Source organism: Quercus lobata, chromosome 9 (assembly GCF_001633185.2).
Source record: "Quercus lobata isolate SW786 chromosome 9, ValleyOak3.0 Primary Assembly, whole genome shotgun sequence".
NCBI classification, from domain to species: Eukaryota; Viridiplantae; Streptophyta; class Magnoliopsida; order Fagales; family Fagaceae; genus Quercus; species Quercus lobata.
Window position 1 is genome coordinate 14513789 of NC_044912.1, and position 144179 is coordinate 14657967.

The window sequence follows — 144179 nt, forward strand, 5'->3', positions numbered from 1 at the left end:
CTTGCTCTAAGACCCACCCAATTTTAGTTTTTTTAGTTTTTTTTTAACACCTTTAGCAGGTTTGATGCTATATTCCCTAATATAGTGCTCTCAAACCCCAATAAAAAAAAATGGTCTTTAGAAATTATACACTATTTTTTATTTCCAATTATAAATAAAAAATGAATTCTTATTATAAATTTCCTTCTTATTTCCTTTTTAATTTCAAACCTGACCTAATCTCCTCATTTAAGACTCTATCATCTTTTATACTTTCCGTATTTTATTTTCAATTCAAATTTTAAATAAACTTTAAAAAGAAATCTCTTAATATTAATGACCCAACTTATTTGAGAAAATATTTAATCACTTATTAAAAACTTTCCCAATAGAAATGTCAACTTAAATTTGAATTTAAATAATTCTAATGGAAAGATTTTATCTATAGTCACCTCATTAAAGCCTTTGCAATTTCCAAATTGAATTTTAAGATCAAATTTAAAATTCAACATTGACTAACCTGATTATATTTGGAAATACAATATGAATTTGCCAGTTTCCTTGCCATGAATTTTCAATGCATTGAATTTAAATTAAACATTAAGCCCCCTTTTGGGAGGAGAAAATGGAAATGAATGAAAATAATAATTTTAGAATATTCTCCCCTTCTTTTGTTTGAAAGTTTTAATGGAGGAAAAGGAAAATTCATTCCTTTGTTTAAAAGTTTAAGTAGGAGGGAACATTCATTCATCTCTATTCCCTTAAAACCTCAATTTTTCATTCCCCCTGAAATTTGGAGGAATGTGAGGGAATGAAATTAGATTTAATCAATTTTTTACTAAAACTCTCAAAATTCCCCTATATATTCAACCATTTATTTTAAAATTGGGGTCTAATAATTATATTGTCATAAAATGATTTCACTCTATTCTCTCTATGTTACTCTCAAACAAGATTACTTACATTCTATTCATTTTCATTCATTTCTATTGCTTTATTTTAAAACATCCGATCAAGGTTACTTAATTCTATTCTTTTCCATTCCTTTCCCATACTTAAATACATTCCATTCCATTTCTTTCTATTCCCTTATGATCATTTTATTCTATTCCATTCCATTCCCTTATGAACTCTCAAATGAAGCCTAAGAATGAAAATCATGCATTGGAATGGAATAATGTGTTTAGAATTTTTTTGATATTATTGTCAGTACATTATATAAATAGAATTGTCACATTTGGAAATGGCATGACATGATAAATATTAGATTTAGCTATAGTTAGTTTAGACTTTTTAATATTATTGCAGGTTGTATATTGGTGATACATTATGTAAATAAAATTATAACATTTGGAAATAGCGCGACATGATAGATATTAAATTTAACTATAATTAATTAGTTTAGACTAATTATATTATGATCAATATTAAACATATATTGATTAATATCCGACCCAAATGATGATACTAATTTAGAAAAAAAAAAAAAAATAGAAAGAAAGAAAAGAGAATGAGACCTGATTTACCTACCCAATACCTGACCCAAATGTGCAAGTTTGGGTGAGAGCGGTTTCACGTCCTTTTTATCCGGTTGAGCTCAACCCGATCCGAGTTGTGCTTAGTCCTACTCTTTATCATCAAACCAAAACATCAATTAATTTTTGGTATAAGTAGAGTTAAAACCCAAGATCTCAATAAAGTTTAACTAACTAGAACTTATCATTTATTATTATAAATCATATACTTATCAAATAAGTCAAATAACTCAATATCCACTTTAACTATATATCTTTATTATAAAAAAAAAAAAAAAAAAAAAAAAGGTTAACTGTATGGTAATCTAAGTGTATATATGTGTAGAACTTCTTCTTAGGACTTGAACTGACCCTTATCCCCCATATCTCATAAGCACTTATATTTGTGGAGTAATCATCGTATCAAAGGTGTGCAGTAATAAGACGTAGAATACCTTAAAGCAAATAAAACGATGTAATTGTATCTTGTTCAAACTCTTTTTTTTTTTTTTTTTTAATAACAGTATATTTTTTTCAAACTCTACCTTTAGTTCTACGCTACAATCGTATTATCACTCCCCAAAAATACACAAGGATATGAACTTTAATGACATCAGATTTTTTGCCTGCCACATACCCTTCAGCATTTTTATTATTACCATTTTTGGTGGGTCAGATTCCCCTTTAAGCTTTTGTATTAGTTATTAGTGTGGTTTTTACTTTACAACCCAAGTAGTAGATTTGTTTTTTTTTTTTTTTTTTTTTTTTTTTGCTAATGTACGACATAGGATTGTTGTCATGTGTCTTAGTTCATTGACCTCCAATATTACCTGCTGTCAAAATCATCAACCAGATTTTAAAGCTAAACGGTTAAGATTTGTAAGCCAAGGCTGTTTTTAGTAGAAGGAATTTCAGGGTCTCGAATCGCTTATTTCTCTCATCCTCACTCTTCGGTTACATTCTTTTTGAAAAAAAAAAAAAGAAAAAAAAAAAAGAGACAAACTTTTCTTAATTCACTTCGAACCCAGAAGAGGTACCTCATCAATAAACAGCCAGCGACACGATTTCTGAATAAAGGTCTTTCTCTCTCACTCTCTCTTTCTCTCTGTTTGTACATATTTACATATATGTATATGTATATGTATATGCATGTTTGTGTACATGTATGTTTGGTTGTGTTTGTATATATAGAATGGGAATTGGATCAAGATAGGAAGATCTGACTGCAAATAATGAGACCCAGAAGTGTTTTTGTTTCTGGTAGTTGTGTTTTACCTTTTCTATTATGAAAATTTTGGTTTTCAGAGGTTGTGGAGTTGAGTTGTTCAAACTCTGATGTGGATTTTCGAGATCTTGTTTTGAGAATTACAATTGTGCCTGGTGTGCAATTTTTATACTTTGTATGACTAATTGGTTCATTGATTTTTCTTTTTGGATTTGTAGAAAGTTTAATTCTTGATGCGTATAACATATTTAGGTCCCAAGCTCTGAACAATTCTTGGTTTTTTTAGAAGAATTCATTTTGTGAAGCTCTGATATATATATATATATATATATATGTATTTTACTAGTATATGCCCATTGAGCATTTTCTGAGGGTTCTGATCTCCATTTAACTTCTTAGTGATACTCTTTACACTGGATAGTTTCTCACTTAGAAGCCTGGAGTTATTATGTATGCAATTGCTTTCTCTTTATTCCCCTTAGGGCTTGTTTGGGTTGAGGGGAGGGAGGGGGAGTAGAGTAGAGTTGGCCTAATTTCCGGCCAACTTTATTCCCCCTCCCTTGCCATCAATCCAAACAAGCCATTAGTGTAACATAAAACTATCAAGTTGATTAGTGCACAACTTGAGGGGGAGTGTTGGGAAGTATGATTTACGTTCCACCAATTGCAGAAAAAAAAAAAATCGAAGGTTTGATTGCTTAGAGTAAATCAAGGGATTGGAGCAATCAATTATATTGATATGAAATTCAAAATCAAAATATCATGTAATAAATTGATAGTTGACCCGTTCTCAAATAAGATTAAATTTGGATGTGGTGTAAAACCCAAGTTTTACCCCTCCAATTCCAACATGCCACATCATCATATTACATATTTTAAGAATAAGCAAAACCACACTCAAATCAAATTTTTTTTTTTGATAAATAATAAGTTTATTGATATCAAAAAAGGAACACCCTAGTACACAGGGAGTGTACAAGGGTCAAACAGTTCAAGGACAAAAATTACAAGAATCTAGAAAATCAAGAAAAGAAAAAAATGATTGGTTTCGTAAAGTAGCCAACCAATTCATTAAAGTTCTAAAGAAAAATAACTTCAGGTTTGGTATGGATCTCTCAATATCTTCAAAGCACCTATTATTTCTCTCTCTCCAAAGACACCACAATAATCAATGGGGAACAATCAACCAAATATACCCATTTCGATGACAATCAAATCTACCTTGCCAACATGCTAGAAGTCCCACTACAGATTGCGGCATAACCCAGCTTATTCCAAACAAACCAAACACCACAGACCACAAGTCCATAGCAATCGGACAATGAAGAAAAAGATGATCAACCGATTCACCATTACCCTTGCACATGTAGCACCAATCCAATATGCAAACCTTCATTTTTCATAAATTGTCAATTGTTAAGCATTTCCCTATAGCAACAGTCCAAATAAAGAAAAAGATGATCAACCGATTCACCATTACCCTTGCACATGTAGCACCAATCCAATATCCAAACCTTCCTTTTTCATAAATTGTCAATTGTTATGCATTTCCCTAAAGCAACAGTCCAAATAAAGAAAGCTACTTGAGAAGGAATCTTCTGTTTCCAAATACTTTTCCAAGGAAAACAATAGTCATTGGAGCCCACTAAAAGACTATAAAAATCCTTAACCATGAAACCCTTCTCTCTGTTAGGTTTCCAACACATCTTATCCTCACCAAACCCCTTCACTAAAGCACCATATATGGTATCCATGAAACCCGACAATGCCTCTAATTCCCGAGCATGCACACCCCTAAAGAAACTCACATCCCAAAAGAGGACTCCATTAGCAAAATTCATAAGCTCAGCCACACTAGCCTCCTTATCTCAGCAAAATCTAAACAATTCAGGATAGCTAACTGCAAGAGATGTCTCACCACACCAACGGTCTTGCCAAAACTTCACCCTAGGCCCATCCTCAATATTATATATACTGTGGCGAGAAAAAGAAGGCCATCCCTAACTGATATTTTTCCACAAACTAACACCATATGGACCATTAACAAATTTGGTACACTAGCCACCCCATATACAGCCGTATTTCACTTTTATAACTTGCCTCCAAAGGGCATCATTCTCAATCCCAAATCTCCATAGCCACTTCCCAAGTAAAGCTGCATTAAAAAGTATTACCTTCTTTATCCCCAAGCCACCCAAAGAAATGGGAGAACAAATAGTAGCCCATTTAACCAAATGAAATTTTGCTTCGTCACCAATGCCACCCATAAGAAATTCAGCTGGAGTTTCTCAATTCAGTTAGCCACTGCAACAGGTATAGGAAATAAGGATAGAAAATAAGTGGGTAAATTAGATAGAGTGATTTTAATCAAAGTGACTCTACCTCCCTTGGATAAGTACAAATGTTTCCATCCCACTAATCTCCATTCTATCTTCTCTAGAATTGGGTTCCATATTGTCTTATCCTTGAATTTAGCTCCCAAAGGAAAACCCATATATTTCATAGGAAGAGTACCTTGTTTACAGCTAAGGACATTCAACAATAAGTCAAAAGTATGCACCACACCAACAGGAACTAACTCTGACTTGCCCAAATTTACCTTTAGACTAGAGACTGCCTCAAACCAAATAAGGATCATACGGAGAAACAATATCTGATCTAGATCTGCATCACAAAAAATTAGAGTGTCGTTCGCAAAGAGAAGATGAGACATCGCCAAGGATCTTCCCTCTAAGTTACCCACACCAAAGCCTGACATGTGGCCATCATGGACCGCTTTATCCAATATTCTTCCAAGGGCTTCCATAACCAAGACAAACAGCAAAGGAGACAAGGGGTCACCTTGTCTCAACCCCCTGGAACTCTCAAAAAACCCACAAGGAGAGCCATTAATCAGAATAGAGAAGCAAACCGTAGATATACAAAAGAAAATCCATCGCCTCCACTTAGTAGAGAACCCACCCCGTTCAAGTAACTGCATAAGAAATCCCTAGTTTACATGATCAAAAGCCTTCTCAACATCTAGTTTGCATTCTGATACCCATTTGAAAATTCAACTTAACTGGGAGTTTATTGAGATGTTGTTATGTGTGGTAGGATGCATTGAGTTTTAGATAAAAAACTGATGTGACAATTTCTTATTGAATGGTGTAAAACAAGGGTTTTATACTCTATCTTTACCAAATTCAGACTCTTTTCAAATTCTATAAATCTCATTATAAATATGGGTTTTCTTGTATTGTGTATCAATCAAAGTGAATGCAAGATGTAGCCATTTGGCCTACATTGGTGTGGAAGAAGATCTTATTTACCCAACCACATTAATCTCTTTCGTTCTTTCTTTCTCATATTTTCTTTATGTTCCATACTATTTCAAACTTTGACAAGGCCAATTCATTTATAAAAAATTAAAAAAAATAAATCAAAAAGTTAAGAACTATATTGATGTTGCAATCATAACAGCACTAATGCACTAAATCCAATTAGAACTTCATAGTACTAGGATAGGTGACCTCCTAGGAAGTTATCGTGTTGCACCCATTTCCTTCCAAAATTGGGGGTAAATTTGACTACCAACTATCTATCACTATCAGAGATCCCATAGAAGCAAGAGCCTTGTGCACTAGTACAAACTTTAACTATATTGAGCTTGGGTTTGCATTATGCACTCATTGACCTTAATTTGGTTCTACAGTGTAAAAGATTTAGCCAGTACATTACACTCGTTAGTTGTTTCCACTTACAATTTAAAAGAATGCAGCTGCTGTGATTGGGTTCTACAAGCAACCTCACAGGCATTGGTTTTTGTGCACTGTTTGTTTAAGAAGAAGGGTATAGAACTATTTTGTTGGCTAGAAAATTGACATTTTACTAGCCTTCACAATGTAGAAGAGGAAATAGCATCATGAGGTTTGAGGTTTTCTGGGTATGTTGACTGTTCAAGGAAATAATTGAGATGGTCATTGTTCCAACATTGAAATTTAAATGCATAACTGAAGGACTTTACTTGTCAGGAGTGAGTTTTGAGCCAAGATGAGAACTTTTTGGAACATGGTATTTTAGGATATGAGATGGTGTAGATTCAAGTTTGTGGAGAATTATACACTGCACAAACCCATCCAATTCGTCCTTTATGAATCTTGCTCGCACTCAATTATGCAAATAAAGACCTCTTTTATTGGATGTAAAGAGATTTGATTCACAACAAGTGTTTATATAATAAAAAGAAAGAACCATTGGTTTCTGCTAATCCTGATTGTGTAATAGGTGCATGAGATCAAGCCTGATGGGATCATGTTATATTTTAATTAATATAATTTCTCAACTATCAGAGTAACATAGAGAATGACTTAGGATAGAATAGAATAACTGAAAAGAATACATTTGGCTGGTCATGACTAATCTGTAGAGGATCCATAGCTGAACCCAAAAATTTTGGGACTAAAGACTTGGTTGTTGTCTAGTTTCTCAATTCTGCCACTTACTTATGAACTTTCATATGATACGCTCATTGACAATGGTTGCACTTCTTTTTGCATTCATTCTTGTGAGCAACTATTTGGTTTATCAATCTTCTCTATGATCACTTCTTTGGAATATGTATGAGTTGACTTTTGCCTCTTAACCCACAAATCTGGTTATGTTGTTCAGAAAAAGTTACAGGTTTTGTTGTTGCTTTTTTGTTGTTGTTGTTGTCGTTGTTATCATTCTTTTTCTTTTTTCGTTTAATCATCATTCTTATCATTGTTTATTTAATAATTTACTATTACGGTACTGCTCCATACTGGCATTCAGCCAAATATATAATACAATTATGATTTATTTTTTTATATTGTGCACTGAAATTGCAGAATAAATAATCCTGGTATATATTTAGGAAATTTACTGCAGTTTTCTTTATGGCCATTTCTCCACCCATAGATAAAGTTTGCTGTGATGCAGACAGTAAAGAAGAGTTAAAGGAAAAACAAGATTAAATGTACAAAAATTCAAGAATTTTGGTCTAATTTTGATCCAAGGCCTTCTTGGAACCTTTCATAGGTTGTATTATGCTCCGTTTGTTTCGATGGAAAACTTTATGTAACACATAAGATAGTTTACCGTATTTTCCAATGTTTGGTAGCACAAAAAAAGATGAGTCAAAGGATCTTTGGTCAACATAAAAAGTATGGCTTATTTTTAGAGATTGTTTTCCACTAAATTTTTTGAGAAAACAACTCTGGGTCCGTTTGGATACAGCTTATTTTGTTGAAAACTGAAAACACTGTAGCAAAATAACTTTTAAACGTGTAAATAGTGCCGTAGGACTCATTTTTAATGAAAAAGTTGCTGAAAAGTGAAGTTTGTGAGTCTCATGAACAATGCACGGGACCCACTGGTGTGCACAACGCAGACATGGGAAGCGCAAAACGCGCTTCCCAAACGCACTCTGTATCTCACAGTAAGCTAAATAAGGAAAGTTAGGAGTTTTTTTAACTCATTTAAAGTTGCTACAAAACGTTGGAAAATGAGATAGTTTTATAGAAAATGCTTCTTAGAAAATGACTCATTTTCTAGAAAACATCATCACTAAAACAGGGGTAGTTTGGTATTAAGTTATTATTGAGCCTTATTATTAAGTTTTAAGGTTAGAAAGTTGCTGGGGTAATTTCTAGATTTTTTGGAATGGACTGTAATGAGTCTTATTTCATGTTTATAGTCCTTTTCCTATTTGGTTTAGAAGTTCTGAAGTCCTTTTTTTGTATGTTATTAGTAATCCTAGTCATTTTAGGAATAAGTTATTTAAAGTCCTAATCCTTGTAGGAAAGGATTTAACAATAGCCTATATTGTAGTCAATAATATTCATAGTGAGATTGATTCTAATGCAATTCCAACATCTTATTTTAAGCTTTGAGGGCATGATTGCCTTCTCCTCCCTAAGTGTGATTGCTTAGGAAAAGCTAGGTATGATTGCCTAGTGTTTTTATCTATCTTATTTCTTATTCTATTCCCTGTTAAGAAAAAACAGTCAATATATTCAAGTTTCAATCTGTTTTTACCAAAACCCTTAAACATCTTATTCAAGAACCCTTCAAGGTCTCATCAAGAAATCTAATTTAGTTCTGAATTCTTAAAGAACGATCCTACATCAAGCTGCATTAGCCTAGTCTGGATCTGCATATTTTAAGAGGCATCAGGTGACTTTTGAATGACATTTGGGGATTTGTATGCCAATTAAAATTATGAAACAAGTTGGCAAATCTTGTCGTATTTCCAGAGCTTGTGTTTTCTTTTGGTAATCATGAGTGAATTATCTCTTGGATAGAGTTATAAAAATTTGATGAACTAAACTTTTATACTAATTCCTTGTAATTCTTCATGTAGAAATTTGGATGCATCAAAAATCCATTAAGAATTTTGACAAGCTTGTGAAATGGAAGACGGTTACTATATTGGGAGGAGATGGGAGGACCTGGACACTGATATTTTGGTGAAGATTTTCCAGTCTTTTGACATCCTTGAGTTAACTTCGGGTATCGCTCATGTCTGTAGTGCATGGCGTATGGCTTGCTGTGATCCTCTGCTTTGGAAAACACTTGATTTATCAATGATGAAATCGAATTTCATAAAAATCCCATTAGAGCCATATGTTTATGTTGATGGACGGTCTGATAAGATATTAACCCGTCTATTGAAGATTTCTATGAGTCTCAGCAGGGGAAACATAACAACCTTGATTTTCCATTTCAACCTATTCGTGAGTGATGAACAGTTAACTTATACTGCAGAAAGGTAATTCCAGTTATTTTGTTGTTTATCGAGCTGAATATTTTAACCCTTAAGGTTTCTGATAGTATTGCTGATCTCCTTTTCTGAAATATATGTCTTTATAATGATTAATGATAAATGTTGAGATATCAAAGCAAGTTTTTTTTTTTTTTTAAATAGTTATTTTGGACAAAACTTAGTTACATTTCCTCAGGTGTTGTACCTTAGGTTTTCCAATTAAATTCAAACACATTATTGCATTGAATTAAAAAAATAATACTGTTTGTGATGCATGGGTCAATGTAGCATGGAATATATATAACCATACCCTATAGCCAATAGTTGTACTAAGCTATATATTTTAAGATGTGTTGTTATGTCTCTTATAGTACCACTCAATGTTGAATTGACAATAACCACTGTCTTTATTGCAGGTGCCCACAGCTCAGACGACTTGTTCTGCCGGCTTGGAACAGAATAAAAAAGACTGGAATATGCAAGGCCATTCGTGCATGGAAAGATCTTGAATCCCTAACAATGCCTGGAATTGCAAATCCTCCATACCTCATGGAGGAAATTTCCAAGAACTGCAAGAACTTTAGAGAACTGAAGATTATGGGCCCTTGTGATAAATTCTTTGCTAGTACACTTGCTACATTCCTTCCAACCTTGAAGGTCCTAAGCCTCCGATGCTCAATGCTATATAAGGAAGCTCTGATCATTGTCCTGGATAGTTTGCCACACCTAGAAGTGCTTAACATATCACATTGCCTTCTAATAGAAGTCCTTCCACCTCCTGGACCTAAAAAAGTTGTTAGCGAAATTGATCAATCTATTATTGAAAAGGCCTCTCGGTTACGCGAATTTTTAACATGCATGAATGACTCATGCACTATGTGCCAGCGAACCAAAATTGATGAAGGGCTCATGAGGTGGTACAGATACGAGGAAGGGCTGTGGAAAGCAGATGAGGTGAGCTCTCTTGCACTTTGATTAGAACATGTGGAGATTGTGTTTCCACAAATTAGAAGCTGTATCATATTTTCTCTTTAGTGATTATATTTCTTTTATGCTAGAAACAAAATAAAATGTTGCTGAATAAATATAAATGGCAGCCATCTTTATGGTCTTACTTGTGTTGCAAAAGACATCCTCCCACAGGTAGGTTTGGTTTTGACACATGATTGACTTGTTTTTTGGGAGAGAACTATTGATGTATGTGTCTGAAGTGTACATATTGTAAGTTCTTTTCTGTTACAATAGGATTCTCAATTTTGGTCCACCACATTTTTTAATTATGGTGTAATGGGAAAATTTTTGAGATGAATTACTTGTTGACATTATAGTGTTGCATACAGGAATTCAATTAGGAATGATGTTCGGCATTTGGTTGGAATTTTCTATTACGTCTCTTTTGTATGTAAGTGCTATTGACTCCATATATTCGCTAAGCCACAGTTGATTCATAAAGTTTGAATTGGTCTCTTCAAACTTTTTTGTGATTGTTAATTTGTTACAGATGTGATATGGTTGAATATAACATGCGTCCAGGTAGTATGAGAAAGTATGCACATAAACGTGTTAGGAAATGAGCTAAGACAAGGCTGAGAAGACCAAGCTTTGTCTCCTCTTTGAGATTGTTAACAAGTGATAGGGTATATTACAATAACCTTCCTCTAGGTTTGAGGAAATGTCAAAAACTCCGTCCGATTTTTATAAATGTCCTTCCACCCCTTAAGGTTTTGATCTATATAAATATTTATGTCCATTACAAATTATGTCAAACACATTTTTCAAATTAAAGTCTCATCCTGAATAACCTCAAAATAATGCTTACTAACTAGACGGGTTATATGATATAAGAAAATTTAAAAATAAAATCCACATGGAGTAACTGTCAAATGTGTCCTACCAGGTCATAATCTGTGGCCAAATCCAGTTCTTTGCCTGATAAATTTGTTTCTGATACTTGTTCCAGATTGGTATTTTAAGCATAACTATCTGCGATGCATTTGATTTTGCTATCTACATTCAGTGTTGGTATGGATAATTTTGAACGTGGAAGTATATAGAACCTTTTCTGATTTTGCTATCTACATTCAGTGTTATTTTTGAAGGTGTTATTCTCTCCGGTTGGCGGTTATTATGCTTGCTTCTCATCCTCTTTATATCCCAATAATTGTAAAGGAGACAACAGAGTGGTTGGAAGCAAATTTATGTTGCTTTTATCCTCCTAGATAATTGTAAAAAATGCAAATGCACAGGGTTGGATTGGACTGGGTTTGTTCAGGCCTGAGGCTAAGATAAATATGAATGTGTTCTTTGAAAAATACAACATTTTCCACAACTTGTCAAAATGATTGATTGTGAGTGATGCATAATAATTTTTACATGCATTTATCATTTTTTTTACCACTCATATATAGTCAACCATTTCGACAACTTGTGGCAAAAGTTGTCTCCCTAGACTTTCTCTTTTCAGTTTGAAGTTTTGAATTGCAGTGAAGCCTTTCTTGCTTTTAAGGTAGGTAGTGAAGGCTTGTTATTCATGATTATATGCATAAAAACTGTTATCACTGTCTTCAAAGAATGTTCTGGCTAAAATCAATTTATTTAAAGAGACTAAAAAGCTTCATCCTTCACGTCTTCAGTGCTTGCTGTTAAAAGCCTCTTCTTTTTAGTGGAGAAATCAACATTTCTAAGTCCATGGAGACATCTCCGATGTATGGCATACCTTCTTAGATTATTAACATCATAAATTATCGAACTTTTCAACTACATCATAAGTGATTGAATGCATTGTCCTATCTTTTCTACCTAAACTATCCTGGTTACCATCTTTACAATTATTAAAGCATTTAAAAAAAATAAAAAAAGGTTTGGCTTGTCCCCATATCCCATCCAATACAGAGGAATACTGGACAAAAACATTACCCGTAGAATTGATTATCAGTTCTGTATTTAATATATGAATGGCATCACTCTTCATTGTTTAGCAGCCCCCACCCCACACCCACCCCACCCCCCCCCCCCCCCGGAAAAAAAAAAAAAAAAAAAAAAAAAAAAAAAAAAACTATATGAAATGAAATGTGAAATGGTTGGTAGGTGACATATTCTAACAGTGAATTTTGAAGTTTTATAAACCACTTTTGGACCTTCATAAAGGGTCCCAGCTCGCACAAATAATGGAGGAATTTTTTTTTTTTTTTACCCCCTGAACAATAAGTAATAACTAATAACAATAATATTGTTGAAATTTATTTGAAAAAAAAAAAAAAACACCTACAGGGACCTCTTCATCTCCTGCCCCCTTTGAAAACACCCAGACAATACTTCCAAAAAAAAAAAAAAACCAGACAGTGAGTACAGAGATGGTAAAATGCCCAACCAAAGGCCAAAGCTGAACAAGAGAGTCCACAGAGCAACATTATGGGCAAAAACATTTGTACATTTAGGTCCTATGATTGAAAATCAATCGCTTTCATGAGGAATCATCGTCAAAATTACTTTTAATATACACCAATCACAATATGTTGCATTAATAAATTTTTTTTTTTTTAAAAAAAAATATATATATATATATATATAAAATGTGTCATTGAATTGCTTGTTCATATATTAGATTAAATCCCATAAAATCATTGAAAAATCCAATGCACGGAAATTAAAATAGTATAGATCTTGATCCAAGAAAGTAGTAAATAAAAAAATTAAAAACCATAACTTGAAAACTTTTGCAAGGACCTACTTAATTTTTACTGGGAGTGTAATTCTTCCTCTTCTCTAAAAGGTGTCCAGTACTGGTGCTGCTATGGAGAATGAATTTGTTGTATTTAATTCCCCTCCTGTTAATGTTAGAATGCTTTTGGATGAAGATGCCACATTTGATATTCTATAGTTGTACCTACCATCTCTACCAAGCTGGGCCATTCCCATTTGATCAAATTACTCCCAATGATTGCACTTTCATTTTGTCAATAACTCAATATTACGTTTTGAAAGGAAACATTGAGAGAGTTCACACCCCAAAACTTTTCACAAAATAAAAAAGTTCAGTTATTTATGGCCATATTAGCCCTTTAGCCACCCTAATCCATATGTGTAGGATGGCAATATGTCTACCTTCTCATAAATTTATAGAATGCTCTACGAGTATGATAAATGTGTACTCATTTCTCTCACATAAGATCTTAACAGTCATGAGCTTAGTACCTCAATTATCGGATTATAAAAAAGAAATACAAAAGGGAATCTTATCATGAATTTAATTATGTGAGATGATGAAGTATGCATCTATTATTCTCTAGGAGTATTCTATAATTACTCCTATATTATCTTCCTCTCCATCTTGACTTGGCTATTTTTATCTAAAGAAAAGACCTCAACTAGTTGTGATCTCCTAACGTTTCTAATAGAGAACCATAATTCAAATCCACCTACCCCCAATTATCGGATTATTTAAAAAAAAATTACAAAAGTGAGTTTTATCATGAATTTAATTATGTGAAATTCACTATTATGTGAGATGATGGTGTATGCATTTGCTGTTTTCTAGGAGTATTTTATAATTACCTCTATATTATCTTCCTTTCCATCTTGACTTGGTTATTCTTATCTAAAGACGGAAATTACTAGCCTAGACCTCTATGTGTAAATTAATAATATAATAAAATTTTCTTTTTTCACACACTTCTATATATATAATTAAAGCCAAAACTATAAGAAAATTCAATTATATTCTAAAAGGTTTTTTGAGAATAATTATATTCTAAATTGGATTCTAATTGTTGTCTAATTTTACGCCACATGTCCTATCTAAGTTTTTTTAATTTTTGTTCTAGTTGAATTAATGTTGTGCAAAAAGACAAAGAATTTAGTATAAATAAACTATCAAAAACTCAATAAATAAATAAAAGAAGTAAACTCATGTGTATATCCAAAAAATCTAAAATTGAAAATGAGAGAGAGAGAGAGAGAGTTAAACTCATCCATGACTATATATATATAATTAAAGTCAAAGTTGAAAGAAAATTAAATTGGATTCGAATTGTTGTCTAATTTTACAACACGTGTCCTATCTTCTTCTTCTTTTTATTCTTTTTTCTTTTTTCTAGGTGAGTTAATGTTGTGCAAAAGACTAAAAGTCTAATATAAATAAGTCATCAAAAACCCAATAAATAAAAAAAGACTAAGTAAACTCATATGTATATATAATTAAAAATTAAGAGAGAGAGAGAGAGAGAGAGAGAGAGAGAGAGAGAGAGAGAGAGAGAGAGGGGAGAGAGTAAAACTCATCTATAACTTAAAAAATGTATAACCCTTACACCAAATATAATTTGAACTCATATATATGTGTAATTGTAATTGTTTTTTAATTGTACTGTGCTTATGCACGAGTTATATACTAGTTTTTCTAATAGAGAACCATAATGTAAATCCCTTACCCCCAATTGCCGGATTATAAAAGCAAAAACAAAAAATACAAAAGTGGGTCTTATCATGAATTTAATTATGTGAAATTTTTATTATGTAAGATGATGGAGTATGTACTTGTTGTTTTCTAGTAGTATTCTATAATTACTCGATATTATCTTTCTTTCCATCTTGACTTAGTTATTCTTATCCAAAGAGGGAGATTACTAGCCTAGCTCATTATGTGTGAATTAATATTGCAATGAAATTCTCTTTTTTCACACATTACATTAAAATTTCCAAAACACGCATCTTTCTCTAAGGAAATTAAATTCTGTAAGGATGTGATACAAAATTCATATTTTATTCCTCAAATCTTAACATATCACATCTTCTTATCATATATTTAAGAATAGAGATTAAATTTTGTAAGGATGTGGTGTAAAACTCATATTTTACTCTTCCAATCTCAATATACCACATCATCTTATAACATATTTAGGAATAAGCACAATTACACTCAATCAATTCTAATACCTATATATAAATCCAACCAAATTGAGAGTTTATTGAGATGCTATTAAGTGTGGTAGGATGTATTGAATTTTAATTAAAATGCTAATATTGTAATCTCTTATTAGATAGTGTAAAACATGGGTTTTACATCCTATCCTTACCAAATTCGGACTTGAAAGAATAAGCACAATCACATTCAATTAATTTTAATACCCAGATATTAATCCAACTAAATTGGGAGTTTATTAAGATGTTATTAAATGTAGTAGGATGTATTCAATTTTAAGTAAAATACTGATTTAACAATCTTTTATTGAATGATGTAAAACATCTTTACCAAATTCGGATTCTTCTCTAAGTACTCTTACTATCACTTCTCCTCTCTCATTTCTTTCACTCTCATCAACATTGGTGTCATCTTGTGTCATCTTGTTAGGATTGGTAAAATATATATTCATCACATTTTGGCCCAATCTACCCCTTGCGAATCTTATTTGCGTTGAAGAAGGGATGACAGACCCACCCATACCAATCTGGCCATATTCTGTTGCCATGCCTATTTATATTGGTTTAAATACCCGAAGACAAGTCCCCTACCTACCTTCATTGTAATTCAAATAAATAAATAAATATAAGTAGATTAAAAAAAAAGTATGGTTAACAAGCGTCTAGGGAGTATTAAATTATGAATTGTAATGCATATTTAAAAAAAAAAAAATACAATTGTCAATAATCTATTAGTTTGTATGTATAAATTATTGTGGTTATTTTTATTTTTTGTGTTACTTTTTTTTATAATAAAGTTGAATAAAAATTTCATGTAATATGATATTGGATATTTAAATGATTTTTTGAAATTTGTATAAAATGTCATGTGATATAGCATTAAATGCACCTGAACTTGTGTTTTTAAGTTACTCGACTAACAAAACTTAAAAATATTAAAGTATGGATAAAGTTTAGTTACAAAATTGGTTGTAACCTATGGCTACAACCTTACTTAATAAAAATAAATATATATTTTAAAATTTTAATTGTTGAATTGTAAGTTCTTTATGCTCTTAATATATATGTCAAAGTTTGTATCATTCTTATATTATTTATTATATCATCTATGAATTTATATTTTATACATAATTTTAACTTACAAAAACTTGTTGTAGGGGTGGAATTTCCAAAATCAGCGAATGGGCCTGGGGACCCACACGAAGCCTAACCCTGACCCAACGGGGAATAGGAGCCCAAGTGATTCCTAGCCCAACCCTGTTGAGCCCGGTTTGATCTAAAAAAAACGTCCAAGGAGGAATGCCTCCTCGGACACACTAATACGGGCCCAATATGCGTCCCCTCCACAGTGAAGAACCCATCCAGGCGAACATGAGCAGGAGGGTGAGCCTCGCACAGCATAGAAGAGGAAAATGCGAGACATCGGGGAACAGCCACAACTGCCGCATTAAATGCAAGAAGCTACTTTTTCAGCCGCATTAATGTGGAGAAGACAGGCAAACAGTTTTACATTGGCCAGTGCAACTCACAGAAAGATAGGGAAGATGTCCGATGGGACAGACACTCAAGTGAAGGTCCAGATGATTAACAAGTGTAAGGTCCTTATTACTTCAAGGAGGCTATATAAGAGAAGGAGATCCCCACGAAGAGGGGATCGGAGAATCAGAAAAAAAGAGAGAGAGAAAGGTGAAAGAACTCTATAGTCTGTAAACAGAGTAAAAGGTGCACTTATACGTCTCCTTGGATTGATATCCTACTAAACATAAATGGAGTATTCTCACGTTCAACACGTTGCATGGCGCACATCTAACTGACGTTCACTTCGTCTAATCCTAGCTCTGTAGCCCACTCTCTACAAATTCATTGTCTGGGGACTTTTGGGCTAGAACCATTTACTTGCTGGGCCTGGGCCCCAAAATACCGCCCCTACAATTGGCGCCGTTTGTGGGGAGAACTTGTGTCTCGACAAGTGAAACAGTAAGAGATGGAAGGATCAGGTCCGCGCCAAACCGGACGTGCAGAATCTCAACGGCAGGACAACTTTTTAAATCTCGAGCGAGGGAAAGGCCAAGATAATCAACGAGAGGGCAGTGTGAACACCTCTCACACGAGTAGAAGCCACTCAAAAGGGAAAGATCATGCATCCCCTAAGCAGAACGAGAGAAAGGCCCTACAGCAAGAGATTGATGATTTGAAGAGGAAGCTGCGTCGAGCGCAGCGAAAACGCCCTTTGCCCGCCTCGGACACTAGCAGTGATGGGGACGGTGAATACAGGTGAAGGTCAAGAACCCCTCCAAGCGAGACTTTTTCCTATGAGGAAAAGCGGCCTCGCAAACTCAGCCACAAAAGCTCGTCTTACCAAGGCCTAGCCAATGATGCCATGAGCAAGGCCCTGGATCGCATCTCCCAGTCGCCGTTCACGCGTAGAATAGAGAGGGCAGTGCTTCCTCGGCGGTTCAATCATCCAACGTTTGCCATATACAATGGTTGAACTGACCCAGTGGAGCATGTAAGCCAATTCAACCAGAGGATGGCCGTCCACTCCAGGGACGAGGCGTTAATGTGTAAGGTGTTCCCATCCAGCTTGGGGCCCCTGGCGATGAGATGGTTTGATGCCCTCCCACCGAATTCCATAGATTCCTTTAAACAGCTGACGCAGGCTTTTGGCTCCCGCTTCATCACCAACACTAGAGCCCCTCGGTCCCTCGACTCCCTCTTATCCTTGTCCATGCAGGAAGGAGAAAAGCTGAAGGCCTACTCGGACAGATATTGGGAAATGTACAATGAGATAGAAGGAAACTACGATGACATCGCCATTAGTACGTTCAAAAGGGGCCTGCCGACAGATCATGGCTTAAGAAAGTCCCTCACTGGGAAGCCAGTCACCAGCGTGCGCCAGCTCATGGGCAGAATAAACAAGTACAAAAGAGTCGAGGAGGACCAGCAAATGGGGAAGGGTAAAGCGAAGGTTGTCCCTCAGGAGAGGAGGGACTTCAGGTCGGACCGCTTTAACAGCAGTAACAGGCCGAGAAGGGACTACGCGGAGCAGTCCGGGCCTACTGGGGCTCAGGCAGTCCACGCTGTGTTCCGAGAGCCATTGCACAAAATCCTGGAGAAGGTGAAGTGCGAACCCTTTTTTCAGTGGCCGAACAGGATGGCGGGTGACCCCTTAAAACGCAATCAGAATCTGTATTGCGCGTACCACCAGGAGCCAGGTCACACCACCGATGATTGCAGGAATCTGAAAAACTATTTGGATCGTCTTGTCCGAGAAGGGACGTTGAGGCATCTGTTGCACCGCCCTGAAGGATGGCAGGAACAGTCAAATGTTGAAACCAGACAAGGCACATTGAGGCCACCCATTGGCACAATAAATGTCATTCTTGCCGCACCTGGGAGAACCGGTTCCAGCCCTTTCAAAGTAATGTCAGTGGGCAGGTTCCCGACGAAGCCAGACAAAAGGGAATCCAAGAGAGCCAGAGTGAGTGCCACGCCATTAATTGGGTTCACGGAGGAGGAAAAGCAAGGAACTATTCAACCCCATGAAGACGCTCTAGTCGTGACGCTCAGGATAGAAGGTTATGATGTGAAAAAGGTGTTAGTTGACCAAGGCAGCGTCGTGGAAGTAATGTACCCGGATTTGTATAAGGGGTTGAACTTGAAGCAGGAAGACCTGTCGCCATACGATTCACCCCTGGTCAGCTTTGAAGGAAAAATCATCATCCCGAAGGGTATGATTAGGCTGCCTATGCAAACAGACTCAGACGTAGTAGAAGTGAACTTCATTGTCGTGGATTCCTACTCCCCCTACACAGCTATTGTGGCCCGGTCATGGCTTCATGCACTGGGGGCTGTGTCGTCAACCTTGCACCAAAAGGTAAAGTATCCGTCAGGAGGTCAAATCAAAGAAATAATAGGGAACCAAGGAATGGCCAGACAATGCATGGTGTCGGCAATATCACGACGACCAAATAGCGAACCTTCCACTTCTGCTGAGAACGGCTTATAGCAATCAATGACCCCGGTCCCAACTGCGCGTAGTGGAGGACCGGCCATGGGGGTGAGCTGTGAGGAGCTGGAGAAAGTACTCGTCGGATCAGACCCTGAGAGGTTTTTTCAGGTCGGCTCGGAATTACCAGCACAGGAGAAGTCAGCGCTAATTGATCTTCTTCGGCGGAACGAGGATGTATTCGCCTGGGATCCCTATGAAGCCCCCGGGGTTGACTCAGATCTCATATGCCATCACCTTAATGTTAATCTAGCCATAACACCAAAGAAGCAACCTCCTCGGCGCTCGTCAAAAGAACATGCAGACGCTGTGAGAGAAGAGGTTGCAAAATTGAAGAAAGCTGGGGCTATCAAGGAAGTATTCTACCCCGAATGGTTGGCAAACACAGTCATGGTAAAAAAGAAGAGCGGAAAATGGCGGGTCTGCGTAGATTTCACAGACCTAAACAAGGCCTACCCGAAGGATCCTTTCCCAATGCCGCAGATGGACCAATTAGTAGATGCGACTGTCGGACACCCCCGAATGAGTTTTCTGGACGCCTTCCAAGGCTACCATCAGATATCCCTGACTGCCGAAGACCAAGAGAATACCGCTTTTGTCACCCCAATTGGCAACTATCACTATAAGGTGATGTCCTTTGGACTGAAGAATGCCGGGTCGACCTATCAGAGGATAATGACTAGGATGTTTGAACAGCAGATGGGTAAGACCGTTGAAATGTATATAGATGACATGGTAGTGAAGAGAAAATTGGTGGCCGACCACATCAGAGACCTCGGTGAAATGTTTCAAATTCTAAGAAAGTACAAGCTAAAACTGAATGCATCCAAATGCTCATTTGGGGTAGGATCAGGAAAGTTCTTGGGTTATATGGTGACCCACCGAGGAATAGAGGTTAACCCTGACCAAATAAGAGTCATTCATAGCTTGCAGCCTCCTCGGAATCCCAAAGAGGTCCAGAAGCTTACCGGCATGATAGCTGCTTTAAACCGTTTCATCTCCCACTCAGCGGACAGATGCAGGCCTTTTTTCCTCCTTTTGCACAAGTGGAAGGGCTTTGAGTGGACTGAAGAGTGTGCTTTAGCTTTCCAACAGCTCAAGGAATACCTCGCCCGACCACCGATCATGTCCAGTCCCGATGCCGACGAAGTGTTATTCGCATACATTGCAGTAACCTCTCATGCGGTGAGCTTAGTACTAGTCCGAGAAGACAACGGCACGCAGCGGCCCGTTTATTACGTAAGCAAATCGCTGCAGGAGGCAGAGACCCGATATCTCTCCTTCGAAAAAGCTATATTGGTCGTCGTACAAGCCACGCGGAAACTCCCCCACTATTTTCAGGCACATACAGTAGTTGTGCTAACTCAACTTCCACTGAAATCGGTCCTCTGCAGCGCTGACTACATAGGTAGAAAAGCTAAGTGGGGAACAATCCTGGGCGCCTTCGACATTAGATACATGCCTCGCACCGCCATAAAAGGGCAAGTCCTCGTCGATCTAGTAGCTGAATTTGCGGAGCCCACCCTAGAAGGGATGGAAATGTCGGGGTCACGAAGTGCTGATGGGAAACTGGTCAGCACAGTTTTTCAGCATGAGCACAATAGGTGGAGAGTACACATTGATGGTGCAGCAAACCAAAGGGGCTTAGGGGTGGGGCTCGTTCTAGTCTGTCCCGAAGGGATAACCATAGAAAAGTTGTTGAGGCTCGGATTCTTGGCCACGAATAACGAAGCCGAGTATGAGGCACTGTTGGAGGGAATGTCGATGATCCGAAAATTGGGTGGAAAATGCGCAAGCATATTCTCGGATTCGAGACTCATTGTAGGACAAGTAAACGGGGAATTGGAGGTGAATGATGAAAGAATGCAAGGGTACCTTGCTCGAGCTAAACACTTGCAGACCCATTTCAGTGGCTTCCAATTAACGCATATACCCAGGAGTGGGAACACCCATGCGGATTCTCTCACAACATTGGCCACCTCCTCGACTCAACCCCTTCCGCGGGTTATTTTAGTTGAAGATCTCTGCCGCCCAACAACAAAGGAGCCCAACGGTGTTCGGGTACACAGCGTCGAGGTAGGGCCTAGCTGGATGGACCCTCTGGTGCTGTTCTTAAAGCACAACACTTTACCGGACAATAAGGTTGAAGCTGACAAAATCAAGAGGAAGGCTTCTCGATTCTGGCTATCCGAGGACTCTAAACTTTACAGACGTTCGTTCTCGGGGCCATACTTGCTGTGTGTGCACCCAGGGGCTACGGAACTCATCCTGGAGGAGTTACATGAAAGGATTTGTGGAAGCCATACGGGGGGCAGGTCTCTCTCCCACAGGGCCATGACGCTGGGTTACTGGTGGCCGAGCATGCACAAAGAGGCTCTAGAATATGTGAAGAAGTGCGACCAATGCCAAAGGTTCGCCCCGAACATACACCAGCCGGGCGGAGAACTTAACCCGTTGTCCAGCCCTTGGCCATTCGCACAGTGGGGCCTAGACATACTAGGGTCGTTCCCCAAAGCGGCTGGGAACAGGAAATTTCTTCTCGTCGGCACCGACTACTTCACAAAGTGGGTCGAAGCCGAGGCGCTGGCAAATATCAGGGACGTCGATGTCAAGAAGTTTGTCTGGAAAAATATTATCACTAGGTTCGGGACCCCGCACACCCTGATCTCGAACAACGGCCTCCAATTTGACAGCAAAGCCTTTAGAGAATACTGTAATGAGCTGGGGATTATCAACCGATACTCCACACCGACCTACCCACAGGGTAATGGACAGGCGGAAGCCCTCAATAAAACCATAGTGAATGGGCTGAAGAAGAGGTTGGACGACGCAAAAGGGAGGTGGGTTGAAGAGTTAGCCCACGTCTTGTGGACATACCGCACCACGCCTCGCAGGTCCACAGGAGAAACCCCCTTCTCATTGACCTACGGAGCCGAAACTGTCATCCCACTGGAGATAAACTTCCCAACCCAAAGGACTACCGCCTTCAACCCCATTGCTAACAACAGCCTTCTAGAAAAAAGCCTAGATCTCCTCGAAGAAAAAAGGGAAAGTGCGATGGTTCACTTAGCTTATTATCAGCAAAAGCTCAAGCAGGGCTACGACGCTAAGGTGAAGTCAAGGCCGTTGATGCCCGGGGATCTAGTGCTGAGGAAAGTCCTGGGCACCGCGAGGAACCCTGTATGGGGAAAGCTTGGACCAAACTGGGAGGGCCCATACCGTATCACTTCTGTAGCCGGCATTGGGGCATACTTTTTGGAAGACTTGGACGAACATGTAGTACCACGTCCATGGAATGTAAATAACCTGAAAAGGTACTGTTATTAATGAAAGACACCATACTTGACGCCGTGTTACTGTACAGCAATTTTCACTAAGTGTTAAACAGAACCCAAGTCCTGCATGGCTCCTCGGACCACAGACTTGAGGGAAATTAACCTAGCAACGATTCTCACTAAATGTTAAACAGAACCCAAGTCCTGCATGACTCCTCGGACCACAGACTTGGGGGAAATTAACCTCGCAACGATTCTCACTAAGTGTTAAACAGAACCCAAGTCCTGCATGGCTCCTCGGACCATAGACTTGGGGGAAATTAACCTCGCAACGATTCTCACTAAGTGTTAAACAGAACTCAAATCCTGCATGGCTCCTCGGACCACAAACTTGGGGGAAATTAACCTCGCAACGATTCTCACTAAGTGTTAAACAGAACCCAAGTCCTGCATGGCTCCTCGGACCACAGACTTGGGGAAAATTAACTTCGCAACAATTTTCCCTAAGTTTTAAACAGAACCCAAGTCTTGCCTGGATCCTCGGACCACAGACTTGGGGGGGAATTGGCCTCGCAGCAATTCTGTCTATATTATTGACTATCATTCTTTATACATTCATTCATTCACGCTTGATTTTCAGCAGTTAAAGGTAGAATAAACATCCATTTATAATAAAACAGAAGAGAAAGTAAAACAGCAAGAGGAAAAGGAAATAACATCTTTCATTAAACTCCCCAAAAGCGATCCTTTTACAACTGTTAAACAAAACAAAGTATGAAAGATCTAACAAAAAAAAAAAATCCTACACTACTTTCCTAAATCTGATCCCTGAGCAGGCCCAGCTTGGTCGTCTGCTTGCTGTGGCCCCGAAACAGTCTCCTTAGCCTGTGCAACAACCTCCCTGATGGAAAGACTGTCCTCGGGCAACTTGCCCTTCGCGGCCAGTTGCGCATCCTTAGTTTCAGGCACAGCAGAGTTCAAGGCTAAAGCCTTCGTGGGGAGAGGCACTTCAGTCGCAGCCTCGTCAGGAATCTCACGAACGTCCTCAGGAAAAAAGATGTTCTCAGTTTTCCTAAGATCGGAATCCGCTGGGACTGCCGCCCGGTCCAAGGCCACACCCCAAGACAGGGTAATGTATTCCCTGCACACAGTAGCCACCTCCTCGACCAGCCTGACCTCAGTATCCTTAACCCTGCGTTCATAAGAGGCTGCCACTGCCTTCTCGGCCGCCTCCCTGGCCAGGCGGGCCTCCCCTTTAACCTTTGTAAGCTCAGCCTTGAGGTCTGAAACCGCCTGCGTCTCTGCCCTAAGATTTTCCTCGGACTTGCGGAGCTGTAGGCGCAGATCCTCAGCTTGCTTAGTGGCATTTTTTAGGCCGGCTTCCACGCTGTCCTGCCCCTTCTTCACCTCCTTTACCTCATGGCTCAGGCTATCGTTTTCCTTCTTGAGGTCGCCAGTAGTCCTCTCGGCAATACGGCGGGACTGGACCTCATTGTGAAGGTCCTCACGAGCCTTTTTGGCCCACTCCTCAGCAACGAAGATTTGCTGAGTAACCTACACCAGAAAAATAAAAACTTAATAAAAAAGAATGGTGAATAAATGGACGCGTAACCAGAGAACAAGACAGTAAAATTTTTGCTTACCATGGCCATGTCCCTCTTCAGCAACATGAAGAGTTCTGGTTGCTGACTGTCACGGAGCCCCTTCATGTCGCGAGGCAGAAGAAGAGGCTGCTGCAGGACCTCAGCCAAGAATGACGCCTCCCGTCGTTGGGATTCCCACAAGGTTGCATCCTAAGAAATTAGAGCGCCGTCCAGTTCGAGCCGCGGCGACCATATCCGTTGTTCCCTCCGAATAGCCGCCTCGTCTTGGCTGTCAATGGACTTGGTCCTATTCTCTTTGGGCTCCTTGGTCTCTTTGCCCTTCTTCTGAGGTTTGGCTTTTTCTTGGCCAACCTCACCCTCCTCCAACTCCCCCACAGGCCTCTTGCGCCTTAAGTTGGGCATAGGCTGCAACGCCGCATCCGATGTGGGAGGAGGAAAAGGAGCCTTGGAGGTCAGCTGCTCCTTTGGGGCATCCTTGGAGGACTGCCCTTTGTTCCTATTGGCAAGGAGGCCCTTGAGGCCAGACCTTTGTCTCAGGTCCATTCCTTCTTCTTCCTCAGGCTCTTAGCTGGTACTAACTTGTGCGGTTACTAAACCCAAGTTAGGGGCTGCCGAGGCGCGGTCTAGATCTGAATCAGAATCTGAGAGCTCTATTATCCTGGCTGACACCTCTCCTTCCTCGACAAAGTGAAACTGGTCTATCTGATCCTCCAAAGACGAGTGCGAGGAACCGGCTTCCTCCTCTGGGATAACTACTGCGGGGAAGGCGCGCTGAGCAGGCAGCTGGACGGGCGGTAAATCTCTCGAAGCAAGAAAGCCTGGTACGGAGACGTCTATCCGTGCCAATAGCGGACTACTTGCCCTAATTGCTTGGCCGGGCTCCACTAGAGCACGAGTAAGGGGCACGTAGTCCAAAATCAGAGGCGCCGATCACAATTGCCCGTCAACACTCACGTAAATCTCCGACCTTAGAAGGAAGTTGAGTGCCTGGACGTTGACCAAACTAAGCCGAGGAGTCGTATGCTTCTTGTCTGCAAGATCCGAAGAGAGGGATATGTTAATCCGATGAGGCAAACAAGTAAAGTCAGAATCAAAATAAAAAAGGAAAAAGGGGGAAAAATCAAAACTAAGATCCTTTCCAAGGGATCTAACTCTATGGTGCCCCACCTGGTTCTCTTGCCGTGACTGGGCAGTGAAGACCGTCGTGTCACCGTCCGGAAACGATCAAGAGGTCGTCCTTCAAGCCTTTGTTGGACTTGGGAAGGCAAGATATCAACCTCACCTCATTGGACCTTGACTTCAAGTAATATGAGTCGCCGAGGCTGTGCAGTTCATATAAATGAACCACGTCATGCCATGTAAGGCTGAGGTTCATCTGATTGTTCAGGACCTCTATGCACCCCAGGATCCGGAACATATTCGCGACGCACTGGTGATGGGCCAACCTATGACCACGCAAATAATCCCTAGTTATCCTCCCCATAGGGATGGTCATTCCTCCTTCCACAAAGGCTATCACGGGAATGGCGACCTCCCCCGTTTTCCTCTTGATTATGACCTCCTCCAGAGGACAATACTCTAAACCTACCTCCGGCGGAATACGGTATTTAACCCTGAAGCCCTCCATACCGGCCGGGGAATTCACCAATCTGTCAAGTTTACCCATCCCCCTAATCCTAGGTGACGCGAAGACGATCTATTTAAGGAGTAATGCAGGAAAAAGGCAATGGAGAAGGAACATACACTTACGGGTGAGGAGTTTGCAGGAAATCTTCAAGGGGACAACTGCGAGGGCTTGAACGCTTTAAAAGGGTGAGTGCGAGAGTGCTCTGAGTGCGTGAGTGCTTGTCCAAAAATAAGAAAGGAGTGCTTTTTGAAAAACTTATGTATCTAGGAGAAGCCGGACAAACATACTCCCGCCTAGGGAAACAGAAATTATCCCAACCGTTGATCTAGCGTCCAACCGTCGGATCAAAATATATGGAACTGCCAAAAGCAATAATTAGCACCGCATGGATCATCAACCACCCCCGTCATAGATGAGACACATAAGAAGCACACTTCCACGCAAGTGAAGCAGGGACCCACAGCAAATAGTCCTATGAATGTCAAAATCCCGCCCTTCCTTCTCGGACAAGAAAGAAGGAGCCGGAATTTTGAGGGGCTATTGTAGGGGTGGAATTTCCAAAATCAGCGAATGGGCCTAGGGACCCACATGAAGCCTAACCCTGACCCAACGGGGAATAGGAGCCCAAGTGATTCCTGGCCTAACCCTGTTGAACCCAGTTTGATCTAAAAAAAACGTCCGAGGAGGAATGTCTCCTCGGACACACTAATACGGGCCCAATATGCGTCCCCTCCACAGTGAAAAACCCATCCAGGCGAACATGAGCAGGAGGGTGAGCCTCGCACAGCATAGAAGAGGAAAATGCGAGACATCGGGGAACAGCCACAACTGCCGCATTAAATGCAAGAAACTACTTTTTCAGCCGCATTAATGTGGAGAAGACAGGCAAACAGTGTTACATTGGCCAGTGCAACTCACAGAAAGATAGGGAAGATGTCCGATGGGACAGGCACTCAAGTGAAGGTCCAGATGATTAACAAGTGTAAGGTCCTTATCACTTCAAGGAGTCTATATAAGAGAAGGAGATCCCCACGAAGAGGGGATCGGAGAATCAAAAAAAAAAAAAGAGAAAGGTAAAAGAACTCTATAGTCTGTAAACAGAGTAAGAGGTGCACTTATACGTCTTCTCAGACTGATATCCTACTAAACATAAATGAAGTATTCTCACGTTCAACACGTTGCATGGCACACATCTAACTGACGTTCACTTCGTCTAGTCCTAGCTCTGTAGCCCACTCTCTACAAATTTATTGTTTGGGAACTTTTGGGCCAGAACCATTTACTTACTGGGCCTGGGCCTCAAAATACCGCCCCTACACTTGTAATTTAAACAATTTATTAATGACGTAACTATTAATCTTTAATTTTTTAGAAATTTTGCAAGCACAGAGGACAAAAGAAGAAAATGTAATCCAGTGGTGAATTTATCAAAATTCACCTCTAATAAAAATATATTAAGTAAGGTTGTAGTTTTAGGTTACAACCAATTTTGTAACTAAACTTTATCGTATTCCTTTTATGAAAATTATAATAAAATTATTAATTAATAATCCATCTAACGAATTATTTTGTTTTGCGTGTAAAGTATGTTTTTACCTCAGGCAAATGAAGTAAATGCCAACTCAAATAAAGCTATAGTCTATCACACGACAAGTAAAAATAACTTGTTTCTCGGTTTTTTTTTAGGACCACCTAATTTCCACCAATAAGTTTTTAGATATAATTCTCACAAAAATACAGGATACGGAGAAAAAGTAGTGAAACTTTTCCAAGTTTTCTGTCTAATATAAAGGTCGTAGACTTTCAAGTTTTCTGTCTATATAAAGGCCAGAAACTTCAAAAGGGTCATACATTTTGCACCAATTGTTTCTGTCCAAAAGGTCAAAAAAAAAAAAATTTTGCACCAATTGTCAAGCCTTAGCTTTTGCTTTCTATGCCCTGTTAAAAAAAAAAAAACACACACACACACACATATTTGTTATGACAACATTTTTTTTTAGATGAGTTGATGAAAATATATATATATATATATATATTGACAAACGAGGTATCTATTTGATTATTCTTTTGGTTATATACAATCCTTCTTAGGAACCACTTAGCCAACAGTAACTTTTTGGTGATAGAAATATTAATTTTTTTTTAATAGACTTGGTGAGTGTTAAGAAGAATAGGAAAAATATATACTTCATTTTTAAAATTAAGAAAAAGGATGCTATTGAAACATAATTAATCCCTTCCCAGCTATTTATAATTCCCCTTCCCCTTAATATTAGGTAACAAAAATGTCTAAAGAATAGCAGTGAATTACTTTCATTTATTACCCCACCCCCCCCCCCCCAAAAAAAAAAAAAAAAAAAAAACCACATTGAGGTTAAAAATGTAATTGCCAATTTGCAAAAGTTAGAAGAAGACAAATGAAAACGGCAGTCCCTGTCTCCATCTCTAGTGTGTTGTGGGATCTTATAGAACCTTCAAAAACATACATAAAAATGAAATTCAAATTAATAAATGTAAGTATTAAAATAGGTTATATACTTATATTACAAATCACGGCCTTTAATTTTTTTTGTAAGGACACGATTCGTGGCGGACCGTAATAGTATTGGATTCGCACGTAAAAATGCCCAAACAATATGATTTGTAGAGCGTGGATGTAAAGAGCTAGGTTAACTGTGGTCTCCCTTATAAAGATTCGTTCTCATGCATACTAAAAGTCTAAAGTTGGTACAGCAATCATTTTCTTTAGTGATCAAGGCAACTTTTTTTCTCTACTCTTGCTTTTCTCTTTCTTTTTCTCTCTCTTCTTCTTTTTGTTTCGATCCTCCTCTCTCATGCTCTTCTCTTAGTTTATATACCCCCCGTTGTGTTCCATCCTCACCGCACACGTGTAGGTTGGGTCCGGAAGATTTCTTTCTGTCCCATCTAGCACCCCCTAGAACTTCCTATGGGCAGCTGTAAGGCTGCTTCCTTACTGTTCAGGTATCACCTCCACATTAATGCGGCCAGAGAGTTGGTTAAGAGGTCATTAATGCGGAGGCAACTGTAGTGATAGATATTTGTTTGCCTTATCTCTTTCGTCCTTGATCGGTCATTCTATCTTTTACGGTGACCTAATTCTGAGGTCTGGTTGCGATAGGACCACGTCCTAATCGTCCTCGGTCGCACACTGCCGAGGAGTATGGTGTCCTCAAACGAGTACAGAACCCTACCCTTGTGATGTTGACTACCATCGCCTTCAGTAACTACATTATGACCTGACTTGGCCTCCTCGGACGGATATGCATCCTCGGATGGGGCGCGGGCCTAACATTCCTGAATCAATCCTGAACTTTATGGGCCTATTGATCGAACAGTCCCCACATTTTTTAATATACATTCTTTAACTTTAACCTTTTTTTAATTTAAAAAAAAACGTTAACTTGTTTTTAAATCTCTTTTTTTTTTCTTTTTATCTTTTTATTTCAATCATTTAATTTATATTCGTTTTTAATGTAATCATTTTATTCACTTTCATTCAATTTGTAGTGATAAATCTACCAAAATAGATTATTTTAGAAAGTGAAAGATGCTAAAACTGGTTTCAAGATTAGACGTACTGATTAAATTAAAAACATGTTCAACATAAAAGGCTGAAAAAAACTTGAATGATTGAATTAAAAAGAATTTTATTTTTCAGAAAAAATTAAAAAATAAGTTAAGAAATAAAGTATAATTTGTACAATATTAGCTTATTATAATTAGTAAATCTTAATAGGTAGCTCTAATGTTTCATATAATTCATGAGTTTTTAGGTTCACATATCTTACCTAACGTCTTATTCGAAAAGGAAAAAGAACTAAATCTTACCTAACATCTTGAAGTCAGCATTAATTTTTTTTCCTACTAATAAAAGCGGGGTGAGTGAGAGAGGTTGAAAGTTGGATGACTTGGATAACATGCTACACATTCTAATAATTTCTTTATATAAAAAAAATCATATAACTTATTTGATTAATAAGTAAAATTCTAAGTATAGTTTTGTAGGTACTACGGTACTGTACTGTAACTTAAATTCTCAAATTAAATTTTATAATATATAGTTGTATTAACCAATAAATTTAATTATCCTAGAAAGAAAATAAGCTGTTGATTTTAATTGTGAACAAAACAATTAAGAAATTGTATTTGTACCTAATTTTTGTTTTAAAAAAGTGACTTGTTATTATTACTAGTGTATAACTCGTTTATATACACGGTACAATTAAAAATAATCACAATTCTATACATATAATGAATTCAAATTATACATAATGTAAGAGTTACATTTTTTTAAGTCATAGATAAATACATACATTAGTTTTATTTATTTATAGGATATAGAATGCGTTTACTTTTTTTTTTTTTTGGTTTATTGGGTTTTTGATTGTTTATTTATATTAAATTTTTCTTCTTTTGCATAACATTAACCCACTAATAGGACATGTACAAAATTAGATAATAATTAAAATTCAATTTAAAATCTAATTTTATTTTTTAAAGACTTAGACTTTATATATATTTTCTATCATGTAAATTTTTTCACATGATTAAACCTTAAGAAAGAACCTTAAGTTTTGTCCTAAAAAATAATTATTATAACCAGAATTTTATTTTATTTTATTTTTAAGAAGATAGCCAGCTTAGCTCAGTGCTCACCAAACTATAGGAAAAAAGAAAAAAGAAAAAAGAAAAAGTAAGTTTGGAGATTTGGACCAAATTCTTCCGAAGACTATGAGTTGATAATACCTATAAAAGATCTCACCTTTCATTTCCACCACTTTTTGTTGCATTTTTCATTCACTGAAAATCATCGCCAAAGCCAAAACCAAAACAAACAAAAACAAATGGCTCTGCAGCAGCTATGGGAGGCACTGAAGGAAGCGATCCCAGTGTACACGGGCCTCTCTCCAGCGACCTTTTTCACTGTTCTTGCTCTGGCGTTGGCTGTGTACCACGTGGCTTCTGGTCTGTTAGGGTCCTCCGATCAGCGGCCGAGGGAGCGCGAGGAGGAGAGTCAGCCACTTCCTCCGCCGGTCCAGCTCGGAGAGATCACCGAGGAGGAGCTCAAACAGTACGATGGTGCTGATCCTAAAAAGCCTTTGCTCATGGCCATCAAGGGCCAGATCTACGATGTCTCTCTCAGCAGGTTTTGTTTCATTATCATAAAACTTAAGTTTTTTTTTTTTTTTTTGGCTTTCTGGGTTTTTAAAGATGTTTTGTGTAGCTGATTGTATATTAGCTGGTACTGGCAGGTGATGAATTTTTTTTGAAAAGATTGGATTTTTGGCTTTCTGGGTTTTCTTTGGGGTGTGGGAGTGGTTTTATTATCTGGGTTTTGTGTAACAAATGGTATATTAGCTGGTAGGTGATGAATTTTTGAGAGTGGCTTTGGTTTTTGGAATTCTGGGTCTGTGAAAATTATTGAGCTTTTGGGGGTTTTTTTTTTTACTTTTAGGATTTCTATGGGGAGGGTTTTGGGTATCTGAAAATTGTTGAGCTTTTTGGGATTTTTAGATTTTCTTTTTGGGGTCAACGGAATGCTTTGGCATCTGGGTATGTGAGATTTTATGTCTTTATGGTGTGTTTGCGTTAGGGTAAAGTTTTGGATTTCCTTTTTCATGTTCAGCTTTTTTTGATTTTCTCTCTCTCACAAACAAAAGAGATCTTTTGGGTTTGGTCTGGTGTTTTTATTGATATATTGCTTTCTGGGTTGTAAATAAAGGTCCTACGAGTCATCCACAAAGTTTCCACTTTTACGGTTTTAGAGAGCTGATTGGTAAGCAGCCTTGCACCGACCTTTTTTTTCCCCAAAAATATATGGGAGAGGTTTGTTTCCAAACTTGAACTTGCGACTTGTTCGTGGAAGGCACTTGGTATCGACCTCTAGGTTTTAAATGATTCCGTAATTTTATTCAAGGACTTCTCTACAGCCTTGTGATGCTTTCTATATGCACTCTTGCTGGTTGTTGTCTACAGAAGAAAAAGGCTTTTTCAAAATTGTGTAATTTAAGCTCAATTTCCATCTCTTTATATGATTAACAATATGTATAACATAGAAGGGAAGTACTTGTGACAAAGTTTGTTTATAGTTTGATTCAGCAAACTCGATGAGATAATACTAATAGTCTGTGTAGTCCAGGATGAATCTCATAGCTTAAAAATATGTATATTAGAACTTTCGTGGTGATGCCTAAGCAAGTGGTGGATCTGCTAGCTTGTTTGAATAGAGGCAGGTGTTGGACAGCAGTTATTTGGGAAGCAATTCCACAATGCATCATGTGGACTATTTGGCGAGAACGGAATCTCAGAACTTTCAAGGGGGAGGAACATTACATCATTGAACTGAATTGGTTTTTCTTGCTTACTCTGTTTGATTGGATGACTGCAATGACCGGGCTTTTTATCCCCTCTTTTTTTGAGTTTTTATATTTGTGTACTTTTGCTTAATGTTTTGTTTCCTTTAGTACACATCCTGTGTACCATAGGAAGGAACAGATTGTATGCTTCTTATCTTCTATTAATAAAGTTCTTTACCTATAAAAATTAATTTAAATATATATATATATTTGAAGGAAAGTACTTGCAACAAAGTGTGTTCATGGTTTGGTACAGCAAACTAGACGAGAGAGTAATCTGTAGTCTATTATGAACCTCATGGCTTAATTTGGACTAACCTAAAGGTTGGGAGTAATCTGTAGTCTCTTGTGTGTGTTTTCTTGACTATCCTTGTTCTAGGTATGAGGCTAACCATATCTAGTTGGCCTTGCGTTCACCTTATTTGTCTGCTTTTCCTACATGCTTTGTTTATATTCAGTTACAATTCACCTGTTATTTTCATGTGAAGTTAGATTCTTTGGAGTGAATATTCATTCTAGGTAATGCCATGACCTACTATAAGCCTTAGTATGGGGTAATTTTTAAGCAACTGGAATGAATTGCTTGTTTTCATTGGTTGTTTATAAGGTCATTGTGGGACATTTAATTTTCTTTATTGGCATAAAATATCGTTTTCATGACTATAATGTTGTATGTCATATGATTTTGGGAGTCCTCTTTTTTGTGTGATCTCTAATTTGATTGCATTTAAACCCATCTTCCTGGCAGAATGTTTTATGGACCAGGTGGACCTTATGCACTGTTTGCTGGAAAGGATGCTAGCAGAGCTCTTGCAAAGATGTCTTTTGAAGATAAAGATCTGACCGGTGATGTATCTGGTCTTGGTCCATTTGAACTTGAGGCTCTGCAGGACTGGGAATACAAGTTTATGAGTAAGTATGTTAAGGTCGGAACCATCAAGAAGTCTGTTCCAGAAACTGGTGATGGGGCACCCACCAGTGAACCTACAGAATCTACAGACCGTGTTGTTGCTAAACCTGCCGAAGATGGTCCATCAGAAACCGCAGCTGTTAAAACCGAGGAAACCCCTTTTGGTGCTGATGTTGCAAAAGAGTAAAGGTGGAGTATTTCAAGCGCCAATAATGCAAACTTTTGTAAACAATTTCTATTGGAGACACTGAAGGAGGGTAATATTGGGTGCGTGTATTTCATCAATCATGTTATACTCATAAGGATATGGTTAAGATTGTAGTGTAGGATACCCTACTTATGAACGAACATGTTTGTAGAGTTTGTTAAATAATGTGTTGGGGTTTCAGAGCTGCATCATTCAGTGTATTCAATTTGGTTAAGAGTTATAGCATACATTAATCAAATATATGGAGTTCCCTTTCGCTCCTCAATGTGCAATACTAGAGTACATGCAACTTAGTTGTATTCGGATCCTTCTCAATCCAAAAATATAAATAAATAAATAAATAAAAGTAAAAAATTCTCCATTTTTATAAGATAATGATGAAAATTTGTATATTTGATGCATGAGTAATTATTACTCTTTTATCTCATTACCCGAAAGAGGATAATGAGGTGACCCTTGAAAAGCATATTTCCAGAAGTATTTTATTCTGGACAGCGAATTGTCATTTTCCTCAGTCTGGGCCATAATATTTGACAATTTGTGCTCTGCCAGTCCTTGTTTTGATGCCTTGAATCGAAGTGTGTCCAATGTTGTGTGATTCGTATCTAAGGCATGAAAAATGAACATACTTGTCGCCTTGTTAGCACCTCATAGTTGTCACCTTGTTAGCACCTCATACTACCCAAAAATTACTGCATTACAAGTAAGGACTAATGTAGTGTAAAGTTTCCCGCTCACGCCATAATATATATTGACCATTATTTGCAAGAAAGCCTCCATAGTTGAAAAGCTAATAAGTGGTTACAACTTACAAACGTACATAAATATAAAACCAATTTGGTGTAGCAGCCCTTGGGGTCTTCATATGGAGAACCCATTTTTTATTCTCAGGCAAGCTCAGTACAGCTCAGAGATATTCCCATTCTCATTGAAGCGATTTAAATAAATTTATATGTAAAGTAATCATATTTGGTTTTTCATATCTAGCTTTAGTCAAAGACTCAAAGTAAGATTTAATTTTTTATAATTTATATTGAAAAACAAATAATAATGCATATATTGAGCAAATATAAAGCTTTTTTTTTTTTTTTATAGAAACAAATTAAATTATATATTTTACTTTGTTATCTTTTGTAGTAGACTTAAGACACGTTGTTACATTCTCTGCAACACTTAAAAACAGTGAAAATTATTCAATGCTCTATGAACAATATTTTTTTCATTCCACATAAAGATGAATTCTACTATAATTTTAATTTAATTACAAGAATCCAATATTATGTGAGTAGATGGAACATTGTTTCTAGAATATTGAATAATTGCATTATAAATGGTGTTATTCCCACGAGAGTACCCGGGTGGTAGATTTATTAGTATAGGATGTGAGGTAAATCCAGAGGTCTCAAATTCAATCTAGCACACAATCGATCTATTGGGGTTTTCAAGATGCCTTAGGTGTGGTGCTAATAACAAAATTGGACATTACTTAAATTAAGTAATAAGGGTGAACCTATTTTCACATAAAAAATAGTTGCTTTCAAATTATCTATTCTCCTAGGATATCTATCACCATAGACTAACTCTGAGAGAAATTACTTAAGAAACCAATTGAAAAATTGTTTTCCCCATGTTCAATGAACCCAAGGGTCATGGTTGCTATCAGTTTAATAATAGAGCATGGCATTTTTGTCTATAGTTGACTTTAATAATAAACCCATTTTGGCACTAATCTCGTTTAGCAAATGATAGGTTTTGATTGATATATGATCTTCTTTATTTTGTGAAAAATATTTTCTAATTTTTAATATAATACTAGTACCTTTTTTAATACAAATATAATACTAGTACTAATATCTGGAAGTTCAAGAGAAACTCTTATAAAAACTTTTATTTTTTTTCGAGAGAGTTTCAACCTATGGCGTTCACTCCTGATGATAGCTCTTTATCATCAGACCAAGACACCAATAAGTTTTTGGTGTAGGCAGGAATTGAACTCCAAATCTTTTATTCAACCATCAGAAACTTTACCAATTGAGCTAACTGAAACCCACACTCTTATAAAAGCTTTTAATGTCCTTCAAAAAAATATTTTTATCTACTCATTCTCTCTCTCATAGAAAATTTGGCACATAACCTCTTTTATAATTCCTTTATATGGTTGGATTTAACATTGATCTATACAGTCATGTGATTGAAATTAATTGAGGCACCTAAGAGACAATATCAATTGAATTTAAGTTTTATCATAACTTTTAAAATTCTTCAACTCTGCTGGCTTTTAAGTCTATCAAATTTAACTGGATGAAATCATATTATTGTGCATCATAAGGATTAGGAGCTAATATTTTAATGTAATACCAAAACTCGATTTGTGCCTACCTAGAGCATATTCTCAGAAATTCACATAGTCTCTCATCAAAAAAAAAAAAAAAAAAAAATTCACATAGTCAAATCTCTCTTTTATTATTACTAATATTTTTTGGTTACTGTGCATCCTAAGGATTAGTAGCTAGTGTTTCAATTTCATGCCAAAACCTGGTTGGTCATATTCGTATGCTCAGAAATTCACAGTCTAGACTTTGTTTTTATTTTTATTTTAATAGTAACAAGTGAGGATGAAGGATTTGAAATCAACTTCGGACAAAACATCTAAAGATTCTAAACTACGAAGCTCTTTGTGTGCGTTTGACATAAGCTTATTTGATTTTGTGATGAAAGTCATGTACTATAATTATTATATTGCACTAGTGAGAGAATCGAGGAGCACTAAATTAGAGACAAATGTTGGCATGGAGATTCCAAGCCACCATATTAAATGGATAACTTGTATTGTGGGTATGCTATGTCACCTCTAGGCTTCCAATCAGTTGAACCAAACCCTGCATTGCTAGCACGGCATGGTCTAACACAGCTTGATTATCATTGGACCACAAGGCCAGGTACAGGTTCTTAAGTTGCACATATCACTTTCTAAGGCTGGCAATTGAGTTGGCCCTTTGGGGACACTGAGGTATCGTTTCAGACTTTCAGTACATCATTTTGTACTGCTTAATTAATTGCCTTGGTCCCCTTAACAACTGCCTTGTGAGTTTTGTGATTAGAATCAAACCCTCTACTTTGAGATAATAGCATTCCAACACATGCCTGACCGACTAAAGCACACTTTGGAGCCAGACATTTCACATTTTTAGTGGTGATGAATCAGCAAGTGATGGAATAGACAAAAAAATGTTCAAAGATGTATAGGGCCCTGCTGGCACTTGTCAGCAAAAACTTGTCACAATATGACAATAAGCAAGACAAAAAATTTCATTATTCTTCTTTTTCACATCTATTAAGATTACATGGTGTAATTGGTGTTAATAAAAGAGGTGTAAATAGCGGGTTCACGTGAAAGTGATCTTGCTCCAATCACAACTTACTACGCCAATACTAGTGAAAAAAAAATTGTAAATTTTTTTGCATCCGTGGCTTTACAAACTTATAAATCTTGGTAACCCAACTCTGTCAGATTTGACTCACATGTAGTACATTAGACCATGGTACACCAGACCAGATAGCTCCAATATCAGTTTCATGTTTATGACAACAACCTAATTCACTTTTTCCCCCTATCATATGAAAATTAATCTCTTATCAGTTTTGAAGGCATAAATGATAATCAATTAAATTAGGTAGGCCTAATAATTATAAGAAAGTGGGTGCATATGTCCTTCAAATATCTATTGTTGATTTTTTGGCTCTATCTTCATCACAAAATGCCTGGATCCATTATATAAATTTTCTCCAAACCCCCAAAAGAACTTTGAAGATCCTGTTTTCTCTTCTTCAAAGTTCAAACTCCTTTTTTTTTTTTTCAAATTCCTGTTCCATTGTTTTGAGACATGGGAGTTCATAATTTTTCATCACTAGCTGTGTTCTTTATTACTCTCCTTGTATTAGTCCATCTTTGTGATTGCCGGCACATCAACTGGACTGCCAATGTAGAAACAGAACCAAGAACAAGAAACAAGTCTTCTTTTCAATTTCCTCTCAATACTATTTCACATTTCGTGGCATTTGGTGGCAACAAGGCCAACAATGTACGCACTGTTTCACATCCAGTTATTCCAGGGGGACCAAATCCACTTCATAACTGACAGATAAATTTGGCTCAGGGATAGAAATGAGGAAAGTAAACAATTGAAAGTAGCTACCTTTCAATTCGAAGCAGATGACGTTCTTTCCTGTTGTTCTTTGCTGGAATTTAAGGTTGTTTAGCTTGTGGAATGAAGCATATCTTTTCATGAAGCTTTACGCGAGAGATATAAAATATGAAGCTTTACGCGAGAGATATAAAATATCCTTTGTACTATATGGTATTGTAAAAATACATGTTTAGACTATGATAGCATAGGGTTCAGTAAATTTAGCTGAGTGAGTGTATTTACTTGGCCTGTGGGGTTTTGCTGAATTATCAAGTATTTACCATCTATTGTTTCTAGAAAATTGTGCTATGTATTATGGTTTTTACTTTTTAGTTTGTTTGATAAAGACACAACAACTCTAAACAATTCCCCTAAACTATTGGATGAGTAGTGATATATTACATGATACTTTTTTGTTTTTTACTCTGTTCAGTAACAGAGAACAAAGCAGAAAACTCAGAACCTTAAGTTAAATGTAAAAGTTTTTTATTCCCAAGCCTAATTTTGAGCTTTTGACTCCTAATTTATTTTCCTGCAGCTACCTGCAATTAAAACAAAGCATAAGTATATCTAAACTAACGTTCCTTGTTGTTACTCATAACTATTGCATTTATCATCGATGAAGCAGAACAGAAGAAGAAATTGAAGAGGGAAAAGATGGAGCTGTTGGATCATAAAAGACTTCTATAGGATGACTATAAAGATGTTTGTAATATGAAATGTTTGGTAGTCAGAAAATTTTTATTAAAGACTTTCAAATTGGACTGGTAGAGCAAGAGATGCATTTGTAAGAGTATAAATTAGAACTGCATATGAAGATAAGGACTTTAAAATATTATGGTTTTCTCATACTATGCAAACAAGTAAACACATTACTAAGATGTGGTTTGATCACCAAAGTGGACTATGGTAAGAGAGAGAAGATATGTCCTATAAATGAACAGATATATCATAATAAATATAGCATATTGGCAACAATGAATTCATTTAGCAGAACATGTGTGTATTGTAATAGCATCTTCTAAATTTACATTTGATTCTGTTTTCTTAGGCATTGCTACTTTGCTAGGTGTAGCATTTTGGAAGTACTCTTAACATTTTTAAAGGCTGACAAAAATGACTTTGACTTCTTAAAAAATAGTAATTTACTTCTCAAATGCAAACAAAAAACTATACGAAAATTCCAAAACAGCTTTCCAAAATATGTTTTTACTACCAACTTCTGTTGTCATTACCCTGCTCATTTGGCCAATTCCAAACAAAGCATTCCCCACAATGGCGTGTCCCTTAGGGGGTACATAAAATTGAAATAGCCGAATAGGTCAGATCCCATGTATGACAAAAGAGAGAAAACTATTGTGTTTTTAAACAAATTATGATTTCATTTTCTAGTTTAATGGAGAAGCCTGCATGCTGATTACATCAATTGCAGATATAAAATTGGAAAAACAAGCTTATTTTTTGTGTTCTTTTTTTTTTTAATTGTTGATCTTTCAGTTCTTCATGATGCTTTACATATTGTCTTCATGAGTCATGACATAATAAACGAAATACATGTTTAACTTTTACATAACAAAAACATGCTACCATAACCAAGAGGTTCCTGGTTTCAATGTCTAGATACATTCATACATCAATTATATTATATATGAATTGAGTAGCTTAGTCACTTAACCAAAGGATAGAGTTGCTTTGCCAACACCTCTTCCCAACTCTTATATAAAGTCAGCTTACATATTTAGGGAAAGGAGATGTATTAGATATTTAGACTACTGTAGACTGTGGTAGCTGGCAAGCTATGTCATGTACATAAAAAAAACCGCATGATTCTTCCAAAAAGAAAATTTCAAGAGAAATGCACAGCCTATCTCTCTCACAGAAAGTGACATCCATAAAAGTCAACTTTTGACATTTTCAATACTAGAGATGTGCTTGCAACGAAGAACCAATGTGTCTTAGAATTGAAAATTGATAATATAAAGTATATGTAAGGTTTTTGGCTTAGTGTATTCTTCACTAGGTGGCAATTCCCTTACATATAGACTTTCAACCTCCCAATCAGCTATAAACAATACAAAAAACAGTTAAACACTCTGTTTTCTCTGCTTTTCAAGTTTTCCTTCCCCAGCTCTGTTCCATCATTTGACTCATGAAATTTCACAGACCCATAATCCTCTTCCTAATGGTTATTATTATGCTTGAACTAGTTCAAGGTTTCAGTTGTCATAATATCAACCAAGCTTCTAGAGAAGAAAAAGAACCAAGTTCAAGGATCAAGTATTCTTCCATGTTTTTACGAAGCTACTCTGCCATCCTCAGCTCTGTGGAGTCCAGGAAGAAGAACAAGATCTCTTCATTTCACACAGTTTCACACCGGCTTGTTCCTGGTGGACCAAACCCACTTCACAATTGATTGTTCTTCGATGGCAAAGATATATAGTTATATACTAAACAAAGTTCTTTTTGTAGATTGAATAATGTCAAAAATTTCCCATGATACTATTAGCAACACGATATTGTCAAAAGTTTTTCCTTTTTTGTTGTTGTGAGTATTGTTAAAGTTCCATTTCTATCATTTATGAATACTGTTTGGATTTAGAGCAATTTTGAAAATTTTTCTTGCTCTCCCAGCTTTTATTACTTGTAAAGTATGTTTGAACATTTTAGAGATGAAATGAATAGATAAATTAAAAGGGAATAGAATGGAATGAAATGAAATAAAAAAAAAATGGTTTAATTAAAAAGAAAGGGTATATTCCTCTTCTTTGAGACTTGCAAGTTTGTAATTAAATAAATACTAGTCGCTAACCCGTGCAATGCACGGGAAAACTATTAGAAAATAATAAAGCATGCATATGTTAAAAGACAATTTAAGTTCATATGTGCTTGTAAGGGATACATACCTAAATAGTTCTTGCGGTAGAAATAAAAGTCTTATCTTTGAGATAAAGAACTGATGTAAACAAACTAACCTTACATAAAACAAATTAAAAATAAAAAATAAAAAAAACATAAAACTGATGTCACGGGAAATTTAGCCACATAGTAGTAATATATAAATCTCTTAAAACCTAAACCTAAACCTAAACATAAGGACTAAATATATAAACAAACTAACCTTACAAAAACTGAACTTTATAAGCTAAAATCTATACCGTGAGTTGTAGATCTTGAATGCTATACCGTGTGTTTAGGGCTTCCTACATCTGGAGAGAGAGAGAGTTTGCAGAAACCAAAGAAAATCTCTCTATAGTTTAAGAAACACAATATACTAAAATCAAAGAGATAAAATTTTCAGATGACAAAATATTATAGATAATTTAAAAGAATTTTGGTTTAATTCTTGAACATCGCAACTCTATAAAATTCATACTAATAATAATATTTTATGATAGCACAGTTAGAATTTTGGTTTAATTTTTGAACACTGAATTGAAAATTGATTATATGAGTATTCAATGGTGAACAAAGTATTATGTATTAATTAATATATAAACAAAACTAACCTTACAAAAGCTGAACTTTATAAGCTAAAATCTATACCGTGTATTGTAGATCTTGAATGCTTTAGGGCTTCATACGTCTGGAGAGAGAGAGTTTGCAGAAACCGTGACTTTATATTTCTTAACTTGAGAGAGGGTAAGGTTGCTAGGGTTTTGTAGATCTTGAATGCTTTAGGGCTTCCTACGTCTGGAGAAAGAGAGAGTTTGCAAAAACCGTGGCTTTATATTTCTTAACTTGAGAGAGGGGTAAGGTTGCTAGGGTTTTGAGGAGTTATAATTTTTATTTATTTTTTATTTTTTAAATATTGTGCTGACGTGGAAAATTGTGGTGCCAGCAAAGGCTTCGGTTTTATATATATATATATATAGATTAACAGAGACAATGTAACTTTATTTTTATATCATTTGTTCTTAATTTTATTTCTATTTAAGTAGGAGTAATAAATAAATTTACCTTCTTTTAATCTTAATTAATGGCTTGTCTTGTCTTGAAATTATTCGGCATACTTGATGTAATACACATTCTTTTCATATAAGGATGGACTATTTTGAAATTTGGATAATGTAATAGAATAAAATGAAATGTATTGCTTCGTGATTTTACTCTTTTTTCATTATTATTTTTCTCTCCAATCCTTGTGGTTGTTCATTGGTACCCTCAACTGGGTTTTTGCACATTTTTGTACTGAATAAATGAAGTCAAAGTCCCAACTTTTTAAATCACAAAATAAAATGGGTTCGACCGGCCGCATTGTCAAGCAGTTTTCCATGAGTTGTCAGTTAGATAAAATTGGGTTGATTTGTGATTTGGGCTAAGTTTATATGACTCTTTTGACGTTAATGGGTCAAGCATTACAAAAGATAACAATTGAAAAAAAAAAAAAAAAAGGATAAATTACAGGTTTGGGAGAATGACAATCCGCCTAAATTTTAAAAGAAATGACACTCCTCTTCCTTGAAAATTAAGAAGATCAACACATTAGTTATTCTATTAATAATAGTACCAAAATATTTTATTTACTGAGATGATTCCCTTAACTAAACCATAACCATGGTTAGTGATTTTTTGTTCGTTTGTTAAATGTTGTTCCTTGTCACTAAACCATGGTTCGGGTTTGGTTTAGAAAATCTTTTCAAAATTTGGAATATTTTGTTATTATTATAATTTATTAATAAAAGTATTAATGCCTTTATTTCCTTAAACTTTAAGAGAGAAAGAGTGTCATTTCTCTTAACATTTGGGATGGATTATCATTTCACATAACATACAACAAGAGCTAACAAAAACAAAAATCCCAAACAAAATCAAATAATTCATTGATGCAATTAATTTGAAAAAAAAAATCTGGCACAAATTATTCACTTAAAAAAAAAAAAGGAAAAAAAAAATGAGACAATAATCTCAAAAGAAACACAAAACACAAGGCCTTACCCTGGACTAAATAACAAAATCCCAGTTGAACTTCAAAAGATAGAAAAAAGGAGCAAGGATATTGAAAGTTCAAAAACAAGTAGTCCAAGTTAAAGATTTCATGCGAGATTCGCCGTGATCTTTGAAGATATGAGAGATTCTGTTAATTTCTTCTCCTCAATAAGTTCATACTGCCCCTCCCCCTTGTATATAAAAGTTGATGTTGCTAATCAACATATAGGTATATTTTAAGCTTTCTTGTAGAGGAACTCATCATTTTCCTTATTTTATAGGTAATAACTTCTTATTAAATAGTTTACCCAAAAAAAAAAAAAAAACTTCTTTTATATATTTCATAGAAAAGCACTAAGAACAGTCTTTATTTTGGGTGGGGTGGTGGGGCTTTGAGCTCACTTACTCCTAGGCTAAAATATATATTTTAAGAGTTAAATTGCATTTTTTTTTTTTAAATTTTACTAACATATACTCTTAACATATTCATTAATAAACTATTTTAAGAAATTTTTATGAAAAAAATGAAAAAAAAACAAAATTTTTAATTCTTCATAATTTTTTTAAAAATAACTTATTAATAAATACGCACCTATTAACTAGACCATTTTTTGTTTTTATTTTTTAGTACTAACGGAAGTGCAGCATTTACTGGGCAGTATAATTTGACTTATTTTGTATTTTGTCGGCTGGGCTTAGGTACCAGTATAATTTTGACTTTTGAACATCAATTACAGGTGAAGGCCCACAAGTCCACAACACTGACTTTATTATTTGGCTAGGAAAAGAACAAGTGTCTCTGTCATCACCACATTTTTCAACTAATGGAACATTGAATATGTTAGGTGCATTTTTTTACAAACTCAAGTAGTTATACTTTTTTTTTTTCTTGAAAATTAGAGCAGTCATACTATTTGAAATAATATATACCAACCACAATATGTTAGCCTTGGTTCAATATAGAGGTATTGAATCTTGAAAGGTCAATGTTTAATTGTTTTTATGAACTCGTTTATCTGTGCTAATTATAGTAATAAGGTGACATTTAACTAATATATGGATTTACTAGAGAGCAATGCTAGGATCGCATAATTTTACACAACTTTGATCACAACTCGTTATAAGGTAAGTTATGAATGGTAGAAATGTGGATCTACCACCACACTTTTACCGCTCGCGAGTTTTGACCATCGTTGTGGTAAAATTATGTGATCGTAACATTTTCCTTTATAGGATAGTGAATTGAAATGGGTGCAAATGAGCTGGAGTAATTACCATCAATTCAAAAATATTATCATATACCCAATGACTCATTAACTGAGCTTCAAATCTTTGATGTGGTAAAATGTCAAAGTCGTTGAAGGTTTTTTTTTTAATAATTATTTAGACTTCAACATAGAGTTAGGGTTCGATTATCACTAGATGCAGGCATGTTACCAATAAAGAATAAATAAATTATTTTCTAAAAGGCAATTCTTATTGTGATGGGCAAGGCCAATTTGGGATGGGAACTATAGTGGAATATACCTAACAAAAAATAATTGATGGTATACATAAACTAGATGAGTAAATGTCAAACAAGTTAAGGTATTTTGGAAGAACTATAAACTATACAGCGAACATTTTGCTTTCCCTTTATAACTAAAATAGGGAACAGCTAGGTGGGTAAGATAAATCCCATATCTAAAAATAAATAGTAGCCCCAATCACTGATAAAGCACTGGAGTGGAGAATCTAAACACGTAAATCAACAGGAAAGTTCCAGTATACCCCAATGTAGACTACTCCCCATGTTACCTCCTCTTAAAAATCGTCCCTACTTTAACTTATAGCTCACTTTTGCACTGAAAAACTAGCATCCAATAGAGATGAAAAACAATTACAGCATTATCAGACCTATGGTGGTTTTTGTTGTACCTTAAGATATATATAAATGGGAAAAAGAAGAAGATAAGATAAGAGGCCAATGGCATGACTAGCTTCTTCTTCTTTATGATCTCTACTCATTTTCTTTGTATGAAAAAACATTGCAATTATATTTTCAAAATCTTCATGAGACAAAATCACATCATTTAGATGTTGATTTATTTATACGTGATAGAGTGTAACCCATCTCACATTTATATAATAAAATATTAAACCATATTTCTTTTTACCTAGCATGGAATCAACGTTAAAAAACTCATTTAATTGGTTATACGTATTCTAACATTTGCAATTTTAAATCACACGGTTGCGACAACGGGTTAATTAGATGGAAATTTAAAAATAATTATTAATAAATGTCAATAATAATAGAGTTCAAAAAGCTTTCATCTCATAGTCATGACTCATACCATGCATTCTTTGCATTGTACTAACAAGATTGCATTATTAAGGAGGAGTAATTATATAGCTAGGTTAAAGATATACTTCTCGATATTCTAGCATTAAAAATTGTGCCTTGGGACACATGAGTCCTTGAAAAGAATGGAAAGGACAGTTTGAATCAGAAAGGTATAAACAAAACTATGGGAAAGTGAAAAACAGAGGATTATAACACTTTTTAAGGTGCACCAATCACAAGATTCACAACATAAGGCATTTGGCAACACGTGGTTTCATAGTTTCACTTTCACCTTTTGTCCCAATTCTCTCACTCACACATCACAATGGTCCATTCATTTTGTTTTTGTTGTTGTTGTTGTTGTTGAGGGCTTTACCACACACACAGCTCACATACCCACATAGAGAGAGAGAGAAAGAGAGTCGTTTTCCGACGATCTTGCTCTGGGAGCTTCATATTCCGGTGAGAAAAATGACGGACCAGAGTTCAGAGGACTGGCTTCCAACTGGTTGGACTGTGGAAGTGAAAGTGAGGAGGAGTGGTAAAAAAGACAAGGTAAAAAAAAGAATGAAATTTGAGCATAAATTTGATTCTTTTCTTGTTTTTTACTGCTTATTTCTCTGATATTAAACTTATTCTCAAATGGGTATGATAGATCTTCTATATAAGTTGCTGTTTTTGACTATTTATACTAGCTTTTGTTTTATCTGATTAATTCGGAAAGTGGTGATTTTTGTGCTTTAAGATATGGTAGTTTTTAGATGGTGCTATTTTTGTGAGTGTGTGAAAAATGAATTACTGTTAATCTTATAATTGAATTAGAGATGGGTTTTCTTCTCAAAAAAAAGAAAAAGAAAAAAAGAATTAGAGATGGGTTAGAGCTTAATACTTAGATGTTGGGGTAATTGTTGTATACTGTACTGTCTGATTAGTATAATTTCTGGGAAATCAGTGTTTCTATCAGTGATATTTTTAGGATATGCTTTACCCAGATGCTAGATAGTACCTTAGAGAGATTGTATAAGGATATATAGGGAAATGGGGTCCAAGTGATAGCCGAGTGGTAGTGGCATCCTTTTTGGTGCTTCTTGTCTATGGTTCGAACCTCACCTTCCCCTCTTCCACTATCTACGTACCGAAACAAAAACAAAAAAAAAAAAAAGGATATATAGAGAATCAAAATGGAGAAACAAATTTGTGCTTTGGTGGTTTTCGCAAAGGGTTGTTTTAGGAGAAACAGTTTGAAAGAGTTCCCGATTTGCTTCATTGTTTGATCTCTTGTATTTTTATGAGGAATTCTATGAGGTTCTAGGCAACGAAAAAATTTCCTTATGAGGTAAAATTAACATATTTTCAGTCGTTATGTGATCCTTAGAGGGGAGCTGTTTTTATTAATGGTCAAATGCAATTAACTGGGTTGCTTGCAGTGGGAAACATGATATTGAATGCCCTTGGTCCATTGCTGTTGGTTATAGTGGGAAATTCTTAGGTACTACCGGAGTATAGTGAAATGGTGCTCCCTATTCTCACATTCATGGTGGGGCCATGAATGTGAGAGTCTACCATGAATGTGAGAGGAGGGAGCACCATTTACCATGCTCCAGGAGTACCTAAGAATTACTCGGTTATAGTACTATTCTTCTCGACTTAATTATTAGTCGAAGTAATAATGAAGAATCCAACCAGGCAAAAGACCATACAGGATAAGAAGATATCTTCTAGAGAGATTATCTGAATGGTTTTTTTTTTCTTTGGGACCATTTGTGCTTAGTGCAGTATTACTTTGCTCCCTCAAGCAGACTTAGATTCAGTTCCAAAGCTGAGGTGTCTCGCTACCTCAAAACTCATGAAATCAGTGATCCTACACCAGAACAGATGAAAACTGAGGAAATCAGTGATCCTGAACCAGAACAGAAGAAAACTGAGGAAATCAGTAATCCTGAACCAGAACAGAAGCAAACTCAGGAAATCAGTGATCCTGAACTAGAACAAAAGAAAACTCAGGAAATCAGTGATCTTGAACCAGAACAGAAGCAAACTCAGGATATCAGTGAGTTTGAACCAGAACAGAAGCAAACTCAGGGTATCAGTGATCCTGAACAAGAACAGAAGATAAGAGGCAGTCCTAAGCAGTCTGGAAAAAGAAAAAATGTCTGTTGAGTGTTGACACAATCTGCTCTTGATGATCTTGTTTTTTTTTTTTTTAATTTATTACTTATCAGATTTTATTAATTTGGAGATGAAATCTTTGATTATTCAAGCAATCTAGGTTATAGTTGAGGAAGTTATTGCAGAAGGGTTACCTCCAGGATGGATCAAAGAAATCAAAGTAACAAAAAAGGGTCATAAGATCAGAAGAGACATGGTACTCAGCCTACTTCCTTTTTCTGGTATATCAATTTGTGTGTGTGTGTGTGTGTGTTTTTCACAAATTTGCTTTGGATATTTTTCAAATTGTTTGTGCTCTAGATATTATGAATTGCTCATCCATGGAAAAATGATACACCATTAATCAATACTAAATGTCCGCAGTTCTACACTGATCCTGTAAGTGGATATGTGTTCCGGTCTATGAAGGACGTACTTCGCTATCTTGAAACTGGGGATTTAGGAAGGCTTGCATATAAGCCAAAGGACAACAGATGCATTGATATGGAGTTGGAAGATGATAACATCTCTGTAAGTCCACTCATGATTGAATTCGCCAAGTTCATTTCTTGTCTTATCACTTGGCCAAATTCTTATCAAATGTAATATTTTGTTCTGTCAATTTAATTTAGGTTGCCTCATGGATGGTTAATATCTATGTTGAAATGATCAATTTGCCTTGTGGAAAGCTGTAATAATATATATAAAAATAAAAAATAAAAAAAAATTCTATTGGTGAAAGAATTTTATTAAACTAAAGAAAACATAAGAAGGTCAAACAGAAATTACTAACTCGCAAAACTGTAAATCTGATCAAAGAAAAAGGGGGTGGGGGCGGAGGTGGGGGGACTAGAATTGCTAAACATCAAAACTAAATTTCCAGCACAGATTAAAGTTTTTGGGGAATACCAGATACTACAGCTTGAACATTCTGGACAATGATTCCTGTGACTGATTTGCCAATCTTTATTTTCAGGATATGCTATCTTATCATCTTTTTGTTCTTGTTTTCTACACTTTGGATTTGTTCTGTTGGTTCAATACTTAAATTGTTGAGAGAGAAAGCATGTTAATTGATTATTAGCTCGATCTTTGGCAAAAAAACTGTTAAAGCCTGGAGTCTACCAATCTGCCATGTATTGCCCACTATGGTGATGTGTTGTTTACCAATTTGGGAGGTCATATGTCTACTTAGTCTATTATGATGAGGATGAAAACCACTTAAGCTTCGCATAATGTAAGACATTCAAGTCTGCCTCATGCAGGTCTGAGCATGTGAGATGTTAAGAACTAAATAGATTTGGAGGGTTTTTCATGGTTTAGATCCAACTAGTATGTTTTAACTGTTCTTACATTCTTAGCTGTAGATGGAAGGTCAAATCACTAACGACTTGATGTCTTCTTTTTGTCTCTCTTAGCCACCTGCTGTAGCAAAGAAGCAGAAATTAGCACTCGGCAGCATAGGGGAATCGATTATCTCAGATCAGAACTCGAAGTTGGATGGGATGATAAAGGATGAACAGATACTTGGCACTCAGCACCACTCTGCAGCAAAATGCATGCCACTCTCTGAACATACTGATCAGTGTAAAGTTCTAGATTTCCATCTCATTATGAGATTATTTTAGTGCTGACTTATTTTTCTCTTATTAATGTTCTTTCAACCCCTCTTCCTTTGGGTGGGAGATGTCTTTCAAAGTTCATGTTTTCCATGGAAAACTTCACAAATTGGCCAAAAAAAGAAATTCTAATGATATGTGTTGATAACAACTTACTCAAAGTTATTAGAATGATCTGTTTAAATCAATGTCATTAGAATGCAGTTCTTTCAAAGTTGAATGCAATTGTTTAAGAAGAAATGTTGTGTGTTAAGTAGGGGCTTGGTGGAACATTTAATTGAAAGAGTTTGCATCGTATTTTAATTATCAGCAAGAAATATAGAAATAGGAAGTTGGGTCATTGGTTTTTGTTGACATTCATTACTCCATGGGACAGTACTAAGATATTGCATCTGATATTTATTCACCACATGCAGTAGGTAAGCTGTACACTGATTTTAGAAGCTCAAAATTGCTGGAAACCAAGGATTCAGAGCAGATAAAAGGGAAGAATGATTCTACTGAAAGTGCATTTGCTTCTGCTCCTGTGGTTGGATTCCTTACATCCAATCAACCATTGGAAAGAAAGGGGACAATGCATGAAAATGAAAAGACCCAACTTGAGAGGTTCAAACCTAAAAACAAAAAAGAATATAACTTGCCTCGTCGGGCTTCAAAACGACTTGCTGGGCTTGATGTTGATCCAACACTGGAACTAAAAACTAGTCGAGCCCGTCGGGTTGTTGGTAAACTGTCAGGCGAGGCAGGCGCTAGTACACCTCCTTCTTCTCCTGGTGGTATGGCTCATTGGGAATCACAGCAGCAAGGTCCGCTTAAGGCTGGGATGGAAGCAGAGATTAATTTCAGTAGTTCCAAAAGCACAAAGGTGTTGGAGGAATCCATCAACAGCAAACATACTTTTGCAGAGCATACTGGGAAGATAGAAAGAGAGACCAAGGATGACCAAAAGCAAGAATCCTCTGCTGTTTTGCCCGTAAGGAACCTAGCAATTTTGGAACATGCTGGAATAGTTGAAAAAGTGAACCAAGACAATGAGAAGCCAGATATTCCTATTGACCTGCCTTCCATGGATCTATGGTCAGATCCATGCATTCAATTTGCTATAAAAACTCTCACTGGAGTAGGTGTTGACAGTCCCAAAGGCACAGAACTGTCGCAGGTATCAAACAATAGGCAGCAAGCTAAAAAGGTTGAAACAGCAATCAATGGTGACAAGAAGCAAGGATGCACTGCTTTTTTGCCTTCCCAGGACCTAGCTATTCCTGCAGAGCATGCAGAGAAGGTTGGAAATAACTGCAAGGACTATGAGAAGCCAGGATCACCTCTCGATATGGATTTTGGTGATTTATGGAGGGACCCGTGCATAGAATTTGCTGTAAAAACTCTAACTGGTGCAATTCCAGTTGATTGTGTTCTTGATATTCAGGATTCCTTTCAGACGCAGCAAAGCTCATCACAATTTGATGCTGTGGAGAATCCTGGTTATAGACATCAAGCTCTGATAGAGCCTGTGTTACCACAAACTGGAAATGTCAGCTTGCAGAATGCAGGTACTATCCGCCACCAACAGAGTGAAGGGAGAGGCACTCGATGCCAATAGTAGGGTATCCACTTGGACTGACTTTCTTTTGTACAGGTTTGAGTTTTTGTAGAAAGACACTTCCAGGCACCTTTTTCCTTGTGCTAATTCTCCACTCTGCAGGATTATGACTTTCTGCATCTGCTTCTGTGTACTTTTTTAAGAAGAAATTGTCCCTAACAACTTCTAATTAGCCATAGGCTGTAGTTATCTTTAAGCATCCATCTCTGTTGGGTTTGTTTTGACAATGAGATGGTTTCAAATGCATGTATTGGACACTGTTTTATCATTTTAGTCTGCTTCATGCTATTGGGCTTCTGTTGCCTCCAACTTTTGTACTTGTTTAAGCTGTAAGTTACCAATTAAACACAACTTGAGTTGCTCATCCAACTCCTGGTGGGTCAAGCCCCATTTAGTTGACAACTAATCCAATTGTTGAGAGGAGGTAGTTTGATGGATAAAACACTGGATCACTGTATCAGCTGAGTCATTTCTTGGACATTGTTTGTTTCATTCATGAATCAAGATTCCATTCTTTCAGTAGATGGGGTTTAATTGATGTGTGTGAATAAACACAATGGAATGATTGAATTATCAATGCAATAATGGAACAAATTATAGGGGTATACATTTCAGCTTCTTACTTTGGTCTTTGTAGGTAAAGCAAATATTTTAGCACACAGGGCAAAAGAAGATGAAGGAGGAGGACCTCAAATGATAAATTTTGTAAAATATAGAATCTGTTATTTTTTTGTGTATAGAAAAATAGTATAAAATATTGTCATAGGCTAAAAAGCCTAAGGTTTACAAAAACTGAACACAAATAAAATCCTTTTCAATATTAAACTGGTATATTATTTAGGATTGGTTCAGAGCCGAAAACTGACTCCATTTTTGTGCTTTGTCTTCAGTATTAGAGAGCTTTGTGACCTTTAACAACAACAATAATGTAAGAGCCTTGTGCTTTGTCTTCAGTCTTGGACTTTCTTCTAATTAAACTTTTTTGACTATAACTATCTTTTTTTTATTATTATTATATAAATTTATAAACTATAACATTACAAAAATAATTAATTTAATTTTTATTGCAACTTTTACTTGACATTGTAAAGTTTTCTGTTTGGGTAAAAATACACTCTACAGTCTACACCCTACAGCTTTGATCAACTACCATTTTAGTTTACTAAAGTTTTAAAATTGTCATTTTAGTTCATTATCTTTGAACAATTGCCGTTCTGGTCAGCTAAATTTAGAAATTGTCATTTTTTTTTGTTTAAATAAATAAATAATCTATAAGATGATTTTTAATGTTAAAAGTGTGAAACAACGTCATTAGGAGAATAGGAGTTAACAAGAAGTCCATTTTTTAATGAAAATTGATGAAATCATTAAAGCTATATATATATATATATACACACGCACATTAGCGTTTGAGAATACACTCACACGCATGTTCAAAGACTTCTATTTTTTTGGGTAAAGGTTAATAATTTACATTTATTTTAATTTAGAAATTTTTTTTTTAATTTTTCAAACAAATAAAAATAATAAACTTTAGAGATAAGTAGTAACTGTTATTTCTTTTTTGAATGTGATTTAAATGAGAAATCTAATATTCAATCTATGTCTATAACAAAAACCGATTGATGTTTTAATATGTTGATAAAATAGGCATTCGTGTCACGTGCGAGATCACGTGATAGAAGAAAAGGCGGGACTTCATTCTTGTTGCCCGCCAAATTGCGCAAATTCCCAACCTAATAGATCAGAGCGTCACAATAAAAAAATAAACTTCAATTTCATAAACATCGTTTACAGTTTGTTTCTCCTTTTTCAAAAATCTGAAAAAGAAGAAGAAGAAGAATGCAGATTCGAGTGAAGTGCAAATGCGGCGAAGGAAAATGTCGAGAATGGGCAGTGGTGGAATTGCAAGGCGTGGTAGAAGCCCAGCCCGCTTTTCAAGATCGACTCCAAAATCTAGAAATCGGGGTTCTCTGCCGACCTTCTTCTCAGCAAGTCTACACTTTCAAGGTCGGCTATCACGAATTGACTGGCTCCAAAGTTGCCTTGAAGAAGCCCATCTTGGTGCTCCACAAAACCAAACACACTCACACTGATGTTGGCACCCACACAAATTCATCCAACGTAGAATTGCAAGTCATTGGGATCATTCGTCATCGGATTCTGTTCAAAACCAGACCCAAGCCCCTGATTTCCAGTAAGCTAACCAACCTTCTTGCACACTTTTGTGTTTAGTTGAGGGCTATGCAATGAAGGGTCAAATTGCTAGAAATTTTACCCTTTTTAACTAATGGGTAAAGTTCAATTTGGTCTCTCAACTAATGATTGTGTCAATTTAATCAATTTACTTTCAAGCCTTTGATTTCCAGTAAGCTATAAGCAACCTTGGTCAAATTCACTATATTTGTTTTTTTTTTTTTTTGGTTAAATTACTAGTAATTTGATCCTTTTAACTAATGGGTAAAGTTCAATTTGGTCTCTCAACTAATGATTATGTCAATTTAGTCGATTAACTTTCAAAATCGAGTTGATTTCATCATTGGGTCTTTTTCTCTATTTAATTTTGAAATTCTCACTCATTTTCATAATAACCTGTATGTGTGTTCCATTTACCATGTTAGTTAATTTCGATAATAGTTAAATGTAGATTAAATTGACTTGATTTTGAAAATTGAGTGACTAAATTGACATGATCGATAATTGATGGAACAAATTGAACTTTATCAAATAGTTAAGAGGACTAAATTAGTAATTTTATTTTAAAGTTTGCAAATTTTTTAATACAGTACTTATCTTTCTTTTATGTATGATGACTGTATCTGTTTTTGGTGCTACCAATGCTTTAGGGAGATGCCCCTTCAGTCTGATGAAGCTAAAAGGAACATATTCTCATAGGCTGCATTAGGCACTTTAGGAAAGTAAATCTGACAGATGGTTTTACCAAGCTGTAAGCTTTATGGATCAATATTTGGTATTATTTTTTAGAGAGAGAAAGTGATGCACACCTTTTGATGATTGCAGAACACAATTTGCCCATTTTTTGAGAGCCTGCCTGAAGGCAATTGAGCAGGTCACATGCCGTTTGATTAGAATATATATTCCATTATGATACCACTCTCTATAATAATTTATAGCTTAGTATCACTCTTCTGCACAAACATAAGGGTGGTGGGATATGCCTAGAACCAATCTGCATTTTATAATATCCAATTCAATGTGTCATATGTTGAGAAAAAATAATTTTAATGTTGAATATACTAAATTTCCACATTCTTTACTTCAACTAAAATTTGATATTTTTCATGTCTTTTTCTCCCTTGATTTTCTTCTCTCATGTCTTGAACTGCAAGTTACATGCTTGTAGGCTATATTATAGTTATCCCTAGGATGGTGGTATATATCTAATTACATTAAAAATCTCTTCTTCCCCCTCCTCTTTTTTCAGAACCACAACTGGCGGTGAAGGAAAAGGCCAGTGCAACAGGTGCTGTTGCCTCAAACCAGACAGCATGAAATCGATGTGGTGTAATCTGGAAACTAGAGGCGCTTAAGCATGCCATATTTGGCTTATCTCAATGTATTTATTTGCAAATAAGTCAGCTTTTCAAATATGTCTTTGGTACTATTCATTTACAATTCTGACTTCTGCAGGTTTTGATGGCTACGTTTTAATGCGTGTAATTTTAGCATTTACAGATCGAACAAAACAAAGCTGGACCATGACTAAGAATCTTAGCTTGTGCCAAAAGAAAAAGAATTTACCCCCCACCCCCTTTTTTTAATGAGAAATTCCAAATTTTCATTTTTGATATGCAAGAAAACATAAATGATATTTGTGTTTCAAGATAAATTTTCCATATATATATATATATATTCACAATTGTTGAAACAACATTGTGATTGGTGCTAATAGAAGTAGTGTCAATAGTAGGTCATGTTAAAATGATGTTATTCCAATCACAATTTGCCTTGTCATCAGTTGTGAAAAAAAAAGGTATAGGCTGCAGCATCATTCCAGGCGTCCAGCAATAATTTCAGGCAAGGGAGGAAGCTTTATTCCAGTGTAATAAAAATCAATTGATAAAGTAAATGTAAGTCTTATCTGCAATTTGACCAGTCTATGCAATAAGCAATTGAAAAAAATATATTAATTTTTAATCATGTAGAATCCAATATTAACCCTCATTTATCTACAGAAATTAAAGAAAAGGGAAAAATCAAATGCAATGTCATATATAATTTCTTCTATGCAGAAGCAGTTTCTTCTATGCAGAAGCAGGGCCAGTTGCACCTGCACGAGCTCTTAACATATCAGTTCTCTTGCTTCTCTCCATCGAATCTACCAGCCATTCTACGCTTTCTTTAATCCCCATACTGCAATCAAAATTATAGAAATTGGTATTTGCACTTTTTGAACATTTACTGCCTCAAAGAGCTGAGAAGATGGTTGGAAAAGAAAATGGAAAATTGGAAACAGAGCAAATAGTTTGATTCATCTACTTACCCATCATATGCTGAAACAGCTTCAAACATGTAAACCCTTTCGTCCAACTTTTTAAGATCAAGATATCGAGCAATTTCTTCAGCTGATACAGCATCAGATAGATCCTGCCATCAAATTAAGTAACCATGACCACCATTCATTAGGCTGACCACTTTCATTTGAAACACAAAGGCGAACAGAAAACAATGACACTCCATAATAGTTCATGCAGTTCTTACAAAGAAAGAGAGCAATGTAGAGAAATTCTCAAGAAATTCCCTTATCAAGCATTTCCTCCCCCATATAAAGCACAATAGATGGACAGGCAATTTCATCAGGGCCAAAGTTCATCACAGAAAGGAAACTAGATTCTGACAGATCAAAAATTTAATATGTTGGCATACAAAAGAAGGGGACAACAAAATGACTCAAAGAAGAATAGAGGGTTCTCTATGTGACAAAAAAATCCCAACTCAGAGAGAGAGAGACAGAAGCATTGCCAATTTGTATAGGATATTCAACCAAGAAGAATTTTTGCACAAAAAATTTCTATTTCCAACATAGTCAACATTCTTATTGCTTCACTTCAACAATATACTAAAAAATTCCATCATTTTCTTGGGAATTAGATATCAAGATCTTAAAGTACTTGTTGGGCTGAAGAGAGGCAACAGCTGAACTCACCTGTTTGTTTGCTAATATCAAAAGAGGGGCTCCTTGCAAATCCTCATGTCGGAGAACCTTTTCTGGTAATAAATTGAAGATATTAACTCATAATTTAAGTGCTAACTCCAACTGGTATTCACTACCATTAAAATTATAGTCAATTCAGTCATCACTATGCATTGACCAGTTAAAATAATTTAAATATCACTTACCCAATGCAGATTTTGAATCTTCAAAACGTGATGGACTAGCAGCATCAATTACGTATATCAAGGCATGTGCTTCTTCATAATATTTCTCCCAAATTGAACGAAGACCAGGCTGACAAGATCAAAAACTTGCATGTGACTAAACTTCATAAACAAACAACACCCCCAAACCAAAAAACTAGAACACTATCAATTTGTATTACGTACCTTAATAAATAAATAATATATAAATATATATATTTATATATTTGACTTCGTTGTGCCCCTTTTGCATAAAGTAGTGTTATCAATATATATATATATATATTTTATAAGTAGTGTTATCAATATATACTTTTCTTTTTTATTTTTTTTGATAGGTAAGAAAGAAATATTATTAATAGAAAAGAATAAAAGATACAGAGTTCATGGTAGTGAACAAAGAACAACATAATACTCTTATTATTTGTCCAAAAAAAAAAAATAGCATTTGAAATCCTGTCTTCCTCCACACTAGCCTCATGTGATATATTTAATATTCTACACAGCATTGATACAATGAAGCCTAGCTGCATTACTTCCTGAAAGCTCTCCATCAGACAACACAGGAAGCTAACTTGCCACAGGGAAGCTGATAACCTCCCTTTATCCACACTTGGAATCTCAGGAGAATAGTTCCAAATTCCCAGTTGCACTTATAAGTTATAAGGGAATAAGGAAAAAAAAATTGACCTATTTTCCTTTTTAAGAAATTGACATCAGCTAGTGAGATCTAATATATAAAGTTAGAAAGGTTAAAGTATACCTTTGATCCTGAAAAATCACCACAATTTCAGTGTTGTTCTCATAAACTTTTGTGTCAACTTACAGCTTTTAAAACAAGTCATTTTCGTCTTTGGGCACTATGGCATCTCATGGAATGATGAAAATCACTAACATGTACCCTTCTCATGATGATGTGGCACACAATCTCTAAGCATTTTACAGGGGATTTGCGAATAGATACTCGTATGACCAGCCACATAACAATCATATGACTCATCAATTTCCTCTCACATGGTTAAAGGTTTGCTTATTAGGTTTCTTTAAGGTCCATTATGTGCCTCATCATCATATGAAAGGGACATGTCAACAATTTCTATCATTTTGTGTGACACCATAGTGCAAAAAACCATAAAAACTCGTTTTTAAAACACATGGACTGAATTGACACACGCATGCACACAAAAAAAAAAAAAAAAAAGATAACTGAAATTCAGGAAATTTTTAGAAATCAAATACATACTTTTAACCAATTTGAAATTTTGGTCTCGAAAAATGTCAAGGTGGCATTTCAAACAAGAATTGTATCAAATTCCCCTAATTCTACTTTTCTGGTAACGGGTTGGCCTGGATTAGAAAAATAGAAAAACACCAATGGGTTGCAAAACACTGTCAGGAAATGGGCCACTCTAATTGAAATTTGATGTTAAAACTTAAAATGACCATTATATATTGTTCTCCAGCTGTTAATAACATTTTAATATTGCTGCATCAAAACATCATTTCTTCTCTTGAAATATATGCGAATATGCATTTGCCCGTGTCTGTATCCATGTAGAAATACTTTAAGAAATTTTTTAATATATGAAACTGACATACCTGACCTCCGAGGTCCCAAAACACAAGTTTTGTATTAGACACTTCAATGCGACCAATATTCAGTCCTACCGTAGGAACAATTCGATCAGGGGGAAGGCCTTCCAAGTTTGAGTAGACTGACTTCAACTTCTCCAATAGAGTCTACAAACAAATAGATAATAAAAGGATTATGAGTGATACTTCCAGCTGAAATTTTCAATAAATATATGGTCTAAAAGATCATATACTGTTGATGAAGTTGAGGACAAAAGCATTTCCAAGACCACACAACAGAGTTCAGTAATTTAAACAGAAAATATGAAGGTGATGCATTACTGTTTTCCCAGCCTTGTCAATTCCAAGAATGAGTACATGAAACTCGGTCTTACTAAACATATACTTCCAAAGTCCATAAAACAATGAGAACATCTTGGACTTGTTTACTCTTCCTTATCACTTGTTCTTCTAACCTTCAAGGGTAGAAGGAAAAGGACTTCATAATGTCTAATCTGATCTGGCTTGCGTTCTCAGTTGGATGCTTCTGGGAAAGGAGTAGAGATTGTCAATGTTACATGGCAAAGAAGAAATACAGTTACAGCAATAATGAAAATCAAAATAAGAGATCAGAAATCAAGATTCAATTTCTTTCAATGGCACAACCTTTTTTTTTTTTGATAAGTGAATGGCACAACCTTTAATTACATTATTACCATTGATTTAGTTCTAGTTGTGATAAATACCAATTGTCCTAAAAGCTTAGGATGGTGAATTTAAACATTAAACCATTATTCAAACACTCCCTCATGTGTGAGCTCAAACTCCCCCTTAATAAGTGGGACCCAACACATAGGATTTTTAACTTTTTAGATAGGTGATAGAGTGTAGAAAAGTTTCGAATTTAGGGTCACCTACTCTAGTACCATGATAAACTACCAATTGTCCCAAAATCATAAGCTATTAGGAAATAAGCAACTTAATCATTTACATTATTCTAGTAAATTGATACATAACACTTAACACATCTTGGTGAAGTCCAACTCACACCAGGGCATCATCTCTAATGCAACCAACAAGTAAAAGTTGATACCTAGTGTTTAGCTCAAATCACAAACAAGAGAAATAAATTTGAGCTAATCAAAATGATCCCTTCCTTTCAGCAAACAATGCAACGTGAAATCAAAATTTTAAATTCATCCAACAAAGTCATCCCTGAGGAATCAAAACTTTAAATTCCCATCTTACTGGCAATTTTGACAAACTTTCTTCATCGCCTATGGTCCCACCTTGTGAAATGTCGGTAACTCCATAGTACTCTTACATATTTTCCACCTCAACTTATGAAGTTTCAGCCACAAGCACAAACAAAGACAGACACGCACAGACACAAAATAAATAGAAGAACCATCAAATGATTTTAACTTTGTCTCTTCAAAATACCTCTAACGAGGCCAAAATCGATTAATTGCATGACCATTCAACAATTCTTATTTCCTCCCCACATTTTTCAATCAACCAATCGAACATCCATATCCAATTAAAACTCCTCAAGCACCATATAAACCCAACAGAATGAAAAACATACAATTTGGTCAGATCAAAACAATAATCATAATCAAATAACAAAGAGGGAGACAAAAAAAAAATCACTTTCTCAACATCATGAAGGTAAGTTCAACCACAACCCCCATATTATGAAAAAAATTGAAAATTGACAAACACCCAGTTGTTTTTACACGCTGAAAATCAAGGCCATAATCAAAAAACACCCAGATCAAGAAAGAAGCATCAAAGTATAGGCATGGCTTTTTATCTATTTAGAAAAGAGAAAGGTAGATCCGCCATTAACGTTAAAGATTGTAAAGTAGGAAATTAAAATAATTGAATGAAATTGCAAGTCAGAATCTCGTACTCTTGGGAATGTTGAAGACGATTCTGCGAGTCACTTTTGGTTTTGCTGGCTCTGCAAAAATGAGAGCTCCTCAGCTACAGGACTCTCCTAGCGTGTGCTATATATTGCTACTAATGTTTTTTCGATTTTTCCAAATGTTCTTTCAGATTTGTCCCCCCACCTCCATTTCTCTCCTTTTTCTTTTTCTTTTTCTTTTTCTATGCCCATACTACCCTTGTGACGTAGTTTTCACTTCATATTGGTGGGCCTTTGATGGGCCATTAGAACTAAAGAGAAAGTCTGTCAATTGCATTTGTGTTATGGTGGGCTAGAGTGAGATTAATAATTGAGTTTTTTTAGGTATGGGTTACCCCATGGTGATTTCATTGGTATGAGATGCAAGTAGGCTCATTGGTTATAGGTTCAATCCATTTCAATATCCGTACGATATGGTTTCAAAGATCTTATCAGTTTGAGAAATTATAATTATTGAGTGTCTTTTGGGAAATTATAATCAATTTGCAGTGGCATCTCTATAAATTTTTTCCAGGGTAATTATTAAGGAGCTTAAATTATACAAAATTTAATAAACAGATAGCTTCATACATTAACAACAATAAAAAATAAAATAAAAACCCCAAATACATAAAGTCTTACCATTTTCTTTTACGAATTTTTTATTTTGAAAACGTTGCATGTTAATTTCATTATTAATGCTATAAGTTATATCTCTTTTAAAATTTTAGTTAAATAAAATTTTATTGGATTTTTTTTTGGTAAGTCCAATATATTGTTAAAATGGCCAAAGTTTGAGGACAAAATTTGACTACAAACTTAGTTGAAGTCTAAGACTATAACTTTTACTAAACAAATTAACATGACTACATATTTTGAAAATCTAGGCATTGAACTGTATGTTCTTAAAACACATATCGATTTTCATGTCAATCGGATGTTATTTATTATGTCATCCATAAACTTATTTTTTTTTAATACTTTTAGACTTCAAAAAATTAAAAATTAAATTGTGGATTTGTCAAAATTTATATCCAATAAAAAAAATATTGAGTGAAGTTGTATCCTTAGTTTACAATCAAGTTTGTTACTAAACTTTGTCCAAAGTTTAATTATATCGGGCCTAACAAAATTTAGGGTGGTCACACATTTTTTTATGGGTAAAAAAATCATAAAATTTATATCTGATATTGATTTTTTTTTCCAAGTCAATGTGGTCTTGTGACCACCATGGCTCTAACATGGAGCTATCAGTGTCAATTAGTGTCATTGTCGGGTAACTAAATTACTAATTAGCATTGGAATTACCCAAAAAAAAAAAAACCCTCATCGTCGGCATCGATGGTCTCTCTCATTGTCTACTCTCTACTCTCTAATGCTCTATTTGTGTCAACGATAATGTTTTCAAGAAAATGAGTAATTTTCTAGAAATTATTTTATATTAAACTATCACATTTCCTATGATTGGTAGCAACCTTAAAATGAGTTGAAAAACAATCTTCTTATTTTCCTTATTTAGCTAATGGTGAAATAGAGTTGTTTTCCAAAAAAAAAAAAAAATTAGTAGAAAATAATATCTAAAAATAAGTCATATTTTTTCTGTTGACCAAATATAGTTTTTCTTTAACTCATTATTTTATGTTACTAAACACTAGAAAACACAAAAACTATTTTTACACAAAGTTTTCTATCGAAACAAACAAAGCGTAATCGCTTCTCTTATCTTTTGTCTTATGTGATTTTGTTGATTAGTTTAAGCCATTAAGGTCACATGAGACTTTTTTTTTTTTTTTTTTGTAATAACATTTTTTAACGTTAAAAAAAAAAAAAAAAAAATTAGAGCTAGGTTGTTAAGTTGATCTGTTTATTACAAATTTTTTTTTTTTTTTAAATTTTATCAATACGGGGTCTTGGGTCTCCATTTAGAGATCTAAAATAAAAAATAAAATTTTTTGAATTTTCCTTCATAGTACACGATCTTTAGTATCAATACGGATCAAAATCCAATAAAATTCATATTGGAATCCATACAAATTCTATTTTAGTAAAGATTCTAGTAACATCCATAATATTTTAAGATATAGGATTTAAAGATCAGATCCTAAGATTTAGATCGTGTTACTGACAAGTGTTAATCATTCACCCAACCCTGCCCTAAATTTAGAGAAGCACTAACTTGATCTTACACCATTATTTTTTATTATTATTATTTTTTTAGAATGATGTTACAACATTCGAGAAGTACTACGTCTATAATATTTTTACAAAAAATTATAAGTGGTCAATTGTTATTGGTTCAAATTTGAATCTACCACTGAGATTACCTTTTTACCATACAATAACAACCAATAACAACCTGATATTTAAAATTTATCATAAAATTATCGTAGACATCGCATTTCTCAACACCACCCAATACCCATTCTATACGTCCAATAACAAACCAAACGAAGGTCAACCGTCAAATCTCTATAAAACGAGGGGTAATCCTGGAAAGCGAAAAATATACAAAAACGTAAAGCAAAAAAAGAGGCGAACTTTTTTAATTCTTCTTATATCCGACTTTCCGCTCTTGCGATAGTTCGCTACTGCGCTCGCAGTATCAAATTTTTTTTAGTCTCATCATTCTCTCTCAAACCCAAAGGTAACAAACTTCAATTTCCCAATTCTTTTTTTTTTTCTCTATTTATTTATTTTAATCTTACTTTACCATTTTTGCTCTAAGATTTTCTGTTTATTATTCTCCGTTTGATTCCCGGGAAACTGCGAGAAAATTAAAATAACCGAAACTGAAAATTTTTCATTTTTATTTCTTAAAAAACACACTAAAACGAATATTATTTGACCGATTTACGATTGTTAAGTTTTATTTGCTCATCATGTTGTTTATCTGTGCCTCTAATGATGGATTGCTGGATTTTAGGTCTTTTTGCTTTGGAATTTTTAGTTACTTGAAAGTTGAAAATGGAATTTGATTTTTGCTTGTAGGAGTAATTATCAGGGAGTATTATTATGATTCCAATTCTCTGTGAAAATTGATTTCTGTGGTTGATTTAATAATATTACTGAAATTGTACTCTCTCTGTTCTAGTTGACTAGTTCATGGATTTCCATTTTTGTAAAAAAATTCAATTATTAGGTTTCTACGTTTCGTCGTCTTGCTTCTGTTTGTATCATAAAAAAGTGCGGCCTTACAATTGGATTTCTCAATTTTGCACTATAACATATGAAAACTTTGTGTGTGCTTGGTTGTGCTCGTGTTTGTAATTTGTAGCTCCTTTATTTATTTATTTTTTTTCATTGGAATGTTTTGGATTTTGTATCTTGATTGAGTGTTTTAAGGTCGTTTAGGCTTCATAAGTTCGGATGCAATACTAAGATTTTGACTAAAATGCACTTTACATCCTCCAAAGTTTGGGGTTGCTTCTAAATCGGTCTCTTTGGCTTTCAAAACTTGTAATTTACACAATCGAATATTACAACGATGTCAATGTGCCAAAGTTTGTTCTTTTGCTCAAAACAACGTTTTTAGGTGGGTTAATTGAAAGATTCTAATGGATGTTAATGGAAAAATACATTGATATTGTTCTAATACTTGACGGTATAAATTGCAAGTTTTCATAGTCAAGGGATCAATTTAGAAACATCTCTAAATTTGGGGGTGTAAATAGTATTTTACCCTATGATTTATGATACAAATTCCTTTCTGGTAGCTAGATATAAGCAAGGATCATCAGTTCACTTTTATGTCACATAGTCCATGAAAATTGTGTTGAGAGGTCATTTGGAAGGTGCATGTTCTGAAATTCCTTATGCATTGATTTTGCTACATTTGTGCTAGCATTTCTAACCATTTTACTTATCAAAAGAAATGTGTGTGAATTAAAAATTTCTTGCTTGTGTAAATGATTTAATGACACTTTAGGTGTAAATTTTTTTTTGCCTTTCTCACATATCATGTAGGGATAAGTTAAGACAGGCTTGACTATAATACCTATCATATTCATTATTATGTTTCCTATCACCCATCTTTTATTTGGGCGCTCTTTCTTTTTTAACCCCCCCCCCCCCCCCCCCCTCTCTTCTCCTCCCTCTTTTGATGTTAAGAATGTATCTTGAAGCTTTGCATTTTTCTTTTTCAGTGAAGTTAAGTGATTGAGCTACTGTTTGGCACCTGAGGAGATCACCAGTTTAACGAAATGAAGTAATTTACATATTTTCTTTATATATTTCTTTTCAAAAGTTGTTTATGAGTTTATGTTTCTAAAATTGGTAAGAAATGATTTTTGTTTTGCCTTTAGATATATTACTTTTGAAGATATTAATAAATCAATAAGTTAATTATCTTGGACATTTTTAGAAATTAATTATGTTCATCAGATATTTACACATAAGAATTGCTCAGAAGTGCCAATCTTTGTTTTCTTCAGTAGATGACAGGGTGGATGTTAGAAGTTGAATATTATGGATGTTACAGGCAATCATTAATTTAGAGGAAAAGGCTGGGAAATCATTATAAATTATTTGTCATAAAAATGAGATTAATTAATTACAACAGGATTTGAGAAATCAAAAGATATAAGAGAAGTTAAGAGTTATTATTTATTGAGGACTACATGTGAGAAAGGGCAATTCAGATGGTTTACTCATGCAGTGAAGACATTGATTTCAACAGGGTGTGCTCACTTAGTTGAAGTATGGGTGCCTGAGGAATCAGAGGAATGCTAAACACTATGGGTGTTCGTTCAACCCATTAACCCAACTCAACCTGATGCCACAGGTTGGTTTTTTATGGGTTGCTGGGTTGGGCTGGGTTATAAGGGTTTTTTTTTAAAGCTCAGGTTGGGTCTTGTTCGGGTTTGCCAGGTTTTCAACTCGAGTAATTTGACCCAACCCTCGCTATTAATAGTTTAAGAAAATAAATGCATTTTAAATTTGATTGATTTTGGATGTTAAGAGTCAGTTTAAATTTGTTAGTTTGATTCATTTTGTTATTTTGAGACATATTTTTGATGAAATTGAAATTTCAGGCTCAATTGTGTAAATTGCAATCAGTTTTTGAATAATCTGACTAAATAGTTGAATGGAAGCACATGCCTTGATATGTTTTGAGTTTTCAAGGTGGAAGAAAGTATTGTATTGGGCCTATTGGCCATTTGAAAAATCAGCATAATTGTCCAAAGCTCCTACTGTAACTTTCTAGAGACAGTTGACATGGGCCTAATAAGTGCTGTGGGTGCAAGATCCTTTTTACTCGTTCTCCATATTGCTTTGGAATATTGGTTTGTATCCCCTTGATTTCTACAAGGTTCTATGAATTCTTTTTTATAGAGTTGGTAACTGCTCTATGCTTATGTATTTTTAATAGTTTAGTAAATATAACTTCATCCTTTTTCCCATCTGGATAACAGGGGGCGTGTAAGATGGGATGAGGATAATTTGGGGGAAATTGAAGCAAATAAACCTGTGAGGCAGAAAATCACTGAACCCAAGACACCATATCACCCTATGATTGATGATGATGGTGAGGAAAATTATATTTTGTTATCCCTTATGTAGATTCCTGTTAGACAGAATGTCTATTTGAATACATGACTCATGCTTAGGGGAAAAATGTGCTTATTTTGACGTATGTATACTGATGCATTCATAAACTTTTCAGTTTGAGTAGTATTGCCATTGTTTGCTGAAACGCAAAAATGCATAGAAAAGCTGACAATTTTACTTACTCAAAATATTGAGTTGATTTTTACTAGTATCCTAGATTTTATGGTTGCTTTGAGAAAGTTTGTTTAAATTTCTTAACTATGCTGTCTTGATTATGTAGAATCTATGTCACCTATGCGGGGTAGCTTTGATGAATGTGTTGGTGACGCTATAAATGCGGAAGCAATACGCACTGCTTTGACTGACGTGGCTTCTTCAAGTAAAATCGACGGCCAGAAATCCGGTGGCTGGACATCATCTGAGGACGAGGCAGAGGCAGAGGCTGCAGGACAGGATGATGAAGGTTTTCCTTTACGTGCTTCTTTACTGTTTTCTCCTTCTTATGTAGCCATTTTTTACAACCTTCATTTTTAGATTTTTTTTTTTTTTTTTTTTTTTTTTTTTTTTTTTTAAGTTGGATCTATTTTATGTTGTAAATTGATTTTGATGTTCAAGGTATTCAAAGAGGGCCAGTACCATATGCTATATGGGTTTAGTGAAATAATGACCAAATAGATGAATTGAGTTGAAGTTGCGTACATTTCACCTTCATCTCATGTTGGACCTTCTTAAAAGGCATTTAAGTTAGAAGGTCATCGGCAATGGAGTTGAAGTTTCCCCCACTCATTTTCCTGTCTTTTTCTTGGTTTTAAACTAAATGGTTTGTTTAACTTCTATGTGCCAATTATGACATATGTCCTCTGCTGTGCCTTTTTCTTGAAAATTTTCAGATTCTGAGAGCGATAGGAGTATGAGTTTTAGGGAGCACAGAAAAGCTCATTATGATGAATTTCTGAAAGTAAAAGAACTCCGGCGTAAAGGATCACTTATTGAGGATGAAGTTGATAAGGACAATGAAGGTCATGTAGAAAAGGACAGGAAATGTGATTCATCTTCATCATTAACTGCTGGTGTGAAGGAAATAGACATTGATAAACAAGGTACTGAAATTTTGCCTTGAAATCTTCTGCGCCTCCAGCTAATGCAGCTTAGACCAAGCCAATCAAGGATTAATAAAACTGACAATTATGTTTACATTTCATTTGTGTTGTGGGTTTTTTTGGTAAGAACTTATATCACTGCTATGTTTGCCAATGCTATTTGTGTTTAAATGTATCTCTTCCATTATGACATGGTTGTGCGACTAGACGATGTTCCTCAAACCATCATAAACTTTTTACTCAACAATTAGCAATTGTCATATTTTGTTAGTAATTGCCAAACTCTGTGGCCTCAATGTTTGGACATTTTATTTCTGCTCAAGGCCCTGCCATTATGTATTTTGTTCCAGGGGTTGGTTCAGTGGACTAGGACAATTGACACAAGCGACAGTTGCCACAAGCACCAACATCGTGAATTTGGTTTGTGCTCACTGCTCATTGACATTTTTCTGTGTTAGTCTCCTCTAAATCCTCAAATTGCTTGTGGATGTATCCCAACTGATTTGAACAAATTGCTTGTAATAGGTTCTTTTTTTTGTATTTTTCTCGTCTTCATTTGCAACACACCAGCCTTTGTACTACTACGTTGCATTAAACAGAAATAAAGAAAAATTAACCACCTATTGCCGTATTGATTTTACCTATAAGATGTAATGCATGGTTCCAAATTCCAACAGAGAATCTGTTGAGTTCTCTCTCTCTCTCTCTCTCTCTCTCTCTCTCTCTCTACTTTCTTTTATAGCTGCAACTCATATCCTATCCTAAGAGAGGTTAATTACAACTGTTTTGGATCAAATGTAACGGATGTTGTTTTAAGACAGGTTGATTAGTCATCATGAGTATGTATGAAATCCAGACGCTAATGGGTATTGGTTAACCACATTATTAATAGGAATTCCAAAATTACTTTTTTTTGAGGATCTTGTTTTCATAAATTGATCCGTTTTGCTTAACTGCTTATGTGATTTAAAATAAAGCTAAGCATTACAATCTGCCTTGTTTAATTTTTTGGAATTCTTTAGGGCCACCCATTCTTTCACCCATTTTTTTCTGACTTACCTGTTGAACCTTGTCAATTCTCTTTACTTTCTAGGCATGTAAGGTAAGGTCATGGGTGTGCTGGATAATCATCTAAGAGTATCATCAGATAATTTTTAGGTTCGTAAAAATTAGTAGAGAGAATTGACAAGGTTGGAATGCATCCCTGCCTTCATTTCATCGAATTATGGTAATTGTCATACAATAATCCATCCAATGCCCTAATGTGGGAGAGCTCATATTAAAGGGCTCTCTTGGTATAACTCTCTCCTCATGTGACACCCAGTTGTACAGATTCAATTGCAGGCTACTCTGTAGAAGAGCAGCATCAATTTTGGTAAATGGCTTTGATTGTCTCGCACTTAAAGTCCACACTCTTTGAATACATCATGGGTAAATCATATGTTACACCCTGCACATTCTTAAAAAAATGTGTATGAAACAATGATTTCCTTTCCATAAATCAAGCCCAAAACAGTAGTGTTTGACTAGTTTCCTCTATGGACTGGGCCAGGAGGGGCCTCATGCTGAATCCTCTCTGTATGCCCCTGGGCCTTAGCTCACTTCGTTAACATAAATGACAAAACTGATGCGTTCATATATTAATTTATATAATTTTGTAGTTGCAAATAAATGGTCTTCTGAGGTCTGCCTGTGTTTGTCTTCAACAAACAGCATCTATATAAACAGTATCTTCTCTGGTATATTACACACCACACCACACCCCAACTCAACACAACTCCTAGCCAAAAAGGCCTTTTCCCAATTGTTGAAAATGGTCTCCAAGGACACATCAATGGCCTCCCTAGCCACCCAAATATGCACCCACATATCCTCAATCTTCACCAAACCCACACACCCATACCCACAACCCTTAGACCTCATGGTAACTGAGCTCACCGCCACATCATCCCAAAAGGGCCGTGTCTTCCTCTACGGAGTGGGCCGAGAGGGCCTAATGCTAAAAGCCCTTTGCATGCGCCTAGCCCACTTGGGCCTCTCGGCCCACTTAGTATTCGACATGACAACTCCACCTATATCCGCCACCGACCTCCTCATAGCCTCTGCTGGGCCTGGAGGGTTCTCCACCGTCGATGCCATATGCCACGTGGCGAGATCCAACGGCGCCAGAGTCTTGCTCCTAACGGCCCAGCCCGAGACTGGTTCGTGCATTAAGCACGCTAGCGTGGTTTGTTACGTTGCAGCGCAAACCATGGCGGATGATGAGGATGATGGTGACGTGGCAAAATCTAGGCCGTTGCTTCCGATGGGGAGTGTGTATGAGGGGGCTTTGTTTGTGTTGTTTGAGATGGTGGTATATAAATTGGGTGAGGTCTTGGGTGAGAGCACTGAAGCCGTCCGATCACGCCACACCAATCTAGAATGAGAGTATAATAGGGTCTGTTTGGCTGAGCTCTATGCTTTTACTTTTGGCCATTTTGGCCTTATGTTTATCAAAATTAATATATTTTAAAATAAATGGATATGGATAATGTATGGAAAAGAACAATCTCTGTAGTTTTCTTTTTTAATAATAGTAATAGCTAGTTTTCATTTTTCTTTTTCTTTTTTTGTTTATGATTGCATAAATATCTTCTCCTTCTTTTTTTGTTGATAGGTTTGCATAAATATCTTTCCTTTTGCATTTCTTACTTTTTTAAAATAAAAAAAAAAAGATTTAGAGAACTTATTCTAATTCACTCAAAAGAATTTTGACTGATTTATGGAACTGGATTTGACACCTACTCGAGTGTTCATCGTTCCATCAATGTCTCTATTTGTTTATTTGTAGTTTGTACTATTGGGTAAAGACTAAAAGTACCGTCCAGTTGTTAAAGTCGGATTTCAAATAACCTGATGGGCCATAGTGACTACAGCCTACAGGGGTGTCCAAAGGCATAGTCAAGTCAGGTTCAGGCTCAACCTGACACTTAAATTGACCATGTCGACTGGAGCTAGGACTTAGGAGGGAATAAGCCACCGTCAACTGTGTATAAACAATGGTTGTTAGGGTGTCATTCGAAACTAGCTAAAGATAATGGCAATTGTAGATTCAACATTAATGATGACAGATAAACAGACAGATAGGGAGAGGTATCCAAATTTGAACAAAAGATCTCACCGGAAATGAGTCTCACTTTCCCAAGTGAACAAAAAAAAAAAAAAAAAATACGCTCAACCAAACCAGCCTAAACTAAACTGTTTCAAATCTTGACGGGTTGGTCCAAGTCAAGTTAGCTGGTTAGTTTCGAACTTTTCTTTTTAGTGTTTGCATCTGCCAAGAAAAAACAATGAAATGTTACCTTCTTTTTTTTCTCTTTTTTTCCTTAATAAGAAGTAAGAACTATTTATTGAAACAAAAGAAAAGAGAACCAAGAGTGAGATGAGAGCTAGCATCTCATACGGCTAGGTGCATGAGACCATTTTCTCATGTATGAGACCACTCTCTCACTAACAGGTGAGCTCCACATAGCTCATGAGAGATTTTTTCGTGAAATGGTTACTTTAGAGATTGATGTGAAATGGTTACTTTAGGGACCAATAGTGAGAGCCAATGAAATATTAGACTGGTGAGCAATAAGCATGGTGCCCACCTGTTAGTGAGAGATAATGATTTAATACACTGATGCATGAGAGGTTTTTCCGTGAAATGGTTACATTGAGCCAATGAAATATTTGACTAATGGGCAATAAATATCCTCCTGGAACAGAGTAATTGACCCAAGTACAAAGATATTTTGCATGCCCGTAGTAATGGGTACTTTGGTCCATAAGTAATTATATTTTTGACCTTTCTGCAAGTCGTCCTCCTAGTCCAGAGTAATTAGTAATGGCGGAGGGTGAGTTGCAACTTGCAAAAGGTCAAAGAGTAATTAGAGCCGCAATGAGAAAATAGTGATTGTTTCTATTTTGTTCCATGGCTTTTAGCATGCAACAGGTTAGGACCGAAGAGTAATATTTAGGTACTCTCAAAGAAAACAGTATTTTATCTTCTTATATTTATGGTAAAATTCATTTATTAAACTTAAGATGAGGTTCATTGTAAATGTAAGAAAAAGAGACTTCATTTCACTATACTAATACTCTAAAGGTATATAACTGAGTAGAACACGCATAATGACACAATTCACAAACACAAAAGCAAGCAAGCATTGAAGAGAGGGAGCCCTGTAAAAACTACCAAAAGAATCAAAAAATTTAGCCCATTTTTGAATATGTCATGTGTGTTTTTTTTATATGTTTATTTAGAGCCAAAAAAAAATTATATGTTTATATGTGTTGCTGATATATAAAAACTGCTTATTTTATAAGCTAACGTACATTAGCCCACATTTTTTTTTTTGGAGAAGGTTTCAACTTTCAACTACATTAACCCACTTTTTACCAAAAAACTACATTAACCCACATGCTTTATAACTCCTTGTGACTTTTATTTTTTTAGGTACCATCTGAAATATCAATACCAAATAAAAGTTACTTGAAGAACTCCTAAATAGCCAATACAATCCGATATGTTTTAGTATTGATATTTTATCTGGTAATTTTCAAGATATTTGTTAATAATTTAATGTACAACTCATAAGTCATGACATGCCACATGCCACATGCCACGGGACATAAGAAGGGGAAAATAATTAAAAAAATGAGAAAGCCATCCTTTTTAGTTGGCACGAAACACAACTTGTAATACCCAACTTTTGTTATGCACTGTTTGATCTTTTCCGTTTGATCTTTTCTATTCTCAACTTTTGAGTTTATGTTTTATGAAACAGTGGGCGGGCTGAAACTGATACATTGGGCGGGTAGAAATTTTTTAAGGGCAAAATAGTCTTTTTGTCATTTGGTGAGGTGTCAAAGATTTAAGCCATTAGATTAAATTTATGGCTGAAAATAGAGCTCTCAAGGGAAATAACACTTGGCCTCTCAAAATCTATTATATATTTATATTATTGTTAGTGTAAACATATTGATAGAAAATATTCAAACAATTTTAATTCATAACCCTTCTAAAATATATGTTACTCAAAAGAAATAGAAAAATATGATATGTTAAAAATTCATAACCCTTCTAAAATATGAAATAGAAAAATATGATATGTTAATAATACCTCTCAAACTTTGATTCCTTTCTTACGATGTTATTTTGTGTTAGTTGTTTTGGTCACATCTATATGTTATTTTGTATAATGTAAGTAATTTATTGAATAAAGTGTTTAGTATAATATTACTTACCCATTGTGAACGTGCCTTATGATTTGAGAAATACCACACTTATATAATTATCTATTACATCTAAAAATTCCAAAAAATATATAAAATAATTATAATTTTCAAACACATAATTACATCACATATTTATTGGTTTATAGCTTATAAATCAAATGAATTCCGATATTAATATTCCAAGAGTGATAGAAGAAATTGATATGATTAAGACGATATTAAATTATATGGTGAGATAAGAAAATAGCTCCTTGAAATGATGTACATGTATTCTAATTTTTAAAAAATATTTTATCTTATCCTTTTTTTTTTTGGGAAGAAAGCTGATAATTTAAGTAAGAAACCGAATCTAAGTTGGCTTGAATTACAGCTAATAGGTGTGGTGGGACATCTTTCCTCCAAACCTTAAAACCTGTAACATGTAGAGCATGTCAAGTAAGATTATAAGTTACAGTGTTACTTTCCCGTCTAACATGAGGAAAAGAAACATTATGGAAATACCCTACCTTAATTATAGCTTCCAGAAATGTTATTTAAGAAATACACAATAAACATATTATAGAGTAATATACCATTTTATTCAATATGGTTTCTTTTGTTACCGTGGCACTCATTAAACAGATTTCAAAACGATCTCATTCACAATGAAAAATAACAAATATAATTATAAAAATATTGAATATAAGCTAAAGAGTAAATTTGATTAACACACCCTAAGATATAGATTAATGCCGACCAGATTTAAGATTTTTCAAAACTTACTAATTTGGTCTATATAGGCAACTTAGTTATTAAAAATTGTTAGGTCAATCAGTCATTTTTCTCAACTGTCTTAGAAACTAAATTAACTTTAGTGCCTAAATTAGTCCATTTCAAAATATCTTAAACCTAATTAACATTAACGCAAACTTTAGAATATGTTAATAAAATTTAAAATAATTATGAAATTCTACCCTATTAAGTTCATGCCGACCGAGCTGAATAAAGAGAGGCTGGTGGGTTGTGGTCGAATATTCTGATTGGGACAAAAAGGTGAGTAACATATGAGAAACGTGTGATACAATGCATGGAATCAACAACATTTTTAGACCTTGACTAACAAAGGGGGATATTTTTCGTAAATATGCGCAAACTTGGAGGTCATAAACATAACGGTCACAGAAAAAATCAAAAATCCCCACACCTCTGGATTCGGATACTAAAAATATCGGTCAACATCAGTTGGCATCAGATATTTTGTTAGTATTTGTATTTCTCATTCTTCGAACCGGTACTTCTTTGCCTATCCAAAAATATCTTTCTTTTTTTTGGTAAAACAAAAATATCTTTCAATTCACGGAAAACTCGAATTTTCTTAAAGCTTTCAGATATTTTCACCCCCATTCCATTCCTAGCCTTAGCCTCTCGAGTACAATAACAACTTTGATACTCGCTCTTTCACTACACACATCCATCTAAAATAATGAACCCAACTCACTTTTTTTTTTGAAAAGAGAAAACCCAATATTTCAAAGAATAACATGCTCTCAATTTCTTTCTAGTTTCTAATTGTTTTAGTTTAAACTTTATATATTCACTTTTTTGTATATAATGAACTTTACCTTAGTTAAGAACAATTACGAACAATTTGAAAATTATTATAATGAAGTCCAAAGTTACTCACAAAAATTCCCATTAGTTATACTAAAAAAAGGGAGAAAAAAATCAAAACTATTTCCACCTATAAAGTTATATTAAAAAATTATGAATATCATAATTCTTTTGTCTAGATAAAATATGTATAATTTATATAAAACAAAGCTATTTGACTTTTGGTTGACCTCAAAATACTATGTCATGTAAGCTTTTCAAACCTCACAATGTTATATTATACCAAAAAAAAAAAAAAAAAAAAACTCACAATGTTATATGATTATTATAATATTTTTTAATTGAATTTAAATTCTTTTATATATTTAAATCGCACAATAGAATCTTAGTACATTATATTTTCTTAAATAGTAGTAGTAATAGTAGTGCGTGTGTGTATATATGTGTGTATATATATATATATATATAAACTATAGGGGCCAACTATCTAAAAGGTAATATTAAAACTGTATGAATTGGGCCTATAGCCCGATCCGAGAATATCAACCAATCTGAGGATGGTTAAATAAAGTTATAATGGGAATAGTATAAGAAGAAGAAATAAAGATTATATATGATAGTCCAAAATACGTCTAAAGAGAAAATTCATCTCGGAAACGGGGATCCATGTCAGTAAGAATGTCTTATCATCCCAAACACCCTTCAAGGTTGCATCACAACTAAGAGTCAGGTATTGGATAAGGGGTGAGCAAAGGGTGTCAACAGATATCTTCAAAAGCTGCTACCTCTACATTAAATGCCTCCCAACTAACTCTCTAACCGCATTAATGTGGAGGTGATATCTGAACAGTGATCAAGCAGCCTTACAGCTACTAGTTGATGATTCTGGGAAGTGTTGGATGGGAAAAAAAGGAGTTCCTAGAATCCAAACTACACGTGTATGGTAGGGATGAGACCAAGATTGTAGTATATAGCATGAGAAGGTGGCCTAAAGGAGGAGGGTCGGAAAAAATCAAGAAATCTTTATAAAAATATTGTGAATTCTTGTAACTGTGTTCATCAACAAGATATTATAACATAAGCTCCTCAGGCCGTGCCGAGAACAGATTTTGTTATTTTACTTGTACTTAACAATCCTAATTCAGCAACTTTTATTATCTTTCTTCTGGAGTAGAACTAGTTCTTTCACACACGCTCTATAAATTCATTGTTTGGACTTGTTGGGCTAAAATCCAATCCTATACTGGGTCCAATCCAAATTCAGTCCTTACATAAACATATCGATCTTGATATTTATTAAAGTAGCTAAATAGTAGAATATATAATTCCACATATAAATACAAACATAATAAAATTCTATAGCTAAAAATATAATTTCGTATACGAAATTAATCATATAAATAGCTATTAATAATTTTCTTAGTTATAAAGTTTCATATTAAAAAAATTAAATGATAAAAAACAATATTAGCCTTTAGGTTGAAACTTTCTCATGTATTGCATGAGTTACCAATTATTATATATAAAAATGAAAATATTTAACTTTTGGTTGACCTTATATTATGCCACATAAGCTTTAGAGACATCAAAAATTAGCACATCATTTTTTAATATATATTATTTAAATGAATGTAAATTTTATTTTATATTTAAAGTTTAAACCCTCCATTGCTTGCAATCTTAGTAGATCATTTTTAATTTAAAATAGTAAATAATTTTATATATAAACACAATCATAATATAGTATAAATGTATATTCTTAACTACCATAACTATTAAACGAAAAATATATATTATATTGAACTTGATTACCAGCAAGTTAATCATATATTATGAAAGAAAATTATCTATCCTATATTTAAATATTTATATTATCCTTATAAAGAAGTTAGTCTATTTTGATTTAATTAAAAGAAATAAAAATAAAAAACAGAATGAAAGAGACAGATGAGACATAACACCTAATACGCTAATACACATGGTCCACAAAGGCAGCGAGTACATATTCCCAACACTCTCATTTCAAAACTTCTTTCTATACCTCTCCAAAAAAGACCACCCTACACTACACTGCGCGCCCTATAAAAAAGTCTCTTGCGAAAATTTTACTACACAAATTATAAAACAATAACAAAGCAAACCCATCTTGCACTCTGTTTCTCTCTACAAAACCCAATTTCAGTTTCTCCATAGCCATGGATTCGAGCTGTAAAACTGGGTCCTGGACCAACGAGAAGCACTTCCACTTTCTAAACTCCATGGAGGCCTCGTTTGTGCGTACAATGTTTGACAACAACAACAACAACAACTACTACAACAACGATCCAATTCTCCGTCTAGATCGGTATTTACCAGACAGTTCTGACTCGACCTTAGATTTGAAAAAACGCAGAAATAAAAAGCTTGTTAACCAAGGTAAATATATGTTAGCTAGCTCATTGTTTTTGTTAATGGGGTTGTCTCTAATATCGTGGTGCAACGTACAATTGGCTAAAAAGACTTTGTTTTGGTGCACATTTTTTATTTTTGTGTTAATGCATTCTCTCTTTTTGGCTAAAAAGAATGAACTTTGCTTCAATAATAACGTATATAAGTGATTAACCTAACATATTAACCTAGAGAAATTTGTATATTCTCGAATATGCCTTTGAGATATTTGTGGTGACATTATAATGTAACTTTTCTTCTTCTTTTTTTCTCTTTTGGGGTGTACTTTTGGAGCTCTTTTGAGCTTGAGTTGAACTTGATCATGTTTAAAGTATAAATCTTTGTTTTGTATTTTGTAGGAGTTGGTAATATGGGCAATAATGTTAAGGGTGGTAGAGCCAAACTGTACGGCAAGACTGACAAGAGAACAAGGAGAGTATCGTCTCAGCCGTCCATTCCACCACAAGATCAGGTAAATTTAACTATACATTTGTGCAATATACATGATCAAATTTTGGGTGGTAGACTGACCCATCTCAAAGTCTCAACTAACAAGTTCCTCTTCAAAAAAAAAAGAAAAAAAGAAGAAGATCTTTGTGAGATGATATTTGGCCTTACTTTGAAAAACAATATGCTTATATGCCCATCAACCTCTCTTTTTTGTTTATGTATTTGTTATGTATATATTTATTAGGTGGACTTTACCTTTCGTTTTCTTATTTATTTATTTATTTTTTTTTAGGGGGGTTGGTTGAATAATGGAGTTTGATCACATGATATTTAATGGTCTGATTAAATATTTTTGATGTCCCCACAGGTGGTCCCACATCTTGAAAGTTGAAGAACAGGCGGTGATAAAGATTAAGAGGGACCCCCATTCCATAATGTATCGATTGCTTGCACCTGTCAGCTATGGCCTATGAATTGAGAAAAGATTCTTCATTGTAGTGAAATTTTATTTTCTTGTAATTTTTTTTAATATTAATATATTTTTTAAATTGTCTTTCAATTTTTAGTTTTTTCAATTAATATGGGTGTAGCGATTGGAGGAAGATGAGTGGATGACCATGTTAATTAGTGAGAGTTACACAAGAACGAATGTAGTGCTGAAATGACCAAATTAGCCTATTTATTATTAAAATATTCTTGATTGATGATAAAGTTTGTTTAGATGTGGATTTCTATTTAATTTTATAAAGATACTTTACCCATCAAGCAAATTTTTTTTATGGACGCTGTAGAGTAATAATTTATGTGAGATATTTTGGTTCTTGGGAGATTTTAGAAGTTAGGGGCCCGATATACGTGTTTAAACAATAAGTTTTTTGAAAATATATGTGGATAAAAAAATGTGTAAAAATATGATATTTTGGTTCTTAGGAGATTTTAGAAGTTAGGGGTCCGATATACGTGTTTAAATAATAAGTTTTTTGGAAATACATGTGTAAAAAAGTGTGTAGAAATATGTGTAATATTGTTTAAAGGGAAATATTAACGAGTGTCTTTAGGACATAATTAATAATCTATTTATAGAAAATTTTTATGAGAAATGAAAAAAAATTAATTAATATTTTGAAAGTTTTTTTCATTTCTCATGAAAGTGGTATAAAATTTTTTTTAAAATTGATTATTAATGAGTGTTTTAAGGGCACCGGTGCTCGAGCTATCGAGATAGCTGTCCAAGTGCTTGAGAGATAGTTGTCCATATACTGATAAGGGATATATGGATTCAAGGAAAGAGAATCTTGACCTTGTTTAAAAATTAAAAACATATATTTAAATATATGCACCATACGACCTTAGATTTTTGTAGTTACGGTTGTCTCCCATTATTGTATATAGTAGTTATAAATTAATATAATATGGTGAAAGATTGTACTATAAGGGGATGAAGGGCGGTCGAGAAAAGGACACAGAGAGTTATCTGATCTGATCCGTTGGCGGCCAAATTACATATTGACCATGAAGTAGATGGTTATGGTTGGTGTATCCAATATATCATATATATAATAATAACTTCTCACTTTACACAAATGGATGTAACCCACACATTGTGGTTGAAAAATTACACATATTTAAATCAAAAATATCTTTTTTCCTTCTTGTAAGTCAAACTCTCAACCAAAGAAAAAAAAGTATAATTAAGATTTTATAAATTTAGAGTACATTTTGGATATGCTCTGCTTTTGCATATTTATTATAATGCACGGTACTACCGTAACATTTAACATTTTATAACAAATTTTACGGGACAAGTTGTTATTGGTAGATTTTCTAAAAAAAAATATATATATTGTTATTGATAGAGAAAAAAGTAATGTCAGTATTAGGCTCAAATTAGAATCAATAATAGCTTACCACATAAAATTTGTTGAAATTATTTTGAAAATGTTTTAGATATAAATAATATTACTCTTATTTTTGTTGAACTCGAATTCTTGTGAGTCTCAAGTTTAGATGCTCAAAATGGTTAGTGTGTGTGTGTATATATATATATATATATATATATATATTGTAAATTAGGGTGGTTTTGAGTTAAACATGGAGCCGCCCCTGATCGGTTATATATAGATTGTAAATCAGGGTGGTTTTGAGTTAAACATTGAGCCGCCCCTGACCGGTATCAAGCAAGACATGCAATCCCATTTCCTATGAAAAATGTAACCACGGCTGAGGAATCCTTGATATACATAACAATACCAGTGTATAAGTAACAATCTTTGATTGTCTCTGGTGAAATCATGGGTACGTGGCCCGAAATTTGAAATATAGAGTTCTATTTTAGTATTTTTCATAAGAAGAACAAAAAACTTTTGGTTGATTTACCTCATCTTGCATTCATGCTGCAATGGTAGCAGGACATCTTCATGGGAGAGAGAGGGAATACAAGTGAAAAACAGTGTCCATCATTCACAACCTATCACTTCAACAAGTTATAAAAAAATTTATGTTAGTAGCAAAGTTATTTCCAATTGAATAGGTTTATTAATTAATGATATAACTTTCTTTTACAACTTGTTGAATGCTAGATTGTAATAATAAGTACCATCGTGTATTCTTAGCGCGATGGTCATTTTACAAGTATAAGTATTTGTAGGGTCTGTAGAGGTAAAAACTGGGGTTCAAATCTCAAGAAGAAAGTTTTACACACATATATACCTAAATTAGGCTAGAGTAGAGTAGAATTTCTATCTTGTATTAAAAAAAAAATTGTAATAATAAGTAGTGAAAATAAAAGTGATGTTAATGTGAATGTGATTGCCCGTCATTTAAAACCTATCACTTTAACAAATTGTAAAAGAAGCTATATTCTTAAAGGAATTGGTAGAGTATGAAACTTTCAAACTAAGTAACGTATGTGTAGCGAGTAAATTAAATATTTTGAAAAAGTTTTGATACTGCCTATTATTAGCCCAAATTTTAGGGGTGGTTTTTGTATTAAACCCTACTAATTAGCATGGGCCTAGTTGCCTGTTTCAAATATTAAAAAGTCATTCCAATCTTCAACAATCACTTTTATTTTTAATACTGATTGTTAAAAAGAGTTGTTCAAAATAATATGGCTAGTATAGCCGTATAGCTTTTGATGGTCATTGAGATCCCTTCCTGTATGAGTGTGAGGTGGTCCGCTAGAAAAACTTGTTCTTCAAAGCCTTTTCTGAGCTCTTGCATGCAATTGGTAAGCACAAGGATTCTCTGGAATTCTAGTTCCTTAGCTCAGGTCAGCTTCCACAATAGCGCCCTGACAAGCTGAGGATATGGCTTCTGCTCCTTCGACAATCAATTAATTGAACTGATCTTCAACCAGAAACTCACCAAATGATTTTTATTTTTATTTTTTCTCACTCAGATATAACCAACAATAAAAGAGTTTTAAACTCTAAATTGCACTGTGCTTGATTAGTTGAATTATACACCTCTATCTTTGTTAGAGCATCTCCAGGAGCATGGCTATCCGGGCATGTTAGCTATAATATAGAGAATATGTGCACTGTAGATGCTCCACTGGATTCGGCAAAGACTTGATGGGTTACTGTTTATTCTTCAAATTCTTATTTTCTATTATAATAATAAGGTGTTGAATAAACAAAATGTTGGAAGATATGTAGTTGTTAAAAAAAAGAATAAATAATGAATGAAGAAATAATATTCAAATGAGATAGAGAATCTGTTGAAAAGTGTATTTGAAAAATGGGTAGACAAAAGCTAAATATCACTGTTCATTAGTCAAACAGTAAAAAAATTTGACTAATCTACTGAAAATGCTCTTAAAAATGATGAAATGACACTTTCTCAAAATCACAAATGAAACTCATTCAATACTTAGATCTAAAGACTACTTTTAGTCTTTTATCATTTATGTATACAAAAAAAATCTATAAACTTTTTAGAAACACTGTATTTGGATTAACTAATTAATTTGTGTCAACTTCTTTTATTTGATACCCTCCTTTTCTTTTGGTTTTTTGACATATATCAATTGATGGACCCCATAAATTAATTGGTCCAATCAATCTCTCTCTCTCTCTCTCTCTCTCGCTCTCTCTCTCAATTCTTTCTTTTTTCTTTTTTTGGAGAGATTCTCTCTCTCAATTCAATGGTTGTAATGAGAGAGGGAGGATTTGAATTTTGGACATCTCTATTAAAAACATTTGGAGATGTCGATTGAGCAACAAAGTATCTTCTCCAATCTTTCTTAATATAGTAGCTAGTAATATGCTTCATGGATAGCCAGTACACCATAATATCGCTCCATAATGACTTCATTTTACCATCATATCAAAATGCTAATTAGTATTATTAGGTACAAATAGGATTCTATTAAAGTCCTATGCTAATTAGTATTATTAGATACAAATAGGATTCTATTAAAGCCTTTTATTAATTGAACTAATTGAAACTCGTGCTTTAATATATTTTTACTTCAAAATAAAAGTTATTACTAATTTTGTTAATTTTTACCTTCTTTAATTAAAGCTAAAAGAATGTAAGAGGGAAGTTGTATGGCATTGGTGTCACTGTCACCAATAAACCAAAACATACAATTATTAAAAAAAAAAACCAAAACATACAATATTTCATGCAACTCCCAAAAAGAAAAGTGTAAGAGCATTGTGGGGCCTGAAATTTGGAATCCTGGTCCACTTCACAATTAAGGGCCCAAAACCCAAGTCGAGGAGCCCTACTGCCGAGGATGTATGATGAGAACCCCTTAATGGCCCAAGAATGTGGCCGAGGACAATCTCACGCTCAACACCTCATAAAACGCCTGAAGAAAAGGACAAACTCAGTACAAGAGCAGTACAAGCGAGAAAGCTGCCAACGCCATAACGTGGAGCCCAGCACCTGACAAGCCCGTACCCCATATCATGCTATCCAGCTTTTCCCAACCACTCTGACGTGAGGATTGATAGGACGAGTAATTGCCCCAAACAAGGAAAGACTGACGCATGGGAGAAGAACGGGAAGCGAATGTTAGTATAAAAGGGAAAGAGAGCTAAAAAGCGGGGGGGAGGAGCAAAAGAAATAAAAGGAGGAAGAATGGTGAGAATGTAATGCTCCTCGGACTAATTCCGAGGAGCCAAACCTCTCAAACCATATCGATGTAAGGCTCAGTCATACTGTCCAAACCTGCCTTTGTATTAATTCTCGTGAAACCAGGACTAGACCGCTGCCCAGCGCTTAAGGGCAGGCCTTTCCAAACCCACTCTCTACAAATCATATTGTTCGGGCCCTTTACATGCGAGCCCAACGTTACCCTTGGGTTGTTAAAAATTGTGTCCGTACAAGCATCTCTAATGACATCTTTATTTTTCTCACCCAAATTTAGAGAGGAAAATTTTATTTTTATATTTTACTTACTTACATTTTCAAAAACATTTTTTCAATGGACTCTATTTTTTCGTTGATCCTATGATTTTTTTTTTTTTTTTTTTCAGCTTAATGGGGGAGAAAGGACATAATTGAATATTTTATTGAGCCAATTTTTTTATAGATATCTACATCAACTCTCAAGGGACAAAGTGTCAATAAAGCTTTGTAATAATAATAATAATAATAAGTAAATGAGTAAAGAGTTTATTAGAGCATCTCCAACAATACCTTTATTTTTTATTTTTTTTCATCTAAATTTGGATAAAAGCCACTTTTTATGTCACCTACTTTATTTTCAAAGACACTCGTCTCTCTATTTTCCCCATATCCTATTTAAATATTAGTTCTTCCATCTTTTCCAATTGACACAAATAATTTACAAAATAGAAAGATTTTTTTATTTGAAATGAAAATATTTAAATAATAGCTATAAGGACCCAAAAACCAAACAGCCCAAACCCACTTAGAATGGTGAAATCTGTGCAACCTAACAAGGCCCAAACCAATAGATATTTGTAAAGAGAGTGGGATAAAACAAGGGGAGGGGGCTTAGCCCGAGGATTTAATCAAAGAGGAAATGACCAAAAGTTAGAGTTTATGTATATAAGAGGTTCTTTACAAGTTCATCCGAGGATGAAGCTCTTACGCTAGATAATACACTGTTCACTATCTTACTCTTACTGTTCTTGCTATAATTTTCTGTCCTTAGACTATTTTTTCCTCCCCTTTACCTGGAAGTTCCCTTTCCTTATATACTCCTTAGCCCATCACATCCTGGCCCTTCATCCCCACTTACCCAGACTCTCTCTATGACACTTGTCCCCTTAAACTTTTGTTGAAGGTGGTAGAAAGAACTGTTTAGCTGTGAATTCCACTGTTCAGGTCATTTCCTCATCAATGCAGCTGATAAAGCTGTTGCCAGTCATTTAATGCGGAGGCAGTAGGTGAACTTTCACTGGAATCTTCCTTCACCTACCATGATTTTATCTTTAAACCCCATCCTCCTCATTCGGACTTCCCAGAAGTTTTTTGTCTCTTCTCCTCCTATCCTTGGGTAGATTCCCTCTTCGGGCTCACAATACCTTTGTAGTGACAACCACAGTTCGTTGTACCCTTCCTCAGACCTCAGGCCTCCACAATAGATTAGGATTAGAGAGTTACTGTGACTTTTCTAGTGTGAAGAGTCATTGTAGATCTAAAAAAAAAGAAAAAGAAATGGCAGCCTGTTGGGAGATATTTTATAATTTTACACTCCCAAATTTAAAGAAAAAAAAGGATTTAAAGAGTATCTAGAAATGGATTTTGTTCTATTGTAACAATTGCATGGCATAATTACCACGAAGTTATGAGATATAAAAGTTTGAAAGGAAAAATAATTAAAATTAAAATTAAAACTTGAAAGATTAAAAAAAAAAATAGTCTAAAGATTGAAATTAAAAATGAAATTTTAACTTTCATTATTATGTTGCAAGACAACCAGATCTGATCTGTTGGAGATGCTTAGATGAATTTTATGGTTACACTTTCCAATTATTATTATTATTATTATTATTATTATTTTGAAAAAGAAGACCTCCATCATATAAAATTAAAGGACGGTCAAATCGACCGAGGTGGAACATCCTCACTACACATATTACATTTTCTGGGAAAATGGTTTAGAAAGCAGAAGTAAAACTTCTTAAAAGATTCGGTTATGGCACGTCATCAATACGTAGGTCCTACAACCAAACTTTAATCCAATCAAAACTAAGTTGAAAAAAAAAAGAAGGAAAAAAACAAAACAACATAGAATCAACCAAAAAGTCTCCACCAAAAGAAAAAAACCAAAGCCCAAGCAAGCATGCAGGCGATCGATTCGATTCTCAAATCTCAGCAACCCATAGATCTTGGAACTAGTTTCGTGTCGAAACCTTTGAGATCTCATCTCAAACCTCAAATCAAACAGACCCCATTTGTTCCTTTCTAAACCAAAAACTCCCAAAACCTTAAACAAAAAAGTAAAAACCATGTTGCTCCAATTCCTCCAAACTTACAAGAACCCAATCCTCCACACCACTCTCTCTCTCTCCCTCACTTTCCTATTTCTTTTCTTCAAAATCCCATCTTTTTTCCTCTATGGCCTCCACACCTATATCCAACCCGACAACACCAGTCAAAATGGTGCCCGCGCCGCCATTAGAAGACCCGATTCCTCAGAACCCAACAGCAGCAGCAACAACAACAACGTTAGTAGTGAACTCAGGAAGAGGGTCAAGTCAAAGTCCAAGGACAAGGACAAGTTTGAGTTCGATGAAAACAATGCCCAGATCTTCAGGCTAAAGCTCGACAACAATCACGTTCAATCCCGCCTCTATTTCGATGAGTATAACACTGCTTTCACTCTCTCATTCGTTTTTCTATCTTGTTTATTGCTTCAATTTTACTTTGGTGAGAGTTCTTCTGGGGTTTTGGAAAATGGGGTTTTTGTTCCTGTGCTGTTGGGATTAATGGGTGTTTTAACGTTGTTTATTTCGCTTGCTAAGGCTTCGTTTGAGAAATCTGCGTCTAGGAGGTCTGAGAAGCAACTGAGTGTGCTTGTTGGGGCTGTGGGGTTTTTGGTAGGGCTTGTGATTTGCTTTGAGATTGTTCCATTGTTTTTGGATTTCAATTTTGGATTGATTGGCGGGTTTGAGAGGTTTATTGTTGCTGTTTTAATGGGCTGCCTTTCGGGTTTTCTGTTTATGCCGGGGTTGAAAAATGCAAGGGCGTTTTGGATTGGAACTGATCAGCTTCGAAGCAATTTGCCAATGATTTATTGTGGATGGTTTGCTAGAATGATTCTTTATGCCAATAGTATGTTGATTATGTTCACTGCATTGCTTTGGATTAATCCGTTTTCTGAAATTCTTGTTAACAATAACAATGATGATGGTAAAGGAGCCCATGTGGCTAGTGAAATTGGGGATGCTGAGAGGTTGGTTGGAAATGTGGGTATGTCCAGTTCGGATTTTAATAAGCTTAGGCTTTGGTGCTTGTTGCTTTCGGGTTTATTGCAAATCATGGCTTTACGACCAAACTTGCAAATGTATTTGAATGAGGCATTGCTATCTTGGTATCAACGACTGCATGCTAGCAAGGTCCCAGATTTGGATTTTAGCAGGGCAAAGGTTTTTCTGCATAACCACTATATATGTCTTGTAGTTGTGCAGCTCTTTGCACCTCCGATCTTGGTACTTCTCTTTGTTGGCTTATCTCAGATTGACAGCAGCTCCTTTCAAAACATTGAATCTGTATGTAGTCTACTGCCTTGTTCTGTTTTTGTTAAGGAGGTAGCTTTGTTTTTGGCTTGGTGGGTTGTCTTTGTTTGGGCTATTTTCACTTCAGGAAGCCTTGTGTTGTATCGTCGTGGCATTTTGTATGTGTCTTGACGACTTAAGTTTCTTCTCATTTTGGTTTATTGTTTTTTTATTTTTATTGAAGAGTGTTGTTTTTGTAACGGGTTTCTTCTTTATGCTTATGTCCGCAATTTGGAAGCTACAAATACTTATTTTGTAATTTTATTCTTCAACTCATTCGTCCAGCTGAGCATTTTATATTTGTAGCGAAGTGAGGTGAAATGATTCTGCTTTTTCCATCCTAAAATGTCATCGTTACATTACTGTCTTGCATATCAGTCATTTAGTCATGACCAGCTAGAGACATATTCATGCGTTAAGTGGGTAATATTGCTTTCTTTAATGCTTTCTAACAGGGAAAAAAGAAAAGAAAAAAGAGAGCATCTAATAAGATGTCATTTGCCAATATTTCTGGTAAAGAACACCTTCTATGTCATTGTCATATTAAGCAAACTGATGGTCTAATTCAACATAGGTTGCTGGCCTTACCCAATATGTTACTCACATTGGCATCATACTCAAATCTTTTCTTGTTTATTATCAACCAAAAAAAAAAACTACAATTTTCTTGATTGTTAGGATATATTTATTGTCATCATTCAGAGTTTAAAATATGTATTCTGCCTTAGGGTCTAATTCAACATAGGTTTTCTGGCCTTACTCAACATGTTACTCTTGTTGGCATCATATACTGTCTTTTCCTGTTTATTATCAACAACAAAAATCTGCTATTATCATGACTGCTAGGATATATTTATTGCCACCATTCAGATTTTAAAATATGTATACTGCCTTAGGGTTCATCATTTCAATGATTGCAATGCAATGACCACCATTTTGCAGCTATTAACATATACACCTGTTCAATTCAGGTTTGTCTTCTTGCAAACATATTCCTATTTTCTGTTTCTTCTTGATCTATCCCCTGCCCACATTCACCTTTTCTGTTCTATAGGAAGGGTATATTATGCTTGAGAAACCTGCCAACAGTTTTGCCACAGTTGAATACCTTTTTTTTTGGCTTAAGGTTTAATACTTTATGCTGCATTAAAGATTAGGACCGTACTAATGTATGTTATATAAATGTTCCCTATGTTTTGTCAAAGATGACCTTTAAAAATTTTGTACATGAATATTTGCATTCATGTCCCCGATTAATTAATGTTTTTATATTTCATTATTAAACTATGTAGAAAATGGACACCAATGTGATTCTCAAGGTACGCCCAATTTTCTTTCAACTTCCTTATCTAGCTCAGTTGAGAACTGATCATTGATTTAAATAACTTGATGTCCTGTATTTAAATTTCCATATGAGGATCCTTAGGGTTTAAAACACTCAACATGGATGCTTTTTTTTACTTTAAATATATCATTATTTAGAAGCTTATATGTATTTGAAGTTTTTGTTGTTTGAAGCTATTTATAGTGATAATATCTTTCTAAATCATTTTGACTTTCTTATTAAAATGATGTGCCTTCTCTAGAAAAGATGTTTATGTCAGTGTTTTTATTTAATGGGACATCACCACTGTTGTAAAAACTGTTACATAAATGTATTTATGTGACTTATGAGATTCATGGTCATAATATACTGCAGATGCTCTTTCAAAAATGTGCTTATTCAGTCTCTGTATTTAAGTAATGATCATTGCACAACATGTTTTCTTCTAACTGGATTTCAATGTACTCTTAGTAAGAGCCGCACTCTTTGTGGCTTAATGATTAGAAGGTTGTTACTGTTTGATGAGTCATACTGATGCTTACATGATAATTCTCATGAAGCTGCTGCTTGTCAGCATTTTGTCACTAACATACTTTTGCACTTTCAAGTCTCAGATGTGCATTGCAATGGTTTGTTCAATCACTATGTGTGGACATGTTTAAGGCAGGAATGTCATGCCATAGTGGTATCATTTGTGAAGTTCAATGCTTGGGAAATGTATATGATGCTCCTTTGTATCAGAATTAGTTTAAAAAGGTGTAGGACCTAATTAGCATGCTTGTCATTTTTGATGGGATGCTTGAACCTCAAAATTCTGCTCCATTAGACTTTAGTATACAAGTGATGCCAAAAACTAATTGCTATCCCCAAAAATGAAGGCTGAATGGTGAGGTCATGGTTTTAATCTTGTATTGGCATGTGAATTGTATTTGCCTGTCAGTTTTTTATTTATTTATTTAAATTTTTTTAAAGGTGAAAGTACTTTTAATTCTTATCAAGTTACACAATGTCACAATGTACTACTATTATTTGCTCAATTTGATGAATCTTTTGAAGGCCCCTTGGCACTATTGTATCTTGAATTCATGTCTATGAGGTGAATTTTTGTGATTTACTGTCGGGGAGATTACTTGGTGTAAAAATGTGGAAAAAAAATGATGTTGAGGTTCTGAGGTTACTTACCTCACAGGTGCTTGCTAGAGGCTTCTGTAGGCTGTAAACCTTGTTGTGAAATGATTAGCTGCCAAACACAGTTCCATGGTATGGTATTATTATGTTTTGGAATTTGGATGAAATTTTTTGCCAGATTTGTTTTGATAATATTTTGTGAATGCTGAACATTGCTCATTTAAACCTTGTACATACAGTTACTTTCTTTTTCTCTAGGCTTTAAGATGTTTCTTTTTTTGAGGTGGGGTTGGGGGGGATAATTTCCTCTCCCATTCTTTCTTGGAATAGAGCAAAAAAACTGGTTATTTTCTAATTAATATCTTTTGTGATTAGTTCAAATCTTCTGGACATAATTCTAATAGGTGGATGTGTGATCAGAAACAATGGAAAGACTGAACACAAATCATTATCATCTGGTTGTCAAGTGCTTATGAGAAATATCTATTATAAGCTACTTTACTCACAGGGATATAATGTTCAATGGAAGATTAGCAACATTGTAAAAGATATTTAAAAGCTCCTTGATTCTTTTATGGTTTGGGGTGTGAAGCATGTAAATCATGATGATAACTTTATAGCTCATAATCTTTAGTTTTGCTGCCTCTTCCTGGCTGATATTTTGTTCAGGTGTTACTTGCAAAACAGACTATCAGAAAAATATGCTGTGCCATTTGCAGGTTCCTACGTAGAGTTAAACTTAATTACTCCTAATTATAACCAACCATCATCAGCTAATGTTGTTGACTAGTCCTAAATTACAAGAAAAAAGATAAAAATATGTGTTAGCAAATTGAATATTATGTGTTTTCATTCACATTATTATAAGAAAATGAGTGAGGAAATTAGAATTGGTACTATGCATGGCTTATTTGTTTGTTTGGTTTTTTCACCCTTTCGCTGGATGATATTTTAGTTTCTTTGTCCTTTTATGAGAAAATACTCGCAACAAAATAACAACCAAGTCATTTTCCGTTGCTGGATACACAATTTTTATTTTTCCTTTTCCGGATAATATTAGCAATGTACAATTGTTAATGGTATGTATCCCAAACAAATACGTGGTTTTAAAATCCTACTAATGGATTAAATTTGTTCCTGTTATGGGGGGCATTTGGGAATGTTTTGTTTGGATGAGAAAAAAAAAATAGCCAAGTTATGGTTCAGGAAAGATTTTGCAAAATTTGGCCCGATCATGACCATGAAAGAACATAGATCCGGACAAAACTATGTTTAAGGCTCTAAGGCAAAAGCCTTGGTTTTGTTTGTTTGTTTTTTTTGATGGTTTTGTTTGTTTGTTTGTTTTGTGTTTTCAATTCTCTCACTCTCTCTCTCTCTCTCTCAAAAATGGGAAATATATTAAAAATCAAACAAGAACATTATAGCATTCACATCAAGGATTTAAAAATTTTCAGCATTTAGCATCTTAAAAAGTTACTTTATAACATTTAACATCTCACTTTATAATACACTTAACATCAAAACTTCTATTTTTTTTTTTTTACAACTTCATTTTAATATTATTTTTTATTTCTTTTTTGTTTTTATTTTTTCATCCTCTCTCCCTCTTGGTCTCACTGTCTCTCTCTTTCTTAACCCAGTAATCCTACCCACTGCCAGCCACCACAATTCCAATGACCACCACGTCGATCAGAGACCCACACTGACTAAGTCGATGATCCATGCCAGACCCACAAAATCAAATCACCCTGTCGGGCCACAACCATCGGACCATCAGACCATGACCCACGACCATCGTCGGACCACAACCATCGGGAGAGAGAAAAGAGAAGTGAGAGTTGGTGAGAATATAAAAATATTTTTTTTTTTTTACAATCCAGCTACAATGAGCTGTTATTGATAACAGTTCGCTTTAGCTTGATGCTAAATTTTTTAAAATTTAGCATGTTTGATGTAAGTGTGTTTTTATCATTTGAGGTGCTAAAAATGCTAAAAAATAACATTTAGTATTTTTAGCACCTTTGATAAGAATGTTCTTACAAAGTTTAAAATACATAATACCCTCAGCGACAGCCCAAATAAGAGTCACCAATGAAATCTCCTTCCTTAACCAAAAGATCTGCACAATGGTTCCCTTGGCGGTAAGTGTGATTGATGTAACTTATAAGCTTCCTCAACAGTTTTGAGGGACTTGCGGTTAAGCGTGATTGATATTAAACATTGTATGAATGAGAAGGTTCAGAGAATGGAGATAAAATAGCAACAGCTTTAACATCAATCTCTACAGTGGGCTTTTTGTATGTTTTAGGTTGCTTTGCAAAGAGTGAGGCCATCATGAAAAGGGCCCAAAGCTCGGCTGCCACGGAGTGTGTGGTACCAATCTTTCTATAGAAACCCCCTCATCCATGCTTTATTGGGTTTTCTTCGATGTTACCTTTCGGCTTTTGCAAAGTGAGATATATTAATTAACTATAGCAGCCCTTACTTTCTTTGCCCAACAAAACCAAAATGGGTTGGAATTTTTTCTTTTTCAGCTCACGTCACTGCCATTTATACATATATTTTCATATCTCTTTCCTCTTTATTCAATGTGAATCTGGATATTATTAGTAGAGTTCTGATTAAAAATGTTAGTAAGTCAATTTGATTAAAATAAGATCCATTATTCAAACCAATAAAAACAAAGACTAATAATTTAAGCAACCAGGAAGGAATTTTAACATTCTTCATATAAAATAAAACAAACACTTTGAAAAATCCAATTGAATAACTAGTACACCCAAGCAATTCAAGTTTAATTTTCAAAGTTCCTAAATTCCTTCAGCTTTCTTCTCTTCTGGACAGAGAAATTAATTATGTCAAGTTGGGAAAAATATATAGTGTAAATTATAAATTATTACTTGAAGTAATACTCTTTTCTCCCTCATAGTTAATAATAATAAAGTGAATAAACTAACGATAGGCTCATATGTAAGACCAATTTTTATGAGATAGGAAAACTTATTATATTACCTTAATTCAAGTTCATAAAGTTTAGTTTCTCAAAAAAAAAAAAAAAAGTTCATAAAGTTTACGGGTAGTTATAAATAATAATGGGTAATTTTAAAAAATAAAATAAAATAATATCTTAAAAAAAAAGGGGAGAAGGAGAAGTATACACGACTCTTATTGACCTAAACGTGACTCAAATTAAGGATTTTCATCGTGGGCTGATATTATTTAATTTCTGCAACAAAGTAGGTATCCATCAATTAATTAATTGACTTTAATTGTACCCAAAGCTTTGAACATTGGCAAGTCATTTAGGAAACTGACTAAAGATCAATCCTCGTGGGAGAGAAATTTTTCCACCTATAAAACCCACTCTTATGTAAAATGAGAGGGATTTACTATGATATTGAATAATTTCATTTAGTTCGGGTCAAAGAAATATGTAATACACTAAATGAATTGTATAAATTCACCACAATCTTTATACACACTTTTCCAAAACAATTTTGAGGGCAATGATACACTCAAACATTTTCACTTTTTGTTTTTGTCCATTTTTTTACGTCCACTTTCATGCTTTAAATGTAGAACTCTTTTTTTTTTTTTTTTTTTAAATAATAATATTTGTATAAAATAGTGAATATAAACAAGTGTAAGGAAGATATTTTGCCTAACTTTGATTAACAATGAGTTATGCAAACTTCTTTTTCATGATAAAAAATATATTTTATTACACAAATTAGGTCAACAATAAATGAATGGGCCACTAAGGAAAAAATGTATTATAGTAGTACATAAAAAATGATAACACAAAACTTTAATTTTAATTTTAATCGTAAAAGATGATAATCACATAAACAATCAAGGGTCTTTAGATCAAATTATCTATACTATATATGCGAGGAAGCATAAAAGGCCCAATCTTTAGGTTGATTGAATATCTAGTTAAATAGTAAAATACCTTTTTCTTTTTAAAAAAAAAAAAAATCATTACATAAAAAGGATAATATAGATTTTGAAGTTTTAATTAAAAATCAACTTTATAACTTTTGAAAAAAAATAGTAAGAAGCAATTATTATAAATAATGGATGTACCAAGAAGTTTGTTTTTTTTTTTTTCCCAAAAGTAAGAAGTTTACCTGTTACAGTAAAATACTTCAACAAATTTGGGTTCACTCTAACGAATATATATGCCGCCGGATTAATTTATTATTAGCAAGAGAAAGATTGCCGCTAATTTTGTTTAAGGGGATACTTATTACTTAAAAGAGAAAACTATTTCTTTGGGAAAGAAACCTAAGATAATGGCCTTCCTATTTTCTGGGGCCGAGAATGAGATAAGATACTGAGAATAACTTTAGCAAAAGAATTTCGAGGATGCCTCGATCAATATATTATATGATATTTATTAATTGCAAATCACATTGTAATTTGGTCAAGAAAATAATAAAATTAAAGTACTAGTAATTATTTATTATTGGCAGCATGCTTGGAATTGGGATTGAAAGGATGAAGAAAATGACAAACCCCACGCCCGTTGTTTTCCCACTCATTCTTTAACAAAAAACCAAAAGAGCCACTATAACCATAAGTCAGCCAACCTTATATTATACGTAAAGGTTAAAGCCAAGCCCCCTTCTTCTTTTTACCATTTGGGTAAGTCAAGATATTATTAGATCCTTTATAAATTGCTAGCCAGAATACATCTGCAGCACACATCAAATTAACACTAATCTTCTCAAAAAAAGAAAGGAAAAACAATCTAGGACTAAAATTTTTTATGTCATAACTATGAGGTGACAAGGATATGAGTGATGGGAAAAAAAATTCAACCCGTTACATGGTCTAGTTGTGGCACAAATTGTGTTACCAGCGTTGTTCAAAAAAATTTATAAATTCATATAAAAAGGTCGGACAATCAATCATAATATGTCATATAAAATAATTGTAAAAAATAATATGACAAAAGGTATAATCTTAAAATTACTATAAAAAAAAGCTTAAGAAAACTTTATTTATTTTTTAATTTTATCAGACAAAGAACTTGGATTCAAATCTGTTTAATTCTCATTGAAATATGGATAGTGGGTTCTTTGGATTAGGGCGTGACATAAATTTGAAAAGTCATAAATCTCATTGATGTGAGTTTTGTAATGTTCATGTCAAGGGAATGAAATAGTCTATCAAAATAGTCTATTAAAAGGTAAAAACGCTAGAAAAGTCTAATAATTATAGGTACAACTTCACATCTTTCATTATCATTACAAAAATATCGAATTATAAAAAATATTAAATAAAGACCCCCTCTTTCTTATATATATATATATATATATATATATATTATTTTTCACTAATTTACACAACAAAAAAAATAAGCATACAAAGAATCTAACCAAAACAAAAAAGAGTAGACTGACAACAAGCCCTGCCCGCTGCTGCCACTTTCGCACACGAACGCATACATACAAAAAGGCAAAAGAACCCTCACACGGAAGTTTCCCTAGATAAGACGTAACGTAGGTTAGTAGCTTCTCGTTCTTTCCCTTCTCTCTCTCTCTCTCATTTTCCTTCGTTTTCCTCGCTCTCTCTTCTATTCTCTTTTCTATATTTAATTCCCCCCATACGAACCTTCTAGAACTACCAAACCAAAACTCACACCATCTACATGGCTCCGGCTATGGAGCAAAACGGTGAGTCGGCAACGAGCGAGTCACAGCGATCTATTCCGACGCCGTTTTTGACGAAGACGTTTCAACTAGTCGAGGACCGCACAATCAACGACGTTATCTCCTGGAACGACGACGGATCAACCTTCATCGTTTGGAACCCTACCGTTTTCGCCAAAGATTTGCTCCCTAAGTTTTTCAAACACAACAATTTCTCTAGCTTCGTTCGCCAACTCAACACCTATGTATGTCAATATTCACTCTCTCTCTCTAATGGAGCTTTTTGTATGTTTTGGTTTTTGATTTTTGTATATATTTGTTGTTTTTTTAGGGATTTAGAAAAGTAGTACCTGATCGGTGGGAATTCTCGAACGACTACTTCCGCCGAGGGGAGAAGAAGCTGCTGTGTGAAATTCACCGCCGGAAGATTTCCACTCCGGTGGTGTCTCCGGTGTCGGTGGCTACGTCGGCAGTTCCGGTGGTGAAGCAATTGATATCGCCGTCGAATTCCGGTGAAGAGCAAGTGGTGTCAGCGAACTCGTCTCCGACGAGGACAACTGCGCCGGCGGATCTGATTGACGAGAACGAGAGGCTGAGGAAGGAGAACGTTCAGCTTAGCAAAGAGTTGGCGGAGATTAAATCTCTCTGCAACAATATCTTCGCCTTGATGTCCAACTTCGCGAACAACAACAACAAGAACAAGTCGGAGCTCGCCGGAAAACCGCCGCTCGACTTGCTGCCGGCGAAGAGGTACGCCGACGACGAAGAAACGGAAACTGAGACAGAATCGAGCGCGAAACTGTTCGGCGTTCCAATCGGCGGCGGCGGTGCGATTGCGAAGAGAGCTAGAGAAAGCAACGACGACGATACGGAGTTGCGGTTACAGCAGCCCGATCCCGCGAAACTAGAGCCGTTGGATTGCGAGAGTAACGGTGATGATCGTCACGATGACGGTAATCGAAAAGCCACGTGGCTCATCAAGCACTGCCACTGGGATAGTAATCGTAATCAGAGGGTGTACAATTGATTGATCTAGTTAGTTTTTAGAATAGGGGCGTTGCACGTGAAAATGAAAGCACTGGATCCAAAATCCCTAAAGGACTCACACGTGACAAAATGGAGTCACGTGTGTAATTAACCTGGATGGGACAGATTCAGGAAGTTTCTTAGAGCTTCTTTTAATATTAATATATTTAGTATTTTTTTTTTCTTCTTTTACGCCTTTAATTGTCTTTATTTTGTGCTTTTTGCCTTGCTTATCCCAAAAAAAAAAAAAAAGAACTTGAATCTAGATGATTTTAAGGAATAATCAAGGCATAGTAGAAACTACAATTTGATTTACTATTTTACTAACAGTAATTTACAGGAGGATAATATAACTGATATACTTATTTACTGCTTTTATAGTTTTATTAATTGATTTTTTTTATTGTGAGTGAAGTTGTTGGGAAAATATTAGCCAAAGAAATTTTATAAAGTTGTTGGGACAATATTATATCAGGCAAAGAAATTATAAAGTTGGTTGGGAAGAGGGGTGTGAGTGTGACTATGGGAGAGGGAAAACAATAGTTGTGAGATTTATGAATCTAGATTATGAATTATGGTGCCTCTTAAAAATGGTCAAATAAAAGGAAAATCTCATGCCCGATGTTTGCGGTGAGTCTCTCACAATATTCAAGCTCCACAAGTGTGTGGGTTCATGTTGTGAAAGCTCGTTATAAATGTGCGTTTGGTTTCAAATTAAAAAGTCAGTTTATTTTATTATTCAGTTTATTTTTGTTATTATTTATATATATCACTATATTTTTTGGTACTATTTTTAAGTTTTATTATATTATTTTAGTTAATTTTTACTTTTATTTATAGTATTTTTAATAAAAAAATTTTAATTTTAATAAAAATAAGTGGATCTCAAAATATATGATATTCTATCACCTAAGATGGGTTAGGATGAAATTTCACTTTTTTGTTTGAATATAATTGAATAGAAAAAGAAGTATCACTATTTAAGCATGGATAATAAGATAACAATTTAACCAAAAAATATTAGAATCTGCTATCAATATGTTATTTTAAAAAATAATAATATTCTAGTTAAATATTACTCATTTAAGAGTATTAAATGCCAACATTCTGTAATCTGCATACAATTATATTCACAAGTAAAAATTAAAAATTTAATTGTGAATAGAGAGGATCATTCCAAACAAAAGCTAGATTATAGCACTTTAGAGTTACATTGTGTGGGGGATGGATAATCAATAAATTATTAAAATCGTGTTAACTAGGTCTGTGACCCATCCGAGGATGTAAAACCGTCTGAGGAGGTTCATATCAAGTCATAAGGGTAATCAAATGAAACGGAGAGTAGATATCACGTGAGGTGAGTTCAGTATTCGTCCGAGGACAAAATAGTATGAGTCCGAGGACGACCTGAACGTCACATTGTTGCAAACACATCTCAGAGCTACATTACCACTAAAGGTGGGACATGGGACCAAGGATAAAAAAGAAAAGGTAAACAAATATCTTTAACAACAGTTGTCTCCGCATTAATTGCCTTTCAACTAACTCTCTGACCGCATTAATATGGAGGTGATGCCTGAATAGTGATGGGGCAGCCTTACAGCTGCTGGTTGGAGATTCCAGGAGGTGTTGGATGGGATAGGAAGGGATCCCCCAAACCCAACTTACACGTGTGTGGTGAAGATGACACCAAGAGGGCAGTATATAACATGGAAGAACGCATTAAGAAAGGGGATCGGAACTTCTGAACAAAGAGGACTTAGAAGAAAACCTTATGAACTAAAGAACTGAACTTGTTTTAAGGAGAAATTGATCGTTATATCAGTGCCAATCCATCTATAAACGTGAGGTTTGATCGTTTTTCTTTTAGAGTTAACCTAGTTCTTTGACATCCATGCTCTACAAATTTATTGTTTGGGCCTTTAACGTTTGAACCCAATACGAACTTGGGATCGTTACAAATTGAGTCCTTACACACTGCTAAGAGCATTCTCATCAAGTATTCTATAAAAATGTCATTTTGACTCATAAAAAACTACTTTATTAATTTTAACACACCATTTTATAATACACCATACATTATATGTTCTATTCTTCAATTTTATACATTAAAATAATATATACAATATATTAAAATAATATTTATAACTCATCGAACACAACCTAGGAAAATCATTGTCATAACACCACACAGCTGGCAACAACCAATAGCCACCACCACACATCCACTCCTCCACAACCCAAAACACAAATCAAAACAAACCCATAGCCGACCAATACCAAATCGAAAGCCCCACCACCACCACCACCACCACAACCACAAACCTCGACAAAAAGTGACAAAAACAAAAAGATAATAATAATAAAACATAAATAAATAGAAGGAGAAAACAAAATATAGAAACAGAGAGATGACGACCACCTTAGTAGTGATGTAGGCCTTGAAGCTTTCAGCCATAGAGCTTTTGACCATCAATCAGAACTCACAGGCTAGCCCACCAAAACCCACCCACCGCCGACCCATCCATCGGAACCCATAGCCTAACCCACCCGAATCCACCTACAACCTAACTCACCCACCACCAATCCGCCCATCTGAACCCACCCACCATCGTCGGAACCGAACCCAACCAACCTCATCTGAACCCACAAATCACCATCTAAACCCACCCATAAAAAAATAAAAAAAAAACCACTTCAAGAGAGAGATCGATGGCACAGTGAGGCATTAACTTGGTGAGGCTAAGAGGAAGAGAGGAAAAGCAGTGAGGGTGAGAGAAGAAAAGATGAAAGGTTAAGAGAGAGGAGGAGCATTTTTTGAGAAAAAGAGAAGAACCACTGCGCACCCTTGGTGTGGTGGTCACTTCACAAGTATAAATGCTTGTAGGGTGTGGGGGGCAAGGGCTGTGGTTTAAGTTTCTAGGAGAGAACTTCACATACATATACACTTAGATTAGGCTAGAGTAGAAATTCTATCTTATATCAAGAAAAAAAAAAAAAAAAAGATTTGACTGAGAGATGTGGGAGAAAAGGGAATAAAAAAATCATAAAATTTTTACAATTCCTGTCCATACGCTTCCAAATTTGAGATTATACTATTCTTTTATGTCAAATATTTTGACATTTAATGTGAGTGATTTTTTGATGTTTAATGTGTCAAATGTCAAATATTTGACCGTTGACATAAGAATGCTCTAAAAGAAGTGGATTTATGCCTGAAGCAAAGAGTAAGAAATATCCCATAAATAACATATTGTCCTGTTCAAGATATAATTACAAAATTTGTCATTGCTGTATTCCATTCTTAACTTCCCATTTTATTGCTCACATCACAATGCTATTCTCTGAGCTGTAATCCTACCACGACGAAGAATCACATTCCTCTGCAGCTAGATATTATAGATAACTGAGCAGTGACCACCAATGCAATAACACGCATTTGACTTTTTGATTCTCAAGTTCAGAAAATTTTAATATTTGATTGCAAATCCAGTCAAAATGAGTGCATTTAATATGGCAAATTGACAATCTTACTCAACATTAGCCTATGAATTCATTACAAGAAAACGCGTTGATAAACTTATGGTCCTCGGCCTACCTAAAACACTACTTTCTTTACCTCCTATTCTAAATTGGGAACTATCTTTTTTTTCTTTTTTTTTTTCGAGAAATATTCAAATATTTTAAAAACATGGTCTTTTTTCTTGCATAACACTTAGAATAGTTTGAAAGTATTGACTATTGAACAAATTTTTTCTTATCTTACACATGACCTTAGTTTCAGTGTCTAAATCAGCTGACTCATCTTTTATTTTTTTAGCTCGACTTGAATTAAAATATTGTACTTTTGCCTGTCACGTTTTGGCAAATCCCAAAGCCAATATGACCCACCTTTTTACTGCTCTTCTTGGATTATATAGAACCAATGCGATAAATTTGTCTTATCACTTATGTCTTGTGTTGGTTGTTTGATGGATGCAAAATTTCAACCTTCCTCAGTACCTATGGACCATGGTCCTTCACCTTTTTGGTCTATAGCTTGTTTTCAAGAGACAATAGTACCTTAGGTCCTATCCTCAGTATCCTGTTGTGTTTAAGACTTTAGACCAGTATATGTCTCCTCTATTTCGCACTGCTTATCCAAAACAAAAGACTATAAAATCATTAGATTTATTATTAGGCAATTGCAAGACCAGTAACTACACAAAAAATGTGTGATTTGATAGTAAGAGTTATTATTTCAACCTTAAAAAATGAGCTATTTGAATAATAATTTTAACAAGACTCGTGTGATACGTATAGTATTATTATTGTTATCACATAACCCAAAATAATTGCAAGACCAGTGAGTCGGTGGATTCAAATTCTAATTTGATTGTTGTGTTAATGCTTTGCTTACGTTATATAAATGTGAAAAGAGCTTTTGAATTACTCACTGGAAAGTTCCAGTGGCTCAAAATTTGGGAATATATGCATATTGTAGCAACGTCAAGATCAAACTTAAAGAAAATATTACGGGTGTCTCAATGTCTGTGGAGAAAGGAGCCAAAGGCCAAAGGTAATGATGTCTGCCACAGTATAATCTATAAATAAAGCAGTGGAGGCGTGGAGCCTTCCGCCTTAGGAATTTCTAGAGCCTACGATTTCTTTGCTTCACATGCAAAAGTACTACGTTGTCCCTATAGAACACTCCAAATTTTTGAAGCACTACTTTTTTCTCTCCCTCTTTTATTTCTTTTTTTTTTTTTTTCCAAAACTTTTTTACATTATAAGTAAAAAAGAAAAAGAAAAAAGAAAAACTTGTACACACATTTTGCCATAAATTAAACACTGACAATATTATTTTTCACTAATATGATCTTCATATGTAAGTAATATAATTTAATTATACATTGACTAAAGTTTAAGTTGTGTTAGAGTGTGTATTCATAGAAAATTTTAATATGTTATCGTTAGAGCAAAATCACTTTAATATGGATCTATCAATGACTTACTAAATAGAAATTTTTTGAAGTAATTATCAATTTTACTAAAAAGAAAAAAGAAGAAGAAACTAATTAACTAAGAGCATTCACTTCAAATATGCTAATAAAATAGCTAAAATACTATTTTAGCACCCAAGCCACTAAAAACCCACTACTTCAAGGGTGTCAAATCTATAATTTGTTAACACCTAATTATAGTAAACTGTCATTTCTAATTGTAGCTAGATGGTAAACACAAAAAACATTATTTAAATGAAAGTAATAGAGAGAGAGAGAGAGAGTTGAGTGGTAAAAGAAAAAAAAAAAGAATATTTAAAAGAAGTGATAAAATAATAGAGTATTTGATATTTGATGTATTGTAAAATGAAGTGTTTAAATAGATAAAGTAGTCCCCCTCCAAAAAAAAATAAAGTAACTTTTAAAATTACTAGAAACTATATTTTTTTAGCACACTTTATGTGAATGAATATAATTAGTACAACCTTATCAATAAATAAAAAAATGGATTAATTCCTTATATATATATATATATATATATATAAATGTTGTACTTTTGGATAATTGATATTTGATGAATGACATAATTTTCCTTCCCTGGCGTCTATAAAGCTTATCTTGACAAGAGAAAGAAGGTACGCATTTTCCAACTTTGACGGCAATACACCTCTTTTAATAAGGCGAGCGCAGAAAGAGCTGCCTTTATTGACTCCTCACTCTTTAATTAGAACATGATATTTTTCACTTTTCTTCTTTTTTAGGCCAGAAACTAGAAGAAACTAAGAACCTGTTCTCTAATTCTCTATCCCGAAATTTCAGGATTCTGCATTGTGAGCTGAAGACTGAAGTAGGTGGAAATGTGGAATAGACAATAGAGCTTGTCTTTTACAGTGTCCAAGTCTAATTTGCTTAGGCTTGTTGTTTGGGCTGACCATTTCAATGGAGTAAGAACTTGATCTAAAAGGTTTTTCCCATTTTGGGCTGCAATTGGACTGTGTATTGGGATGTAACTGAAACCCAATTTGCATGTGGAGGGGACTATCTACTAGAGAAAAAGGTGGAGGAAAAGGAAAGGAAAAGGGATTGAGAAATGATATATTCACAATATTTTTATAACAAATACTAAGTAGTAGGTTATTATTGGTTATTATTGTTGGAGCAAAAAAGTAATCTTAGTGTTAAGTTTAAATTTGAACTAATAACAACTAACCACCTATAATTTATTGTAAAAATATTATGAAAATGTTGTGAACTTAACATATCTCAAAAAGGTATTTTACTTTGAATTAAAACTTTGAACAATTCAATCATTCATTGAATGTGTTAACTGTTAAGGCTTAAGAATTCCTTTTTTCCTGGGTCTGTTACATTCTCGAAATCCATGCATTGTGAAACATTCGAAAGAAAAATGTTTTTCTTCTGCGAGGTTGGTCTAAATGTGGCTCCACCGATTTAGTGGTCCATTATTATCGGGATTTTTTTTTTTTTTTTGGAGTAAATATTATCAGGATTCATTGAATACTTGAAATGCTTGCTTCCTTGACAAACGAAATGTTCAGCTTGAGATGCTTCAATTACACCTTTGGAGGCCTTTTAGGATCCGCAAGTAAAGGTCAGAAAAGTTCCTTCAAACTCACTGTGTGGCAAGTCAAATGAGTATTCATGTGCATTTTCCTACTTAATAGCCATGTGACTTGTTTAAATGATTTAATGAATTATGTTATTTAATATAGGTAAATGGTCTGAAAGAATATCATGTGATGGATTAAGAAATCCTTCAATCCGATTTGGAGAAAAACTTTGTTCGCTAATAAAATACCTTTATTATTTCTAAGAACCACCCTTGCCAAAGACCCAAAAGTCAAGGGAAAATTATTGTGTACTCTAAGAGTATTATAAATGCGTACAATAAATGCGTACTTCCTCTTCTCATATAAATGATGGGTCTCACTAATTAAATTCATAGTAGGATCCACCATTCATGTGAGAGGAAAAAGTACGTATTTATAATACTTCGAAAGTACATAATAATTTTTCAGAATAAGACCAAAAGGCATGTAAGGCGGGAAATTTTCAACCAATGACAAATTGTCATGTCATACCACTAAGTCCACATTCAAAATGCCCAATTATAAAATATCACAAGTTGCTTAGCAGGTTTCACGGCTATAATTCGAAGACTGCTAAGTAGTAATAAAAATTTACCTAGTGTCAATGGATGGAAATAATAGAAGATTATTTAAGGATCAATTATAGGCCAATACGTGTTAAGTTATTAATTTATTGTGATATAGGCGACCTGATTAATAAGTATTTTTGCTAATTAAATAATGTAATGTCATTATTTGATTTCTAAACTTGAATATTTTTTTTTGTACAAATTTCTTACATGCCCACAATAAATATGCTTAAAATTTGATTATGAACCATTCACCATTCAGTATAAAATATACCACTTTGCAGTATACATTTTCTTATGTTATGGGCATTTGATCAGAAAATCACAACCAAAAGAGCATTTTGAGCAATGGATTTAACCACAGTGAACGAGCCTCTGGCAGTGACATTTTTATGCAGAGCAGCAAAAAGACACCACTGACAGTTTTTGTCCTTGTAAACTTTTATTTAAAAACTGGTCTTTCATACTTTTCTGCAAGCACTCAAAAAATGATTGAACTACCAAAATAGCGTACTTAATGGGCTTAAGCTCGTTTAACTAAAAAGAACAAAATGGTGCAAGGCCCAGAAGAAATATGTAATGCATTTACTAAGGCAGATATCCTTTAACTTCACAATTGAGTTTGAAACTCTTTAAGTGCAGTTAGATTAGTACACGGAACTCTTAACAACTAAAGATTTTAACTTCATACTAGTTAGCTTATACTATTATTGTAACAATAAACCCCTGATAACACAAAGGAACTCTACATTACTCATCTTTGATTGCTTTCAGAAACTTCAAAACTTGAAGCATGGCAGGCCTGTTAGCAGGACTCTCAGACAGGCAGAGACAAGCAATGTGTAGCGTTTGAAGCATCATATTCTTCGAATCAGCATTGAGAACTGCTGGATCAAGAACATCAACAGCCAGCCCCTTATTGATCTTCTGAATCACCCAACCGACCAAATTTCCACCGTCGATCTCTTTAAAATCAGGCCCTGTTGGCTCCTTCCCGGTCACCAATTCGAGTAAAATCACACCAAAACTGTAGACATCTCCCCTTGTGGTTGACCTCCCACTCTGCCCATACTCTGGAGGAATGTAGCCAAATGTTCCAGCAATGTCAGTTGAAACATGAGTCTCACAAGCACTTATCAATCTTGCCAAACCAAAGTCTGCAACTTTTGGTTCGAAGTCTTCATTGAGTAAAATGTTGCTGGCTTTAACATCCCTGTGAATGATGTGGGGGATGAACCCGTGGTGAAGAAATGCAAGCCCACATGCAGCACCGGTTGCAATCTTCAAGCGTCTGTTCCAATCAAGGACTTCCAGGGCCCCAGTCCGGTTTCTCAGCCAAAGGTCCAAGCTCCCATTGACCATGTATTCGTACACAAGAAGCTTCTCCTCACCAAAAGAGCAGTATCCAAGCAATGGAACAAGGTTTTGGTGCTTTACCTTTCCCAAAGTTTCCATTTCAGCCATGAATTCTCGGTGACCCTGTGTTTTAGCTTCGCTGAGCTTCTTAATTGCAACTATTTTTCCATTAGGCAAGGTTGCTTTGTAAACAGTTCCGAACCCACCATCTCCAATTATGTTCGTCTTGCAGAAGTTGTTGGTGGCTTCAAGAATATCAACTAAGGTTAATTTCAGGAGAGGCTGCTCGAACATGGCTACGTTGATGCTCAAAGGTTCCTTTGATCTGCTGCTGCTTAAAAAATAGAGATTTTGGTCAATAAAACTGTTTAGTTTGCTTTCATCGCTGTCCTCATGATCATTCCGACTGCAGCCTCCAGTGATCCATCTCCGGAGACCAAAAGCTACAGTAAGTGTGATGAGTGTAAGAACAACTGCAAGCCCACCAATTCCCCAGGCATGAAAAAGTGCTGAATTGTCAAAGCTTTTATTCTGGCAGTCGAAGCCCATAATTCTCCCACAGAGATTTTTGTTCCCAGCAAGTGAAATTCTTGTTGAGTTCAGGCAAATTCCACTTCTGGGAATAGGCCCTTCCAACCTATTTTCTGCCAGATTCAGGAAAAACAGGTTGGTCAGGCTGCATATTTTCTCCGGTATATGTCCAGAAAGCCTATTTCCTGAAAGATCAAAATACTCAAGTTGAATCAGATTTCCTAGGTCCGGTGGAATATCCCCTGCAAACATATTTCCATGAAAATCCAAATGCGTCAAGTAGGACAAATTGCCCAAAGATTGTGGCAATTCTCCATCAAAGAGATTAGCACTCAAGTTCATAGTTTCAATCTTCCAGGACATGGAATTGGAGAGCATCCCATCAACCTGACCGGAAAGCCTGTTCTGCTGAACATAAAGCCCCACGAGGTTCAGCATTCGTGACAAAGTTGCAGGAAGTTCACCACTGAGCTCATTAGAGCTCAAATCTAAGTGGGTCAGCTCTTTCAAGTTCCCAAAACTTAATGGAACCAAACCAGATAGCTTATTACCAGTCAAATTAAGCTTCACCAAGCTACTCAGCCGGCCAAAACTTCCAGGGATTGTGCCTGTGAGCTGGTTATTTCCAAGATACAATCCTTGAAGCGTGAGAGAGTCACCAAATTCCGGAGGAATGGAACCAGTTAGCATATTCCCTGACAAATCCAAGGTTGTAAGATTTGTTAGGCGAGAGAGGGATCCCGGAATTCCTCCAGAAAGCAAATTGTTGCTGATTAAAAGATCAACCACCACCACACACTTCCCCAATTCTTCAGGTATTGGGCCAGACAATCTATTGAATGACAGATCAAACACACCATGGTGTTGAACAAAGCTCAAATCAGGCATAGTGATCTGATGAAAATACGATGATCGCTTTGAAGGGATGGACCCAGATAGATTATTGTGAGAAAGGACCAGACATTGCAACTCAGCCAGGTCAGCTAGGTTCTCAGGGATAGACCCATTGAGATTATTGTTTCCAAGGTCCAATGTGGTGAGGGCGGTGCAGTTTCCAAGCTCACTTGGAATGTTCCCTTCAAGCAGATTTGAATTTAAATTCAGAACAGAAAGAGTTGTGAGATTTCCAATCTCCTTTGGTATAGTGCCTCCCAAGAGATTGTTATTAAGAACAAGCCTTTGCAAATAAGCTGCATTGCCAATCTCCTTAGGGAGAGAGCCCTCTAACCAATTATTCCCAGCAGAAAATTCCATCAAATAATTTGAATTCCACAGACTCATAGGTATTGCACCCGTAAAATTATTCGAGTCAAGGTCAATGACCATCAGTGGAAGCTCAGAAAAGTACTCTGGGATCGTACCAACAATCTGATTATTCACCAAAACCAAATCACTAAGATTCCCACACTTCACAAATGTGTTCTCAATCGTCCCCGAAAGTAAATTACCATCAAGATCAATCTCCGAAAGTGATACTGCGTTACACAACTCCTCCGGTATTGAACCCGTCAACAAGTTGTTGCTCAAACTGAGGTGATTAAGCATAGAACAATTCCCAATTTCAGGCGGGATTGTCCCCGAGAACTTATTGCTCGAAAGCAAAAGTGCCTCCACCATGGTCCACTTTCCAAGCCAAGCAGGCAGTGGACCCGAAAGCTCATTCTTTTCAGCAGAAAATGTCAGCAAGGGGAGCTCAGAAAGCTCCTCTGGCAATGACCCAGATAAAGAGTTGAATGAAAGCATCAAAGTTTTCAAGCTCCTACAGTTCCCAAGCTCAGCTGGGACTGACCCATTAAGCTCACTATAAACAAGATTCAATATACTCAAATTCTGCAACTGCCCAATGGACTTTGGGATTGAACACCTTAATGGGTTGTATGAAAGGTCAAGTTTGCTTAGTGATTGTAACTCAGAAAGTTCCTCAGGCAATGGACCTGTTATTAAACAGGATGGTGAATAAAAGTTTACAAGCTTTTCAAGTTTGCCAATTTCTTTAGGCAATTGACCAGAAAACTTGTTGATGCCAATGTAAAGGTCTGTGAGGTTCTTCAAGTTAGCAATTTCAGGTGGTATTGTACCAGAAAATGAATTATTTGATACGTCAAAGGATGTCAAAGATTGAAGCTTTGTGAAAAGTGTGAGTGGAAGAGAACCTGAGAGAAAGTTGTTTCCAAGGCCCAAGAACTGGAGCCGGGTCAAGTTTCCGATCTGGGTCGGGATTTCTCCGGTCAGAGCGTTGCTGGAGAGGTCAAGGGTTCGGAGCTGAGTGAGTTCTCCAAGCTGTTCTGGGATTCTACAGGTGAGCGAGTTGAGGCCGAGTTTGAGGGTTTGCAACTGAGTTAACCCAGTGAGTTGAACCGGTAACTCCCCGGACAACTCGTTTTGGCTCAGGTGGAGGTCTTTGAGGCTTTGGAGATTGGATATTTGACGTGGGATTTCGCCGTAGAGGGAATTGGAGGAGAGGTCAAGGGAAATGAGGCTGGAGAGAGAGGCTAGAGAGGGACTGAATGGGCCTTCGAGGGACCGAGTTGGGAGTGCGAGTTGGGTAACTCGGCCGAGTTCGCAAGTGACACCAACCCAGTTGCAGTGTGGGGTTGATAGTTTCCATTGAGAAAGAATTTGTGGGTTTTTAAGTGAGTTTTTGAATGAGAGAAGAGATTTTGTTTCTGGGTTTTGCTCATTTTGGCTTGTAATGGTTAAAAGCAATAGGTTGAGCACAAAGAGAGTAAAAATTTGAAGCTTGAGCGCCATAACTGTTAAGAGTAAGAAACAGAGGGTTCTAAAGTGGAAATTTACACTTGGGGGAGAAAAAGAGAGAGATATGGATGGAGAAGCTAATGAAAAAGTCCAAGAGAATGGGATATATTGAGGATAAGAAGCTTGAAAGCCATAGCGAAAACAGAGAGTGTGTGTGTGTGTGTGAGAGAGAGAGATAGAGAGAGTGATGGATTGTGCTAAAAGAAGTTATATTTGTCAGAGAAGGGCACGCAGTTCACGTGAATTTGAGACCAATGTAGGCAACGGCAAATCTGATTTGGTTTGCAAGGAAGTCCCCCAAAAGCTTTGATATTTCCTTTTGTTATTTGAGAAGTTAGAGGGACACAAATTCGTGTTACAACTTTTTTTCATAATTATGATGTGATTAGTGTAGTTCGTGGAGAAAAAGTGGTATAACAATATTGGGGAGCTTTTTTGGTGTGATAGTTATTCTATAAGTATAAGTGTTTGTAAAGTGTGGGGATAAGGACCAGAGTTCAAGTCTCTAGAAGGGAGTTTCATACATATATACACTTAGATTAAGCTAGAGTCTAAATTTTATCTTGTATAAAATAAATAAAAAAAAATTCCCATTTTCATAATTTGCTAATTTATGTGATCGTGAGTGATCGACGAAAAATAGATAGTTTAAATGATTCGAAAGTATTCACTACTCATCATTACACAAATTCACAAATTATAAAATTGGGTGTGCAATTTAACTATTATCATTGTATGAAAGTAACGTTTTACCAAAAGTTGGGGGTGGCAAAAGAAGTTTGTTGTTTATGTAATTATATATTATGTGTATGTATTCATTACATCTATGAAGAACAAATAATCCTCCTATACCCTTGGCTACTTCAGAAAACATGGCTTTTTTGTTTTCTCTTTATCTTTTTATTTGTTATCTTTTTGTTGTTTGGGTTGGCGAATTGGGGCTTCTTGTTTTATTTTATTTTTTGTCTCTTTCACTTTCTTCTTTTGCTTTTTGTTCGTGTATTCATAATCATGGATTACTTTGTCTTGGTGCTTTCTGCACTTTGCATGGTTGGAGTTGCATGGTTGATTAGGGTCTAACAATTCTAGCGTTGCAATAAGCTCGCCATACTTTTCATTATTTTAATCTAATACTTTTGCATAATTTAATTTGTTAAAGAAGATTCTTTTGGAAATAAAGAATGAATATTCTTTTACAATGGAGAATTCACTACATTCTCTCTCTGTCTCTAGTGCTAATCTTGACCATTGTGTTGTGTGTGTCAAAAGCCATCGCATAATTGGATTGTCGACTTGTGGTCCTCCGTTCGGTTACTTTTTTTATTATATGTTTTAGGTTATTTTTAAAAATATTTCTCTTTTTCAGTGATCAATTTGCTATTGCTTTGTAAAATCCCTATACCTTATCTTATTTCTCTTTATTCTCAATCTATGTATCATTTTTTTTCCTTAATAAAAAATTGGATCTTTTATTTTTGAGTGTAAATTCATCAACCTCACATCATGTGACGATAATAAATAATAGTACGCGTATCATTGAAATCTTAACGAGGCTCATCATTAACATACATAAAAGTTTATAAATGGCACATGCCTTTAGAAATCATAGGTCTGTTTATTTATTTATTTAATCATTCTGAATTTGTCTCTATTATCATAAATTGAAGAGGCTATGGGGGCCAAGGGGGTGTTATATATATGATATACTGTAATTTTTTTTTATAACTTTTATAAGTTTAGAAATGATTTGGGTCAAAAATAAAATTAAGATGGATAAAAGGGATGAGGGTGGAAAAGTAAAACTAAACTTATATGTTTCTGTTGTAAAATTTCAGCGTGAGTTGCGTGAATGTCAAAATGGGTAAAAAAACAAAAAGATAAAAAAAGGAAACGCTTTATTGATGCCGAGCATCTACTTCACAGAACAAAAGTGGAGTGGAGTCAGAGTCTCGGGGGGGAGTAGAGTACGATACTGTTCTGTGATTTGTAAGCATTCACATAAATTTCTTTGTTTTTCTTTTTCGTGGAAGTGTGACTTCTTTAATTGGCTATAGGAATACTGTTTTTTTCTCCCTCAAATGACTAAAAGAATCACCCTAGAATTTAATATATATTTTTTATAATCACTCACCCTAGAATTTAATTGACTTATTGATTGGTTACAATTTAATGGCACTTCCAAGAATCACCCTAGAATCATTCCTGGGCAAGTCCTTTTTCCCTTGAAATGTGGGTTCTTTGGCTCGTCACAAATAGTCTCATCTTTCAACCTGACCAATTCATTAAGGACTTAGGGTCAACCTGACCAATTCAGTAAGAATTAGGATAGGTTAGTAAATAGTTTATTTAGTTAAAATTGAAATTTTTTTATTAAAAGTGTAGAAAATAAAGTTAAAAATTAATTGAATAGTAAGATAAGATTTATGAATAATATCAAAAAGTGCAATATAACCATGAATAGTATTAAAAATAAAAATAAAAACTCAAATAATCTGAAACTTGTAGCCCCTCTTAGAGCATCTCCAGGAGCATGACTATCCGGGTATATTAGCTATAATATAAAGAATATGTGCACTGTGGATGCTCCAGCGGATTTGGCAAAGTCAGTTTTTTTTTTTGCTTATGAACATTAGCCCATTAAGTCTGATGGGCTACTGTTCAATCTTCAAATTCTTATTTTCTATTATAATAATTAGGTGTTGAATAAAAAAATATTGGAAGATGTGTAGTTGTTAAAAAAAAAAATAATAAATAAAGAAATAATATTTAAATGAGATAGAGAAAGAGATAGAGAATCTGTTGGAAAATGTATTTGAAAAGTAAGTAGGCAAAAGCTAAATGTCACTGTTTATTAGTCAAACAGTACAAATATTTGACTAATCTACTGGAGATGCTCTTAGTTACCACTGGTTTCTAAACCAAAAGGCTTTATAATATTAGACTAAATTATACATTTGACCCTTGAAATTTAGAATTATTTTTATTTTGACATTTTGTATTTGATTCGTTTTAATACTAGCCCTTTATATTTCAAAATTTTTATTTTAACCCTTTTATGTTTGATTTATTTTTTTGTTTGGTCCTTTACATTTTAAAATTTTCAATTTCATGAAAAGTCAAATGAAACATAAAAGGCCAAACAAACAACTAAACCTAATGTGAATGGCAGAAATGAAATTTTAAAGCATAAATGGCCTGTATGAAAATATCCCCAAACTTTAAAAGCTAAAAGTGTCCTCTAGTAAGAATTTTACAATCTTGCTTCTTCCACCATACTCCTAATAAAACTCCCTACCCTTATAAAATGGTTAAAGCTTTCTCCTATCATGTTGGTTATTGATAGCAGAGTTTTGGACCATTAGAGACGGTCTTATACTAGTTAAAACACTTGGACTCACTCACTTGGTTGTGGAACTTTATACTAAACTTGTTTTAAATTTGTTAACCAATTATTATTATTAACGACTCGCCCATGTTCACGAAAATAAATGATCAACTTCAAGGATCATTCTTGAAGGTTTAATGTCTAAATGATGCATTGGGTTGATTGGTTATGTGGCTTCAATCTTGATCACCGATATGGCAACAATATTATTGTAAAAATCAATTATCTAAACTCACAGGTTAAAAACTTGAGGCTTACATTATCTTTGTATAAGGCGAACAGTTACAACCTTTGAAGTCTTATGAAATCGCATTTATAACAAGCCTTTTTATATGTTATGCAAGTAGGATACGAAAACCAAAGCAACATACTTCAAAAATTAAAACATGTCATAGTATGTGTAATTTTTGATTAATTGAGTGGCAATTAAAAGTTGTTGAAAATCTTCTTTCTGTCTATTAAGGAGTGAACGAATGTCTGTCGAAACATGGGTTTCAATCATTGGAGTGTTAATCGACTAACAGTCAAATCCTAATCCTAATAGAATGTCTTCTTTAAGCTCCATTTTCAAACTTTGATATTGGACATTGTATAATACATTACAAACTTAAAAATTATTACATTGTTATAGAATTTGTCAATCTAAAACCTAACGGAAGTAATCTTACTTGTTGCATTTATAAAAATAAAAAATAAAAATAAAAATCTCAAAAGAATGGTTATTTATACATACATTTGGGGAGTGTCATGTGTATAAACCTTAAATGTTATTAAGGTAAAATTTCAACTAGAAATAGAGAAGTAGAGGACTTAGAAGAATAAAAGGGTTACTTCTTAAAAATAAAAAATAAAAAATAAAAGATTTTGAAACAATGTTTAGTGATATTTGTACAGTTGTACTTAACAAACAAACAAATTGAGTATTTTTGAAAAGTTTGGATAGGATTGCACATAATCCAAACCTTTTATGATCTTTTGCCACTCGTTTTTAAAATAATGTGGGGGAGTTGAAGAAGCGCTTGAAAATGAGGAACCATATTATTTTCATACAAAATATTATTTTTATATTTTACCTCAAAAAAAAAATTATTTTCATACAAAATCCAAAAGTTTCATCCATTCTGGTACCATGGGATTGGGAATTTGTGACCCTACAATGCTTCGATCATCCGAATATTCTTGGACCCCCTCTAGAGTATCCAAAAGGTACCAATGGGTCAGTCAGAGAGAGTTCAAAATCCAGACTTTTGAGCCCGGGAGCTCATGAAATGACGAAAAAAATCCCTTAGTAGGGACAGCTTGGGAATTTTATTTTTGATAAAAAATTAAAAACCCCTATCCAGACTTTGAGAATCCTGTCATAATACATATACATACAGCTACTATCATAAAACAAAAGCATGGAAATGTCCACAAGTGGACTACCAAAAATCAAAGAGTCTTGATGGATGTGGGGGCCTTTTCGGGCTAACGCGTTAGCGCATTTGTTGGCTTAACAAAGTCTACCATTAATGGGATTTAATAGTAGTTTTTTTGGCATTCAATTTTAAGGCAATAATATTGCTTTTACAAGTATTTTGCCATGATTATCTTATATGATAGAGTTGCAGTTGTCTTACGTGAATGTGATAAATTGTGAATAGTAAAAAAAAAATTAATAGTAGATTCATGTAAACATAAACAAGTTATGGAAAAAAAGGTATAAAAATATGTGATACTAAAGATCTGTTTGAAATCTGCTTATTTTGTTGAAATTGAATTTTTTTTACTAAAAGTGCTATAGATAAAAGTAAAAGTTATTTGAAATAATACAGTGAGACCCATAAATTGTAACAAAAAATGCAGTGAGACTCATGAATAGCAGAAAAAATAAACTGAATAGTAAAATAATTTTTACCAAACGGACACTATAACTAAGCGTGTTCGTATTGGCTCATGCTAAAACTTATATCTATTTTAATATAAGAATTTTTTTTTTTTTTTATATATGCAATTTTCAAAATATTTCACGTCAAATTATTTAATTTACACTATATTTCATTAAAATATTAGTTTTATTTAATTTTTTCTCTTTTTTTATATATAGCAACTATTATTTGGGTTCTAATTAGCTCAATTAGTAAAAAAATTTATAATTAAATAAGAGATTTATGGTTCAATCTCCACTTATACGAAAAAATTGACTAATATATTGATCTGATGATAAAAAACACATTCATCTAAATTTACATCTTTATAAATAAACTAATATGAGTGAGTTTTTAAACAAAAGTGTGTAAATTTACCATTTAAAAAAAAAATTTATGTGAGTACTAGAAGGCAATCACCATCAGCAGCCTTTACTTAGACCCTACTTGCCTCAGACTCAGTTCTTGGTGCATAGAATATAGATGATGTCACATGATGGACATGGATATATCTCTCTCAATCTCAATCTCAATCTCACGCAGAAGAAGAAGAAGAAGAAAACAAGAGACTAGTGCAGGGTTGTTTTGTAATTATGAAAGATTTTGACTTCAATTTTTTTTCGATCGGAGGGAGGGAAAGAGATTTGATGTGAGACGTTGGCCTGTGTGAGCTGTCTCGTCAGAGGAAGCACAGAATACTTACTACCAGTACTTGGCTGTGCTGCAATTGCATGCATTTGTTTTTTGTTTGGACATATTCTCCTACTTTTCTTTTCTTTTATACATTTTCCCAACTACTACCATTTCAATTTTCATTCATTTATTTATTTATTTATTTTTGTTATTAAATAAGAGATTTTGAGATTAATTTTTGCATATATTAAAAATTAATTGATTTGATGATAAATAATTACTATTATAGAGTGAACACCATAAATTAAAATATAAACAAAAAAAATTGCTGAGCTTAAATCTATATATTGTAAAATTTCTAAATGTATCTTTTTGGTGTAAAACTTTTAATTTTTTGCTTTTTGTCTCATTTATTTTTTTAAATTTATAAAATAAACTAATTTTTAGATTTTTTTTTATCACACATGTAGGTTCAGCACAAAGACTATAAAAAACTATATCTTCTAATAAACTCTAAACAAATAAGTATAAAAAATTACAGAATATCCAAATGGACACTAATACTAAAACTTTGATAGATAAAGTTCTATTTTTTTACAAAAATGTTAAATAGGCACTAAGTCATACATTATTGAATTTAATTGTTATTTCAAAGAAAATACTTTTACATTACATGGTTGAATTTAATTAGATACCAAAGTACAGTATTTAAAGAACTATAAATAAGTTTTGTCCCATATAATCTAATTGCACATCAAGGTCAAGTTGCTAAGAACAAAAAATAGTAGTAATAATCATGAGCATATGTCAAAAAATCATGAGCATGTGTCATTTCTCGTGTCACTCTTTTTTTCTTTTCATTTAGGGCCTATTTAGATATCACTTATTTTATTAAAATTGAAAATTTATTGCTGAAAGTACTGTAAATAAAGATAAAAGTTAGCTGAAATAGTACAGTGAAACCCATAAATAGTACCAAAAAGTTCAGTGGAGCCCATAAATAGTAGTAAAAATAAACAAAATAGTAAAATAATTTTTATTTTTCATTGGTATCTAAATGGAAGCTTACTCTCACCCCTTTTTTATTTAATTTGCTAGGTACTTTCATTAACTCTCCTCATTTACTAGTTTATTGCTCAGAAGTTATAACTAAAAGATGTGTAGGTCAATATCTCATAAAAAAAGAACTTGAAAATACAGTTTCTTACCAACAGTTTCCACGAGCTCTCCATGCACCTACAATTGCATTACATGTGAAGCTATATATGCTTATCACAATAAAGTCTATGTATATCCACATGACCTAGCACAACCCTGTAATAATCTCTGACCAGAAACAACAAACAAGGATTGGATCCAAGGCTATCAATGCAAACGACCAAATAATGCACTGCTTTTAATTCAGAAGCTGATGAAAAAAAAACTTGTTTGTGCTTTTATTTAAAGAAAGCTGCTATGGATAGTGAGTAGTGACCTGTATTTTATCTGCCCCTAGTTTGTACTTTGTCCTGGAAAATTGAATGGTGGATCAAATTTTTGTGAAATTTTAAAATTAAGGGAATGTTTTTACTTGTCAAATAGAACAAAAAGTGAAAAAAAAAAAAATTCTTCTCGATTTTCAAATTCAAATGGAACTTGATGTTATGAGCAAGAATGATAAGCAGTGAGTTTGATAAATGAGTGAGTTGCAAGGTATGAATTGTTTAACATACATTACCAAAAAAAATTGTTTAACATTTACATCTACTTCTTATATATATAGTTTTAGTTACACTACAACCTTAATATATACATGTAATTTTTTTTTTTTCCAAATGGAAAATTTCAAGTTATAGCCACGAAATAATGACAGTATTGGTACCAGTTTTGTTGCCATCGTACCATGGACAGTAATTATAAAATGTCACAGTCACACACCCAATAATGGTCCGAATATAATTTATGTCTTCCACCTAAAAATGAAAATAAAAATCCCCCTCCCCCCCCCAAAAAAAAAGGAGACGATAATCAATGTATAATTTTTTAACACTACTTTCCTTCATACTTCATGAACATTCAATTGGGTGTGTAGTAAGAGGTTGGGTCACCATAACTTAACTTGGATATAGTTACAGAGTACCACAGCACATTAATGGTCTGAATTTATGTGTTTCAACTACAAATTGTTTACATAAAAGTGTAAAAGATAAAATAAATAAAAAATCTCTCAAGGGAGAAGATGATTGATATATAAGTATAACCCATTATTTACCTTCATCATTCAATTGGGTCTAGTTAGGCCACCATAACTTAGTTGAATTGTTGAAAGGCATTCAATTGGGTCTCTCTGAGGTTGGGTCACCATAACTTAGTTAAAATTTAGCCAATTATTTTTATACATCTGCAATAAGTATAAATTATTGAGGGGTGAGTTTTTTCAACAAGATCCTTCAATAATTATACCTAATTGTTATAAAAAAAAAAAACTGTGTTTATATTTTGAATTGTTCTATTTTTTAGGGAGCAATATTTAATGAAAATTTTAATAAGCAGGTCCCACATATATACATGATTCAGTGATTCAAATGCATGTACTAGTGCAACTTTAATAAACGTGAGTGAGCTCCTTCCTTTGGAGTAAGAATTTGGGATTTCTTACCAAAACAAACAAGGCATTAATGGTTTGGGGATGTCCTTGTGGCTGTAGTGATAGGCATTGATGCGTACACGCCTAAAATAAGAAATTAATTTTTTAAAATTTTTTAATGCAGAGTTAATTTTGTGACAGTAAAAGCTTGCTTTTATCATGGCCATCTTGAAAATGTGAAAATAATGCCAAAAATGGAATATTGATCAAGATTGTGAAATGACATTGCGTGACTAAAGTCGTGCAAAATTTACTCATAGTTACTGCTTTCTGTGCCTATCTCTTTCTGTAAAAAATGGTATCTTTTAAAGTAAAACCAGAAAGTGGCAGTAGTAGTGACGACTGGGCAGTGAGCGGTATGGGAGAGTGAGAGTGGGAACAGATTCCTCTATTATCTGTTTGGTGATAGATTGATTGATCCAGAAAATAAGGGTTTCTTGGGTTAAAGCCTGCTTCTTTTTAATTACTTATTTTCTTCTGTATTGTTGTATGGAATTTTTTTTTTTTTTAATTGGACTTGTTGCTTCAAATTTCAAACTTTAAGAGTATTGCATCCGTTATTATTATTATTTTTTTTTGTCTATTTTAGTATAATAATTTTCTTTATTTATTTATTTTATATACTTGTTTTTTAAAATATTTCACATTAAATTATTTATTTTACACTATATTTCATTAAATTGTTTATCTTTTTTCACACATAACAACCATTGTTCACTATTTTCCTTCATCTTAAAGATATGTAAAGAAAGAATAAACAACTAAATACAAAATAAATAATATCAATGTAAATTTATTCAATTATTGTAACAAAATTTTAAATTTATATAATTATACACAGATTAATATAAGTCTTTTTCTTTTGTTAAAAAGAATATAAGTTATTTTTAGGCTAAATTATGTAAATTCTACCGTATTTTTATATTATATCAATGCATGCAAGTAATGTAAGACAATTGACAAATTATTGTTTTTGGAGTCAATATCTGGATTCTAATTTTTATTTCTATTTTATAAAAACCAAATCCAAACACTGACCATCAAAAAATTTCATTTGTCCTAAAGCCATCCATATTTCACTTTTATTTTTTCTATTCAAATGTTGAACATCTAGATTCCACACACACAATCTTTCTCTCTCTCTCTCCGTCCTCCCAACCATCTCCATCTCTCATTTTTTTTTTTCCTCTATGATTTTTCTTTATATGAAAAAATTAAAAAAATTGGAGATTCTTTTAGAGGGAAAAAAGAAGAAGAAAAGGTGTAGAATACAAATGTTCAACACGCATCTGGATTCTTTCCTATCTTTTTTTTTTTCTTTTTTTTTTTTAAGTTTTAATTGTACGATCTGGATTTTCCTTTATCTTAAAGATATGTAAAGAAAAAAATAAATAACTAAATACAAAATAAATAGTATCAGTGTAAATTTATTCAGTTATTGTAACAAAATTTTAAATTTATACAATTATACAGAGATTAATATAAGCCTTTTTCTTTTGTTAAAAAGAATATAAGTTATTTTTAGGCTAAATTATGTAAATTCTACTGTATTTTTTTTTTTTTGAAAGCTACTGTATTTTTATATTATATCAATGCATGCAAGTAATGTAAGACAATTGACAAATTATTGTTTTTGGAGTCAATATCTGGATTCTAATTTTTATTTCTATTTTTTAAAAACCAAATCCAAACACTGGCCATCAAAAAATTTCATTTGTCCTAAAACCATCCATATTTCACTTTTATTTTTCCTATTCAAATGTCGAACATCTAGATTCCACACACACAATCTTTCCCTCTCTCTCTCCATCCTCCCAACCATCTCCATCTCTCATTTTTTTTTCCTCTATGATCTTTCTTTATATGAAAAAATTAAAAAAAATTGGAGATTCTTTTAGAGGGAAAAAAGAAGAAGAAAAGGAGTAGAATACAAATGTTCAACACGCATCTGGATTATTTCCTATCTTTTTTTTCTTTTCTTTTTTTAAATTTTAATTGTACGATCTGGATTTTCCTTCATCTTAAAGATATGTAAAGAAAGAATAAACAACTAAATACAAAATAAATAGTATCAGTGTAAATTTATTCAGTTATTGTAACAAAATTTTAAATTTATAGAATTATACAGAGATTAATATAAACCTTTTTCTTTTGTTAAAAAGAATATAAGTTATTTTTAGGCTAAATTATGTAAATTCTATTGTATTTTTTTTTTTTGAAAGCTACTGTATTTTTATATTATATCAATGCATGCAAGTAATGTAAGACAATTGACAAATTATTGTTTTTGGAGTCAATATCTGGATTCTAATTTTTATTTCTATTTTTTAAAAACCAAATCCAAACACTAACCATCAACAAATTTCATTTGTCCTAAAGCCATCCATATTTCACTTTTATTTTTTCTATTCAAATGTCAAACATCTAGATTCCACACACACAATCTTTTTCTCTCTCTCTCCGTCCTCCCAACCATCTCCATCTCTCATTTTTTTTTCCTCTATGATTTTTCTTTATATGAAAAAATTAAAAAAATTGGAGATTCTTTTAGAGGGAAAAAAGAAGAAGAAAAGGAGTAGAATACAAATGTTCAACACGCATCTGGATTCTTTCCTATCTTTTTATTTTATTTTTTTAAGTTTTAATTGTACGATCTGGATTCTACTAATGTATAATTTGTTCCATTCAAACTCCAAAAATTCAATTAATTTTATCATTCTTAATAATTTGAAAATTTGCTCAAAGTAAGGCCAATGGGCGAGTGGGGCAACTACCATTTGATGGTAAATATTCTTCTAATATATAACGTTGTTGTCAAGTATATATGAAAGAAGGATGTTGATAAAAAAAAAAAAGTATAAAAGAAGGATGTGACAACGCCCTGACATCAACTTTTGATGGTAAATAAAAATTAATCAACAGGTGCATTTGGGTTTTAATTTTTAGTTTTTTTTAAGTGGTTCCAAATTCGAAAAACTTGTCATTTCCATAACCATTTGGTTTGGTTTTTTTCAACCAAAAAAAAAAATATATATATATATATATATATATTAAATGTATAAATTCGAGGGATTACAAAATAATAAGTGAATATTGATGTAGAAAATTTGATTCTTGTTGTTGTTGTTGTTGTTGTAGGATATAGGATATAGAATTATGTTACATTTTGATTTTTTTTTTTACGGGAATCTAAAATGTATTTACTATTTATATACTATTAATCCCACTGCTTAAACTCATTCTCTCTAAGAGTATTAGAGCTTGTTTGGATGGGATGAGTTTTGAGTGATATCACTTAATTTTTTGTTTCCACCATCCAAATCGTGTGGGTCTCACGGATGAGTATTTGTTTGGATGAATTTTGAATCATTGTTTTCATCACTCAATTCTTTAATTTTCGAGTGATGAGTTATGGAAATTGAAAACACATTTTAGATATTTTCGGTTTCCAAAACTCAGTTTTCAATGATATTTTTGTAATTAAACTCACATTATCCAGCTGCAATTTTTGACAAACAGATTTTTTTTTTTTTTTTTGGTGAAACCCAGCCGCAACTTTTAAAGTTGAAAACTGGGTCTGTGTTAACGTGCCAAACAGGGGTTTGGAAAATTGAGGTATTTTGAGGGTTGAAAATTGAGTAATGGAAATTGAGTGATGAAAATTGAATGATGACAAATTATAAATCAAACAGGCCCTTAATATTTTTTTTTTTAATAATTGATAGTTACAATGAGAGATAAATATTTGCTAAACTACTAATTAATTGAATTACGGAACTTTGGGCGAAAGCACTAAAATAGTTTAAAACAAAAGACTTGTGACGTCCAGTGGTGCCCTTGGCTTGGAAGTTGGAAGATCTTAACAAGAAAGGTTCGTGGTATTTGGTGGGCCGAAGCATCCTTGTAACAGATCCGAAGTCTCTCACTAATGGAGTTAGGATTTCATCTTCAAGAAATTAAAATATAAACAAAAAAGAAATAGTATCGCTGAATAATGATAAATATATTAACATTCAGTACTAAATTAAGAAATAAAATTAACATATATTTAGTGTTAATAAAATAAAAAAGATATAAAATAATTAGAACATAATAGATTTCAATATCATATTTATTATTTCATTGTATTGTATATTTAATAATCATGAAACTAAATAAGGGTTATTTTAGTTAGGTATTTTGCGGTTTTGGAAGCTTAAAATAGTGTCTATAAAATCCAAAACTCTGTTTTGCAACAATAATTCATTTTAATTTTAATTTTTTACAAATGCTCATTTAACAAACACACCCTAAGCAATTAGTGTTATGCCAAGTAAAAAGGAAAAACCAAAAAAAAAAAAAAAAAAAAAACCAAACACATACATAACAACATACACAATTATATCAACACTTTATTGAAATTACTCAGAGTTATTACTTATCAAAACAATACAAAAAAAAATTCTTGATTTCCAAAACATAATTTGTTCTCTCCTCTTCAATCCTTCTCTTCGTTCTATAAGCACCCAAAAAACAAATCCAAACACAGAAATATAGAAGCACGTAGTTGTTGCCAATTAAGGTTCTTTATTCTTTAACCCTAATTGAAAGATTAATAATGCCTTTCCTTACACCATAACGATCCCTTAGTACGTAACTCGGCAGCATAGCCCTTAGTAAAATCTGTAACTGGGAGATTCACCATACCTATCATCACGTTAATTTCCTAGAAGGGTTTGCCTCTTGACCTCAATAGCTATATATTGCACTGTTCTTGGCAATTGTATATCAAACTTTTCGTTCCATGAAGGGTAGCTACTGCCTTGTTTGTCAATGTTTGTGGTTGCATGGCGTTGAAGGCCTGAGTGAACAGTAACGAAGGTGTTTTTCTTGAGTGGAAACGACCCTAGATTTAACTCTTCAGCCGAGATAATAATCATCTCCAAGAACAGGAATTGGGAGTGTGCATATTTGGGTTTGGTTTAGGAATTAGGAATTTTGGGAATCAGAGATTATGCGGCTAAGAGGCAAAATACATACCAAGAGGCTAGGAAAGTTCTTGGGAAGTGTTGAAAGAGTTATTGGAAATTTCCAGGAAAGAATTAAGAAGATTATTGTAAATTCAAACTTTAAGAGTATTGCGTCCGTTAAATTTTTTTTTTTTTGGGGTCCATTTTAGTATAATAATTTTCTTTATTTATTTATTTATTTTATATACTTGTTTTTCAAAATATTTCACATTAAATTATTTATTTTATACTATATTTCATTAAATTGTTTATCTTTTTTCACACATAACAACCACTGTTCACTATCTTCCTTCATCTTAAAGATACGTAAAGAAAGAATAAACAACTAAATAACAAAATAAATAGTATCAGTGTAAATTTATACAATTATTGTAACAAAATTTTAAATTTATACAATTATACACAGATTAATATAAGCCTTTTTCTTTTGTTAAAAAGAATATAGGTTATTTTTAGGTTAAATTATATAACTTCTATCGTATTTTAATATTATATCAATGCATGCAAGTAATGTAAGACAATTGACAAATTATTGTTTTTGGAGTCAACATCTGGGTTCTAATTTTTATTTCTATTTTTTAAAAGCCAAATCCAAACACGGACCATCGAAAAATTTCATTTGTCCTAAAGCCATCCATATTTCATTTTTATTTTTTCTATTCAAATGTCAAACATCTAGATTCCACACGCACAATCTCTCTCTCTCTCTCTCCTCCCAACCATCTCCATCTCTCATTTTTTTTTTCCTCTATGAATTTTCTTGATATGAAAAAATTAAAAAAATTGGAGATTCTTTTAGAGGGAAAAAAGAAGAAGAAAAGGAGTAGAATAGGAATGTTCAACACGCATCTAGATTCTTTCCTTCTTTCTTCTTCTTCTTCTTCTTTTTTTTTTTTTTTTTTTTTTTTTTTTTTTTTTTTAGTTTTAATTGTACGATCTGGATTCTCCTAATGTATAATTTGTTCCATTCAAACTCCAAAAATTCAATTTATCATTCTTAATAATTTGAAAATTTGCTCAAAGTAAGGCCAATGGGCAAGTAGGGCAACTACCATTTGATGGTAAATATTCTTCTAATATATAACGTTGTTGTCAAGTATATATAAAGGAAGGATGTTGATAAAAAATAATAATAATTAAAAAAAAAAGTATAAAAGAAGGATGAGACAACAGCCATGACATCAACTTTTGATGATAAATAAAAATTAATCAACAGGTTAATTTGGGTTTTAATTTTAATTTTTAATTTTTTATTATTATTTTTAAGTGGTTCCAAATTCGAAAAACTTGTCATTTCCATAACCATTTGGTTTGGTTTTTTTCAACAACAAAAAAAATTAAATGTACAAATTCGAGGGATTACAAAATAATAAGTGATTATTGATGTAGAAAATTAGATTCTTGTTGTTGTTGTAGGATATGGAATATAGAATTATGTTACATTTTGATTTTATTTTTTACAAGAATCTAAAATGTATTTACTATTTATATACTACTAATCCCACTGCTCAAACTCATTTGGTCATTCCTTCCAAGAGTATTAACATTTTTTTTTAATAATTGATAGTTACAATGAGAGGTAATGTTTGCTAAACTACTAATTAATTGAACTATGGAACTTTTGGCGAAAGCACTAAAATAGTTTATAACAAAAGGCTTGAGACATTTTCTTGTGACATCCAGTGGTGTCCATGACCCAAGGCTTGGAAGTTGGAAGATCCTAACAAGAAAGGTTCGTGGTATTTGGTGGGCCGAAGCATCCATGTAATAGATCCGAAATCTCTCACTAATGGAGTAAGATAGGATTTCATCTTCAAGAAATTAAAATATAAACAAAAAAGAAATAGTATCGCTGAATAATGATAAATATATTAACATTCATTACTAAATTAAAAAAATAAAATTAACATATATTTAGTGTTTTTGTTTTTTTGAGAATGAACATATATTTAGTGTTAATAAAATAAAAAAGATATAAAACAATTAGATCATAATAGATTTCAATATCATATTTATTATTTCATTGTGTTGTATGTTCAATAATCATGAAACTAAATAAGGGTCAATTTAGTTAGGTATTTTGCGGTTTTGTAAGCTTAACTTTGTTTTACAATAATAATTCCTTTTTTTTTTTTTTTTTTTTTTTTAACAAATGCTCATTTACCAAACACACTCTAAGTATTAGTGTTATGCCACACAAAAAAAAAAAAAAAAAAAACCCCAAACACATACATAACAACATACACAATTATATCAACACTTTATTGAAATTACTCAAAAAAAACACACTTTATTTTACCTCAAAATATATATATATATATATATCAACACTTTATTGAAATTACTCAGAATTATTACTTATCAAAACAAAACAAAAACAAAACATAAAAAAAAATCTTGATTTCCAAAACATAATTTGTTCTCCTCTTCAATCCTTCTCTTCGTTCTATAAGCACCCAAAAAAAAAAATCCAAACACAGACATATAGGAGCACGTAGTTGTTGCCAATTAAGGTTCTTTATTCTTTAACCCTAATTGAAAGATTAATAATGCCTTTCCTTACACCATAACGATCCCTTAGTACGTAACTCAAGAAGTGTATGTGATTTGCCGCAGCATAGCCCTTAGTAAAATCTGTAACTGGGAGATTCACCATACCTGTCATCACGTTTCCCAGAAGGGTTTGTCTCTTGACCTCAATAGCTATATATTGCACAGTTCTTGGCAATTGTATATCAAACTTTTCGTTCCATGAAGGGTAGCTACTGCCTTGTTTGTCAATGTTTGTGGTTGCATGGTGTTGAAGGCCTGAGTGAACGGTAACGAAGGTGTTTTTCTTGAGTGGAAACGACCCTAGATTTAACTCTTCAGCCGAGATAATAGTCATCTCCAAGAACAGGAATTGGGGGTGCATATTTGGGTTTGGTTTAGGAATTAGGAATTTTGGGAATCAGGAATTTTGGGAATCAGAGATTATGCGGCTAATTAAGAGGCAAAATACATACCAAGAGGCTAGGAAAGTTCTTGGAAAGTGTTGAAACAGTTATTAGAAATTTCCAGGAAAGAACTAAGAAGATTATTGTAAATTCCCACTTTCCATAGAGAGAATTAAAAAGGATATTGATGCTATCGTTTTTATTGATGTACTATAATTTCGAGTCTTGCTTGACTTGTGGGATATTTGAATCAATGAATAATCTCGAATCTTGATCTTTTCTCAACAGAAAAAAAAAAAAAAAAAATAGTAATAATAATCTTGATCCAATCTTGTTTTAAAATCGTACAAAATATATATAAACTGTGGATATGTTGTATAACAATCTTAACTCTAAGGTAATGTTTTGAAAAACTTTTTTTTTGAGAAGAATGTTTTGAAAAACCTAATTACATTGGTTGGTACTTGGTACAACTAATAGTTTTTGTATTTGAAGTCTACGCCAACCTTAAGACTTTCTAGACAATTAATCGAAGCTTCTATCTTCTCAAAAAAAAAAAAAAAAAATTGAAACTTCTAAAATTCTATCCATTTAGTTTAAAATTAGTGGATTGGATTTTGCAACATAATTTTCATTTAAATAAATGTTAGCTATCACAAATTTAATTTCTATTTAAATTGTTGATGACATAATGAAATCCAATACATTCGTTCTAAAATGTATGGAAGTGGAACTAAGGATAGAATTTTAAGAATTTTATGCTAAAGTTATCCTAAGAACTCTATAAAAGATATTACCTATCTTTTTCAATCCGTTCCAATTTAAATACTAGACTATTTCAGAAAATACTGAAATTTTAGATGATTCTAACGAGAAAAATGTCTAGTCCATAATGAGTTAAAGTGGTTCCTTTTAATTTTACATTACAAAAAACATCCACTTAGGCAAGACAAGGTCCATGTTGATCAATGGATGGAGGCTGGAGAGCTTCTTTGATGGACCTAAACTCGAAGAATAGTTGCTGGAGAAGTAGCTGTGGTGGTCGATGGATGTAGATTAATTTCACAGTTTTTTGAGTCTGAAGATGGAATCAATGGAGGTGGTTAAGATGGAGCCTAGGGTCCAGCTAGAATGATGGTTAAGGTATAGGGTGATTGACAAAGTTCAAAGTTCGGCCAAAAATGGCAAAATACCCATTTCGTCCAAAAGTTCCAGCAAAATGCAAATATCTTGAAACTAAATTTTTAGAAAATCGAGTTTCAATGAAAAACCTGATTTGGCGAAAATCAAGTTGCTAAAAAAAAACTGCATGGAACTTGAGATCCATGTAATTTTTTTTTTTTTTTTTTTAAATTTTAAGTTTGATTGCCTATAACTTGATTTTCAAAAAATCGAGTTTTTTTTATTGAAACTTGATTTATAGAAAATCGAGTTTAAAATATGAGTATTTTCCTAAATAGTTTCAGAATATGAGCATTTTACTACATGTTTTGTGCAAAAGGGGTATATCCCCATTTTGGCCGTTCAGAGTTCAGCTTTGTTCAATTTTAACATGATTAGATTGATTTGCATAATGTGATATGCATAGTAGTTAATATAAACATGTATATCGTATGGATCATATATAAGTGCACAACAATCAAGCTCATTAATCTATACATAAAAAGCGTCAATGTGCGTAGCTATAGTAATTACAGTGTTTTTTGTTTGTTCAATTGACATTGTAGCTATAATAGCTATAGTTTTCCCCTAGTCATCGGTTTGTGTTTTTTTTTTTAAAAAATATTTATATGAGTTGGCACATATATTGTTATATTAACACAACAAATTTTACAATATTTTCACAATCATTGATGTGTCAATTTCTTGTAGGTTGAAATAAAATAATAAAATATGAGACTGTGACCAACCATGATTGAAAATAAATATTTTGTAAAAATGTTGTAACACTTGTGTAAAAGTTACTGTAATTTTTAGTTTGCTCAATGTGTATTGTTCATCACTTCATTTTTTTTTTCCAGTCATTAGTTTGTGCTCTTTAAAATATATATATATATATATATATATTTATATGAGTTGGCATATATATTGTTATACTGACACAACCAATTTCATAATATTTTTATAATTATTGAAGTGTCAATTTCTTATAGGCGAAATAAAATAATAAAATATGAGATTGTGACCAACCACAACTAAAAATAAATATTTTGTGAAATTGTTGTAACACTTGTTGTTATCATAATATTTTCATAATTTTTTTTTTTTTTGGTTGAAAATATTTTCATAATTGTTGAGATCTTAGTTTCTTATATATCAAATAAATACATGCTAAGTCCACAATATTTTCACATTAATTTCACAACAAATCATAGGTAAGCTACTATTGATGGATAAAAAAGTGATATCAGTCGTGGGTCCATTCTAAAATCAGTAACAACTTGTCATCTAGAATTTGTTATGAAAATATTATGGAGATAACTTTTCTATAAAATAAATAATAATATATCAGACCCAAACTTACCACAATTGAAAATAATGGTATTGTGAAAATATTGTGACATTTTGTTGTGTTCCTAGACTTCTTTTTTGGTTTAGTCAAATTTGGCGAGCAAAAATTTACTGTTTCACGCACAATTTTCTTTTGTTGGTTTTTTGTTTGTTGTTTCTTTTAATGCATAGTTTAAAGGTTGTCTTACTTAAAAACCAATAACAATTTACCATCTAGAATTTGTTGTGAAAATAATGTGGATGTAACATTACTCTAAAATAAAATTATAAAAGATCATATCAGGGCCCATCATAGCTAAAATAAAGATATTGAGAAAATATCGTGACATTTATTATGTTCCTGGTCTTTTTTTTTTAGCCAATTTGTTGAGCCAAAATTCATAGTTTTACGGATAGTTTTCTTGGGCTGATTTTTTTTTTTTTTAACAAATTTGTTAAAGTAAAAAACACATAGTTTTACCCACAAAAAAGAATTATGGAAAAAAGTACTTTCCCCTTTATGTTTGAGGTAGTTTCATCCCCCAACTTTAAAGTTGAATAATTTTCTCTTTTATATTTTGTAAACAAGTACATAATCCTTGCTGCTACTCTTTTAGTTAAACCTTAACAAAATCTTATGATTCCTAGAATATTTCATTATGCAATATTTAAAATGCCTCACGAAATTATAATGTCCCAAAAATTTTCTTCATGAATTTTGAGTTTTATGTGTTAGTTATACTTAGAAAGTAAAAATTGTGATGTATGATATTCTACTTGTTACCTAGAGAACACTAATTTATTAGTGATTTAAATCTTCTAGATTTATAATTTTATCTAATAGAAACTTCAATGACATATGTTTTTTGTTATTTTGTTCCTTTTTTATTTGTTTTCTTTCTTAAAAGATGTTCATTAAAAATTAAGTAAGTTAAGCATCGTAGTTAGGCTCATAAAATAAAATGATAAAGAAGGAAGTATGAATAACAAAATATTTATCACAAATGGTTGTAGGTATTTAATTTGATGAAGAGTTTCGTAATCATTTATTGCAAAAATTTAAATATTGTGACAATGTTTTATCAAACCTTGGTTGTTTATTGTTGGAAGATAACAACATTTGTTATCATTTTTAATTAATAGAATTTTTTTTTATGAGTATATATATACTGTCTTTAGTAAATAGGTTCTACGAAATGAAAAAAATATTTTATATCAAATGATACCACGTCATCCGTATTAAAATCCAATAAACAAGAGATATATGTGCAAAAATAACTATTCACTAACACATGTCTTTTAATTGTTGGTGGGTTAGTTATTTTTTACTGACATGTCTCATACTTATTGGATTTTGATACCATTGACATGATATCATTTGATACCAAATACCTTCTCCTAAGAAATTATCATACTAAATAAATAACTATATGTTAAATAACTATTCTAAATTTAAATACATAGTTTGATACTATTTCAAAAAAAAATTATATCTTAAATTTTCTCACTCAAGGGGCAACACGTGCCTTGCACGTGCAACCCTTACCAATGGTATGTATAAACATGTATATTGTATGCATTGTATTGAATTGGTGAATTGGAAAATATTATGTAATACATAAACATATGGATTTATATAAGGCTTTCAGTGAGGTTTTAATCGGATCGGAATCCAACAAATTGTTGGGCTTATAAGCACAATAAAATAACCATACCTATTTTATTTATTAATTATTATGTCAAATGAATAAAAAAATTTAAGAATAAAATGCAAAATTCACTCTTTATGTTTCATTAAAATTCATTTTCAGTCTTTTAAATTTGCTTTCGTTCAATTCAGTCATCTAAGTTTCAAGTTTATTCAATTAAGGCTTTTTAATCAAATTTTATTATATGTTGTGGTTAATTGACCAATTTTTTAATTTTTTTCTTCAAATTTTTTTAATTGAAAAAATCCAATTAATGATTGAAAAATATTTTCAAGAATTTATATTACAACAAATTTTAACAAAAGTTGACAAAGAAGCTTTAATTGAATAAATCTGAAATTTAGATGACTGAAATGAATTATGAAGAAACTTAAAGGGTTGATTTTGCATTTATCCAATTTTTAGTCACAGTGATTACTTTATATGACCAGTGAAATTAGGGACGGAGGGCAAGGGCCATGCCCCCTAAGATTTTTTTTTTTAAAAAAATCCTCCCCCTCCCCTGTACTTTATAACCAAAAAAAAAAAAAAAATTATGAGCAAATTACACATAATGCTCCCTTGGATTCTTATACACATCACAAACCAAAATGTTGCATGGACTCGAGATTTGAGAGTATCTCAAAGTTTTGTGTCCTTTTTCCTTTTTGCTAAATACTAAATCTTTATTGCCACCAAAAAAACATAAAGGCAAGAAGTTAAAGAAAAACAAAAGAGACAAGAGGGCCACACAAAATAAAACCAGGCTTTAAAAATCTCTTGCATTAGATAAACAAAATGCCAACATGGAGCTTAGAGATAGAGATAGGCCTAGTTTATTATGGACAATATCAAAATCCCATTTAAGAATAGAGACATTTTAGCAAACAAGGTACTTTAAAGTTTAAAGTAGTCAAAATGTCCTCAGTACATTTCACAATTCACAAAAGTTTTGTGAGTTTAAAAGAGTAGATTTTTTTCCCTCTCTATGAAAATCAGTCTTTCATGCAAAATTGTAATAAGTAACTTAACCAAAAAAAAAGAAAAAGGAAAAGGTATTAAAGAATTAATAGTCGATTAGGACTAAAAAATAAAGTAATACTACTCTACTTTATGAATAAGAAATATGATGTTAAAGACTAAAAGTTACTGAACAATTTATTATGGAAGGTACTATGAAAACATTAGGATTAAATTAAACTCGCCCAACGATACATAAAAAATGTCCATGTGCTAAAAGGCTCAACTACATAAATAGAGATAACAGCCTTACCCAAAGTTTAGCTATTGGGCTTTAATATTTAGGTATTCAAGAGTGGGCTTGGCCTGATATAATACCAAGCCCAAATCCGATGCTCAGCTTCAACTTAAAGGGCCTACCACACTCATATCTCAGCCCTTCAAAAGTTCAAATTGTTAGTCTATTTATCTAACGTTTTAGCTATATTTTTAAAGTTGAAACCTTGACAAAATAAAAATTATTAATTTAATTTATATACAATAAATAAAATAGTTTGTAACATAAAATACCCAAGAAGCTGACTTGCCTTAATGGTTAGCGTGCTGAACACAAATTCTTGTGTGGGGGTTAAGTGAATCTTAGGATGTGTTTGAGTGTGTATTGTGCATGCATATGCTAAGTCTCACATTGGATGTTTACTAAAGGCACGTTTGGTATACTGAAAGAGAATTACGATAAGAATTGTAATTTTTATTACTAGAAATAAAATGTGTTGTAATGGAATAACTAAACATATTCATAAGTTTGGTTGTGAGTTGTAACTTGTAATATTAGAATAAAACTTAAAAATTTATTTTAGAAAATATCTTACCCATACAATTATAAACCTTTAAAAATAATATTTTTTAAATTTGAGAGAGAGATGAGTTAATTTTAATGATTTTTATTTTTATTTTTATACTTGTTATGTATATATGAAAAGTTTTTTTTATTTGAAAATATATTAATTTTAGAAATGATTGCATCTACTATGGAATAACTATTGCAGGCATTTTAAAAATGAATAGTAATTTCTCATTTTAAAGAATAGCTGTTAATAAAGAATGACTATTTTTTGTAATAAAAATATTATCAAATTAATGAATAGCTAAACTATAAGAATAATTAATTACATTACAATGTCTATTATAGTTTACAAAACATGTCTTAAGTAATGGACTAAGTGAATCTTATAATGTGTTTGAGTGTGTGTTGTGCACAGGGGCAACTTGATGCATTTGGGGGCCTGAGGCGAAAAATAGATTAAGGCCTTTTATATATTTAAATATGATTTTTGTAAAAAAAAAAAAAATACTTAAACCCTATTCTCTTGTTATAGATGCAAAATTATTAATTAACATGAATCATGTAAATTTTTTTTTTTGAGAAATTTTAAAGACAAATTTTTACACCTATTGATGTGCCGTTTAATAGTGGTAAGTAAAAAAAATGATATTAATGGTGGGTTTAGACTTTAGATGAGAACTAGTAAAATTTGTCAACTCAATTATGAAGTGCTACATTCACAATATTTTCACAACAAAATCTTAGGTGTTAAGTTATTACTAGTTCTAATTTGAACTCACTATTAAAATTACTTTTTTAACCACCAATAAGTGTGCGTTTAGATTGCACGTTTCAGCCAAAAGTCTGCGTTTGGCATTTGAAAAAGTGGGGCCCACGGCTACAGTGCATGTTTTAGCCAACTTAAGATAAACGTAGATTAAAATTTTGCTGAATGGTGCGTTTTAAGTGTAGTTTTAAAATTGGGATCTATGTGCATTGTTCATGACCCACAAAACAAATGAAACGCGTTGCTAATACAGTGTGTTTGGATTCTCGTGTAAGCCAACAGTTATTTCTCAGAACGGTGTGTCGTGAGCAACAGATCTTTCTTCTTTCTCTCAACTGTTGTGCGACGAGATGTCTTTAATGCGCTTCAGTGCTGTGTCCTCTTCCTCTTCAATGAATTGCACCTACCCACCAACTAATAAATCATCAAAACAGAGGAAACACAATGGTAATACCTTTAAGCGGAACAAACGAATTGGTATCCCTCTGTTCTTCCTTCACTCAAGCCCACATTCTCTCCACTTAGGACGTTGTTGTCGCCACTATAGGAGAGAGACGCTGCGTTTATTTGTAAGTTGTATCTAACTTCTCATACTCTTTGATGTATTGGTGCTTTGCATTTATCTATAAGTTGTGTTCTACATTTATTTGTTCTTGTGTTCAACTTTGTGTGTGGTTTTTATGTTTTCTGGGAAATTAATATGTAGGTTTCTCTCTCGTTCATGTAATTTTGTGTATTTCTCTTCTTGCCTATGTTTGTATTTGGACTATGTGAGTTTAATTTGCATTTTTCATGTGGTCATGTAACCGATTATGATATGCATACGAACTATTTGTCGAAATGTCTCAATGAGTATAGAATTTTGTTGTAGCAAAAATGGTTAAGGGGAAATTGAAGGACGCTAGAAATGATGTGAGAACTGAGTGGAAAGATCCAATATAACTAAAAGCTTTTTGTGATTTGTATGCTGCTCAAGTCCTAGAAGGCAATAGGAATGGAGGGTTTTTGAGAAAGAAAGGGGTTGATGTAGTAATTAAGCAGTTTAGTGAAATGGACAAAGTGGTGTCTTACTTGCAGTTTAAAAACAAATAGGATCATTTGAGAAAATCTCGGAAGATATGGAAGCAGCTTATTGAGCATGAGATTAGGTTGGGTTATGATCATGACACTGAGAGGATTGATGCCACTGATGAGTGGTGGGGCCGAAAACTTAAGGTTAGTTTACTTTACATAATTGTGATAACCTCAACTGTCTACAACCATATTGATTTGTAACTATTGGTTGTACACATGTAGGAATGTCCCTAGTCAACAACTATTCGCAAGAAAGGTTTGTCGAATATTGCTTCTATGGAGATCATGTTTGAAGGCACGGTTGCAACAAAGAAAAAATGCATGGACCCCAAGTGGTCAAATACCAAAGGAAATCATTGAAGGGTTTGGGGATTTCACTGATAGTAAAGAATTTGTTAACCCCCAATGTTAGCCCTCTGTGGATGTTGACCCAATGGAGGTTGAAGGCCCATCATTGTCGAGGACAGGACTGGCAATGAATAAGTAAAAAGGCTTGGCAAGAGGTGTCCACCTCTTCAGGGGAATTCACAAGAAGCGTGGTAAATAGCATTCAATTGTGCAAGAGATGTCCGACTCTTTGAAGAACATCTCCGATGTTATTGTTGAGAGTAGAAGTGTAAGTACTCATACACCATTTGCTTCCATGGCAGCTGCTGAGTTTCAAGCAGTTATGGACATGGTGTTGAGTCTTCCTGGGGTGCAACCGGGTGATTACCTTTATATGTTCAGCTCCTGCTTCTTCATGGGAAACCAAGAGGCTAGGCACATGTTTGCAGCACATAGTCATTGTAAAGAGTTCCAGCTGAAGTGGCTAGAGAAATAGTATTAAATGCACCCCGAGCTTTGGTGAAGGAAAGAGGATTGTTTTGATAGGGGTTGCTTGGAATGGTATTGTCCTAATCGGATTTTCTCTATGTACCTGTTGCTCTTTTTTCTTTTTTCTTTTTTGGCAGAAACTATGCTTACCATGGGTGTGTATGTAACTTTTGGGTACTCTTTCTATTCTAATAGTAATTAAAAATGGTGTTAAGTAATGTAACATCCAATTTTCCCTAGATTGTGTTCTTTTAAAGTTCCTTTGTGATGGTCTTCTATTTAGTGTGATTACAAATGTGAACTTGTGTGATTGGCAACTGGTTTATGTTAACTGGTTTGAAGTTGATATTGTAGGATTTTGAGGATTCTTTAGCAGTTACTAGTGTTAAACAACTACATATTGTACTGATTTGAAGTTTATTGGCAATTGGTTTATGGTGACTGGTCTAAAGTTTATTGGCAATTGATTCTTTAGCAGATATTGTACTGATCAAGCAAAAAACAGTGCAGTAAACTTAAACAGCTAGATACTTTTGAGTCAGAGGGGTAGGTGGGGATATATATGTGTGTGTGAGAGAGAGAGAGAGAGTCATGATAAGTATTGAACAAAACAGATATTCTTTCGACATATTTTCTGGAAATAGAATTTCTTTGTTTAGTGTCTACTTATTGTTTGATCTATTTAATTGTTAACTAGTATCTGGTGATGATGGTAACTGAGTGAGTCATTGAACTTGTTATTTGAAGTTAAATCCTTTCCCAAAACTTGATTTTTTTTTTTTCATTTATGAGTGATTTTAGCTGGGTTATACTAAGAACATTAATGCTTGAACATTTTTCCAACACTTGTAATGCTTAGTTAATCCTGATATTAATTTATGGGTCCTAATCCATGTATTCCGGCAGTTGTCTCTTTGTTTGCAGCCTTAGGGTTTTTCCTTTATGGTGGTAGGTGACTTCTCCTTATTTTTTTGTCTACTACATTTGCTTTTCAATCAACTTTAATTCATCTAAGGTTGCATCATATATAAATAAGTATATGTAAAGGTATAAACCAAAATCCACTTGCCCTTGCATTAAGTTTAGTCAACTTGATTTTCTATTGCCCCAAACGGATAGATCATTCACTAACACTTACAAGATATTATTTGCATGTTTACACCTGAGGCCTTGTGTTCATGTCAGTCTCTAACTCCAGGAAACCAAATAGTATAAACACCATGGTTTTAAAAACCGGTACAGTGAAAGAACTGGAAAAGTAGCTAATTACCGGTTTTGTGGTTGAACCGGTGACGTCGTAAATAATTTAATTATTATTTATTTAAATTATATAAATAATTAATAAATTTTTAATATACTAAAACTAACAAACCAATAGTAATAAATATGTTTCCTTTTAAAAAAATACAAGTATATAAGTATATAACATCTTTTTAAAGAATTTAACATAATAACATTACAAAACAATCATCCTAAACATAATAAACTTTCAACAGAACCAAATAAATAAGTTCATTAGTCATTACATTTACATCCAAATGGAAAATAACAAATAAGTTCATTACATCCAAATAGCAAATAAGTTTTAAAGTTTCAAACAAACAACTACTAAGTTTTAAGACCCAAGCCTCATTTGTTATGAAGAAAATTGAAATCAATATCATCATGTGAACCAAATGCTCCACCACTAGCATCATTATCATCATCCTCATCCTCATCTTTTTCATCTTCAACATGAATAGGATGATTTTTATTTCTAAATCCGGGAGGAGCATCATCTTCATCACCAAATGATTCCAAATTGATGTCATCATCATCCTCAATCACTTCATTGTCCATATCTATACAAATTCCAAAACCAAAGAACAATAAATGAAATAATGATTCTAATAATCATTTCTCATAAATCATAAATAGTCTAATTAAAATATGCAACTAGGCAAAGAATTGTTATAAGCTAACCTCTTTGTACATGGTCAGAAGACCCTTCTTTGATTGGGTAGGCTCCATTTTCATAAAATGCATTCTCTATCTCCTCATGATTCAGAAATAGAGGTTCCTCATCTTCCACTACCCAAAATTCAATTTTATCGATACTTGCATAATCTATAGGATCAAAATTGAACTTCTTTCTTTTGACTCTATATCATAAGATGAACATAATGAATAATTAGTAACCAAATCACTTATATTTCACAATCACAAAGAACCCACTTGACCAAATTAGTGAATCACCCATATTTCCCCACAAAAACATTGAAACAAAGAGATTATATAATATATAGTATATATCTTTCTTTCAATTGGTAGTTATAATAAATAAACACAAGATCATTAAGTCGTTGATGCTCCTATCTATTTCTTCTTTTGGTATGTATTTGTTTAAAAACACTCAAATTCCGCTCACATCCCGAAGAGGCAGCTGTTTGGCTAAGGATTCGAATTGCAAACTTTTGTAAGATTGGAGCACAAGATCCAAACAACCTCTACCACTTATCTAAGTTCCATATACAACACAAAACAAAGATACAATGAATCAATAAACACAACTATACTTATTCCAAAAATATAAAAAAGTGATATGATCTTTAAAACATATTTTAATTTTATTACTAGCTAAAGTAAACAATATCTTACCCGGTTGAGATGTCTTGGCTGATTCTTGAGCAAGTTGGGTTCCAAAAGTTTGTTCACGCTCTTGAAATAGCCTTAATTCCTCCACCAACTTCAATTGACCAACTGAAACTTTTGATTCAATAACATCTCTCTCAACAGATTGTGTCTCTATCCTCTTTTTAAGAGTAGATCAGACATATTGGAATACATGATTCAACCAATAAGCAGCGGCATGAATATCTCTATAGAATTTATTATCCCAACGATCCTTGATAATATTAACATAAGGCTCCCATAGTCTCTTCTTGTCGTTGAATTTTTTTTTGATTCCATCAATTACTCTATACATGCCATCATATACATAACCCATAGCTGGTTTTTCATTAAAATAAAAAATGCACAATAAAGAAATCAATGGTGACGTAATATGCATAATTACATGACAATTATTCTAAAATTGATTGTCAAGAATGATTTTCACCACTGCCTTTGCTTTCTTATCTTTTGCATATCTTGATTCAACATAAAATTTCTAGTCACCAATGCTTGTAAGTCATGCTTATATTCCTTAAGACTCCCTAAGGCAAGGAAAGCAGTAGCAAACCTAGTTGGCCCTGGACACATAATTTTCATCCAATTTTTTCTAGTCCTCAACCAAGCTTGCAAAGCCACATCGTTATAGATGAACACTGTGATCTTGGATGCACGCTTTGCAAGTTTAGCCACATAATCCATCTTCCCAATCTCCTTAAAAATTAGGTTTAGGCAATGTGCTGCACAAGGTGACCAATTAATGTTCCTATATTTTCCACACAAAATTCTTCCAGCAGCTCCATAATTTGCAGTATTGTCAGTGACCAAATGTACTATATTTGCAGGACCAACCCAATTAATAATTTCATCAAACAAGTTACTCAAATTAATAGCATCCTTAACCAAGTAAGAAGTATCAACAGAACGTATACAAATAATTCTTTTAGGACAATAGATAACCAAATTAATCAATGTTCTATACCTAGTATCAGTCCACCCATCAACCATTATTGTACAACTAGTATCAGCCTAATATGAAATGAGAATCAACAATCAATTGGACTTCTTTTTTTGCATCTCTCAACAAAGGCACTCTAAGGGCATGATAATTTGGGCCTCTATATCCAATACCGTAAGAAGCTACGGCATTGAACATTGGTTGATAATAATTAGAATTTACAACATTAATTGGAATGCAAGCATCATACATCCATCTTGCTACAGCCGTATCAACCCACCATTTCTTTTCTTAGCCAGCAAACACACTTTTAATAGAATGTTGAGCCTCCGGTGGTGTTCTAGGAGCGAAGTAATTACCAATATCACTAACCTTTCTCTTGCCAAGATTGGATCTTGGTGGAAAACTACTAGGACCACTTCTATTTCCCCTTCCAAACCCCCTACTTCTAGGAGTAATTTCTTGGACATCTTCAAATTCTGGTGAGTCTTCTAATGGCGAATAATTAGATGCTTCTTGATCCTTTTTTGTTTGTTCTTTAGATTTTGAAATTTCCTTCCAATTCTCAACCATTAGAAACCTAACATCATAAGGTGCACCCATGCATGCAGCCACATCACATTTAATTCCAGCTAGACGTCTTTTCATCCTATTCATGCCCCCTCCTTTATAACTTTTCCCACAATGTATATATCTATAACTACTTTTTCCATTTTTCACCTCTTCAGTTACATGATCCCATGTAGGATCACATTTCGCTCTCACAGATGAAGAATTAGCATTAGACCCGGTTGTAGAAGCATGTTCATTAGATGGTATAGAGGCGGACTTCATTTCACTCAACAATTTCAGACTGGTAGCAACCATTTTATCAACAAATAAATTCATCAACACAACATACACAGACAATAGTCAATAATTTCATTCTGGTAACAAACATTTTATCAGCAAATAAATTCATCAACACAACATATACAATCAATAGTATAATACTCTGTAAAATATATTTCACAAACAATAATGCTCTGTAAATCAATTCCACAACATACACAAAATCACAAATAAACTAAAATGCTATTGTAAACTAATAATTGAAGTTATCACTTACCAAAAGAAGAACTTGAGATGAAGCTAAACATGAACTGAGAATCTAAGGCTGTGTTTGTTTCATGTAAGTGATTTTTCGAAAAATACTTATTTTTCGGAAATGCTATTTTCAGGAAAGAAAAATATTTTTAAGTGTTTGGTTGCATTTTAGAAAATGTTGTGAAAAATATTTTCTGGTGTTTGGTTGTATTGTTGAAAATACCATAGAAAACACATTTTCTCAGCTGCCAAACAAATATATAATTTCATTCTCAATCTAGAAACACAAATAAACCCAGAAAAAAAAAATTCATAATCCGGTCAAATTGAGAGAAGAAGGAAGAGAGAGAGGTGACTGGGTTCGACGAGAGGTGAGATCGCGCGGCAAAGGCGAAGGCGATCGGTGATCGGCGCGGTGCTGCGATCGCGATCGGCGTGAAGGCGAGATCGCGATTGGGGACGACGAATCTGGGTCGAGGACGATCGGTTTTAGGTGCGACAAGAACGATCGATTTTGGATGGATCGGTGCTGGGGTGCGACGATCTCGCCGGTGGTGAGATCAGCATGATGAACGAGCTCGGTCTTGGGTTTTCTAGGTTCGTCGGAGTCGGTTTCTGGGTTCGTCGGAGTTCAGTCTCTTCTTCCTCTCTCTCTCTCTCTGCACGTGGGCGCGATCTCCCTCTCACTCAGCTCTCTCTCTGTTTTTCGGAAAATGGTATTTGAAGGTAAAATAAAAACGGAAATCAGTTTATACCCCAACACAGGCCAACTGAAAAGCATTTCCAGAAAATGCATTTTCCATGCGCAACCAAACACCTATAAATACGGAAAAACATTTCCGGAAGTGATTTTCACCCAAAACAAACACAGCCTAAGATGAAGCCGAGGGAAATGAAAAAAAAAAAAAAAAAAGAACCGAGAAAATTATCAAAATCAAAATCAAGTAATCAAAATCATAAAAAAGAAAAGAATACTAATTATTACCTAATGAAGTTGAAAAAAAAAACTGAGAAAATCAAAATCAAAATAAAAAGAAAATAACATTACCTAATTAGCAAAGAGCAGAGCACAAAGAGCGAGGGCGATACCAACCAAGAAGGAAAAAAGAAAAAAAAAATCCCAACTTAGACTGCGGGCCGCTGTGTGTGAGGTAGAGAGCCAGAGAGAGGTGAGTGAGAAAGTGAAGGGTGAGGCAGAAAACAGAGTGAGGCAGAGAGAGCTTGAGTTGAGCTGAGACTTGAGAGCTTGAGGTGAGTGAGAGAGTGAAGAGTGGGGCAGAGTGAGGCGTGAGTGATGAACTAAAATGAGAGAGTGATCAGATTAGGCTTAAGGTTAGTTTTTAGGACTTTATTGAGGACCAAAATGACGTAGTTTTAGGGGACAAGTCAAAAAACCCCCAATCGGTCATTAACTGGTTTGACCAAGCCAGTTTTCGGTTTTTAGGTTGAACCGGTCAGTTTTTACTATTTACCGATTTTAAGCTCATTTTCGGTTTTTTACCATAACCGGACCGGATTGAAGACCGGTTCCTAGTTGAATCGGTTGGACTGGCCAGTCCAGTCTCATTTTTGAAACTATGAAAAACACACACAAAGGAAAATGAGACATGTCTTTTTCATGTCATTGGAGGTATTCGTACCAGACAATGTCAATTCAATATCCTTTATTCATTAACCTAAGCTCATCTTCAATGGGTTTGTGAGCTTTAATTTTCAATTTTTGTTAATTAGAACTTGGCAAACAATTTACTTTTTGGACTATAGCTAGTCTTCTCTTCCTGTGCCTAGTCCAGTTTGATCCAAATTATGTGAAAATCTGGCTGCCTGAGTTATTCTCTCAATTTTTATTATACTATCTTTTGGGTCAGTGTTCTTTTGGCTGGGAAAATATGCATTTTATCTGCCAATGAGTTGAGATTATTTGAATAAAAAGTTTGACCTTTTTTTTTTTTTAAACATTTCACTCTTCTCCCACCCTAATGCCTGTCTTCAAGAACACAATCCAAGTCCATAACCAGAAGAGAAATCCACGGCTCAGAGCTCCCAATCTGACGCCGGTGAAGATCGGGTTCAGGTTTAGCAGAAAGTACTGTTCCTTCTATGCCATTAACACCTCTCTTTCCATAAACCCATTTCACGCCTCTCCCTTGTTTGTCCTCAGATTGTCAACTATCCTGATGAAGATCAATCTTGGAGTTCACTACAAATTTCTCCAAACTCGCTGACCCACTGTTGAAGGTAACTTGATGACCCATCTGTTGAATTCCATCATGGTTAAGAGCCGTCCTCTCTCTCTCTCTCTCACACACATTTTCTCAAACATATGAAGCACATTATTTCCTCTTTATAAAAACTTTCTTGTTCTTCTTCTTTGAGTAATTTTCTCTACATGTGATGGCTATCTGATTATTATTTCAAATGTTATTTCAAGTTGTTGATTAGGATGAGTTGTTGATTAGGATTGTATTTGTTGATTAGGATGAGCTGTTGGTTTGGATTAGTCGTGATTTGAGACTCCTATAATATATACTTTTTTCTTCATCAGTTTTATGGGTTTCTGTGACTATGTGCTGTTAGCAAGTGAAAGCGATCAAAGGGCCTTTTTTTTTTTTTTTTTTTTTTTTTTTTTTGCAATTTGTTTTACTAGGCAGAAATTGTTTGGGATTTTCAATTGATAAAGGGGTTGTTTTATGAATTTGTAAGGGTTTCTCTATGTTACTTCATTGTCCATGCTAGTATGTTTGATTAATTTTGATGCATTTTGATTGTTAGCATTATTTTATAATTCTCATAATACTATTTGCTTGGCCTAGTAGTAGATAATCTGGCTACATTATCTAAAATATATGGGGGGTCGTTTAGTTATCTTCAATTAATAAAGGGGTTGCTTTATTTCTTGTAATGGTTTCTTTGTGTTACTCCACAGTTGATACTAGTATGTTTGATTAATTTTGATGCATTTTGAGTACGACTCTTTTTTGTCATTCTCATAGTACTTTTGTTTAGTGGATAATCTGATACACTATCTAAAACATTTGAGGGTCTTTTAGTTATGTTTGTTTTATATAAATCTATAAGTTGGCATAAATACTGTTGTGTTTTCTGATTAGTTAGTATGTATCAAAATGTCTTTAATTTTGCTGTCTATTTTTCAAACTGCTACTTATTAGTGAAAAAAGAAGAAAGGATCTGTCTTCTTTTAATTATTGATCATATGATCAATAAAGAGTGGTAGCCACTCTACTTCCACTTTTTGATGTTGTCACCAGTCACATTGAATAGTAGAGACCTGAACCTTTCTAATTTGCTACACAGCAGATCAAAACCCTCACAAGCATGTGCCTATCATATTAGTTCATTGAAATGCTTATTTATTGTAATATTAGATCACAGGACTAAGCTCCATGTAACAAAGCTAAGACCAAGAGATCATTACTTTAAAAAGATTGCAATTAATTTGCTTCTCTTCCATATGGGACATTAGTTCAAGACAGAATCTGGAGAAAAAAAAAATGAACAAAACAAATGTTAAAGGATTCTGTTTTGTGGTTGTTTCCCTTTCTCTTTGGTGCTTCTCTTTGTTTCTTCTTTTGCTCAGCCAGAATTGCTGCATCAGTATGTTGAACTAACTCAGACTTCATTTGTGCAGGTAAAAGTTTAATGCACTAGTTTCCAGCCAACAAAATTTCAAAGCAAGTAACAAAATGATGGATTTGCTAAATGACTCATCTGATTCCCAGCACCAATGAGTTTCAATACTTTTCCCTCTAGATTTGAATATACAATTTAGTAATCTTGGATGAAATTATGAATTGCTAGAACAATGACTGTGAAAACATATGCTTAGCTCTATATGGTCATATTAAAATTAACCAATCCAAACCAAATTTCAATGGGGTGTCTCTTTTGGGTGTTTGGCAGCTAGTTGATTAGCATAGCCATCAGATCATGGAAGCACATGACAATGAATTCAATTCAAACACTCTGCTTGCATGAGTTGGTGAGGGTACTTTCTAGACATTAGACTGTGACCTAGGCTTTAGGACTGTTAATTTATTAGTACCACATTTTTTAGCCTAGTACTAATAAAGGTTCAATATAGTTTAACAACTTGTTTTTAGCCTACACATATATAAAGTTCAAAAACTTGTTCTTTTTTCTCCCTTAGCACTAAGATCTATTACTACTACTGAAAGTGGAGTAATATTGTAGTATCACTCCAGATTTTGTACATGTAATTAAAGTTGGTAATATATGCAAGGAAATGAGTTTCGAAATGAGCGATGACATTATACTCGCAGCATATTTAGCTGAGTGTGCAAGTGTCGTAGCTTACATAAAGACGAATATGAACAAAGTACCAATGCATACAAATCTACAAATAGGGTATGAATGGGTACAATATATTTTAAATGGAAATAAGCGGAAATATCGCAATGTGTTTAGACTATCAAGCCATGTGTTTCGAGAATTATGTAATACATTGTGCACTTAGTATGGATATGAAGGTACCAAAAGAGTTCGCTTGGAAGAGTCTGTGGCAATGACATTGTTGGTACTTGGTAGTGGCATGTGTAATAGGATGGTGCAGGATAGATTTCAGCATTTGGGTGAGATAGTAAGTCGGCATGTGGAGACGGTAGTTACATTGGTAGCTAATGTTTTGGTAGCCAATGTTATGGCAGCAAACATTATCAAGCCTGATGATCCTGCATTTCCTAACGCGCCACAACATATTCTCAATTCAGATAGATATTGGCTACATTTCAAGGTACTTTGTGAATTTGGTATCTTGACTTGATTTTATTCAATTTATCTTTATGGTTATAATACGTATCGAATTTCACATGGTATTTTTGTGGCAATGGTTAGGATTGCATTTGTGTGATTGATGGGGTTCACATCCCCATGGTCTTACCAGTTGATGAGCAACACCCATACAGAGGAAGGGAAGCGATCACAACAACAAATTGCATGTGCGCATGTAATTTTGACATGAAATTCACATTTGCATGTGTTGGATGGGAAAGGTCAGCGTATGACACAGGAATCTTTTTAAGTTGCCTCAATAATGAGAGTGTCAACTTCCTAAAACCTCCACCTGGTTTGTAAATATGCATTTTAATTAGTGTATTAAAGTATGTATTATGTAGTGAAAATGTTAATGTAATAAACATTTTCATTTATAGGAAAGTTTTATCTTGTTGATTCAGGGTACCATATGAAGAGAGGGTTCCTTGCACCATATAAGGGGGAGAGGTACCACCTGCTCGATTTTCAACAAGGTCGACTACCACAACATCCAGAGGAGAAATTTAATTATCTCCATTTATCACTTCATTTTATCATAGAACGAACTTTTGGAGTTTGGAAGAATAGATGGAAAATTTTGAGAAGTATGCCAGCCTTTCATATACACACTTAAGAACGCATTATTGTTGCTACAATGGTTCTTCACAATTTTATTAAAACACATGAAAACAGTAACCTTGGACGTGGGCTTTCTGCATGGGGCATATGTGGAAGTAGCGAGGGAGGTCATTATGATGAAATGACACATGTGATCTCTTCCTTGGACGAACTTGAATTGAAAGTGGTTCGGAACAATATCACAGTTTCGATATGTGGGATGCCTCCACCGTAGGACTTAAATTGTTACAAAGGTTATAATGACTTTAATTGATAATGGTGACCATTATTTTTGTCACAATATAAATTTGTGTGGTTGAAAATACCATTAACATTATGGTAATTTTTTTTTTTGGAACCATAACTGATGGTTCACAAACTTGAATGTAATACCATTTAACATTACGGTAATTTTTTGTTGGTAATCAAAACCGATGGCTCACAAAACTTGATTGTAATACATTTGATTTATGAATTTGTATATATATCCTTACATGTGAAACTCATTAGTATTGCAATAGTAGATTTCAAGCTTACAGGGGACTTCTGAATAGACTCCAATCTTATTTGAACAAGAGACAAACTCAAAAGATTTCAAGATTGCAACACTAATCTGCCAAGAATTTAAAAAAAAAAAAAAAAAAATCTACCCTCAATTTTTGAAAAAGAAACCAAGAACCCTAACTATCAATTGCTGGCAAAGTGTAAATAGATAAATAAATATTATATATATACACACATATATATAACAAAAGAACTTACAATCTCCATCAACTTGGTCATTAACATAATCTCCATCAAACGTCTCCACATATAATAGAAGTACAACTTCATACATATCATAAATTGTTACTTGCAATACAGAATAAGTTGTACGATTAATATACAAAACAAATTTAATAATACAAATCTATATTATTACACACATACACATCCCATTATGACAAACACCTTTGCCTGATTCTAACTTTTCCAAACCTAGTAGACAAGATAAGCAATACTACAAACATGACCTAACAAACTACTAGAGCTATCTTAAACTTCTTTGCTTTCTATTCAAAAAATATGTGTGCAGCCTTGGTTCTTTTAGCCTTTCGTTTTGCAACTTGCTCCTTTTCCATTGCTGTGTCTGTTAGGGCGTGTGCTTGCTTCAACTCTTCATTAGCATTTTCCACCGCATGCTCCAATCACTTAAATTTGGCTATAACTATAGGTGCTGTTACTGCACCTTGCATACAACAAATGTTGGTGTCTAACCACTTGAAGAACTTGCATGCACGGTCATCATCCTGCACAATAAAATATAACACATAAACAAGAATATAACGAATTGGTTTTTTAATGCACAACACAAATCTTTTGCCAATACTTGGATATGGTACTTATCAGTGACCAACAGTGACAGCTATAAAACCTCCTACCAAAAGTATGAAGTTTCAGGGACGTCCTAATGACGTAGTTGTCAACGTCACAGAAATGGCCATCAGAACTAGAGAAATAGTTACTCGTTTCCGACATTGGTAGGAATTGGCAGTAGATATTACGTTGGCTTGGACTAGTGAACAGTACAACAAACTCACTCTGCACATAACAAAACTACTCAAAGTACCAAATCAATGAAACAGATTAATGCATAAGACTTTCAGCATGATTATTATGAACATTTGCCTATCAAATGCAAAACAACATGTGTAGGAGCAAAACAGTCTACTGCTGCATTATAAGAACACAGGACACGAAAAGTAACTGGTACCACACTTTTCTCAGCAAAATCTTTTGTTGCATAGTTGTCAAATAAAAGAGCACCAGGGACACATCCTAGTTCTAGGATTAAACTTTTCACATTATTCACAAATTTCACATCCTCCATAATCTGTAGCAACAAGTATCAACACATTAATTCAGAAACTTCAAAGCTACTGATAGAAATAAAGAGTCAGTTCTGGCTGCAAGTATCAACACATTAAGTCTGAGTCAGTTCAGCATACTGATGCAGCAATTCTAGTTGAGCATAAGAAGAAAGGGAAACAATCACATAATAGAATCCTTGAACATTTTTTTTTCCCAGATTCTGTCCTGAACTAATGTCCCATATGGAAGAGAAGCAAATTAATTGCAATCTTTTTAAGGTAATGATTTCTTGGTCTTAGCTTTGTTAGAGCTTGGTCGTTTGATCTAATATTACACTAAATAAGCATTTCAATGAACTAATATGATAGGCACATGCTTGTGAGGGTTTTGATCTACTGTGTAGCAAATTAGAAAGGTTCAAGTCTCTACTATTTAATGTGACTGGTGACAACATCAAGAAGTGGAAGTAGAGTGGCTACCACTCTTTATTGATCATATGATCCATAATTAAAAGAAGACAGATCACTTCTTCTTTTTTCACTAATAAGTAGCAGTTTGAAAAATAGGCAACAAAATTAAAGACATCTTGATACATACTAATAACTAATCAGAAAACACAACAGTATCTATGCCAACTTATAGATTTATATAAAATAAACATAACTAAAAGATCCTCATATGTTTTAGATAGTGTATCAGATTATCCACTAAACAAAAGTACTATGAGAATGACAAAAATGAGTTATACTCAAAATGCATCAAAATTAATCAAACATACTAGTATGGATTGTGGAGTAACACAAAGAAACCATTACAAAAAATAAAGCAACCCCTTTATTAATTGAAGATAACTAAACGATCCCCATATGTTTTAGATAATGTAGTCAGATTATCTACTACTAGGCCAAACAAATAGTACTATGAGAATTATAAAATAATGCTAACAATCAAAATGCATCAAAATTAATCAAACATACTAGCATGGACTATGAAGTAACATAGAGAAACCCTTACAAATTCATAAAGCATCCCTTTTATTAATTGAAAATCCCAAACAATTTCTACCCAGTAAAACAAATTGCAAAAAAAAAAAAAAAAAAGGCCCTTTGATCACTTTCACTTGCTAACAGCACATAGTCACAGAAAGCCATATAACTAATGAAGAAAAAAGTATATATTATAGGAATCTCAAATCACGACTAATCCTAACCAACAACTCATCCTAATCAACAAATACAATCCTAACCAACAACTTATCCTAATCAAAACTCATCCTAATCAACAACTTGAAATAACAATCAGATAGCCATCACACGCAACAAAAATTACTCAAAGAAGAAGAACAAGAAAATTTTTATAAAGAGGAAATAATGTACTTCATATGTTTGAGAAAATGTGTGTGAGAGAGAGAGGACAGGTCTTAACCACGATGGAATTCAACAGATGGGTCAGCAAGTTACCTTCAATAGTGGGTCAACGAGTTTGGAGAAATTTGTAGTGAACTCCAAGATTGATCTTCATCGGGGTAGTCGACGATCTGAGGACAAACAAGGGAGAGGCGTGAAATGGGTTTATGGGAGGAGAGGTGTTAATGGCATGGAAGGAAGAGTACTTTCTGCTGAACCTGAACCCGATCTTTGCCGACGTCAAATTGGGAGCTTTGAGCTGTGGATTTCTATTTTGGGTATGGACTTGGATTGTGTTCTCGAAGACAGGCGTTAGGGTGGGAGAGGAGTGAAATGTTTAAAAAAAGAAAAAAGAAAAAAGTTACAGTACTTTCAACTGAAGCTACAGTAGTTTCAGCCAAAAAAAAATTAGCTAGCTTTTAAAATTATTTGCTACAGTGTTTTCAGTTTTTAGCAAAATAAGCAGTATCCAAACAGACCCTAACAGCTAGTAACAACCTGCCACTTAGTATTTATTGTGAAAGTATTGTGAAAAACGTTGTAAACGTAGAGTTTCTCTTTTGATAAAAAAAAAAAAAAAAAAAAAGGC

General features: G+C 34.0%; 12 protein-coding genes across 18 annotated transcripts; 10 read left to right on the top strand and 2 right to left on the bottom strand.

Moving 5' to 3' along the window:
- The first annotated feature begins 2307 nt into the window (after positions 1-2307).
- Positions 2308-11749, top strand: LOC115960963 (F-box/LRR-repeat protein At3g48880). 3 transcript variants are annotated; one of them, XR_004085259.1, is made up of 5 exons: positions 2309-2570; positions 9083-9490; positions 9901-10438; positions 10825-10886; positions 11570-11749. XR_004085259.1 is itself a non-coding variant. In XM_031080002.1 (4 exons), exons 2-4 carry the CDS (start codon positions 9132-9134, stop codon positions 11579-11581), a joined length of 909 nt encoding a protein of 302 aa, XP_030935862.1. In that variant the 5' UTR covers positions 2308-2570; positions 9083-9131; the 3' UTR covers positions 11582-11749. The 3 variants fall into 3 exon arrangements, 2 of the variants coding, with proteins under 2 accessions (XP_030935862.1, XP_030935861.1); XM_031080002.1 differs by lacking the exon at positions 10825-10886 and having other exon boundaries at positions 2308-2570; XM_031080001.1 differs by lacking the exons at positions 10825-10886; positions 11570-11749 and having other exon boundaries at positions 2310-2570; positions 9901-10819.
- Positions 11750-18554: 6805 nt separating this feature from the next.
- Positions 18555-19409, top strand: LOC115961273. Its single transcript, XM_031080277.1, has one exon. It carries the CDS (start codon positions 18555-18557, stop codon positions 19407-19409), a length of 855 nt encoding a protein of 284 aa, XP_030936137.1.
- An 11199-nt stretch (positions 19410-30608) lies between these two features.
- On the top strand, positions 30609-33670 carry LOC115959819 (membrane steroid-binding protein 1). Its single transcript, XM_031078415.1, has 2 exons — positions 30609-31082; positions 33041-33670. Exons 1-2 carry the CDS (start codon positions 30781-30783, stop codon positions 33387-33389), a joined length of 651 nt encoding a protein of 216 aa, XP_030934275.1. The 5' UTR covers positions 30609-30780; the 3' UTR covers positions 33390-33670.
- Positions 33671-45017: 11347 nt separating this feature from the next.
- LOC115959723 (methyl-CpG-binding domain-containing protein 13) lies at positions 45018-50735 on the top strand. 2 transcript variants are annotated; one of them, XM_031078247.1, is made up of 6 exons: positions 45018-45404; positions 46626-47000; positions 47119-47214; positions 47382-47528; positions 48416-48584; positions 49033-50735. In XM_031078247.1, the coding sequence occupies exons 1-6, from the start codon at positions 45321-45323 to the stop codon at positions 50214-50216; spliced, it is 2055 nt and encodes a 684-aa protein (XP_030934107.1). In that variant the 5' UTR covers positions 45018-45320; the 3' UTR covers positions 50217-50735. The 2 variants fall into 2 exon arrangements, with proteins under 2 accessions (XP_030934107.1, XP_030934108.1); XM_031078248.1 differs by having other exon boundaries at positions 45316-45404; positions 46649-47000.
- Positions 50736-51960: 1225 nt separating this feature from the next.
- Positions 51961-53946, top strand: LOC115960721 (chromosome transmission fidelity protein 8 homolog). The gene is made up of 2 exons (XM_031079699.1): positions 51961-52413; positions 53662-53946. Exons 1-2 carry the CDS (start codon positions 52059-52061, stop codon positions 53727-53729), a joined length of 423 nt encoding a protein of 140 aa, XP_030935559.1. The 5' UTR covers positions 51961-52058; the 3' UTR covers positions 53730-53946.
- A 347-nt stretch (positions 53947-54293) lies between these two features.
- On the bottom strand, positions 54294-59260 carry LOC115962046 (ADP-ribosylation factor-related protein 1). Its single transcript, XM_031080910.1, has 7 exons — positions 59083-59260; positions 57510-57714; positions 57195-57335; positions 55578-55686; positions 55384-55445; positions 54721-54824; positions 54294-54590 (listed from the first exon to the last, which is right to left on the bottom strand). The coding sequence occupies exons 2-7, from the start codon at positions 57600-57602 to the stop codon at positions 54482-54484; spliced, it is 618 nt and encodes a 205-aa protein (XP_030936770.1). The 5' UTR covers positions 57603-57714; positions 59083-59260; the 3' UTR covers positions 54294-54481.
- Positions 59261-61589: 2329 nt separating this feature from the next.
- LOC115960414 (protein phosphatase inhibitor 2) lies at positions 61590-66363 on the top strand. Of its 4 annotated transcripts, XM_031079302.1 has the most exons (7): positions 61614-61720; positions 63219-63280; positions 64107-64358; positions 64488-64600; positions 64904-65086; positions 65514-65723; positions 66074-66363. In XM_031079302.1, the coding sequence occupies exons 3-7, from the start codon at positions 64291-64293 to the stop codon at positions 66091-66093; spliced, it is 594 nt and encodes a 197-aa protein (XP_030935162.1). In that variant the 5' UTR covers positions 61614-61720; positions 63219-63280; positions 64107-64290; the 3' UTR covers positions 66094-66363. The 4 variants fall into 4 exon arrangements, with proteins under 4 accessions (XP_030935165.1, XP_030935162.1, XP_030935164.1 ...); XM_031079304.1 differs by lacking the exon at positions 64107-64358; XM_031079305.1 differs by lacking the exons at positions 64107-64358; positions 66074-66363 and having other exon boundaries at positions 61590-61720; positions 65514-66006.
- An 814-nt stretch (positions 66364-67177) lies between these two features.
- LOC115960561 (3-hexulose-6-phosphate isomerase) lies at positions 67178-68271 on the top strand. The gene has a single exon (XM_031079503.1). It carries the CDS (start codon positions 67339-67341, stop codon positions 68146-68148), a length of 810 nt encoding a protein of 269 aa, XP_030935363.1. The 5' UTR covers positions 67178-67338; the 3' UTR covers positions 68149-68271.
- A 6381-nt stretch (positions 68272-74652) lies between these two features.
- On the top strand, positions 74653-76011 carry LOC115960752. The gene is made up of 3 exons (XM_031079739.1): positions 74653-74990; positions 75362-75474; positions 75820-76011. Exons 1-3 carry the CDS (start codon positions 74771-74773, stop codon positions 75841-75843), a joined length of 357 nt encoding a protein of 118 aa, XP_030935599.1. The 5' UTR covers positions 74653-74770; the 3' UTR covers positions 75844-76011.
- A 6643-nt stretch (positions 76012-82654) lies between these two features.
- On the top strand, positions 82655-84453 carry LOC115961007. Its single transcript, XM_031080063.1, has one exon. It carries the CDS (start codon positions 82886-82888, stop codon positions 84284-84286), a length of 1401 nt encoding a protein of 466 aa, XP_030935923.1. The 5' UTR covers positions 82655-82885; the 3' UTR covers positions 84287-84453.
- A 7622-nt stretch (positions 84454-92075) lies between these two features.
- Positions 92076-93475, top strand: LOC115959077 (heat stress transcription factor B-2a). The gene is made up of 2 exons (XM_031077375.1): positions 92076-92508; positions 92595-93475. Exons 1-2 carry the CDS (start codon positions 92263-92265, stop codon positions 93288-93290), a joined length of 942 nt encoding a protein of 313 aa, XP_030933235.1. The 5' UTR covers positions 92076-92262; the 3' UTR covers positions 93291-93475.
- A 7541-nt stretch (positions 93476-101016) lies between these two features.
- On the bottom strand, positions 101017-105306 carry LOC115960216 (leucine-rich repeat receptor protein kinase EMS1). The gene has a single exon (XM_031078992.1). The coding sequence runs from the start codon at positions 105086-105088 to the stop codon at positions 101201-101203; it is 3888 nt and encodes a 1295-aa protein (XP_030934852.1). The 5' UTR covers positions 105089-105306; the 3' UTR covers positions 101017-101200.
- Between the last annotated feature and the right edge of the window lie 38873 nt (positions 105307-144179).

Bases quoted from the DNA above. Each gene is read 5' to 3' on its own strand.
- LOC115960752 (XM_031079739.1), top strand. From the start codon at position 74,771: ATGGATTCGAGCTGTAAAACTGGGTCCTGGACCAACGAGAAGCACTTC. The intron at 74,991-75,361 runs GTAAATATATGT...TGTATTTTGTAG, and splicing joins TAAAAAGCTTGTTAACCAAG to GAGTTGGTAATATGGGCAAT. The intron at 75,475-75,819 runs GTAAATTTAACT...ATGTCCCCACAG, and splicing joins CCATTCCACCACAAGATCAG to GTGGTCCCACATCTTGAAAG.
- LOC115959077 (XM_031077375.1), top strand. From the start codon at position 92,263: ATGGCTCCGGCTATGGAGCAAAACGGTGAGTCGGCAACGAGCGAGTCA. The intron at 92,509-92,594 runs GTATGTCAATAT...TTGTTTTTTTAG, and splicing joins TTCGCCAACTCAACACCTAT to GGATTTAGAAAAGTAGTACC.
- LOC115960963 (XM_031080001.1), top strand. From the start codon at position 9,132: ATGGAAGACGGTTACTATATTGGGAGGAGATGGGAGGACCTGGACACT. The intron at 9,491-9,900 runs GTAATTCCAGTT...TCTTTATTGCAG, and splicing joins TTAACTTATACTGCAGAAAG to GTGCCCACAGCTCAGACGAC.
- LOC115960721 (XM_031079699.1), top strand. From the start codon at position 52,059: ATGCAGATTCGAGTGAAGTGCAAATGCGGCGAAGGAAAATGTCGAGAA. The intron at 52,414-53,661 runs GTAAGCTAACCA...CTCTTTTTTCAG, and splicing joins ACCCAAGCCCCTGATTTCCA to AACCACAACTGGCGGTGAAG.
- LOC115960414 (XM_031079302.1), top strand. From the start codon at position 64,291: ATGGGCCTAATAAGTGCTGTGGGTGCAAGATCCTTTTTACTCGTTCTC. The intron at 64,359-64,487 runs GTTTGTATCCCC...TCTGGATAACAG, and splicing joins CATATTGCTTTGGAATATTG to GGGGCGTGTAAGATGGGATG. The intron at 65,724-66,073 runs GTACTGAAATTT...ATTTTGTTCCAG, and splicing joins AATAGACATTGATAAACAAG to GGGTTGGTTCAGTGGACTAG.
- LOC115960561 (XM_031079503.1), top strand. From the start codon at position 67,339: ATGACAAAACTGATGCGTTCATATATTAATTTATATAATTTTGTAGTT.
- LOC115962046 (XM_031080910.1), bottom strand. From the start codon at position 57,602: ATGTTCTCATTGTTTTATGGACTTTGGAAGTATATGTTTAGTAAGACC. The intron at 57,336-57,509 runs GTAATGCATCAC...ATTTGTTTGTAG, and splicing joins TTGACAAGGCTGGGAAAACA to ACTCTATTGGAGAAGTTGAA. The intron at 54,591-54,720 runs GTAAGTAGATGA...TTTTGATTGCAG, and splicing joins GCTGTTTCAGCATATGATGG to TATGGGGATTAAAGAAAGCG.
- LOC115959819 (XM_031078415.1), top strand. From the start codon at position 30,781: ATGGCTCTGCAGCAGCTATGGGAGGCACTGAAGGAAGCGATCCCAGTG. The intron at 31,083-33,040 runs GTTTTGTTTCAT...TCTTCCTGGCAG, and splicing joins TACGATGTCTCTCTCAGCAG to AATGTTTTATGGACCAGGTG.
- LOC115959723 (XM_031078247.1), top strand. From the start codon at position 45,321: ATGACGGACCAGAGTTCAGAGGACTGGCTTCCAACTGGTTGGACTGTG. The intron at 47,001-47,118 runs GTCTGTTGAGTG...CAAGCAATCTAG, and splicing joins AGTCTGGAAAAAGAAAAAAT to GTTATAGTTGAGGAAGTTAT. The intron at 47,529-48,415 runs GTAAGTCCACTC...TGTCTCTCTTAG, and splicing joins TGGAAGATGATAACATCTCT to CCACCTGCTGTAGCAAAGAA.
- LOC115960216 (XM_031078992.1), bottom strand. From the start codon at position 105,088: ATGGCGCTCAAGCTTCAAATTTTTACTCTCTTTGTGCTCAACCTATTG.
- LOC115961273 (XM_031080277.1), top strand. From the start codon at position 18,555: ATGGCGGGTGACCCCTTAAAACGCAATCAGAATCTGTATTGCGCGTAC.
- LOC115961007 (XM_031080063.1), top strand. From the start codon at position 82,886: ATGTTGCTCCAATTCCTCCAAACTTACAAGAACCCAATCCTCCACACC.